Genomic DNA, 121,896 nt, shown 5'->3' with positions numbered 1-121,896 from the left:
GCTAAATCAAGAGCGACTTTGTCGAAAATAATAAATTAGCATGGGTAAAATAGTCAAAATCAATAGTCATGGCTACTTATTAATCTAATTGAATATATATATATATATATACACACACATGTAAAATTATAACAAAATTCATAATTTATTGATAATCTTTCAGTCTTGAAAGAAAATGTGATAATCATATTAACTAGATAGGTAAGGTTATTAACTATGTTATTATATGAAAACTAATTTAAAATGGAATTTAAAGTTTTTTATGTGGAAATGTTGGTGTTAATTTGGTAGTTGACACGTACATGTACTCATGGTAAGTGGTAGCTACCTTTGTCCTTAAATCTCAAATTAATATCGGATTGAGCCAACTCAATTCAATTGGGTCATCGGAAAAGTTGTGGTAACTTTTCATTTTCTTTTACAAATTTTCTTATACTTTTTTGGACTTATTTTTTAATAAATTTATTATTTTTTCATTTTGCAAATTTTCTTGTCTCCCTTCGATAATTTTCACACAACTTCTTCCACAAATTCATTATCAATCAAGCGGTTTCAATCAACCCCTTTTGTTAACAATAATAACCGTTTGATGCCCCATCGAATTTATTCCATGGTTGAAAACTCAAATAGGTTTTACAAAAGTTAATCAAAATCAGAGCGACTTTTTTAGACTTCGCGATCAAATGACGAGCCACGCGATATGAATATGATGGGCCCAATAGGGTTTCCAGGTTGCTGACGTGTTCCGATGGAAATTGAAGACTCAGAGACGGAACACACGTGCATTATACCTTTGTCACATGCATTGTGGGACCAGATGCACGTGCATTGTAAAGTCCTATATATATCAACGGTTGACACATGAACGCCTACGTAACAAACTCACACTCGCCCGTACTACATCATTAGAAGCTCTTCAGTCTTCACGCATAAAACGCAAAAATAAATAAATAAATAAATAATTTAAGAGCAGCGCAGCTTAACTATCATGCGCCCCTAATTGTCCCATGGCCTCCTTCCCTTACCCTCTAACCCCAAAATATCATCCGTTGTTTCTCTCTCTAGGAAACTCTGGAATTTCTCTCCCTGAGGAAAAAAAAAACTGATCATAAAGAAGAATAAACCAGAGAGAACCCAAAAAAAAACCCTAAAAAAGCAATGAAGCAGAGTTCATTTGAGGCAGTTTCATTATCAATATCATCATCGTCTTTATCTGACCAATCACAGCCGGCTACTTCATCCGAAAAACCTCATTCATTCTCCGCGGCAACCGGAGGAGTGGAGGACTTATCTGCGGGACCGAGGGACGGGATCGGTGGGGCGCAAGAAACCGTAACTGTCGATCGGCGAGGAGAGTACTCGGCCTTGTGCAGATGGACGGTCCACAATTTCCCTCGAATCAGAGCTAGGGCACTGTGGAGTAAGTACTTCGAGGTAGGTGGTTATGATTGTCGTTTATTAGTTTATCCAAAAGGAGACTCACAAGCTTTGCCTGGATACATCTCCGTTTACCTCCAAATCATGGACCCTCGGGGCACTTCTTCTTCGAAATGGGACTGTTTCGCCAGTTACCGCTTAGCGATAGTTAACCTATCAGATGATTCTAAAACTATACATCGCGATTCGTGGCATAGATTCTCTAGCAAAAAGAAATCGCATGGCTGGTGTGACTTTTCCCCTTCCTCTACCATTTTTGATCCCAAATTAGGGTATTTATTCAATAACGATTCAGTTTTAATCACTGCCGATATTTTGATTTTAAATGAATCTGTTAGTTTCACCCGTGATAATAATGAGTTACAATCATCATCTATGATATCGTCCTCGGTGGCTGCGGGTCCAGTGTCTGATGTATTGACTGGGAAATTCACCTGGAGAGTGCATAATTTTAGTTTGTTCAAGGAAATGATAAAGACACAGAAGATAATGAGTCCAGTTTTCCCCGCTGGAGAGTGTAATTTGAGGATTAGTGTGTATCAAAGCTCGGTAAATGGGCAGGAATATCTGTCAATGTGTTTGGAGAGTAAGGATATGGAGAAGACAGCGTTGTTGGATAGGAGTTGTTGGTGCTTGTTTAGAATGTCTGTATTGAATCAAAAGCCTGGGTCCAATCACATGCATAGGGACTCATATGGGAGGTTTGCCGCCGATAATAAGAGTGGGGACAATACTAGTTTAGGATGGAATGATTATATGAAGGTGGCAGATTTTGTTGGGCCTGAATCAGGGTTTCTGGTGGATGATACTGCAGTGTTTAGTACATCCTTCCATGTGATCAAGGAGTTGAGTAGTTTCTCAAAGAATGGTGTGTTGGTTGGATGGAGGAGTGGGAGTGGGGCTAGGAAGTCAGATGGGCATATGGGGAAGTTTACTTGGAGGATTGAGAATTTCACGAGGTTGAAGGATCTTTTGAAAAAGAGGAAAATTACAGGGCTCTGCATTAAGAGCAGGAGGTTTCAGATTGGAAACCGAGATTGTCGTCTCATTGTATATCCAAGAGGTATGCAAGACTATTATAGTGGTTTATATGTTGTATTACTCTTATCTTTTTAGTGTGTCTTTTAATGGATTGTAGTTGGTTGATATGATTGTTGTGTTTAATATTAAGTTACTGTTCTTAATATATGGATAAATAAAGACTAGAGGCTCCTGTATTATTTTTATTGATGAGGGATGACGCTTTTTCTCTAGCTTGTCTGAGCGAGGTTCGTAGCTGCTTAGGGTAGTGGTTGGGTGAAATTTTATCATATGATTCATGGTGTTGGAGCAGTGTAACATGCATTTGGCTCATCATTTGTACTCTGATTCTTGACACTTGCTTAAACTACGCCTAGGAAAGTGTAAGTGATGACAATTTTCATATGCTACAATTGTATGTGACTGTTTGGGACTATTCAGCATCAATCTTTGAGGTTTTGAAATTAATCTTATTTCTTAGGTTCTCCTAATGAAGTGAATTTCCATCATGCATGGTGGCTTTTCACTAACACTTGGATCAATGGACTTAGAATCATATTACCTGGATTAGTTTGAGCTTGCAAGAGTGAACTGATGTAAGTTTCCCTTTTATTTAATGGTATCAGGGCAGTCTCAGCCACCATGCCACCTTTCAGTGTTTCTTGAAGTTATGGATTCACGAAATACTTCTAGTGATTGGAGCTGTTTTGTGAGTCATCGATTGTCAGTTGTGAACCAAAGAATGGAGGAGAAATCAGTCACAAAAGAATCTCAGAATCGCTATTCCAAAGCTGCAAAGGATTGGGGTTGGCGTGAGTTTGTGACGCTAACAAGTCTCTTTGATCAAGATTCTGGTTTTCTTGTCCAGGACACTGTTGTATTCTCAGCTGAGGTTCTCATTTTGAAAGAGACATCAATAATGCAGGATTTTACTGATCAGTTTACTGATTCTACCAATGCTTGTACCCAAACTGATAAGGTTGGGAGAAGAAGTTCATTTACTTGGAAGGTGGAAAACTTCTTGTCCTTCAAGGAAATAATGGAAACTCGAAAAATCTTTAGCAAATTCTTTCAAGCCGGTGGATGTGAGCTTCGAATTGGTGGGTGCTTGTTCTTGAGTTCTCTCCACTCTAAATGCAGTTGCAGTTGTTTGCCTTTATTTGAATGATAACTAATTGCTTCATGATGCAGGTGTGTATGAGTCATTTGACACAATTTGTATATATTTAGAGAGTGATCAATCTGTTGGTAGTGATCCAGATAAAAACTTTTGGGTCAGATACAGGATGGCTGTGGTGAATCAAAAGAACCCAGCCAAGACTGTGTGGAAGGAGTCTTCTATATGTACTAAGACATGGAATAATTCAGTTTTGCAATTCATGAAGGTGTCTGATATGTTGGAAGCAGATGCAGGCTTTCTGATGCGTGACACTGTTGTTTTTGTTTGTGAAATATTAGATTGCTGCCCTTGGTTTGAATTTTCTGATCTAGAGGTTAGTAGTTTGGGCCTGTTCAATCTAATTGTTATGTGCCATCCACTATGTGCAAGTGTTGTTTGATCAATTTTTGGTGTGTTAGGGCCTATTAGTATTAATAGGTTTTTTGTTGACGTTGTAAAATATTCTTGAAATTAATTCTCATGATGCTATTGACTTGGAGATTTGGCTGGTGTTTTTCACAATTTTCATTCAAACACTTCTAGAGGTTGCCTTTTCTATAAACTTGAATAGTTGTATATATATGGACATGCATAAAGAGTTATAAATGTCCTCAGTGTATTATACCTGGATTAGATTAATTCCTTAATGAAAGGTTGTAATTACAGAAGATATTGTTGGAGTATATCTGTATCTCACCCACATCCTGCAGGAGAAGTTTTGCCAACAACCTACTAGGTGCATACCATGTTTGCTTATGTACACGTGTGTGTTATATTTTTAATTGAAAAAAGTTTTCTGTTTATTGTTTTTGTACATTCGTGGTTTCAAGCTTTTATGGAATAAATTGTGCTGTATGGATGGTTAGATGACTCACATCTGATTTACATAACCTTGTTTGTATCTTAGACCTTGGCTGTTAGATGTTCAATTTATCTGGAGTGAGTTTCTATTAATGAATTTGCATGATTAGGATGTTTTAGCTCATATTATTCCGGCCATAAAGCAGTGTGTGATTTGGCTTATGTCATTCTTCTGTCAGGATTGACAATAATGTGTTCATTTCTGGTTTCTCTTCTGTCAGGTTTTCGCATCTGAGGATGATCAGGATGCTTTGACAACTGATCCTGATGAACTCATTGATTCTGAGGACAGTGAAGGAATTAGCGGAGAAGAAGAAGATATTATTAGAAATCTTCTTTCAAGAGCTGGGTTTCATCTTACATATGGAGATAATCCTTCACAGCCACAGGTTACTCTGAGAGAAAAGCTTCTGATGGATGCTGGTGCAATTGCTGGTTTTCTGACTGGCCTTCGTGTTTATCTTGATGACCCAGCTAAAGCAAAACGCTTGCTTCTACCAACCAAGCTCTCTGGTAGTAATGACGGAAAGAAGGTCACAAAAACTGAAGAATCTTCCCCCAGTGTGATGAATTTGTTAATGGGAGTTAAAGTCCTACAGCAGGCTATAATTGATCTACTTTTGGATATCATGGTGGAATGTTGCCAGCCTTCAGAAGGAAGTCCTCATGGTGATTCTTCTGATGCAAATTCAAAAACTTCCCTTGATGGCAGTGGGGCTGCCAGGCCATTGGAATCTGATAGGGAGAATGGAGCGACAGAATCTGCTCAAATTCCTGTATATGAGAGATTGGATTCTGGTGTGGATGATGGTAGCAGTACCTCTGCTGTACAAAGTTCTGATGTGAATGGTATTGTCATACCTGAGAAAGCATTGCCTGGACAGCCTACTTCTCCACCAGAAACATCTGCTGGGGGTTCTTTGGAAAGTGCCTCTCTTTGCACTAAGGTATGAGTTTGAATTGTGCAACTGTTGATCTTCCTGGCTTAATTCTTTTGCTTTAACATATTTATCAAACTCTTTCCAGACCAAGTGGCCAGAGCAATCTGAGGAGCTCTTAGGACTGATTGTCAATTCTCTAAGGGCTTTAGATGGAGCTGTTCCACAGGGCTGTCCTGAGCCAAAACGACGTCCACAGTCAGCGCAGAAGATTTCTCTTGTATTGGATAAAGCTCCAAGGCATCTTCAACCAGACCTTGTTGCTTTGGTACCAAAATTGGTAGAGCATTCAGAGCATCCGCTGGCTGCATGTGCCCTTCTTGAACGACTTCAAAAGCCAGATGCTGAGCCTGCATTACGGATACCTGTAAGATAGCTTTGCAGAGGTCTTCACTCCATTTACTGCATTTTTTTATGTGTAAACTTTATTAGAAAAAACCCAGAGCCGTTGTTTCTATTGACATGTTGTCTAGTTTCCATATTGTTTATAGATACTACTTTGTAGTTTAGACACTCATCTTTTGCTACATCATCCATTGCCTATTTACGATGATTTTTGGTTGTCAGGTTTTCGGTGCCCTAAGTCAACTGGATTGTGGCAGTGAAGTGTGGGAACGCGTTTTATTGCAATCTTTCGAGTTTTTAACGGACTCAAATGATGAACCACTAGCAGCAACCTTAGATTTTATATTTAAAGCTGCATCTCAGTGCCAACATCTTCCGGAAGCAGTATGCATTCTCTTGTCATCATCACATCCTGTTTTTCTGGCATAGTTTCCCCATAAGCATATGTAACCTTGTATGTTCTTATCTGCAGGTTAGATCAGTTCGTGTTAGGCTTAAAAATTTGGGTGCAGATGTGTCTTCTTGTGTCCTTGATTTTCTAAGTAAAACTGTAAACAGTTGGGGAGATGTTGCTGAGACTATACTTAGAGATATTGATTGCGATGATGATTTTGGTGACAATTGCTCAACAAGCTCTTGTGGGCTCTTCTTGTTTGGAGAGAATGGACCTACATCAGAAAAGTTGCATGTGGTGGATGAGCAGGTCTTCTGTGCTACTTGTCATTTTTCTGATATTTACATACTGATTGAGATGTTATCCATACCTTGTCTTGCTGTTGAAGCTGCTCAAACTTTTGAGAGAGCTGTGGTTAGAGGAACCATTGTGGCACAAGCTGTAGCCATGGTATTGGAAAGACGCCTTGCTCAAAGATTGAATCATAATGCCAGATTTGTTGCTGAAAATTTTCATCATGCAGATGTTATTGCAGGGGGAGAGGCCAGTGAACAGCTAAGAGTTCAACATGATGACTTTAATTGTGTACTTGGTCTTGCTGAGACATTGGCCCTCTCTAGAGACCTTTGTGTGAGGGGGTTTGTGAAAATGTTGTACACAATATTGTTAAAATGGTATCCTGATGAGTCCTACCGTGGCAGGATGCTGAAGAGACTGGTTGACCGTGCAACCAGCACTACAGACAGTAGCCGTGAAGTAGATCTGGACTTAGAAATTTTGGTTATTCTGGTCTGTGAGGAGCAAGAAATTGTTAGACCTGTTCTGAGCATGATGCGGGAGGTTGCTGAACTTGCAAATGTTGATCGGGCAGCTCTTTGGCACCAGCTATGCGCTAGTGAAGATGAAATTATACGTATGCGTGAAGAGAGGAAGGCTGAAATGGCAAATATAGTTAGAGAAAAAGCTATCATCTCACAGAAGTTGAATGAATCTGAGGCCACAAATAATCGTCTCAAGGTACTTAGTATGATTTGACTAATAACTAGATCTGGTGAATCACTATTTCAATATAATTGTTTGGGGTTACTGGAAATGACGATACCATTTATGATTGACAGTCTGAAATGAAGGCTGAGATGGATTGCTTTGCTCGTGAGAAGAAAGAGCTTTCTGAACAAATACAAGAAGTTGAAGGTCAGCTTGAATGGATTCGTTTGGAGCGGGATGATGAAATTGCTAAGCTCAGTGCTGAGAAAAAAGTTCTTCAGGATCGTCTTCATGATGCAGAGAATCAACTCTCCCAATTGAAATCCCGGAAACGTGATGAATTGAAGGTATTAATTCTTTCTCTCTCTTCTTTTCTCTTTTGGGGTGAAAATTAGTTGATTCTACCCATATATTTTTTGAAATAATCACTTTTATATTCATACATTAGTATTTGATGGTATTGCTTCATTTTATCCGGCACTCTCACCTCTGGAGCTAAGTGGTACCTCTCCCCCATTGAAGATGTTGGTCTGCTGGTTTTTGTTATGGAAGGGAGGGGTTATGAGTTGCATTGCCTAGCTCTTTTTGAAGATGGAGGGTCCTACAATATCTGAATATCAATTACAGCATTGAGACTTGTATGTCTAATACTAGATGACTGCCGTACACCCTCTTTAAGAGGTGTCGTGGGGAGTCTTGATCACTTTGAATTTTTATCACAATGTTCTCTATGTATTTCCCTCGGGATTGTTGGAAGATCATAATGAGGAACTTATGGGTTTTGGGGAAAGTTATACTGCATTGCCAATGGTAATATTTGGCGGCAAGTTTTGCCATTTTTATGTTTTCTTTTTTTATAGTTCACTATTGTGTCATCTTCTGAAGGGTGTCTAATTTGCCAATTTTTAGTTGGCCCAAAAATCTCACTCTCTTCTTAAGAAAGAGCTAAAGTTGACAGATTTGAGTAAAATCATTATAGGTGCCTGAGTATATGTGTAAGTCTTTGAGCTTGGTATGTCTTCATGTGTGAATGGAATGTTGAAAATGTGAAGCAATGTCACATCATCCAGTGAAGGTGAATCATACATGATAATAATATTTTCCCCATATATGTTGATGAGCTTACACTTATATTTCCTTCTGCGATTGCAAGAGTCGGGGTAGTGATCATCTTCTGATAAATAAGCTTTTATTTGTTTTGCCTTCTGTATTGATAACTGTTTTGATACCTCTTCTTACAACAATTTATGAACATGACAGAGAGTAATGAAGGAGAAAAATGCTCTTGCTGAAAGATTGAAGAGCGCTGAAGCTGCAAGAAAAAGATTTGATGATGAATTGAAACGATATGCTACGGAGAATGTAACACGGGAAGAAATTCGTCAGTCTCTTGAGGATGAAGTTCGACGGTTGACCCAAACAGTTGGGCAAACTGAAGGAGAAAAGAGAGAGAAGGAAGAGCAGGTTGCTCGATGTGAGGCATATATTGATGGCATGGAATCTAAATTGCAGACATGCCAGGTTTTTGCCACAACATAATATATAACCCTTTCAATTCTTTATATTTGTCATACTCTTCATCATCATAATTGTCATCTTCTTTCTACCTCTTCTCTCGATATGGTTCCTTCCTTGAAACTTCCAGTAGCATTGTTTTATTTTTCGGTGGAAGCAATTTAATACGTGCCAGTCTTAAATCTTCTTTTTGCATTCCTCTTATGACGTTAATTATCTTAATTGTTTTGAATTTGGACAGAATTGAGCATGTATTTAGCATAATCTACTGTTGGAAATTAATGAACTTCTGTGCCTTCTCTTTCTTTCTCGTTTCACACTGATGTTTAGCATTTATTGTGTTTTGCAGCAATATATTCAAGACCTCGAGGCTCAGCTTCAAGAAGAAATGTCACGGCATGCCCCGCTATATGGTGCTGGTTTGGAAGCTCTGTCAATGAAGGAGTTGGAGACACTGGCACGAATTCATGAAGAAGGGCTTAGGCAAATCCACACTCTCCAACAATGTAAAGGGAGTCCAGCTGGCAGTCCTCTCACGAGTCCTCACACTCTTCCACACAATCAAGTATTATATCCAAGTGCACCGCCAATGGCTGTTGGATTGCCTCCGTCACTGATTCCGAATGGTGTTGGGATTCACAGCAATGGGCATGTGAATGGTGCTGTTGGACCCTGGTTCAACCGTACCTAAACAATCGGGTATCAAAGGTTACCATAAGATGAGGCATTTGTTGGCCTAACAGAGAGCTGGCGGTTGACATCTCTATATGGAAAAGGGATGTTATTTTTTTTAATCACTAGGCGTTTTTCACTCTTAGGACTGTTGGAGCACAATGGTGGGAAAGGAATAATAGTAATAGAGATCTCAATTGGATGCTGAATGGGTGGATAGTTTTTTTCGGTAATTCATTGCAGGAGTGTTCCCAACAGAACTGACAGTTGCAAAATGCCATAATTTTTTTTTTATTTCATAAAGTTAATTATAGGCTTTTTGAAAAGTTCTGTTATTCTTGCTTCTTCTGCCCTATTTGTTTCTTTCTCAAAGGTGCTGTGTTTTGTTGGCCTCTTGGTAGCATTTAGGTTTGGCTGAAGGCAGCATATATCTTTATTGTGGTTAAGAATTAGAATGATTTTGGTCATTTTTTATTATATAGTTATTGTAGAGGTGGATTTGAATTGAGTCGAGCCGATCCTAGATAAAGGCCAATTGGAGCTTGGCTTGAATCCATATTGTCCAGTTCTAGTGAAGTCATTTGATGGAATTGTTTGTAGAGGTGAATTTGAGCAATGTCAATTAGGTATTGTTAGTAGAAGTGGATTTGAGGGGAGTCGAGCCTGAATAAATGTAGGTTATGAGTTTCGGCTGAAATTAGATATTTTAGTGGGCAGACAGTGACATTGTGAACAGTAATATAGCAGAGAAGAGGAGAATCGTGGATGAATCCTTAAATTTGAGTAAAGTTGACTTGGTACTTTGAGATGAGTTTGCTCAAGTTGAATGTGGATTTGAGTTGGAATTGAATTGGTTGGGTTAGAAGTGTACGTTGAAGATGATATAAATCTTCCATGGAATAGACTTTTCTTTTCCATCTAGTTGGAGAATGGTGAGCTCAAATCCAGCTCTCGCATTAGCTGGATGGTGATTTCTTTAGTGAGAAGAAAAGAGTGGATAATGATTAGCATCCGTGTAATCATCCTCGAATCCAATAAAAACGTAAGAAATCAACACGTGCATGAATGTAGAGACTTCCGTAAATCTGTATGACAGCTGCTAATGATATATTATCTGGATGCAAATGGCAGCAAGAAAGTTGTGATTTGATCACGAAACCAGACATTTTACTTAGTCAAATTCAATTCATGAATGTGCGGAGTAACTTAATCTAAGATGATAAAGTTGATGTTGTGGTGGCCAAGCCAACCTTGATTGAATTGTCATTCTTCTGCTTTAAAAGTCAGTCAACAAACACTATTCCACCCGCTGCATTTTCCTCACATCACATCTCCATACATTCTACATGCATAGGGGTAATTTCGGATAGAGGTCAGTAGTTTGGCTCAACTTCGCTTCAAATTTTCCTCCAATAATATTGTTTATTATTTAATTGATAATATTACTTATTTTATTAATAATTTTTTGATGATATTTTTAATTTGCTTAAATTAATTTAAACTAACCACTTAAAATTTGAATTGAGATTGAATTAGTCTTAATTTGATCTCAATTCGTTTCAAATTTCTCTTTAATTATATGTTAAAGTTAGATTTGATTCGAATTTAAATTCGAACTCAAACCGGATCATATTCATTCCTATGAAATATTATTGCAAGGCAAGGAAGTTAAGTATAGTTGGGTGCAGAGTATGAGAGATGAGGAGACGAGATGAAAGAGAAAATGGGGGGTAAAAGTTAAAACCTTGCACTGTACTGTGGTAGATAATAGAGACGAGATGAAAGAGAAAATGGCACGAGTTCAACACTTAAATAATTTGTTGTCTTCCCTAAATCATGTGGCTCCAAATACTTTGGGAACATGTTCAAAAAATTCACGCTAATTAATTACAGTAAGAAAAAATCAATGCAAAACGTGGCTGATAAATATTATTTGACTTTATACGTGTCCCTTGTGAGATTTAACTTCATTTCTAAGATTTAAGAATCGTCTTCATCCATTAATCATCTTCCTTCACACGTTTTTTCATCTATTTATAATCTAATTGTCTCTACTCACACTCTCAATCACAATTCACAAACCCAAGAATAGCAGTAAGTTCCCTTCCTCTCCTTTCCTCTTCCACTCTTATATTGGGGATGAAAAACTGTCGCTTCCTTTTTTCAATTTTTGTTTTTGTTTTTTTTCTTCTTCTCTATCATCTTCCAGAGAACGAAAGAAAGAGAGGGAGAGACTGAATTCTTCTTCATTCATCCTTCTCTCTCTTCTGCTTTTGCTCAACCATTCGATTGCTGCTTTTAATTATGAGCTGGGTGTTTTGATTCATCTGTGTATTCCTCACTCATCCATATCCATCTCTATCTACATATATGTACACACACACACATATTTGCTTAAGCTATATATAATATTTCTCCTTGTTCTTCTTCTTCTGATGATGATCTTTCTATATTCGTTTTATAATGAAACTGGTCGTTTTTTGTATTCTATGAAGGCCTGCATTGTCTAGTTTTAACGAGACTCTCACCGGGTTATATCAGAAGCCACACTGTAATTTTCTTTTCTTTTCTTTTCGTCTGGATGAACAAAGATAATCAGATTGCACTTCTGATGCAAGGTTATTGAGAAGAGTAATTTTTAGCATAAAAAATTTAACCTTACGAGAATTTTCATTGAATTCTACTAAACTTTAGCTGATAGGTGCAACAATGGAGTTCTGAGTATATATATTCAGGCACTTTCCGCTGTCATGCTTTGATGTTAACCATTACTTCTAATTCCTTATTTTTATTTTTATTTGCCCCGATTTCAGGTGTTTTTATTTCATTTTGCGGCATGAAGAAAGTTTGTTGGCCCTACTTTGATCCTGATTTTGATAATCTCCCAGAGAGAATATATGGCCCAACGTAAGCAGTCTTATTCGGAATCCTTCAGAAATTAATAATCAGATGACAGACAATTTTGTCGTTTGGGTTGCAGGTGTAGAGTCACCATTGACAATGAAAGCTTGGAAGAATCCACTGTCGTGAAGGTGGACAGTGTCAACAAGCAGGGCCTCCTCCTTGAACTGGTCCAAGTTTTGACTGACTTGAATCTCACCATTAAAAAGGGCTACATTTCCTTAGATGCAGGCTGGTTTATGGATGGTAATATAACATATACATAAATTTTCAATATTAATGGATAATTTTTCTTAAAATTTTCAAGGGTTTCATAAAATTTCACTAAACCCTAACTGATAAATTCTATTATTCAAGTGTTTCATGTCCAAGATCAGCATGGCAATAAACTCACAGACCAGAAACTCATCAATAATATCCAGCAGGTAAAAATTTATCTTTTATCTTTATATGGGTTCTTTCTGTTCATATTTTAGGGCAAAAATTTTTATGTGCATGCAGGCGATAGGTACAACAAGCGAGACGACAACAGGCTCGGCAACGCCAAAGAGATATGCCAACAAAGCTGTTTACGACCAGCAACACCTTAGCGAGCACACAGCCATTGAAATGACTGGAACCGACCGGCCTGGTCTGTTTTCTGAGATATCAGCTGCCCTAGCTCAACTTCACTGTAACGTTGTGGAAGCGCATGCATGGAGCCACAATGATCGTTTAGCTTGTGTGGCTTACGTTTCTGATCAGTCCACCGGCAGTCCGATTGCCGACCCTAATCGTTTGGCTCTCATCGAGTTCCACCTCAGCAATGTCCTACGCGCCACCACGGAGAAAAGCCCTAGTGAGACTCACATCAATCCCGTTCCGCAAGAGGTTAAGAGCCCTGGAGGAGATGGAACGTTAAAGACTGATGTGGAAAGAAGGTTGCATCAATTGATGCTTTCTGTTAGAGATTTTGATGGCCCAGATGAGCCCGTGAGTTTGTCTACCATGATTGGATTGGGATCCAACAGTGATGAGGAAGGTGGACGGAAGACTGTTGTGTCAATTGAGAGTTGTGACGAAAAGGGATATTCAATAGTGAGTGTTGAGTGTAAAGATAGGCCAAGACTCATGTTTGACACTGTTTGTACACTCACTGATATGCAGTATGTTGTGTTTCATGCTTCTGTTGGTTCCCTCAGTGGCTACGCCTTTCAGGTATGTGTGTGTGTATATATATTCTTTAACGTCCCACCTCCTAACAATTTCTCTGCCATTTCCTTTCTTCTATATCTCAATTTCTTCTTTACAGGAATACTTCATACGACATGTAGACGGGTATGCCCTCAACACAGAAAGTGAAAAGGAAAGAGTGATAAAATGCTTAGAGGCTGCTATTGAGCGTCGGGTTTGTGAGGTGAGCATTGCTGAAATAAATAATCCACACACAAGCAAAGGGCATATAATGTAACTCATTTGTTAACACTAGAAGTTTAAAGGCCCCAACATTTCTAACCTGGTATCGCAATCCCTTGATTCAAGATCATTTAAGCTTGAGCTGAAAGAAATAATATGTTCGGATTAACCCTATTTCTGGATTAGTCAAGAAGAGTCAAACCCAGTTAATTGGTAATCCACTTGGAATTCAAGATCTGTAACAAGAATAATTTGTGTGACTGATTGGTTTGCAGGGAGTAAGACTAGAGCTAAGAGCAGCGAATAGGGTAGGATTACTATCTGATATAACTCGAGTTCTTAGAGAGAATGGTCTAGCAGTTGTTAGAGCAGACGTAGCAACGCAGGGAGAGAAGTCAGTGCATGCTTTCTATTTGAGAGACATCTCAGGCAATGAAGTAGGCATGGATTTTGTTGAATCAATGAAGAAAGAGATGGGTCCCATTCATCTTGAAGTCAAGAATGAAACACCAAAAACCCCATCAACACCAACAAGATCATCAACTCATATTCCAACTTCACCAGCAGCAGCTGAAAGATCCCGTTTCTCTTTCGGATACTTGCTTAAATCTCAAATCGAACGTTTCTCTCAAAACTTTGTTCCCATCAAGTGAATTCTACTAGCTCTTTGTTTCTGCAAATTCATGTAAATACTATTTCATAGTAAATAAATGAATAATAATACTTCACTTTTTTATTTCTCTAACTATCTTATTTGTTAAAAGTACTCATGTGTTTACAATTAATAATCAAAGTAATAAGCGGGATAGAAAACTGATGATGGTCTTCAAGATGTAAAAGATTTCATAAAAATATATATCACAAATGAAAGTGTATGCAATTATTACCTAATAAATTCTACATATTCCTTGTATAAATAAATATTAGGTGTTATGATCATAATCATACAATACAATAATGTATATATCTAAGGTTAGATTCGTCTTATTCAAAGTTTAATTGTTTTTAAATTAAATTCAAACTTCAACTTTTTTACTTTTTATTGTAAATAAATGATCTTAACTTTTTATTTATATATATCCTAGACTAATAACAAGTAATACAAGATGAGAAAGTATATATTTTCGTATATTTTGACTAATTTTCAAATAAGTCTAATTAAGTGGAAGCTAATAATTAATCAGCTAAATCCAATATTTAGCCTTCTAAGCCATATGGAATGTAAGATCATATGAAACGCATCAAATCTCTTAGCAGGTATGTTCAACATAAAATGTCCCCTAACAGCTCTTAAATTCTCCTTAAGCTTCATGTACTTCTCTTCAGAAATTGACCTCAACACCTCCTTCAGTCGTGGAATGTCTGATATATTTACCTGTACCGAGAAAGACTCCCATCGTAAAACATCACTTAGAGGCAGCACAAAATTTTCTGACAAAATCACCGGTATGCATTCTGCATAAATGGACTCCACAACTCTAGGGCTGGCCACTTCATACCCACTTGGACACAGACAAAACTTTGATTGCAGCATTAAGGAATAGTAATCCAGCTTTTTTGGGAGGTATTCAAAAACCTTCATATCATTATCACGGCCTTTCCAGTTTTTCAGAAGGATGGGGCGGATTGGCCCGTGGACTCCGCCGGCAAAGAATGCAAGATGAGGTCTCGTTTCAGTTAAGGGTGGTGGGTTTCGAAGCTTGGTTGGTATGTAGCCGCCGCAGAGGTGGAGTTCGGGGATGCTTACATCTTTTTGGGGGTTGAAACCTTCGGAGGAGTTGGCATTGCAGAGGGCTCGGATGGATCTGTTGTAGAGCTGAGGGTTGGCTTCAGACGCCAAAGGACCCTGCAATGGGAAAATAATGCAAGCCTCTGATCAAGATCATCATTCTTCAAACAAAAAGTAAAAGCTAATGCGATTCATCTTAGCTTAGAAGCTAACTGACTTTAGACATTTATGTAATCAGCAATCGACAAACTTAGAAAAAGTAGACACCAAACTGTTCTAGCCCAAAAAGGAAAATAATAATAATGGAAATGGATGATAGAAACTCACCCAATCATGACAGGCAAGCATGAAGTGATCAGCGCCACTAGTTCTATTCCAAAAGGGATGTCTAGTAGACACCATTTTCACATAATCCGCTACATACCGCTGGAGCGGAGCAGTATCATATGAAAGAGGTTTGTATAGGTACTCCACCATTAGAGTCACACTGAAAGGCAAAAAGTAAACGTGAGCACGATCAGGGTCACTTGTCCTGAACTTGGTGGTACCATGCTCCAGCTCGTTTATGAACCTTCCTTCTATTGAGTACATTTCCTTGCATGGCCCGTCGTGGGCCATGGGGGGTTCTCCTTCTTCATACACATAAACCTTGAATTTCTTCTCCATCTCCGCATAACTCCTGCCAAATTTTAAACGAAAACATGCACCAGTAGATGCTTTTAAGTGTCATGTATACTACTAAGTGACAGTGTTATTGATAAAGAGCAAAGAATTTTAGCACTTATTTTTCTAATTAAATCCATTTTCATGAATCTAACGACAAGCCCGTTAAAAAGTGACATGTAAATAGGAGGTTAAGTTGAACCAATCAGAAAAATGCTGACCATTTGATTGGCAGGGAGGATCACCTGTTTGATCGATGTCACAAGTTTCTTGGCTATAGTTTCGACAATTTATAATTCTAAATGCGACATTTAGCGTCTTAACATACTAATGAAATTCAAATACTATAAATTATATAATTTTTTTTTTTATGTTATCTTAGGTAGGTAACATGTTACACGTATATATTAAAAAAATAGCACTGTTTTCTAAGGACACTTTTTGTGGGGCAATGACAGTGCACCATTAGTAATTTAATAGAGACATTGAAGAGCAAAGAACGCCCGCTTTTTTGCTGTAGCTATGATTCATACATGCGAGTAATTAATTGACAGTGAAAGTCCATGACTAAAGGACAAATAATGAGTGAATGCGCACAATACCTCCGGCATCATGCTTCAGATGCAAGAAATCTTTTGCTGCACACACACACACACAATTATGAAGAAGACTCTAATTTTGCAAGGGGTTATATAAATTCAAGAAGTATAGATTTGAAAGATGAATTATGAAGGAGATCTATGGCAACAATGTTACAGATTTTTTTGAATATAATGAAGTAAATACAACAGTTAGGATTTTGTTTACATATTAATCTGGTCAAACATAACTGGTAATGCTATGTGGATTGGAGCAATTTATTGTAATACACCTGCCATTTGTTGTGAAAATACGACTCACGAATATTTGCATATAAAATTTGTATTTATGAACAAAAGAGAGTGTGCGATAATTTCTTCTACGTTTTGTAATATTCTTTATTCATAATGAATTTATTCTACTTATGATTAATTTTGTTCATTTTAGTCTTCCATCTAATTATTTGTATTTTGTTAGTGAAGAATTTGTGTATTTTAGTGTTATATTTCTTAGGATTTCATATAATATTGTTGAAATATAAGTGGAACTAATTGCGATATTGGTGGTAACTTAGAAGTAAAGCAGGTACTCACGTTTTTATGCTTTATCGGAGTCTAAAAATTTTGAACTTACTGATAAAACGCTCCGGGGTTACGGTAGATGTCCCCTTGATGAAGAATCTCTTCGTTTCTGATTATTGAAGAAAAGCCCTGAGTCAGCGCTGCTCTCCGAATTGAAGCTCGTGATCTTGCAAGCCCTTGCTTCAGCTTCTCTCTTTTATTGATCCCTTTCGACAATGATTTTCTCTGTAATAAATGATATTCATGGAATAAATTCATTGAAAGTCCTGATTATTCCAGAGTCTCAGGTGTTTGATCATGAAATATATAGAGAAGCTAAAATAAACACAGAAAGAGAATATAAAATACCGCAATCAAATCAACTTAGAAGAAAATTATTTGATCGTCCGGATCATATTCATTGATTCGGTGATGTTTAAGAACTTACTTTAACAGGAGTTGAGTTTCTGGAACAATTCACAGTTACGCCGTCGCTAGATGCAGTGAAATGAGCTCCTCGGCTTTGAAGATCAAACAACGATGCGGCTCTACGAAACCGAACCATTTCGAACGATGAGTGGCTCATGAAGGAACTAAAATAGCCAGCTGAAAGCACCAAAACAATGACGATGAAAACCAGAGTACAGAATGAGAGGACGGACGCCACCAAAGATGCCATTCTACATACAGGATTAGGTTGGCTATTGGTGTTTGGTTGCTGAGAAATTGTTTCCCCGAGGGGAAAAATTATCTTGAGAGAGCTTCAAATGGCGAGGAGTCTCACCGAAAGAAAGTCTATTTAAGCTGAAAAATGTGTGAAGAGGGATAAAATGACGGATTTGACCTTTTGGTAAGATTTTGTGGCCTACGGTCTACCAAAATCTTTGCTACCCCTCTCAGTTGGAAAAACTGCTCCCTATCGTGGTTTAATCAGTCCTACGGAAACACGTTGATCATCTGAATTAAGGATAAATTTTATTTTAGTATTTGTCATGATTGGATTGGATTGGATTGGATAGACTACGCTCAAACTCATCATCACGTAAAAAGAAATGTCAAATTAAATTAAATTAGAGATAAATAAAATCTAATACATACTTTTAATGCATAAATTAATATTTAATTAACTGATGATTATACCAGAATACGCCCGAACCAACTCCTTGATGCCCAGTCTGGGTTAAAAAATAGTACTCTCAATAGAGCTAGCTTCAATATTTAATGATAAAAAATATAGAAAATTATTTTCAAAACCTTCGACGGAAGTATTATATAAATTAGTCTCAAAATAAGTCCAAAGTGAGGTATAAATAAGTTACCAACAATTGGTAAGTATGTGGTTGTGAGTATTTAATTGGGTAAATTATGTTAAATTTTGAATTGAGATAAAATACCGTATAATTATATAATAATATCAAATTAAATATTTAAAATTGAACTCAGATAATAACCTTTAAACAATTGGATTTATCAGTTTACATGTGGTCTAGGCATTATTAGAGAGGTGGAAGCCTTAGATTGAGCCTCCTGAGCCACACCGAGTGCATCACCATGTGCAAAATGTCGTAGGGTTTCGCAGGTCGATTGAGGGAAAAATGTCGTTGAACTTGAAGAACCCGCTTTTGCATCTCTGAATATTCATCCTCAGAAACACCTTGAAGAATTTTCTTGAGTTGCGGAATCTTTTCTACAGGAATATGAACAGAGAATTTGCTCCAATTCAACACATCACTAAAGGGCAGCACATAATTATCGGAAATAATCACCGGAACACAACCTGAAATTATAGACTCCACCACTCTAGGACTCGCAACTTCATGTCCACTCGGGCAGAGACAAAACTTGGTTTGATGCATTAGTTGGGCATAGTTTAATGTTTTAGGAAGGTATTCATGAACTTGGACTTCATCATCTTTTTCTTGCCAATAAGAAAATAGCTGCTTTCTAACGTAACCATGAGCACCACCAGCAAAAAAGGCAAAGATGGAGCGGTTATACGAGGCTTGCTGGTTGATTTCTACAGTGGGTTTCAACGATCCATGTCTCGTGTAAATTTCAGGCAACGACACATCCCTCGCCGGCTTGAACCCTTCGGAGGAGTTGGCATTGCAGAGACCTCTGATGAAATACTTGTAAAGATCCGGGTGAGCAGCCGAAACATCTGGTGCCTGTGGAGTCGTAAAGACTCTAATAATTTCATCACAATCAAACTTCATCAATGAATAAAATCATCACACGTAAAAACCTACCCAATCATGGCAAGAAACAAGAAAATGATCAGCTCCGCTGCTTCTGTTCCAATATGGATATCTGGCGGAGACAGTGTCAATGTAATCCTTGACAATATTTTGCAAGCGAGATCGAGAAAAATTGGTGTAAGGTCTGTAGACAAATACAATGATATTTAAGATGCTAACGGGGAGGAAAAATGCAAGGGCCTCGTCGGGATGACGAGCTGAAAAAGGACTTTTTCCACTCTCCAATTCATCAATCAAATGCCCCTCGATGCAATAGATATCAGCCATTGGCCCTTTGTGAAACAGCGGTGGCTCTCCTTCCTTGTATGTCCACACTCTAAATCGCTTCTCCATCTCTATGTGGCTCCTTTTCAAAAATTATATATATCACAATATATGTCAAAATATATAAACTCGGTTGAGATTGAAGTTAAACATGGATAAGACATTATTAATTGACAATAATTACACTAATCTATTGCTATTTAGGGTTGGATTTGAATTGGACAGATTCAAAATCAATTCAAAAATAATTTAACTTCAAATTTGATAGGTATAATTCAAATGGACTTGAAAGTGAAAATAACACTTCAAGGGAAGAAAATTTAACTGATGAAAGGCATAAGGGTTTATGTAGATTGAACCCCTTGGAACAAATCTTTCCTCTTTGTTTGATATGTAATTATGCGACCGTGAAGCCTTCAATATGGCTGCTCTTGTTCTCGCCAATCGATGTTCCATTCTTTCAAACTGGCTCTTCTTCTGCACCCAATTATAAAAAAGTAAACAAACTTTTCTTTCTCTCCACTCAAACAGTCGTATCATTGTGAGTGCTTACATTGCTACCATTGTTGTTGCTTCCACGAGAAGCGAACTCAACAGGAACTGGAAAAGAATGAATGCTGGGGAGTTCGTCTGTGTTTTCTTGGAAACTAAGCCTGTGATGAGAAAAAGGGAATAGATGGAAGTGTTGTTTGATGGAAGAGAAAAGAAGAATAAGAAAGATTGTAAGGTACAGTAAAAGAGGGGGAGTACAAGCGAAGTCGGCCATTGAAGAAGAGTTTGAAGTACTTGATTTGATATTGCGCTGTGAAATAGGGGATTTGGTACACAGCATCATCAGATAAATGAAGAAGTACAAGTCTAGTTTATTTATGAAACTGAAACTGGGACACTTATTTCGCTCCGAATCCTAATCCCTATGAATACTGGATACATAACAAATCAAAATTTATTGCGATATGAATTGACCACGCTTGCTCATAATGGTACAAAACAAATATATGTTTCCGCCAGCACCTTAAGGTGTTTGATTGAGCTTAGATCATTTGTAACCTAATCAAACCGAACCCAGCTCGTCAGCAATAACAAATCATTGAGCCAAATTCAGCTCGTTTGCAACCTTAAACACATTCACAACAGAACATTAATCAAGTTTCATGCACCAATTAAACATCTTTGCACTGTTAAGATTTTAAGATTGTATCAGGAGTTTCTATCGAAAATTTAAAACCTATTTTTACATATAATTTAATGATAAAATAATAAAATATTCTAATTATCTTATTATTATCTTGAAAAATAATACAAACATCTTTGAAATTTCAAATTTCTTTTCTAAAAATGCGTATTGATTTGTATTAGTAATATTTATTGTATTATATGATACGTTCATTATATTATATTAATTTTTTATATATCTTAATATATAATTCATTTTCCATTTACATCGTATTGTATTGTATCATAAAATACTAATAATAATTATACAAACTGTCTCTAGTTAGTTGAGTTAGTACACTTATAAGAGTGGGTGAAAGTAGATAGAATTCATCATCCCATATATGCAATGCAATTGAAATGAATTATCAAAATAGTGCTTAGATGCTTAGTTGATTAACAAGTTTCGGCTGATGATACTTCCAGAACCGAAACAAACTCAACAATTTCCTTCCTAAAGGAAACTAAAACAAGGGTTTTGTTTATTATTATTATTATTATTATTATTCAAAGCTTTCCAAACCTTCACCTTCTTCCATGCTTATCAAATTGCATGATTTGGAAATGTAAAGAGAGAATTATAGTATAAGAGTATTCATTGCATATTACATGCCACAATGCATTACCGAAAGAAAAAAACAAGATCTCCTGCGTTTGTTTGTTATTTTATCGATTTAACATGCTCTTCTTTAGTTCTTTCAAGAGAAAATCCATATAAAAACTATTAAAGCCTTAAAATACACAACCAATTTGGGTGAATTCATAATCAATGACTTCAAATTTAATTACCCGAATTCAAAATCAAATTATTTTAAAACCAAATTCAGATTTCAACCATGTTCTGTTTATGTAGCTTCATAATGTAAATATCTTAACACAATGAGGTAGGCTTTATTTTAGAATTCGCATATCGCTTCAATATACCAAACTGATTCAACCAATTACAAATCCATATCGCTTGAACAATAAACTCTTTGGTCAGGGCATAATGATCAAGCTTTAAAATTTTGTTGTGATTAAATCAAAAAATGAGCCTGCCCCGGATGATGGACCAGCTCTACAATCTTGTAGGTTCACGGGCTCATATTCATAGTGTAATGGGCTTCTGAATAAAGGATACAAGCCCAATTATTATTTAGGCATTTTCTCTCAGCCCAATTATTGACTCCCGCTCCTATCTCCCATGAAATTATGAGATGTTGTGGTCGCCCAACTATTGTTTGGGCTCATTTCTCCCATCAACTTAGCTAAATTAGCCTAGTTGTTGCTTTAGCTCTCATCTCATCTCCCACCCCCATCAAATTAGGAAACGTTGTGGTAAATGGTGAAATTAAATAAGTTTAATTCGGGATAAAAATTGGTTCAAGCTCAACTTAAAGTCGTAATAGTCAACTCTAAGTCAAATTTGATTCATTTGAGTGGTTAAGTATTATTGAAGAGAAAAAAAGAAAATTTGTCAATAAGATGAATTTTAATACAATAACAATGAGAGATTAATTTCAAGTCAAACTCAAGTTTAAATTTTTTCAATTTAAACTTAGGCTTGTTTCCCAATCCAGCTCACATGGGTCAACATATGAATAGTCCATGGGTGATTTGTTATTTTTTCCTTTTTTAACTAGCAAAAGAATTAGTAATATAAAAAGAAAAAAATATATGCTGATAACAAATACTCGATTATCTATTTTAAATAATATATTTATATATATTATCATATAATTAAATATTATTTTATTTTTAATTTAAAATTATTTAATCATATAATAATATATATAAATATATAATTAAAGTGAATATATATAATTTTATTAAATAAATATACCTTCCAAAATTCGGGTCAAATTCCTCCCTTTAAAAATCAATAGAGTCCTCAACCCGACAAGCTTCTACGTGAGAGTCACTTTTACGTTACACCACCTGGCTGAAGGTGACCAGCAAACTCTGTCGTTTCATGCCTTCCATTTCCAATCCAATCCAATCGAACTAAAAACCATCAAAACCGGATAATATGTCCAAATGGCGTCACGTGCCAAGGAGGTTGACGCTACCACAGCGTCTCACCGTAACACGTGACAGGCTGAAGTTGTTGTGGTGCCACCTATCATCTCCCTCAACCTCACTTTAGATCCCTGTTTTCAGTAATTTTTTGACCCGCTCCAGGGAAATACCCTTTCTTTTGTAACCCTAATTTTCATCGCCATCCTGTCAACTACCAGATCTTTTCTTCCAATTTTTCCTTTTAAATTTAGCTCCATCTTATATTATTAAACAAACAATATATAATGTTAGATTTGATTTAAGTTATTTAAACTTGAATTTGAGTTTAAAATAAACTTGTTTTCTTAAACAAATTGATTCAAGTCAAATAAAAATAAATTATTTTTAAATAAGTTTATTTCTGACTTGGTTTGTTAATCTTGAATTTGGTCTTATTTAGATTCGATTCAAATCTAATTAATACCATATCTAAAATAATCTTTTTATCATATTCGTTTAACTATTTTTATCAAGTTAATGATTATTTTATTTAGATAGACATTACATGGGAGCTCATAAATCTTATATCTATTTAGTCAAATTAGGATCAAATTATTGATTAACTCAATATAAACTAAAAAAATTTAAGTTCGATATTAAGAACTCTTTTCATTCTTTTTGTTAATAACTTTTTTCATTCTTTTTTTAATTATTTTTTTATAATATTATTTATTAGCCAAGTGAATCGAGCTTAATTTCAAATTGAACCTTAATTATAGTTGGTTTTGCCCAAACCAATCTATCTCTGTTTAAAATGAATATATCGTAAATATAAGATTATAAAATAAATATGTGAAACTATAGGGGCGGTGGAGTAAAAAAGAAAAACAGAGAAGCAACAAACAAGGGTTAACTAGAAAGAAGGGAAGAAGAATGACAAAATAGAAACCAAAAGAAGAGCACATATTACTTTCTTTCTTTCCAAATCAGGATTACTTGAAATAATATTAATTAATTAATTAATATTAATAATGTAATAATTAACACAGGCCACGCAATCTTCACATTCTAATATTCTCTTCTTCTCTACGTAAATACATACACGTTCTCGCTTTTCCACCGTTATCAACAACTTTTCTTCTTCTTCTTCTTCCTCTTCTTCGATCCAATTTCTGTCATTTTCTATCTCTCTGTCAACCAAATCTCACAAAGTCTTCAAAACTTTCGGGTAAAAAATGTCCTTCTTTTACGGTTTGTTCTTCGGACTCTGCTTCGGTGTTGGGTTGGTTGTGATGTTCGCTCGTTTTGAGAGTTTTAGATCCAGGCGTCGTTCTGAATTGGTAGGTTCCAAGTTACCATAAATGTACATGCGTGTTTGTATCTGGGTTTTGTTGTTTTTGATATATAAAAGTGCATGTTTTGCAGGCAAAGATAGTGGCAGCATTTGCGAGAATGACTGTGCAGGATTCAAGAAAAGTTATTCCGCCTGAATTTTATCCTCCTTGGGTCGTCTTTTCACAGCGACAAAAGTTAAGTTCAAATGAATCACAAGCAACGTACAATTATGCATCTTTTTTCTCATCATCTTTACAATGCTGGTCATGATCCCGATACTGATACTTCTTTTTTTTTTGGTTATTGCAGTTAACTTGGCTTAATCATCAGCTAGACAAACTCTGGCCTTATATTGATGAGGTATGATTTTATGGCCATCGCTGTCTGTGTTCATGATTTTTAAGATAAACTGTTATTATTATGTCGTGATAAATAATTCATAACGTGAAGCAAATTTCCTTTTTTATTTTTTTTCGCGGTCAAAATGGCCTATACAGGCAGCATCGGAGCTGATAAAGAGCAATGTTGAGCCGGTTCTTGAACAATATAGACCCAGTATTTTACAATCTCTCACATTTTCAAAGTTGACCCTCGGTACAGTGGCTCCACAATTTACAGGTTGGCTTGATCTCTTTTTATACATAAGACCTCTACGCAATTCCAAAAACAATAAATCACGATAGAGATGTTTGATATTTTATAAACATCTCATATCTTTTGGGAAAGTGGTTAAATATCACAATGACAAAATATTTATAAATCGGGCTATTGGACCAAATGTAATAATATAAGTTTATTTAGTGAATAGAATTTGATAATGAATCTTGTCTTCTACAGGGGTTTCGATTGTCGAAAGTGAAAGTGGAGCTGATGGAATCACCGTGGAGTTGGAAATGCAATGGGATGGAAATCCAAATATTGTACTTGATATTCGAACCAGAGTTGGTGTTGGATTGCCTATACAGGTAAAAAAATATTTTCTTCATTGTTTCTCAGCCTCAAAAACCAGAGCCATTACAGGATTTGTTCATAACTCATGACTAGTTTATTGTATTATGGAAAATTTAGGTGAAGAACATTGGGTTCACCGGGGTTTTCAGGTTAATCTTCAAGCCTCTTGTTGATGAGTTTCCATGTTTCGGAGCTGTTTCTTATTCCTTGAGAGAAAAGGTATTTCAACCTTCTTCTTGAAGGCTGAAGCTTATATTATAAATTGGGAATAAAAGAAAATTCTGCTGACTTAAATTCTTCTTTTGCTTCTACATACAGAAAGATCTGGATTTCACACTTAAAGTTATTGGTGGTGACGTATCAGCAATCCCAGGAATCTCCTTTGCTATTGAGGTTTGAATGAGCTTGTTTTTCACTGTAAAGAATGCTATGTCTCACTGTAGAATGATAGGAATTACCCGATAATAATGTCACAGATCATATTGCAATGCATCAATAGAACATTGATTGAAACTTAAAGGATATATGAGAATATAACTGACTAATTTTTCACACAATTCTGAACAGGAAATGATAAAAGATGCTATTGAAGATTCAGTTACTTGGCCTGTTCGGCAAATTATACCCATATTACCTGGGGATTACAGGTATCATCATAACTTTACAGGCACTTAATTTGTTCTCTCAACTCAGCTCTGATAGATGCAATTTGACATGCTAAATGATGCCATATATGATTGCTTTATGTTTCAGTGACTTGGAATTGAAGCCTGTTGGGACTTTAGATGTGAAGCTTGTTCAAGCAAAGGAGCTAACAAATAAAGACCTCATTGGGAAATCTGATCCTTTTGCTGTGGTATTTGTTCGCCCACTACGTAACAGAATGAAAACCAGCAAAATAATTGTATGGAAACTTATCTTCTATGCCTAAATTTGCCCTATTAAAAAAAAAAAAATCAATCGAGGAATGTATGTAACCTCTTATATATAATCAGGATAACCAACTGAATCCAATCTGGAATGAGCACTTTGAGTTTGTTGTTGAAGATCCAGCAACTCAACACTTGACAGTAAGAATCTTCGATGATGAAGGTGGGGTTAAGGCAGCTGAACTTATTGGTTGTGCTCAAATTGCATTAAGAGACCTTGAGCCTGGTAAAGTGAAGGATATATGGTTGAAACTGCTAAAGGATTTGGATGTCCAAAGAGACAATAAAAATAGGGGTCAGGTGAGGACAGTGAACATCTTTCTTTCTATAGCCATATAAATGATTGCAGCATTCAAACTAGGTACTCTTGAGATGAGGAAGCAGCAGCAATAAAAAGACATCTGTAGCAATTCATAAAACAACAATGCATACAACATGTCATTCTGCTTTCTACCTTCCCACTGATTGTACAAATTTTGTATCTGGACCAGGTGCAGTTGGAGCTCTTATACTGTCCTTTTGGCACAGAAAGCAACTATGAAAACCCCTTTAGTGCTGAGTCCTCGATGACCGCATTGGAGAAGGCCCTCAAGACACCAGGAACTGCAAAGGAGAAGCCTGATCTTGAGGCGGCAAGTCAAAAGAAAAAAGAAGTCATTGTGCGAGGAGTACTATCTATTGTAGTGATATCTGCTGAAAACTTGCCAAAAGTAGATTTGATGGGAAAGGCTGATCCCTTTGTTGTCCTTACACTCAAGAAATCTGGAGCAAAAGCAAAGACTAGAGTGAGATTTAGAAACTTGAATCATAGAAGCTCATTTGTTCTTTTAGATTTATTTTATTTTGGTCCTCGCAGTCAAGTGAGAGACATTTATTTACCCTTTTCTTGCTTGCTCAGGTTGCAAATGACACCCTGAATCCAGTCTGGAATCAGACATTTGAATTTGTTGTGGAGGATGGACAACATGAAATGCTAATTATGGAACTGTATGATCATGACACCTTTGGGAAGGTAACATTGTCATACTAATTTCATCATATTCTTTCATGTTTATGTATAGGACAAATTGTTGGGGAGTAATAGTAGTTCTAATACTAAATGATACAAAATTTAAGAAAACATGTTTCAAAAACTAACTGTTGAGATTAGAAAGTTTAAAATCATATAAATCCCATACTAGAAATCCATATTTTCCAATGTAGGATTCAAGTATCATACTTTGCAATTGAAATCCTAACAGATATTCAACAATATAGTCCAATCTTGAATCTATACGCATATTTAATCTTCTGCAAATTTTGTTTTCTACATCTGCATCTTAAACTATCTTGCAAAGTCTCTGATTAAACTATTTCACTGTATGAATCATTCAGGAAAAAATGGGGAGAGTCATCATGACACTCACAAGGGTCATATTAGAAGGTGAGATTCAGGACTCTTTTCCCATAGATGGCACCAAAGAAGGGAAGCTTTCTTTGAATCTCAAGTGGACACCACAACTAGTATTCCGTGACTCTTGATCAAAAGATGTGGCACCAGAAACTTTTTCATGCCAATAGATTTTACAATTCTAGCATATCCTTAGTCCTGCTAACAACAAGGGCCAATGAAATTTCCACAATGCCAATCTGCAAAGAAATTTAAAGAAGAAAGCAGCATGCTGAGTGGTGCTTTCCTCGTATCTGGCTTTTTAGAGCAGCAAAAATTTGAAGATAAAAAAAATTAATCTCAGGCCAATCCTTGTATATTTGAGACACTATTCTGACTGTTTTTTCCATGATTCTGGAGCAAATTTTGAGTAAGTTACGGTTAAAAATGTACAATGCCAGGCTGTAAAGAGTGGACTTTCTGTTGGTTATATTGAATTTATTGGTTGATTTTTTTTCTATCTTATAGACAAACAAAAGATTGAATCAGGATGAGTAAAGCAAAATCTCATGTCAGCTTAAGCGCGTACCTGTCTATCAGAATTGCATCAGAGAAGAATTTTAGAATATTTACTTCTGTATATGGCAAATTTATTTATTTTTGAAATGTTTGGATGAAGCAAAACAGATAGAAGGAAGCAGACATTCCAGGAAAAAAAATTATTTCATTGAGTTTTCAACATCAGTCACCATTATCATCGACAATGACGCTATTACAAAACCATTTGGTGCAGACTCACTAGACATTAAACATGCCTTATTTCATTCCCCTGCATCTGGACAGGCCAATCCACAACGAAAATTAGGCAGCTCCTCTGGCATCTGCATACTGAGATAGGCGAAATTCGCGAACAAACTATTTTAACTTCAACTGGTTTCAACGATTATTTTCTGTTACAGACCTGAGGTAATTCTTCATCTTCTTGAATCTTCTACTCTGCAGTTTGCCAGCCCTGTCGACACAAAGTTTGATGAGAAGGTATTATTATGATAGTATTAGTACTGCAAACAGCTGAAATAAGGGAAATAGAAAAATAAACATGATCCATTATTCCAGCTAGTAGATGTCATGCCTTGAGTGACAGATAATTTCAATGAATTATTTTCATTAGGGTACACTGACAATCACCCAAATCTTTCTAGTTTTTTCGGATTGAACGTGGATGCATGTTCCTATTTTAGCATTGATAACGAGCATATTAATAATTGTTAAGAATCCCAAATTGGCTGGGAATTTTGTTAGGTATAGGTACATAAATGTGAGGGAAAACTTCATCATTTGAACTAGCTTTTGAGATAGAAGAGATCCAATAGTACTTTTGGAGACCCGCCAAATAGTATTAGAGTCCAAGATTTCAGAAGAATTTCATCCAAAGTCCATGGGGAGATACTGGTCTATGTGATTCCAACTCCAACTTTGGTAAAATCTCAATCTTTGGTTTCTTAGTTGAGGAAAGGTTTCGCCTTCTTTACTCCCCCGTTGGCTTGGTTAAGGGGAGATATTTGTTGAGTGGTACTCCCTGGTTAAGGGGAGGTCAGTGTTGGGTTTGCCAATAACTATTTTCAAGGCCCTAAGAATAATATTGCTTAATTAATGGTGCTTCAAGTTTACAGATTTTGTAGTTTCTACCATTTGTGGTTAGTCAAGAGGTTCAAGAGACATTGCCAATTAAGTGAGAAAGAGAAACATACCAGTATCGATTGAGGAATACTGCAAAATCAGTTGGTACTTTCTTTCCGTCATCATTTCTGTTCCAGTGGTAGAATGCGTGAGTTCTGTTCTTAATCTCCAATGTAGAATGACCATAACTGGCTTCGCGGAAAGCAGAATACTCAGGCTGAGGGTCTATAAACCTAATAATAAGTTGCATATATCAGTAGACTTGCACTTCAACTCAAATCTAATTTGTTAAGCTTTATACAGTAAAAAATTTCTTACTTCGCAGCAAGACCTTCCTGATTTCCTCCATCTCCAACTGTTACATACACTGGAGCTGATTTGTCAGGTTTTGGATACCAGTCACCTCTTGATAAATTGTAGTGTATACTGGAGATGCGATACTGGGAAATTTTACATTAAATTGATTAGTACTCCTTCCACTAGAAAAAAATCTAGACCTTTGATTGAACCCAGAGAAAATTTTCGGAAACAGAAAGGAAAAGATATCCTTACTGATCTTTCATAGGCATGAACGTGGCCAGCGAATATGAAATCAACTTTGGCCTTGACAAACCAGCTCTCATAAACGCTTTGCATGCTTTCACCCTCAGTGTAGTGCTTTACATTGCTATTGTAGATGGGCACATGCATGATCACAATAAGCCACGGTGTCTTCTCCCTGTCTACTCTTGTTAGCTCTTCTGCCAACCAACGCCATTGAGGTGTATATTTCACTGATCCAAAAAGGCATGAACTAGCATTAGCAAAACAAGAACTTGACAAGGGTGGCCTGCATTTACTTCGAACTTGAGATTTGTATAGATCTAAATTAAAGAGAGATTACCAAATGGAGAATAGCTGGAGAGGACAATGATATGAGCTGATGCTCGTCTAACAGCATACCATAATGGACTGCTGCTATTTGAAGCCAGATAAGGTGTAGCAATTCTGTGTAGATAAGATCTAAATGGAGTGACTTCCCCCTGGAAATTACATATTTACAGAAGAGTCAAATCATATACTACCCAGAGAAGCATAGAGTCAAAATAGCTCAAGATTGAATTCATATTGGAATTACCATGAATGGCTTGTACTCAATCTCATGATTCCCAACAGACCAAAGCCAGGGATGATAGGCTGCACTTCGCTCGACAAAGCGGCCCCATGAATCCCATCTAATGCCAACATCATTGTATCTATATCTATCTGCATAAGAGAGATCACCAACAAATAAAACAGCCTGTGCCCCACTCTGCATGCAATGCTCCACAGTGGAAAGAGAATTGTAAGTTTGACCCAAATCACCTGAATTATAAAAATCCTGTTAAGACTCTGAAAATAAAAGAAAATGAAACTAATTATTGCTTTTAAGAATGTGCAAGGACGGGAAGATGAAGATCTACCAATAATTCCAAAAGTGTAAGGAGCATCTGGATCAATTTTTGGGGGTGTTTGAAACCAAAATTCACGAGCAGACTCGCCAGCTCCAAGCTTGTAATAGTACTTTGTGTCATACTAATGAGGCCAGAAATCAATACTACAAATGTTAGCATAAAACTTGACAAGAATATCAAATGAAAAAGGGGAAAAATTCATTATAGAAACTGCCTTGTTAGAAAATTGACTATTAAAACCGGTAATTGAATAATACTATCAAAGCTTAAATTTAGACTTTGATTAATAAAGATAACCCAATATACTTCACAGGCCTCCCATCAAAATTTTAACACAACAACTTACAACTTTACTATTGAAAGCCGTCATGGATATTTCGGGAGAGGAAGACTAGAGACTGCAACAAATTCAGGTTTTATTGACATAACATGCCTAACAAACAGTTCAAAATATTCACCTCAAGGTTGTCAACAAGACAGTGATGAATGTAACCAGATTTATATTTGTAAAAGGTGTAATTTGTGACTCTCCCTTCAGCAGTAAACTCATATTTGTTCTTGGACTTGCCATACTGCACTTTATTGGACCCTGGTTCATCTGGTGTAACCCATGAAATTATTACACCCTTTCCTTCATAGTCCCCTTGCGTTATTCGCACCTACACCCATATATAAATAAAATTTAAATAATGCATTACACGGCCTCCCATTTACTTAAACGAAACTGATATTTCTTACTTGCTGTGGCGCATTGTAGCCTTCGGGAATGGCAAAGGCTTCATGATCGAGAGGCATATCAACAGCTGGCCATTCATTACGAACAAAACTACTTGTGATCCTCGCACTGCCCTGTTCAACACTTGAGATAACTATTAGAAATAAAAGTACAGAGAGCAGCAGGCGTTGATGAAACGATGACTCTAACATTACTGCAGTGTTTGAATGGTACTGTGTAGTAGAGGGAGATGTTTGGTTGGTGGGAAACTGAACTGGATGGTTTATATATGAACCTGGAAAGCGTAAGATAGGAGGGAATGACGTTGGGTAGTGTACATTACCAGGGACCTGGACAACAGACTCGCTGAATCGGTAACTTTAGATCCGATTAAGCTTCTGGATTATAGGATCGTAACGTCAGAATTGTTATACGTTAACTTTTAATAAGCTCTCATCCAACAGCTCACCCTCGAATGAAGAATTTAGTCACAGTGGATCCTGAAACCATGAAAGGTGAGCTCATGTAGAGCCCATGCTAAGTCATTTTTTTTCTGAAGACCGAAAAAAGTCCAGCTACGCTCTAACAATCTTGCTTGTCCTAGATTTTATATTTATACTCTAGAAAAATCAGTTGAAAACCCAACGGACCAACCAGTTCGGTCGGGATCTAATAGCTAGTTTAGTTCATATCAACTATAACTTGAATATATTTTATCAGATTACCTTAATCTATGATCGAATTGGACAACTGCATCAGTTTGTGATTCAATTGTTGGGTCAAGGTAATTTAATGGTAATAATGAGAAAATTGGGAAGATTTCAATAAACATGACTTGTACATACATTACAATGTTTCACCCTAAGTTAATTCAGTTATATATTATTATATAATTGATTAATTTTAAATTAAAAATAAAATTATATATAATTATAATAAATATTAGTTTAAATATTAATAATAATATATCATTATATAATTAATTAATTATTAAAAATACACCTAACATCACTCTAAAATACCATTCATAATTATTAATATTAAAATTAATTTTGATTATATAAATGCATATAGCCCAACTTATATTTATAAAATGTTGATGTTGCGACGGGTCGAATTTTAAAAAAGACTTAGACTGGAGCTAGACACCGGCCCTTAAGAGGGTCAAGGCCCGGACCGCATTAAAACATTGAGAAAAATTGGGAAGTTTCCAGGAAAGAAACTACTAATCATATTGATACAGAGAGTTCTTGTTTGTTGGAATGATGCGGCGGGCCTCGTGAGTCGTGATAGTGTTTGATAGGTTGGTATCTCGATATTTTGATAAGACTGGTAGATGAGTCTGTTTCTTCCTCCCACCCGAGACATCCTATTCACTATGTTTACGATCTAAGCAGAAACATGGACCAATCTCAGAATCAAGAAGATGACGACGTCTCAAAATTACTTCAAGTTCTTAAAAATGCTTCAAAAGATCTACAAAACAACCCCATTTTCACATCAAACAACCCCCATGATGAATCCGCGAAGCTTTTGTTAGACCTCCATGTAAAAAGCCAGTCTCTTCTCTCAACGAACTCAAATCTTTCCAAGCTCTGTCAGCTTCTTAGCAACCTCAAAACCCTCCTGGAAAAGCTTCAAAAATGTCAAGGTTATGGCCTTAAATCCCTCCTTCACCGCCAAGTTACCAATTACAAAATTTCCCAAGTTGCATATGCGATTGAGGCTGAAATTCAGGCTTATTTTGATCGAGAAAGTGTTCAAAAGCTTGTGAAGATTCTTGAAGAATCAGAGACTGTGGAGGAGAAAGTGAAAGTGAAAATGTTGATTGAGTTTACTAAGCGGGTTTCATCACAAGGTTTCGATAGAGATTTTCAAGACTTGATTTTGAAGGCAAAGGTATTCTCAGTTCTTGAAATGTTACTTTGTGACTCTTCTTGTTCAAAGAGAGTTCGAGAGCATGCAGCTCTTGCTATTGCAGCTTTAGCTAGCTTTAATAGAAATGTGTTTGTGGGGCTTGTGTTAATGGGTTCAATAATTCAAAACTTGATATCAATGGAGTCTAGTTGTTCCATTCAAGTTCTAAGTTCACTCATCAGTATAATCAGAAGTCCTTTGATTGATGAAATTCACTCAAGGGGAGAAATCCCAAATATTATAAATCTTCTGAACTCAGAAAACTTGTCTATTAAAGTTGCAGCAATTGATTGCATTTGCCAAATTGCATATTTTGGAAGAAGAGAAGTGATTGAAGCAATGTTAGCACAGGATTTGATTCATAAGCTCATGGAGTTGCAAAGATCAAAACATGGAAAAAGATTGATGAAAAAAGATGAATTCATTGATAATGAGAGTGTGGTGATTTGTGAAGAAGCAGATGCAAAATCTGGCACAACAATGGAGGAGTCTGAGTCTGAAGAGGAAATAGCCATACACGATTGCCCATTTTCAAACTGTGTAGCTAGATTTGCAGTGCAAGTAGAAGTAGGAGAAGGGTTGAGTCAGAAGGAGAAAAAAGAAATCAAACTGGAAATACTTAAAAGAGTGAGAGAGGCCTCAGTTTCTGAAGCAGAGTCAGCCACAATTGTTGCAGAAGTTCTATGGGGATCTTCACCTTGAAATTTGTATTTAGTCATCATGTTAAGTTAGCTGTAGTAAGGATTGTTTATTATGGTTGCCAAATCTGATGAGCTTTGACATTTGAGACTCCATTAGCAAGCTTGGCAGGCTGGCTTTTGTTTTTCCATGAATATACAACAGTATATATAAGAGTCTGAAGGGCATCAAGTTGATGATCTTTTTATGTTTCTGCAGAAGTGGCGGGACAAGAGAATTTGATTACTAAATGACTAGATTTCATTCTGATTGTTCAACTCCTTCACATGGCTAAATCTCAAATTGTCACTGTTGAAAAAGGCTATATTGTTTTTTTAACTCGATAAATATTATTATTATTCATCTATAATGTTTACAATTGCGACAAAGTCATGAAGGTGATTCATAACAATGCTTTATAGTAATTGAGAAATTAAGTGGACTGTAATCAATTTATAATCACAAATGGTTATTATTATTTTTTTTTAAGGAATCCCACTTTCTTTTTATGTTTTCAATTTAGTTTGAATTTTAAAAGCCTAGCTCAAAACCCAAGGTACTAATAAGGTTGTTGGAGAAACAATTGAAAGCCCTTAAAAAAGAAAGAATTGTCATAAAAAAAAGTTACTAACTCTGGATTCAAATCAATTTGATTCGAATTTAAGTTTGAGATTCTTTCCGTTTAAATTCTACTTGTTTAAATCAAACACTAAACCTAAGGGTGGGATTAAATTAAGTTGATTTGGGCTTTAAATAAACTCAAACTCTACTCTATAAGTTTTTATATTATTAAACACAAATTTTAATGTGTTTGATTTATTAACTTGTGAACTTAAAAAAAATTGATTTAAATAAGTTAAACAATATTATTTTAACTAATATATAAGCATAAAAATTGATTTATATTATTATTTTAACAAATTTTAATATATTATTTTGATATACTTTAATTTAGTTATAGTATCAAACGTAACTCAATTTAAACTAATCAAACTCAAATTCAACTCTTTTTAAACCAAATTATATTCAAATCCATTTTGGAGGAGCTTAACGAATTTGAGCTCTACCCTTTCCATTCCGATCAACTACTTTTTTTAATTTATAAAAAGGAGGAACCCAGAAAATTAAATTTAAGAAATGATTAGACTGGCTTCAAGGACAGCCAAATAATGTGGACGTGTGTGTGACTATGTGCACAGCAAATTTGGATCCAAAGATAGAGACGGACCAGTGTAAGAAACTGTTTATTATTTAATTATTTTATTAATTATTATTATTATTATTATTATTATTATTATTATTTGCAATAAATACAATACTCTCCTCTCCCACTCCCCACATTTTCCCTTATTCTTTTTGGGCATTGTTATTCTTCAACCAGCAACAACCAGCCGTCCAAGCTAATTATATATCGTTGAAGAATTAAAGCACACGCTAGCAGGAGTTGAGATCTCACCAAAGTCAAGTTATACAACGTTACATGTCGGCAGAGGGGCCAGAGTGAAAAGTAATTGAAGTTTACAAGTTCAAAGATCTGAAAGGAATAACAGATCTTTTTTCTTGTTTGTGGTTTGATTTGCTTGTTTGTTTGATTTTATAATGAGTTGGAGATACAGAGCTGGTTTGTTCTTGATAGCTGTTGTTGTTATAATATGGGTCACCTCTGCAGAAGTCACCCAGGTCAGTTTTTTCTTATATTTGTTCTGTTTACGGTAAATTTTATTTATTTTATGTCAAAATGATCGGTTGGAATTGGGTTTATAGGACCTCAGTTGTTAGATTTTTTATTCTGGGTTGGTTGACTTGTAGCTTACTTATTGCTTACTAGTGTAGAACTTGATAATGAACAAGGAATTCGGTTGTATGTATCTGAATCTACTTGTTTTGTTTGTGTAATAAGAATTTGAAAAAAGAAATTTTGTCAAAACTAAATTGGGACTTGAAAAAGAAATAAATTGAACCTTATCTTGGACAAATTTGTGTTTACTTCTATTGATATGCTTTATTGCTTAAACTCAGCGCTTGAAAGGGTAGGTAATTATTTGAAGTGATTGTTATTCTGTAATGAAAGATTAGGGCTTAAGCTATCCAATCTTCTCTACCATAATGTATTATACTAGAATATGCAGTTCAATATCTTCAAGTGAGAATTACTACATGTGCTACCAAAAGTTTCATCTAATTTGGAATTTATGACTGAGATTCGTTCATTGGTATGGTGTAAGATGATGTTCCTTATGTCATCCTGTCATCTGTATGGAGATACCTGGATTTTTATTCATGGGTTTGCTAAAAGAAAGGTTTTTTTCTCTTTTTCTGATTTCTTTTATATTTAGAACTGCCGAATTCTTTGCCTTTTGCATGATAATGCACTGTGTAAACATGCAAATAAGCTAGTATAAGCTAACTGATATCGTTCAACAGGGTATTTTTAACGACTACAAGCAGCCATTTGTAGTGACATATCTGGGAGCTTCTCTCATGGTAGTGTACCTCCCAATGGCATTCATTAAAGATTGGCTATGCAATTTTCTAAAGCGTCGCTTATCTAAAAGTGGTAAAGATGCAGACAGTCTGAATGGTTCTTCTTCTGCTCTCGATTCTCCTTCAAGGCACACAATTTTCGAAATGGAGCTTCAAGGATCTTACACTAGAAAGGACAGTGAACTGGACTTATCATCTCATGAGGAGGGATTGCCATTGGTTTCCAAACTCAAAGATGACACACATAAAGAGCTTACAACCAGTGAGGTTATGAAGTTTGGATTTTATATTGCTCCTATCTGGTTTTTAACAGAGGTAATTTTCTACTTTCACCAGTTTTTGTGGATTATTCTTTGTTTTTGAATTTCAATTTGGGCAATCTTCAATTTTCATCAACTACTACTTGTAACATTATTGTCATTACACACGTAATACCATTGTAGCCTTCCACCATGTTTTGCTTTTTAATAACAAAACTATGTGTACCCACTTTGAATATACAAATAGACATACATTTTATGTGTGTCATCATGTGATTGGTGATTTTGAATTAAGGATAAAGTAACACCCAATCACTTGATGACAACATAAATGTGCATCCATTTGTGTACTCAAAGTGGGTACACATAGTATTGCGTGCTTTTTAAATGTTTTTGCGCATGTAACAGAAAGTTTTCTGGGCCTAATAACCAACAAGAGCAGCATTGCTGACATTGCAGATTTGTTTTAAAGTGTTGCAGCAAATCTCCAGGATTTTATTACCCGATAAACATTACTAGGATGCCTTTTTTGTTTTTGAATAAAATAAAGCTAAATTCTTGAAGCATGATTTTCAAACTTACTTGCTGGACTTATTTAACTTACATATGCATTTGCTTGTGAGTTTTGAGTAGGTTTTCTGAAAAGCAGTAACAAAGAGCCTGCCCCCTTGTTTAACTGGCTTTTTGTACATACTTTGCTTCAGTAATTTGTATGCGTTTTTCTATTCTATGGTGCCTCTGAAATTCCTTCCATCACAGGCATACTTTTGCCTTAAGAAGAAGTATTTTTGTTCAAATTATCTAAGCAACTTGCTGTTTATATTCAGTTATGATTCAGTATTAACAAATTCTTGCTAATGGTTTTTTTTTTTTTGTCAGTATTTATCAAATGCAGCACTTGCGCGAACAAGTGTTGCAAGTACAACAGTGTTATCATCAACTTCAGGACTGTTTACACTTTTCATTGGTGCTTTCCTGGGGGAAGATAAATTAAATGTGTCAAAAGTAGTTGCAGTTTTTGTCAGCATGGCTGGTGTTGCCATGACTACTCTTGGAAAAACTTGGGCAGCTGATGAGTCACAATTAAGTGTTGCTGCGTAAGTTTTCTATCAATCTCTATAATTAGGCCTAGATAGGGCTGGACTTGAACCGAGCCCATTCAAGCTCTAGCTCCAGCTCGAGCTCGGCTCGAACGAGCCAGCCATATACGAGCTCAAGGTCGAGCTACTCGCGAAATTTTTCAATTAAAAATTTTGATACAAAACGACGTCGTTTTAACCAATATGTATTAAAACGATATCGTTTTAATAACAAAAAACGAGCCGAGCGGAATTCGAACCGAGTTCGAGCTTGGCTTTCACGAGCTCGAGCTTGGCTTTCACGAGCTCGAGCTCGAGCTTAGCTATATGTAAACCGAGCCGAGCTCAACGTGAATCCAGCCCTAGGCCTAGATAATGTTGAGTTCCCTTTTATTAGGCTTCTATTTTTTTAAGTGCAATTAAATGAAACAGAGGACCGTATTGCTGATGTTTAACTTGTACATATACAAGCCTTCTTCTAATTGATGGCATCTTGGAAAATTTCTGTGTTGGATAATTATCTTTTCCTTATTATCATTGAACTAGTGCTGTCAGTCAATATAGTTAAGAAGAAAGAGGGGTGAGGGGTTAGCAAATTTCCCAGCTCTAGTAAACTCAAGTTCAGAATGTGTTTTATTTCTTAACCATCATCTTGATGTATTATTTTTGTGTTGTTCTTAGCTATTTGTTTCTGGATTCTGAGAAGAAAAACTTGTGGTTAATTAACTTCCCCTACACCCCTCAACTTTCCCCGGCCTATGTTTCATGGCTTTCCATTTACTAATATATGAGGGGATATGCTTAAACTGCTAACTGTTTCCGTCTGGAATTCAAAAAGCAGACCCTTATGAGCATCTATAGTTACTCATATTTTTGGCTGCCTGTCATTCAAATACTTCTCTATTAGATTGCTCTTTGTAATGTATGAGTTTTGGGCATTGACTGTAAATATTTGTGTTTAGCAATGGGAAACGCTCTTTGGTTGGAGATCTTTTTGGCCTTCTCTCAGCTATGTCATATGGACTATTCACAGGCTAGATACAGTCTCTCTGATGTATTTCATTGTCCTTTTTCTTCTTGTTTCTTATACTAAGTATGATGATACCTTTTACTGAACAACCTAATGATGCAGTGCTTCTTAAGAAATTTTGTGGGGAGGAAGGAGAAAGAGTCGATGTACAAAAGCTGTTTGGATATATAGGATTGTTTACACTTGTTGCTCTATGGTGGCTGGGTAAGAACTATATTGTTGATGCATTTGTGTCACCTATTGGATCGACTTTTTAAGTTCTTTACGAACAACTTGTCTGCTTGATTTTTGTTTTAGTTTGGCCATTGTCAGCCTTGGGAATCGAGCCCAAGTTTACGATGCCTCATTCAGCTAAAATGGATGAAGTTGTCATTGCCAATGGCCTTGTTGGCAGTGTCCTTTCAGATTATTTTTGGTATGTCAAATGAATCTGTTTTTACACTGGTGCTATAGGTATCTGTATTTTCTTACTAAATCTATCCTTTTTTTTTTTTTCCTCTCTCTCTCTCTCCAGGGCACTATGTGTTGTATGGACCACTCCACTAGTGGCCACGCTGGGGATGTCACTCACCATTCCACTCGCTATGGTGGCAGACATGGTGATTCATGGCCGTCACTACTCAGCAATATATATTCTTGGCTCAGCTCAGGTACATGATATCATCATTAAGACGTGTCTCGCATGTTAATATTCTGAAATGATTGAAAAGATTACAATTTATGAAGATATTTTTTCCACTTCATTACCCCATAGAACCAACACAAACACACTCAGAGCCATGTCTTCTCATTTAGTAAACCGTGTGTTCACACGTTAGCTAAGCTCGTGGGAACTGCATTTTTAAGGATTAAAAGCCGATATCACTGAGTAGCTTAAACACTCTTAAACAAATTTCATATAAACAAAATACTAAAAAAATGTTGAATATGTTTGGGAATCCCACATCAATAATGAATGATAAAAGAAAATTGTTTAAATAGTTTATGAGGTTCTACACTATTAAACGTCTTTTAGGTTGTAAAATCTGAAAACAAAACCGAGATAAATTGTGTATTCAAAGTTAGACAGCAATGTTATAATAGCTCAATTACCTTTTACATGCAGCTGGATGATATACATTTTAAGGCTCTTTTGATGTTGTGTTGCAGGTTTTTGCGGGATTTGTAATAGCAAATCTTTCTGGCTGGTTCTCAAAAAAGCTGGGATTATAGCATTTCCTAAACCTGGCAAATCCTGTTTCTTTTATCTTGTGTCTGATTTAATATTATACTCTTCCTCAGTTTGAGTTATTGGGTTTCAAAAGAGAGGATAAAGGACGAATTTTACTTGTGTAATTTGTAAATGAAATTTAGAGGTTCCGCAACTGTAAACAGTTTGTTCTGTTAAAAAATATATATATATATATATATAAATTCATTTTTTTATCTTGTGCGTATATAATTTTAATTTCTTTTAGGTGTAATATTTTGAGCAAATATTAAAACAAGTGATAATGTTTTCAGATCTGGATTAGACATTAAAAATAATAGATTTATGATTTAATGATATATATTTTTTAATCAAATCAAAGTAGTATTGTTTGGTTTGAATTTGATTATATTAGGGTTAAACAAAATTCAAATTCAATGAATGAAAAAGTTTTTTATATGAATTAAAGATATAAGCGACTGATTAATTCATCTCTATTAAAATAATTAATTTTAATCCCCTAGTTTATCAATAATCTTAAAATTTTTTAAAGTTTATTTATAATTTACTACAGGGCTGTTTGCCAGCGAGGCCCATATCAACAATATGGACAACGTTCGATCCAATTGAGGTTTGGCCAGTCGACGTTCCAGATTTCATGATAAAATATAACCAAAATGGACTGTATCACACAGTACAGAACAGAACAGAACAAAACAAAGCAAGTCTTCTTTTAGTTTTCATTGTTAGCTGTTGAACTCGATTCTCCAGCAAATCTCTTCTAATATGGCGTACACCTTTAGATCTAAACCTGTTCTTGCGATTCTTTTCATGCACTTTGGCCTTTCTCTTATGTCTTCCGCCCTTGCACTCTCTCCTCGGTACGAGCTGTACACTTTCTTTATTCCTGCTTTGTGATTACTTATAGTTTTTATATATATGTAATTCGATACGATCGGATAAATATCTGCACATCAATTTTTTCGGAAACCAAATAGAGGAAGAGTCGTCTTTCATTTATATAAATAGTTATTTCTCTGCTTTTTTCAGGTCTGGTGATGGCTACACTATCAGTGGTAGGGTGAAGATCCCAGGTATGCTTTAACAACGATTTACTTTTACTTCAGTATAGATAAATAGAATTTGAAAGTTTGGGTTAATTTTCTCATATTTTAATATATCCTACTTAGGTTACATTGTTTATTGTGAGATTTTATTGAATAGGCAGGCAATATTGATGAGAATCCCCATATTGTTAGAGAGATTTAAGCTTTATGTACTGCTTTGTAGTTGCTGGTTGAGCCTTTTTATGCTTTTTTCCTTGTCTTGGTGAATAGTCCTTTTATTTTGTTAGCTATTGTGAAATTTTATATGCTTTTTGTCGTTTTACTTATGAGGGAAGGACCCTAAGCCAGTTCCTATATACGGTGAGCACAGTACACTTCTTGAAGACTCTTAGCACCCCAGCCAACCAACACTCACAATCAGCAACACACACACAAGCACAGGGAACGCTGTTACTCAGAAATTAACACAGTTTAAGGCAAAAATTGGAAAATCACTTGACTGAATCATATTTACAAGTAAACAGCAATAATTACAAGGTTCTCTCTACAATTAGAATAAGCAACAACAAAAACCAAAATGGATATCTAGCAGTTTGAGGAGCCAGGACCTCCCTCGGCCAAAGGCTGCCCACACCATTTTCTTGACATTTTTTTCCTTTGCCCCTTTCTCTCTCCTTTGTCTCCTTTTTATATCAACCCTCTAATCAATTTCTCTAGCCTCCATTCCGTGCATCCCAAATGTCTTTTCTCCCATCATTTGGAATCTTCAAAAATCGCAGCCAGCCCCACAATTTCTCCCTGGTTTGTTCCCCTGGTGGCAGTACCATGCCTCCTGCTGTACACCTTGAATGTAATGGCTGTAACAAAGACATTCATCAAATTTTGGTATTAAATTTCCTCTTCAAAATGCTGCAATATTTTCAGCACATCATAAATGTGGCTAAGAAGCTGTTCATTTGTTATTCTCGGCCACAGAATTGAAAAAACTTCAGTCATGGATATATTCTCTAGATACTAAAAAGGTAAATTAGTCTAGTGAATACATGCTGGAGCTGCCTCTGCTGCTGTGTTGTTCAAGAGGTGATTCCAACATGGCAATGATATATTTGTTGAGATAATATCTTAGAACAATTATTTTGGTTATTGCCCTTAAGTCTTGGACTGTGGCTTGGTTTTTAATGTATATGGTTATCATGGTTGTGTTGTGTACTTTCCTGCTTGGTTATTCCCCTATTGTGTCTTCTTTGTGATTCAAAATCATTATTGCATTCTGCAGGTATGGGCATAAAAGCATTTGGTTCACCTGGTGGAAAAATATCAAATGCCAAGGTTATACTCAATGGTGGCCAAAGTGTAACATTTCTGAGGCCTGATGGATACTTCTCATTGTATCCTACTATTGCTGTTTTTCTTTTCCATACTTGAATTTGATCTTGACCATGGCACCTTTCAAAACACTATTTTTCTTTTTTGTTCTTTATACTGTTCATCGATCTGTATTATCATCCTTTTTATCTTGCTTGGACCCTTTTTGTTTTGTTTTTTAATTTTGTATTTTCTAAATCCTACATGTAAATATTTGTATTATTATGAAGGGACTGCTAGTGGATTATTCTTTCAGCTCATTATGTTTCCTTAATGTTTTAAGCCATAACATGTCAGCAGGGACTCATTTAATTGAAGTGGCTGCAATTGGCTATTTCTTTTCCCCGGTAGGTTTTTTCTATCCATAAAATTCTGTCAATCTTTGATCATTTGATTATAATAAATCAGATTTTTCATATGATTGAATTCTTTTAAATTAGTTAGGTTCGAGTTGATGTTAGTGCCAGAAACCCTGGCAAGGTTCAGGCAGCATTGACAGAAAACAGGCGGGGCCTGAATGAATTGGTTTTAGAGCCATTGCAAGAGGAGCAATATTATGAGGTTTATTCACCTTTTCCAATTCATCTCAATGCTAATTAGTTCTGAATTATTATACATGCTGTGCCTCATGTTTTCTTGTATTTTCATTTTTGCAGATTAGGGAACCATTTTCCATAATGTCTGTTGTGAAAAGCCCAATGGGTCTTATGGTGGGATTTATGCTGGTGGTTGTGTTTTTAATGCCCAAATTAATGGAGAATATGGGTTAGTACTCTATTTGGTTTATAATGGTTTTATGTGAGTTGACTTAGCCCTTGGAGATTAGCTTACTTTTCCTGGATTTTGTTTTTAACTTACAGAATTATAAAGTTGGGCTAAATTAATGGTAAAAAAATGAAATTTTCTGACATGGTACATTCTCTTGATCTAAAACTCACGAAACTATTGACTTTTAGGAAGAATGGTAGGAGTAAATTAATTAGAAAATCTAATAGGATTCCGGGTTATAGTTTTATATGTATTTTACTGTGATGCTATTTCCGTAGTAAATTAGGTTTTCTATTAAATAGGATTATAATTTTAAGGATATAAATGGGCACACATCCTTATGATTTATAAAGAATATTGAATTTCCTCTCCTAATTCCTCATGAAACATCGGGGGGCTGATAGTATTAGTGGTGGGGACATGCGCTTTTTGGATGTTGTATAGTTTCATAGAAAGTATATAGACAGCATATTATGTGAAATAACTGTATGCTAATGACTTGTTATTTGGGTGACTTGACATAATAATGCATTGATTGATAATGGTTCCAGTATTCCTACTTACTATATCAATCGGTTATGTTATTGATAGACCCCGAAGAGATGAGACGTGCACAAGAGGAAATGAGGAGCCAAGGGGTTCCCTCTCTGGCAAACTTGTTACCAAGAAGCAGTTAGATATTTGACTGGAATTGCCAATCCTCCCTTCAGTATGGGCTCTTCTGCTACTTTCTAAGGACGTAACTGGTCACTTATTAGGCATTATTTGTTGTCTCTGTTGACTGCTGTATGGAGTAAAATGGTTCTATAAACAAATTATCCATTCTTTGCAGTCAGAATTATATCTCATGCTCTGGATTGTGAAAAAGACATGATATTGTGTTTAGCATTTGTGGTAAATGTGTATGAATCTCGATAAGGATGATCCATCAAGTTTTGTATTTGCCATTATTGTTTTATTCGAGGACCTGGTTGTTACCATTGATCTTTTCTTTATCAATTAAGTGAAAAACAATGGCATATGTCTCTGGTGTAATTCTTGCACGGATGTTTCCCCTTTTAGATTTCCTTACAATGGAAAAGTAAGAGTAAATCATTATTTTCCGCCCAAGGTTTGGAGAAACACAGTGTACACCTCTTGAACTTCAAAACCATAGAATACCACTTAATAGTTGTCATTGGATCACATGTTCATAAGAACAAACTCTTATATTTTATTTTGATTAAACTGAACTTTCACTACTTTTTTTCTTCAACAAAACAAAACAACTTAAATACGTTTGTGGCTACCTTAAATCTCCTTTAATAAAAAATCTAAATTCCAAAATTTGTTTTTTAGTTTAGGATCCTCAATTAAAATAAAAAAGTTAGAACTTATCCTTTGAATTCATAATTTGAAATTAGTTTTTCATTAATTTTTTATACACTTTATGATACTAATTTTTTATATGTTTTATAATAAGTATTGTTTTTTCATTATATTATATCTTATCATACTAAATATATTATGAATTATATCATACTAATAATGATTTGAACTACTAAATCTTATTTGCAAAACTTATGAAACTTGATTTAAATGTGCTAACAAGCGACTGATGTTTTAAAATCTATACTAGATCGATTGATCCGATTGAAAAATAACGACAACTTTAATACTAGTCATAGCTAAAACTTGTTAAAACCATTTAATCAAATTGAACTAAGAGGACGTTTGGTTCCAGTTTTTTAAGATTACCTTGGTAATCTATCTTTTATTCCTTTGTTTAGTTTATTAGCAATAAAATATTACAGTAATCTTCTATTATCAATGTTGATGTGATAAATAATATATGTGGTAATCTAATTACCATCTTCACCTTAGGTATTTAAAGATTACCAAAGTAATCTTTATTTTATTATAATTAGATTATTATTTATTAATTTTTTGAGACAAAAATAAATTTATTTTTAATTAATATGATAAATAATATAAAAAATATTTAAAAATAATTATATTCAAGGGTATTTAAGTAAAATAATTTATTAGTAATCTTTTATTACCTTTAACCCAACACAATAATTATTTATACATAGTAATCATTTATACCTAGTAATTTTCTAAGTAATCTATCTTTAAGGTAATCTTTCTATTTTGAGAATAAAACATTACCCAAATCAAACGCCCCTTAAAGATAAATTGATTGAATTTTATTAAGTCACAATTTAATTATTGAGTTAGACCAATCTAACCTTTATGTTGACGTTAATATAGTTAAAATCCATTTTAAAATTTTGATTATATAATACTTATATCACTCATTTTAAAATTTTGTTTGCCCGACAACTAATTAACTTGTAACCCTATTTGAATCAAGGCTTTGTCCAAATCTAAAAAACATTGCAATCAACTTGCCCATTTAATCAGGTAAACGATTTGTCACTTTCTCAAACGCACCATACACTAGTTCTTTTTTATACAAAAGTAATACTATGTGTACCCACTTTAAGTATACAAATATATACACACTCATATGTGTCATCATATGATTGATTATTGTTTATTTTTAATTTAAAATTATTCAATCACATGATGACACATATAAATGTGTATACATTTATGTACCCAAAGTGGGTACACATAGTTTTATTGCTTATACAATTAACCCTTGTCCTTGATTTTAAAAATTAGTCTTTACTAGTGAGAAGAACCAATTAATTACTCTTGAGGTTGAATATGAATTTGATACACCCAATTAGACCTGGAAAGTTGACAAGCCCCAAGGGCACAAGCCACAAAATTACAGATTGCGTCAAGGTTTACTTTTAAAGGTGGATCGTATCAGTGTCTGTGGGCTAATCCGACATACCTTACCAATTTTTAAAATATCTAAAAAAAATTAAAAATTTAAAAAAATATATGAAAGATTATTTTTTGCAGGTCAATTCACAAAGCAGGTGAGTTGGGCTACCAAAAAGTCCACTGAAGCATGACTCAAGAGGCTATGAGTTGTGGCCCAAACCTTAGTGTTGAGACGGGCCTACACAACTTATGACACGACAGACTACTCCAAATTAGGCCCAATCCAATCCATCGTTGTCTCTACACCAAATCATGAGGAATCATTTTATGCAAAACTTGCTTAAGGAGAGATGAAGCTCAAGATTTGTTCAACAAAATAACACTTTCATGTACTAACAGAGGGTATTAAGGGATGAAAAGAGTTGATATGCTGAATGAAAAACTGTATCTTTTTATATTTTGAATTTACAAGATTCGACATTGTTAATACACAACACAACATAGGAAATGAATACAAAATAAGAATCAGTATAATTATTTTACCATATTAACAAATCACCTAAGGTAATTCAATAATACCATAATAAGACTAATCATTTAAGATAAGTTAACCGTATAATAATGGTAACAAATCACTTAAGATATATCAATTGACAGATGTTAATTCAATTTTGACACAATCCACAACATTTCAAGTTCTATTTAGATCAAGACAAAACTTGTGAAAAAATAATATAAAATAAAATATAGTTTAATATTAAAAAAATAAAAGAATATAATATGTCAACCGAATTGACCCATAGAAACATATGGGTTTGCTCACTAAGAGTTCATAGAGGCAAGGCTTGTAATAATTTTCATGAGTTTTAGTGAAATTCTTATATTTATTATCGGTGGTTTTTTTTTTTCTGATTTGAGTTTTCAACGTAAAATTTTAATGTTTTTGTTATGTTTTGAGTTGTTTCACTATTATATATTTCCTAGGTTCCATGACAATATGCACTTGATGAAAACAATAAACCTAAATGCGAAAATGAATTTTAGAGAAAAGATACAACAAAATGATGGACTAGTCCTAGCCACAGTTCATGAACCGACGGTTTCGGTTCGAAACTACTGGTTCACGGTTTGAAAAAATAAGAACCCTGAACCGAAACCGCAATAAGACGGTTTGTAACCGATTCAGAATCGACGGTTCCGGTTCATGACCCCGGTTCGGAACCAATGGTTTCAGTTCGAAACCGACATTGAACCGTCAATTCTAATACATGATCTTAATTTTATTTTTAAATTATTAATTATAATAATTGAAAATTAAAAGAAAGGCTTAGACTTAAATTTTCAATTAAGCTTCTTACGTATCTTCTTGGGGTTTAGAAGAATCAAAACCTATGTAGTTCTCTTACCTTTGCATATCTAATAGCCGACAGTACTCCGTTACCTTATCATTCACCTCCGCTATCTTGACTATTATTTCTCGTCATCGAACTATCCATAGTTAAATCAAACGATTCTTCATTGAAGTCCACTTTTATATCTTGTTAGCGTAATTTGACTCTTGAACTATCCACTTTTATATAATAAATAAATTTAATTATATAAATAAATTATATGAGTATTTATGAAAGATAATAAAAATAATAAATAAAATTAATTATAGAAATAAATAAAAAAATAATAAATCAAATTAATTATAGAAATAAATTCTATAATTAATTATGAATTGTATAATAAAAATTGAAATTGAAATTAATAAAAAATAAAGAAAGAATTTAATTAAATTTAAGAGAATTTGATTGAAAGATTGGGAGAGTATTAAGAATTGAAAGGATAAGAATGAGAGTAAATGAAATAGTTTGAAGGATTTAGTGTGGGAGGGTTGAGAGATTGAATGGATATATATAGGAAAAATAAAAAAAGAGGGGGGGGGGGGGGTGTGAAACGAAATTTAGAAAATATGCAGAGGACCTCCGCTACAAAAGATTTTAAAATATGCAGGGGACCCGAGGAACCGTTGGTTTTTTTTTTTTAAATTTAAAAAAATAAAAAAATACCGGTTTAGAAGAATGTAAACCACCGGTTCATAAACTGGATGTGAACCGACGGTTTTACAATTTAAAATTATATAAACCGAAACCGAACCGTCAAAATCTTGTTTCGATTTCAGTTCAATCCGGTTTTATCCGGGCCGGTTTCGGTCCGGTTCACGGGCCAAACCGGCCCGTGGCCAGGGCTACGATGGACCTAATGGAATGGAGAAAACCCACATGTTAGTTTGCTTTAAAGGATAGATTTGATTAAATTCAAACCAGACTTAAATTCATGTTTGGTTTGAATAAATTGAATATAAATTAGAATTTTAACTCAAGTTTGAGGGTTCGTTAACAATTCAATTTTACGACATTAATGTCGATCTGTTTAGCAATGTTATTATTTAGTTTGAACATATTCGAACTAAATATTATGGATTTAAATTGAACTCAAACTAATAAATTGTAATGTTTATTTTCTTTATTATTAGTTGGATCGTCGATTAGATTAATTAAAGTTTAAACAAACCTCATAATTGAGTCAATGCCCATATGAAAACATTGCCTACAACTAGAAAATTTGACTAAATTTGGGACTACATTCAATCTAATTAAAATCCTAGCTTGATTTGTCAAATTTTTGTTAATGTCTTGTAGGAGTTTGACGATGACTCAAAGGATAGCTAGACTAAAATATCAAAAGAGCCATTAAGGGTACAGAAGCCAATGCCTTGAAGCTTAGACACGTGGAACTTTTAGTGTTACTAAATTACAATTACGGGTAAAATTTTAAAGTAATTACCTTTAAAATTACAATAAAGGCAAGTTAATATATAATAATTATAGTCCGCATATATTCAACTGGTCGCCTCTGTTTCACGGACCGGTCGCCGCGTCCGTGCTTCATTTCGTCACTCATTGCCAGTCCAACCAACACCTTGCTTACATCAGTTTTTATAAATAGCTTTTTTTTAATATTTTCTGAAATGCTAATAAAATGAATATAATTAAATATAATATTTAATTATCTGGTTAAATAATTTTAATTTTAAAATAAAATAAATAATAAATCATTTAATTATATAATTTCACTGACATAAAGTGTTTAATATAAGAATAATATTATACATACTTATTTTAAGTATATAAATCGATACATTTTATCTGATATGGGTGGAACTGTGAATAATAATCTTTGTTCTTTTTGTTGTTTATGTAGGTACACTCACGGTTTTCTACAAATACATTTCCTAACTGGGATCGTGCCCAACCTCTGCGTGTATTGGGCCATAATGGGGAAATTAATACACTACGAGGCAATGTGAACTGGTATTTACCGAAAAAAACTAGTCGATTGTTCTTGAATGTGTTAACTGGTGTGAATGTGTTAACTGGTGTGTGCATATAATTTTCGTCCACTAACATAGTTGGAGTCTTGGAGATTAAATTTGATATTACTAAAATTGAACAATGCATTGATACATAAGGTTTTGTTTGCTAATTTATGTTATATGTAATACAGGATGAAAGCACGTGAGGGTCTATTGAAGTGTAAGGAGCTTGGTCTCTCAAAGACTGAGATGAAGAAGCTTTTGCCAATTGTGAAAGCTAGTTCATCTGATTCAGGTGAAACTGAACTTGGCAAATTGCTTATGATCATTCACACACAAATCTTTGAATAATTAGAAATAAGAAGGTTTTGTTTCCCTAAGAAGCACGGAAACGCACAGCAGTGTGCGTTTCCACGAATCCGAAACGGCCCGAAACTGGTACGAAACGTTTCGGGGCCGTTTCGGTAATTTTAAATAAAAGGGAAACGCGTTTCTTAACCTAAAGAGTTTCCTATACATACCAGGATTCTGAAAGTGCATCCTAAATGGATTCTAAAAAGATTTTCAAAATAAATAACAAAAATAGTTTCCTGTATATAATACTTTTATGGGCGTCTTCTCTTCTTTGCTGTGAATCTCCTTGGCCATCAATCTGCTGACGTCTTCTTCTTCTGCTGGGGGTCTTTTTCTCTTCTTTGCTGTCCAGACGTCTTCTTCTTCTCTGAAACACTGGTTGGAAGAAACAAATCTCTCTGACAAAAGTAAGAGTTTTTTTGCCCTTTTATGATATAAATTAATTTATATAGATTTGAATTTAATGCATCTCTGGGCCAAGATTATAATTCTACTGCGTCTTCCAGATTTTGTTAGCTTTCCAAGATTTGTTAGTTTCCCAGCACTTTTATTTTATTATAAAACATATATTAAATTATTATATATACTAGCCTGCCTTTTGCTCAAAGTAAATTATACTCCATTAGCCTTTGCCGTCAATGCATGCTTTCTTCCAGATGTGTCAACCTCAACCTTGGAATTCTAATTTATTATAAAATATATTTTAAAACATTAAATTATTTGCTCTATTCCCCCTAATATATATATATATATATATCAATGCAATTTGATTAATTTTTGCAATATATATATATATATATATATATATATATATATATATATATATATATATATATATATATATATATATATATATATATATCATGAATATAATTTGTAATTATAATTCATAATTTATTTTATTAATAATTATTGAATATTTGATTTTATATAATTTAATCGAATAATTTTATAGTTTGTAATTTAGTTATTTTTGTTTAATTTGAATATTATTTATAGATAAAAGTTTTCCTATAATTAAATTGATTTATTTATGTTTCCAATTTGTGCTTTTATTTCAGTTGTGTAGTAAGCTGCCAAGAAGAATAGTCGGTGATTTATGTGATTTGGTTGATTTTTTTGATAAATTCTAACAAATTGTTGGTGATACTGAATTTGAGTTAATCATTAATGGATTCTGCTACTGGTAAGGAAAATTCAAATTCTAAAAGTAGTAGTAGTAGTGTGGGTTCTGCAAAAAAGAATAATGATGAAGACCAAAATCCATTGTGGAAATATGTCACAAAAATTGAGAAACTTGGAGAATCAGGGGGTACATGCAAATGGGTTTGTAATTTTTGTTAGAAAGAAAGGCAAGGGACTTATACTAGAGTTAAAGCTCACCTATTAAAAATTACAGGGAAAGGAATCGGTGCTTGTTCTAAAGTGAAATTTGAAGATTTAGTAGAAATGAGAAAATTAGATGATGAAGCTACCAATAAGGTTTATAATTCTCAACCTAAGGAAGTGTCATTGCCTAGTAGTACTACTAATGTAAATCAATCATTGTCTTTATCCTTACCGTTACCGAGTGGGTCAAATCTTTTTTTAAAGAAGAGAAAAATTGATGATTTTCCTATTGCTAAATCTTTTGACATACAAACTAGAACTCAATTAGATGAGAAAATTGCTAGAATGTTTTACACTGGTGGTCTCCCTTTTAATTTTGCTAGAAATCCAAACTATATTAGTGCATTTTCATTTGCAGCTAATCATTCATTGGGTGGTTATGTGTCTCCTGGGTACAATAAATTAAGAACTACACTACTTCAGCAAGAGAAAACAAATGTGGAAAGGTTATTGGAACCTATTAAAAGCACTTGGATGGAAAAAGGGGTTAGTATTGTTAGTGATGGATGAAGTGACCCACAAAGGAGACCTTTAATTAACTTCATGGTAGTTTGTGAATCAGACCCGATGTTTATTAAAGCTGTTAATTGTGCAGGTGAAGTTAAAGATAAATATTTCATTGCTAATTTATTGAAGGAGATAATTGATGAGGTTGGTCATCAAAAAGTAGTTCAAGTAATAACTGATAATGCTAAAAATTGTAAAGGTGCTGGGGAAATCATTGAAGGTATGTTTCCACATATTTATTGGACTCCATGTGTTGTGCATACTTTGAATCTAGCTTTGAAAAATATATGTGCAGCTAAAAATGTGGAATCTAATCAAGAGACATATGATGAATGTCATTGGATAACTGATGTTTATGGTGATGTTCTGGTAATTAAAAACTTCATAATGAACCATTCAATGCGATTGGCTATGTTTAATCGATTTAGTCCTTTGAAATTACTTTCAGTTGTAGACACTCGTTTTGCTTCTGTTGTTATTATGCTCAAAAGATTTAAATTAATTAAAGGTGCTCTAGAATCAATGATTGTAAGTGAACAATGGGGACAATATAAAGAAGATGATCAAGGCAAAGCAAGATTTGTTCGTGATAAGGTGTTGGATGAGAATTGGTGGGCGAAGGTCAATTACATTATTGCTTTTACTGCACCAATTTATGATATGATTCGAATGTGTGATACAAATAAGTCATGTCTTCATTTGATTTATGAGAATTGAGATTCTATGATTGAAAAAGTTAAATCAGTTATTTATGAACATGAAGGAAAGTTTTCTACCCAAGATTCTCCTTTCTATTCAGTGATCTATAGTATTCTTTATGATCGTTGGGCAAAAAGTAATACTCCACTCCATTGTCTAGCTCATTCATTGAATCCAAGGTAAATATTTAATTGAATTATATATTTCTTTCATACTTATTTGATATATTTATTTATTAAATTGGGTATTAATTTGTTAACTATTTGATATATTTATTATTTGTGAAGGTTTTATAGTGAACAATGACTTGAAGAAGGTGAAGGTAGAGTGCCTCCTCATATGGATGGGGAAGTATCTATTGAGAGGAACAAATGTTTTAGAAGGATCTTTTCTGAAGATGAGCGTTTTAAAGCATTGGATGAGTATACTAACTTCTATCTCAAAAGTGGACCGTTTGAAGATCCTGATTCAATTGGTGCTAGATTTAATACAGAACCGATGAAGTGGTGGGCGTGTTTTGGTTCAAATGCTCCATTGCTTCAAAAGTTAGCGTTCAGAGTACTTGGACAACCTAGTTCCTCCTCTTGTTGTGAAAGAAATTGGAGTACTTATTCTTTCATTCATTCAATTAGAAGGAATAAATTAATTCTAAAACGTGCAGAAGATTTGGTTTTTGTTCATAACAATCTTCGTTTATTGTCAAGGGTTAACTCTAAGTATTATGATGGTAAGGAGAAGATGTGGGATGTAGGTGGAGATGACTTTGGGAGTATGGAAGATGTGGGAGTTCTTCAATTAGCCAACCTATCATTAGATGAACCAGAATTGGAGTCTGTTTTTTTCGATGAAGATGCAAATGACATAATGGATAAGGAGAATGATCAAATAGAGAAAATACAATAAATATTTTACTATTTTTTAAATTTTTTATTATATTTTATTTGATGACTTTGATATTGACCCTTGGAAATTATTATTTTGATGAAATAATATTGAGTTTGTAGGTTGATTTATTTACATTGTGATAAAATATATTGATTTATATACATGTTTATTTTCCATTTTAGAAGATGAATATATAAGTGTTGATTTAATTTATACATATATGTTTCAAGAACTTGAATTTATAATTTATTTTTGGTACAAAATTATTTTGTTATATGTTATTTTAAATTGGTTGAAAAAAATCAATTCTTGTATTTTTTTAATTAAAATATAGGTTATTGTATTTTTTATAAAAATTTCATATTTATAAAAAAAGCCCTATATTTTTTATATTTACACGTTTTTCCACGTTTCCGTTTCCTACTTTTTTAAGAAAATACGTTTCCATGTTTCCGTTTCCACGTTTCCACGTTTCTGTTTCCGTGCTACCTGGGTGTTTCCCCTTTGATATTGTCCATGAAAAGTAATGGAGATATGAATAAATAGGCACTGTACCATCTATCTATTTGATTTTTAATGTTTTAATGGGCTTTTGTCTGAAAATCTTTTAAACCATTCTTTAGGAGCTTTTGATGGTGTCCTTGAGTTTCTTGTTCGATCTGGTAGAAGTTTACCTGAAGCTATAATGATGATGATTCCTGAAGCATGGCAAAATGATAAGAACATGGATCCTGAACGGAAGGCCTTGTACGAGTACTTCTCAGCTCTTATGGAGCCATGGGATGGACCTGCTCTTATAACCTGTAATTTGTTTATTCTCTTAAATTATTCTTCGGAAAAATTTCTGAGGATATCACTTTATGATCTTTTAGTCATGCTCATGTCATTTGCAGTTACTGATGGCCATTATCTTGGAGCAACATTGGATCGCAATGGACTACGCCCTGGTCGGTTTTACGTCACACACAGTGGACGGGTAATCATGGCTAGTGAAGTGGGTGTAGTGGACATTCCTCCTGAAGATGTGCTCAGGAAAGGAAGACTAAACCCTGGAATGATGCTCCTGGTGGATTTTAAGAAGCATGTTCTTGTGGATGATGAAGCCTTGAAGCATCATTATTCACTGCCAAGACCTTATGGGCAGTGGCTAAAGAGGCAAAAGATTGAACTGAAGCAAACAGTTGAGTCTGTTAAAGAATCAGAAAGGGTCGTTCCAGAAATACCTGGAGTTGTGCCAGTAAGTCTTGTTCTACTTTGATGCATTTATATTTTTCTATACTTCATGATTATTTTCCATAATGGCTAATGCTCACTGTGTTATAATCTATACTGTAATTATAGGCATCTAATAATGATGAAAACATGGAGAACAGGGGCATTCATGGGTTATTAGCTCCGTTGAAAGCTTTTGGGTATGTGAATTTCTGTCTTGCATTTGATACAAATTTTACTCAAGTCTGTTTATTTCATATTGATTTTTAAATAATATTCAAACGCTGGTTTCTGTTTGCAGTTACACTGTTGAAGCTTTGGAGACGTTATTGCTACCATTGGCAAAAGCTGGCACGGAAGCTCTCGGCTCAATGGGTAACGATGCACCCTTGGCTGTTATGTCTAACAGAGAAAAACTCACTTTTGAGTACTTCAAGCAAATGTTTGCTCAAGTGACGAATCCTCCAATTGATCCTATTAGAGAAAAAATAGTCACTTCCATGGAATGCATGATTGGTCCAGAAGGTGATCTGACAGAAACAACAGAAGAACAATGCCACCGCCTATCTCTGAAAGGCCCTCTGTTGTCCATTGAAGAGACGGAAGCAATTAAAAAGATGAATTACAGAGGTTGGCGAAGTAAAGTTATTGACATAACTTATTCTAAGAACCGTGGAAGGAAGGGATTGGAAGAAACCTTGGATAGGATCTGCACTGAGGCACAGGAAGCAATCAAGGAGGGTTCTAAATTATTAGTGCTCTCAGACAGAGGTATTTATTTTATTACAAGAAAAGTAGTTTTGGGCACACAATTATCTTTCTCCCAAAAATTGTATTGATTAGCATTTCTTTTTTGAATTTGTAGCTTTCTCAGCAAACTGTGTTGCTGTAAGTTCCCTTTTGGCAGTTGGTGCTGTCCATCATCACCTTGTAAAAAAGCTTGAGCTCACTCGGACAGGGTTGATAGTTGAATCAGCTGAACCAGGAGAGGTGCACCATTTCTGTACGCTTGTCGGATTTGGCGCAGATGCTATTTGCCCATACTTGTCCATAGAGGCAATTTGGAGATTACAGGTTGATGGCAAGATCCCACCTAAATCTAATGGCGAGTTACATTCAAAGGAGGAGCTGTTCAAGAACTATTTTGAAGCAAGCAACTCTGGAATAATGAAAGTTCTTGCCAAAATGGGGATGTCAACTTTAGCCTCATATAAGGGAGCACAAATTTTTGAAGTTTTAGGCCTTTCATCAGAAGTGGTCGAGAAGTGCTTTGCTGGAACACCAAGCAGGGTAGAGGGAGCAAAATTTGAGATGCTTGCCCATGATGCGCTTCATTTGCATGAGTTGGCATTTCCTACCCGGGTGTTTCCTCCTGGAAGCGCAGAAGCTGTAGCACTGCCCAATCCTGGGGATTTCATTGGAGGAAAAATGGCGAGATTCACTTGAATGATCCTCTTGCTATAGCAAAGCTGCAAGAAGCTGTCAGGGGTGATAGTGTTGCTGCATATAAGGAATACTCCAAGCGCATTCAGGAGTTGAACAAAAACTGCAATTTACGTGGTCTTTTGAAGTTTACGGAGGCAGAGGTGAAAGTTTCCCTGGAGGAAGTGGAACCGGCAAGTGAGATTGTGAAACGGTTTTGTACTGGGGCAATGAGTTACGGATCAATATCATTGGAGGCACACACAACACTGGCTGTTGCCATGAATAAAATTGGTGGGAAATCAAACACAGGTATGTTTTGCTATATCATGTCCTGGTCTTACTTCAATTACAGTGGTGCCATATAAATGTTTGGTGAAGGTTTTGTTATTACTTTCATCAAAGCCACCTTTTTTCTTGCCGAACATAGTTTATACTAAATATCACGACTTTCGTATGTCAAAGCTTTGATTTTTAAAGGAACATTTTGGTCAAAATACGTGACATGTTTCTGAAGTCAAGGTTACCAAACTAATCTAAGAAATTGTTGGCTTAGTGCTTTTTCGGATAAAGAGTTCCGCTCTCCAGTCTTTACTTATGTTTTTTAACTGTTCTTTTAGGAGTTTGTCCATGTTATGTTTATGTAATAGCATTTATTAATTTCTGCTTTAGGTGAGGGAGGTGAGCAACCATCTCGTATGGAGTCTCTTCCTGATGGTTCAATGAATCCAAAAAGGAGTGCCATCAAGCAAGTTGCAAGTGGGAGATTTGGAGTGTCAAGTTATTACCTTACAAATGCTGATGAAATACAAATAAAACTAGCCCAGGTAAATGCTTAATGATATAACCTTTGATATTTAAGATACCGTTAGGCTATAGTTATGTTGTTGATGCCATCTATTCCTAGTTAGCCCTCGTATTCCTTTAGGAGCAGAGGATCCTCTTGTTCATGGTTTTATGTTCATGGTAGATGATGCTGTCTCTGCAAAAGCACCTCAGGAACCTGGGTGTTTTTGCATCTTTAATGATACCTACATTTTGATTTGGTGAGGTTAAATATAACTAAATTATTTTATTCTCTGCGAAGTATTTTACTTTAAGTAAGCTCTGCCTTGTTGAACAGGGGGCCAAGCTCGGCGAAGGAGGTGAGCTTCCTGCCAGAAATTCTACTGCTGGAGTTGGACTTATTAGCCCCCCACCCTATCATGATATATATTCAATTGAAGACCTTTCTCAATTGATCCTTGATCTTAAGGTACATGCACATGATGTGTCATGCACTTCTATTTTTTTTATTATACAGTTATTGTTAGCAAACTAGAATAGTGAAGTTGTAACTTGCTTACTGTTTTTTGGTTAAGCATTTTGTATTTGATTAAGTCACTTTAGTTGGAGTAAGTAAGATGTGTGGCTTACCTTAAACTAAGGAACTTTTGTATATAAAGCATGGCTTGTTTGTACTTGTCTTCTTGTATAAGTATCCTTAATTAATGAAGCAAATACAACATCCAAAAATTTATCTTTCTTCAGCTCTCTTTCTTTCATCTTTAAGCTAAAACTTGCTCCCATGTTTTTCTGAAGCTTGTTGTAACCTTGCTGCCCAGCTTTCTGGAAACTTGTTGAAATCTTGCATATTCAAAATTCAGTAAGGTATGTTTTCAGTCTGCTTCAAATCTAACATGGTATCAGAGCTTTTAGATCTTAAGGGGTGTATGAACTTGTCCGAAAAAAAAAAAAAAAACCAGTCTTAAAACCATTTACTTAGTTATTGCTCCATGGCATCCATGTCTTCTTCTATGTCACCACCAATATACAATGGTGAGAATTATCACATATGGGCAGTAAAAATGAAGGCATTCTTGAGAGGTTTATGATTGTGGCAGTATGTTGAGGAGGAGAAACAACGTTCTCCTTTGGGGCCAAATCCAACTTTGAACCAAATCAGAATGCATGAAGAAGAGATGACCAAGAGTCCTAGATTCTTGTCTATGATCCATCAAGCAGTAACTGATGTTGTTTTCACAAAAATTGTTTCATGTGAAACAGCCAAAGAAGCTTGTGACAGGTTGAAGGAAGACTCCTTAGGAAATGAGAGGTCAAGACAAATGAATGTCTTGAACCTAAGGAGAGAGTTTGAAGTGCTGAAGATGAAGGAAGCTGAAACTGTTAAAGAATATGCTGACCGAGTGCTCAAAGTGGTGAATCAAATCAGGCTAATGGGAGAGACCCTTTCTGATCAAAGGGTTGTGGAAAAAATACTTGTCACTGTTCCAGAGAGATATGAAGCTAAGATCTCTTCACTGGAAGACTCCAAAGACTTCTCTGAACTCACCTTATCTGAGGTGTTGAATGCCTTGAAAGCTCAAGACCAAAGAAGGGCATTAAGGCAAGAAGATTCAACTGAGCAAGCCTTGAGTATGAGAGTTCAAGATAAAAACTGGACTGATTATGGCAACAAGAAACAATTTTTTGGCAGAAGAGATGAAAAAAGAGATAAGAACAAGTCACAAAGTGAGAAAAAAGGAAAGCTTATTTTGTGCCCTCACTGTAAAAGAAAAGGTCATTCTCCTAACAATTGCTGGTTTAGGCCAAATGTAAGATGCAGGCTGTGTAATCAGCAAGGACACATTGATAAAGTGTGTAGAAACAAGCCATCAAGCCAAGGTCAAAATACTTAACAAGCTCAAATTGCTGAAAATCAAGAAGTCTCAAATGAAAGTTTGTTTGTGGCTTCATGTCATGTTTTACAAAAGAATCAAGCACCTACAGCCTGGTTGATTGACAGTGGCTGTTCAAGCCATATGACACATGATGCTTCACTTTTCACCAATCTTGACTCTGCTTTCTGCTCCAAAGTCAGAATAGGAAATGGAGATTTGCTGGAGGTCAAAGGCAAAGGATCAGTCCTAGTCAAGACACCAAAAGGTACCAAACTCATACATGATGTACTTTATGTTCCAAATATAAGTCACAATTTGCTGAGTGTTGGTCAAATGATGCAAAATGGATATTCTCTCAACTTTGAGAATAATACATGTTTTATATTTGATAAGAATGGTCTTGAGGTCATGTCAGTGGGTATGAAAGACAATAATTTTGCTGTTAAATGGCCACTTCCAGAAGCTAATTCAGCAAACACAGTTGTTGATGAATCAAAATTGTGGCACAATAGACTAGGACACTTCAATTTTTTGCTTTGAAAAACATGCATGATGATGAACTAGTTCTGAATTTACCTGCCATAATTGACCCCAAAGAGTTGTGTGAAGTATGTCAATTTGGGAAGCAAGCTAGGCTGCCTTTTACAAAAAGTAGTTGGAGAGCAAATGAAAAACTTCAGCTGCTACATTCTGACTTGTGTGGTCCTATGGATACCTTATCATTGAATGAAAGCAAATACATGCTAATCTTCATTGATGACCTAACTAGATATTGTTGGGGTTACTTTCTCAAGCTAAAAAGTGAAGTCCTAGACACTTCCAAAATATTCAAATTGGAAGTGGAAAAACAATCAATAACCAAAATCAAAATTCTGAGAACTGACAATGGAGGTGAGTATATCTTTCATGCATTTGCTGATTACTGTAGAAATGAAGGAATTATCCATCAACTTACCACTCCTTATACCCCTCAACAAAATGGGGTTAGTGAAAGGAAGAATAGATCAATAATGGAAATGACAAGATGCTTGTTATTTGGAAAAAGTCTGCCAAAAAGGTTTTGGGCAGAAGTTGCCAATACAGCCATATATCTACTGAATATGCTGCTTTCCAGAGCATTAGATAATGCTACTCCTTTTGAAAAATGGCATGGAAGAAAAACATCAGTGGATCATCTAAAAACCTTTGGTTGTATCTGCTATGTCCTTGTTCCACAAGAGAAAAGATCAAAGCTGGATTCCAAGGCTGACATTGGAATTTTTATTGGCTATAGTTCTATCTCAAAAGGGTATAGAATATTCCTTCCTCAAACTTCAAGTGTTGTGGTTAGTAGAAATGTTAAATTTGATGAAGCAAAGTCTTGGAGCTGGGAAAATAATTTAGATGACCATTCTCAGCCCATAACTTCTTCAGAATCAGTTTCCAAGGCTGAAAGTTTGTTGCATGAAAGTAACAATGATGAGATAGTTTCTGCTTCAAGAATGAGGTCACTTGATGACATTTATAGGAGGTGTAATTTAGTTCTGAAAGAACCATAGAACTTTGAAGAAGCATCCTCAAATAATGAATGGTTAAATGCCATGAAGGAGGAATTGAATATGATCACAAAAAATGGAACCTGGAGCTTAGTGGAAAAACCTGCAGGCCACAAACCAATTGGAGTTAAATGGATTTTCAGAACAAAACTGAAACCTGATGGTTCAGTCAACAAACTCAAGGCCAGATTGGTGGTTAAAGGGTATATGCAGCAACCTGGGACTGATTTCTCTGAAACCTTTGCTCCTGTAGCAAGGTATGACACAATTAGGCTTTTAATAGCCTTATCAGCTAAAGCAGGCTGGAAAATACATCATTTTGATGTCAAATCAGCCTTCTTGAATGAAATTCTGGATGAGGAAATTTATGTTCATCAACCTGAAGGCTTTGTAATTCCAGGAAAGGAAGAATGTGTTTATAGGTTACACAAGGCTCTTTATGGGCTTAAGCAAGCTCATAAGACTTGGTATAGTAGAATACATGGTCACTTACTAAGCCTAGGATTTGTATGCAATCAAAGTGAACCTACCTTGTACATCAAGAGACAAAATGATGAAGTTAAACTCATTGTATCCTTGTATGTTGATGACTTATTGGTGACAGGAGGAGATGTTGCTCAATTGTTAGAATTCAAACTCAGCATGGAAAAGGAATTTGAGATGTCTGATCTTGGCCTGATGAAGTACTTTCTTGGCTTGGAAATTCTCCAACTTCCTGCTAGAATTTTCATTTCGCAAGAAAGATATGCCAAAGACTTATTGAGCAGGTTCCATATGACAAATTGCAAGTCAGCTTCCACTCCACTTGCTGTCAATATAAAGCCTATGAAAAATGATGGAGCTGAAAAAGTAGATGCCACTCAATATAGAAGATTAGTGGGATGTTTACTTTACTTGTGCTCTAGCAGACCTGATTTAATATTTGCCACCTCTTTACTTTCCAGATTTATGCAAGAACCAAGCATCTTCCACTGGTCAATTGCCAAAAGAATTTTAAGGTATGTCAAAGGCACCTATGACTATGGCTTGTGGTTCTCTTGTCAACAAAAGGATGAGCTGATAGGGTTTTCAGATAGTGACTGGGCAGGATGCCAAGATGATTATAAAAGCACCTCTGGATATTGCTTCTGCTTTGGAGGAGCTATGTTTTGCCGGAATTCAAGAAAACAGGAGGTTGTTGCTCAATCCACAGCTGAATCAGAGTATATAGCTGCTGCTAATGCAGCAAACCAAGCTGTTTGGTTGAAGAAGCTGCTCACAGATTTGGACTGCCATTTCTCCAAGAGTGTTACTATTTATGTTGACAATAAATCAGCCATCTCAATAGCTAAGAATCCCATTCAACATGGAAGAACCAAGCATATAAGTGTAAAGTTTCATTCAATCCAGGAGGCTGAAAAATCAGGAGAAATAACTTTAAAGCACTGCAACTCCACTGATCAAGTTGCTGATATTCTAACCAAGCCTCTTCCTAAATCTCAATTTGAAAAATTGAGACACTTGCTTGGTGTAACAACTTCAATTTCTAAGGAGGAGTGTTAGCAAACTAGAATAGTGAAGTTGTAACTTGCTTACTGTTTTTTGGTTAAGCATTTTGTATTTGATTAAGTCACTTTAGTTGGAGTAAATAAGATGTGTGGCTTACCTTAAACTAAGGAACTTTTGTATATAAAGCATGGCTTGTTTGTACTTGTCTTCTTGTATAAGTATCCTTAATTAATGAAGCAAATACAACTTCCGAAAATTTATCTTTCTTCAGCTCTCTTTCTTTCATCTTTAAGCTAAAACTTGCTCCCCTGTTTTTCTGAAGCTTGCTGTAACCTTGCTGCCCAGCTTTCTGGAAACTTGCTGAAATCTTGCATATTCAAAATTCAGTAAGGTATGTTTTCAGTCTGCTTCAAATCTAACAGTTATGTCTTGCTGTTGTGAGTTCAGGAAGCTGTTCTTATTTTATCTGTGCTATGTTAATTTTTTGTTTCAGTATTTCTAATTGGGTTTTCCAGCCTACTTGACTTATTTTTTCTGTTCGGTAGAGTGCCAATCCAGGGGCCCGAATTAGTGTGAAGTTATTATCTGAAGCTGGTGTTGGAGTACTCGCAAGTGGTGCTGTGAAGGGGCATGCTGACCATGTTTTGATCTCAGGTCATGATGGTGGTACAGGGGCTTCTCGATGGACTAGCATTAAAAATGCTGGCCTCCCATGGGAACTTGGTTTGGCTGAGGCCCATCAAACTTTGGTTGCTAATAATCTCCGTGGCCGAACAGTTCTTCAAACAGATGGTCCACTAAAAACTGGCAGGGATGTGGCCATTGCTGCGCTTCTTGGGGCAGAAGAGTTTGGCTTCGGCACTACACCTCTCATTACACTTGGCTGCATCATGATGCGGAAGTGCCATAAGAATACTTGTCCTGTTGGCATTGCTACCCAAGATCCTGTTTTACGAGAAAAGTTTGCTGGAGAACCTGAGCATTTAATTAATTTCTTCTTTATGCTTGCTGAGGAGGTCAGGGAGATTATGGCTAACCTTGGTTTTCGGACATTGAATGAGATGGTTGGTCGTTCAGATAAGCTTGAGGTTGATAAAGAAGTTGCAATGGCCAATGAGAAGCTTGAGAATATTGATCTATCCCTGTTACTTAGACCAGCTGCCGACATTCGGCCTGAAGCTGCCCAGTACTGTGTCCAAAAGCAAGATCATGCCTTGGACATGGTTTTGGACCAGAAGTTCATTGCTTTGTCAAAGCCTGCTTTAGAGAAAGGCCTTCCTGTATACATTGAAACACCAATCTGCAATGAGAATCGTGCTGTTGGAACAATGCTTAGCCATGAAGTGACTAAGCGTTACCACTTGGCAGGGCTTCCTGCAGATACCATTCACATCAAATTTAGTGGAAGTGGAGGGAAAAGCCTTGGAGCTTTCCTCTGTCCTGGCATCTTGTTGGAGCTTGAAGGTGACAGCAATGATTATGTTGGTAAAGGATTGTCTGGAGGCAAGATTGTAGTTTATCCACCAATGGGAAGTCGTTTTGATCCAAAAGAAAATGTTATCATTGGAAATGTGGCTCTTTATGGGGCCACTAGTGGGGAGGCGTATTTCAATGGAATGGCGGCGGAAAGATTCTGTGTCCGTAACTCAGGAGCAAAAGCTGTTGTAGAAGGTGTTGGTGATCATGGATGTGAATACATGACTGGCGGGACAGTTGTCGTGCTTGGGAGAACGGGAAGGAATTTTGCGGCTGGTATGAGTGGGGTATTGCTTATGTTCTTGATGTGGATGACAAATTTCATTCTAGATGCAATTTTGAGCTGGTAGATCTTGATATGGTCGAAGAGGAAGGGGATATTATGTCTCTAAGAATATTGATACAGCAACATCAACGATACACAAACAGCCAGTTGGCTAAAGAAGTTCTTGCCGACTTTGAGAATCTATTGCCTAGATTTATAAAGGTCATCCCTAGGGATTACAAACGTGTTCTTGCAAACATGAAAGAAGAAGCCGCCTCAAAAGCGGCAATGGAGCGTGCTGACAAAAAAGCCAAAGAACAAGACGAAGCAGAATTAATGGGAAAAGATGCTTTTGAAGAGCTCAAGAAGTTGGCTGCTAAACCTGTGAATGAGAAATCCAGTGAGGTAAATCTTAATTCATCAGTCTTTCTCTAAACTTTCCCACGTCACTTCACCACTTTAAAATTTGGCCATCACACTATATTCCCCCTCTTTTTTATCACGAAAAACTTGTGATCAGTAGGAATTTACCCTCAGACTCACTTATGTATATGGTTAATGTATCATTTAAACTACAGATTTTATAGCAGTAACGCTGTTATACTAATCATTGTGGCTTATACCTTTTGGGAGTTGATACATCTATGACAAATTAACATTAAATAGAACAAACCCTATGTGGTCAGAAGTAGTCTACTTATGCTTGATAGTTGGGGAGTATGATGTATATTTTTACATTTGCTTACTGTTGTTTTGTGCTGCTTAATCTGTTTGGACTAATGTGGATGTTGAAATACACAGAAGGTTGATCAAGCTGAAGAAACCAAAAGGCCTAGTCGGGTCGCTGATGCTGTTAAACATCGAGGTTTTATTGCTTATGAGCGTGAGGGCGTTCAATTCAGGGATCCTAATGTTCGGATGAATGATTGGAAGGAAGTTGTGGAGGAATCAACTCCCGGCCCACTTTTAAAAACTCAATCTGCCCGTTGTATGGATTGTGGTACCCCTTTCTGCCATCAGGTATGATTTTAAATAGTTTTGCTTGTTCTTTGAATTTGAAATTTCACCTCAACTAAAGTTCATCTTCCAAAAATGTAGGAGCACTCTGGTTGTCCACTTGGGAACAAAATACCAGAATTTAATGAGTTAGTGTACCAAAATAGGTGGCGTGAAGCACTAGATCGACTCCTCGAGACAAATAACTTTCCAGAGTTCACTGGTCGTGTGTGTCCTGCTCCTTGTGAAGGTTCTTGTGTGCTTGGCATTATTGAGAATCCTGTATCTATAAAAAATATTGAGTGCACCGTCATAGACAAGGCATTCGAGGAGGGTTGGATTGTGCCACGGCCTCCCCCGAGGAGAACTGGGTATGCCTTTTCTTTTTTTCTTAATCAAGGCATTTTCGTTCTTCATTATTGGCAACATTATTTCCTGGAGCAAGGAAATCAAGCAAATTGGCCATATCTTATTGAATTTTACCAACTCAGTTGTCTCAACTTTAAGTGGTTTTATGTTCAATGTTGTGCATCTGTTGAGCGTTGTTATCTTGTTTATTGTTACAGGAGAAGGGCCGCTATCATTGGAAGTGGACCATCTGGTTTGGCTGCTGCTGATCAGCTAAACCGAATGGGTCATTTGGTAACTGTCTATGAGCGTTTTGATCGAATTGAAGGGCTTATGGTGTACGGGGTTCCCAACATGAAAACTGACAAAGTTGATGTGGTTCAACGGCGGGTTAACCTCATGGCTGAAGAAGGCGTTAATTTTGTTGTCAATGCTAATGTTGGAGTTGATCCTTTGTTTTCTCTTGATCGGCTTCGAGAGGAGAATGGTGCTATTGTTTTGGCAGTAGGTGCCACAAAACCAAGGTAGGTGTCACTGGGAGTAGGAAGTTTAAATTATTTGTCAATCACAACATAACTGCTCAACCAAATGATTATATCAATAAAAAAAAGTGAACGTGTTTAATTTCTCAGAGTTCAACCTCATGCAGGGACCTTCCTGTACCTGGAAGTGAGTTGTCAGGCATCCATTTTGCCATGGAGTTCCTTCATGCAAACACCAAGAGCTTGCTTGATAGCAATCTTCAGGATGGGAATTATATCTCTGCTAAGGGCAAGAAAGTAGTCGTCATTGGTGGCGGTGACACTGGTACAGACTGCATAGGGACATCTATCCGACATGGTTGTAAAAGCATTGTTAATCTTGAGCTTCAACCTCAGCCACCAAAAACTAGGGCTCCAGGCAACCCTTGGCCACAGGTACTGGTTTTCCTGCAGTGTTGTAGCCTATGCATGCATCTATTTGTTTTGGTGTCTTATGTTATTTATTCCTCTCTATTTTGCTTTTGCAGTGGCCTCGAATCTTCCGTGTCGACTATGGCCATCAGGAAGCTGCTGCCAAGTTTGGCAAAGACCCAAGATCCTATGAGGTATTGACTAAACGATTTGTGGGAGACGAAAATGGAGTTGTGAAAGGGATTGAGGTGGTTTGTGTCCATTGGGAGAAGGATGCTAGCGGGAAGTTTCAGTATAAGAAGGTTGAAGGCTCCGAAGAAATAATTGGGGCTGACCTAGTTCTATTAGCCATGGGTTTCCTCGGTCCTGAGCCGGTCATTATTTTATTATAGCTTTTCCTTGATTGAACTTGAACATTGCTAAGTTGAGCCAGTCAGAATTTTACATCTCATCTTGTTTGATATCTTTTCTTCCAGACTGTAGCAGAGAAGCTAGGACTGGAGCGAGACAATCGGTCAAATTTCAAGGCAGATTATGACCACTTTGCAACCAGTGTGGAAGGCGTCTTTGCAGCTGGGGATTGCCGGCGAGGCCAGTCCCTTGTGGTTTGGGCGATCTCAGAGGGTCGCCAAGCTGCCGCACAGGTTGATAAATACCTCACAAGAGAAGACTCCAATTCTGGCAGTGGCAGTCAAGAAGATGATGTTGATAAGAGTCTGCAGGACTTCACCAAGAGGCAACAAGACAAACACAGAATTATGACTTGACTGTAACTTGATTCTTTTCTCCTTCATACAGAGGCCTAAATAAGTAGAACTGATACATAGTATACACAACTAGTTCCAAATCAAATCCCATGGATAATCATGGAAGAATGAAATACATATTGAATAACTGCAAGGCAGCTGAGGGATTTTCAAGTTACGGATCTTGGCGAGGAAGTCAAAAAGGTTGAATTAGCTTCGATGAGGCAGCGGCACATTAGGGAGTTTGGGAGTAGTTTAGGATACTGTAGTGTTTATTATCTACAACATTTTTTTAGTGTTTCTGTTGCAGCTTTTGTTTTGCCTAGCAAGTTGTTGTTACAGGTTAATGAGGAACAACATACAGTTCTGTTTCCTAATTATTTGCTTGGGAAACAAACTATAAACTAGTATTTATGGGTAAATTCATGAACCAAATTGATATTGTAATTTTTCTTGTGAGATTATCAATGTTTTCAAATCCGAACTAGACATTGACTTAGACAAGAAATTGGTTTGTGTCATGACCTAAAAAATCAATTGAAAATTACTCACCATAAATTGAAAATTGCAAACAGAATTTTTGCATCAATTTTTTGGAAAACAAAACACAGGAAGAATTGTCTTTCATTAATATAATTATTCATTTCTTGGCCTTTTGCAGGTTTGACGATGACTACACTCAAGTGGTAAGGTGAAGATTTCAGTTATGTTTTAATAACGATTTAATTTTACTTCGGTATAAATGAATAAAATTTGAGGGTTCAGGTTAATTTTCTCATATTTCAATATATCCTATTTCACTTAGGTTACATTGTTTATTGTGGGATTTTATTGAATAGGCAGGCAATATTGAAGAGAATCCCCATATTGTTAGAAAATTTTAAGTTTTATGTGCTGAGTTATAGCTGCTGGTTGAGCCTTTGTATGATTGTTTTGTTGTCTCAGTGTTTAGCTTTTATAGCATGTCAGCTATTGGGAAGTTTTATACGCTTTTGTTATTTTGTTTATAATGGAAGGACCCATATACGTTGAGCATAATACACTTCTTGAAGACTGTTAGCACCTCAGCCAACCAACGCTCACAACCCAGCAACACACACAAGCACACAGAGTGCATTTGCAAAATGACTATCCTGCAGTTTGACGAGCTCGGACCTCCCTTAGCCAAACGCTGCCCACACCATTTTTTTGATATCTTTTTCCTTTGCCCCCTTTTTATATCAACCCTCTAACTAATTTCTCCAGCCTCCATTCCATGCATCTCACGTGTCTTTTCCCCCGTTATTTGGAATCTTCAAAAATCTCAGCCAACCCCACAATTTCTTCCTGGTTCGTTCCCCTGCTGGCAGTCCCATGTCTCCGGCTGTACACCTTGAATGTAAGGGCTGTAACAAAGACATTCATCAAATTTGGTACTAAATTTCCTCTTCAAAATGTTGAAGTATATTGAAAACATCATCATAAATGTGGCTAAGAAGCTGTTCATTTGCTATTCTCGGCCAGGGAATTGAAAAACTTCAGTTGTGGATATATTTTCTAGATACTAAAAAGGTAAATAAGTTTAGTGAATACATGCTGGAGCTGCCTCTGCATTTATTTGTGGAGATAATATCTAAAAACAATTATTTTGGTTATTGCTTTGAAGTTTTGGTCTGTGGCTTGGTTTTTAATGTATTTGGTTATTATGGTTGTGTCATGTGCTTGTTTATTCCCCTACCCTATTGTGTCTTCTTTGTGATGATGCTTTCAAAATCCTTACTGCATTCTGCATTTGGCAGGTATGGGCATCAAAGCATTTGGTTTTCCTGGTGGAAAAATATCAAATGCCAAAGTTATACTCAATGGTGGCCAAAGTGTAACATTTCTGAGGCCTGGCTATTGCCTTGTTGTTTGGGTGACTTGGCATAATAATGTATTGATTGTATCAACCAGTTATGTTATTGATAGATCCCGAAGAGATGAGACGTGCACAAGAGGAAATGAGGAGCCAAGGGGTTCCCTCTCTGGCAAATTGTTACCAAGAAGCAGTTAGATATTTGACTGAAAGTGCCAACCCTCCCTTCTTATTTGTTGTCGCCCATGAGGCATTATTTGTTGGCTCTGCTGACTGCTGGTGGAGCAGGAGCAAAATGGTTCTGTAAACAAATTATCCATTCTTAGCACTCAGAATGATATATTATGCCCCGGATTGTGAAAAAGACTTGATATTATGTTAGCATTTTGTGGCAATTGTGTTGAATCTTGATATGGACGATCCATCAATTTTTGTATTTGCCATTATTGTTTTGTTTGAGCAGCTCTGGTCTTTTCTGTTATTTATGTCCCTGCTGTAATTCTTGCACAGATAGATTTTACTCACAATAGAAAAATAAGAGTAAATTACTTTTTTCCACCAAAGGTTTGGGGAAAATACAGTTTACACCTCTTGAACTTCAAAACTATAAAATGCCACTTAAAAATTGCCATTGGATCACATAATTTTCACATTCCACAAAACAACAGTCTTAAGTCAATAGAATATAATATTAGAAGTCTCGTCCAATAAGAAAATCTAAATGTGAAACTTTGGCTGTTCTAGCAAGAAAATTTGACGAGTTCAGTTTCCCAATTAAAAAAAAAAAAAGTCAAAAAATATATGGCAGGTTGATCCTTTGAATTCATAATTCGAAATTAGTAAAAGTCGAGTTGCTTCCCTCTGAACCCCCAAACTTGCCTTAATTGAATTATTTACATGCCTGGCCCTCGATGTAACCGCCATTTCGTCTGTTATTCATTCACGAAGAGGACTTGATACCAGACGATCACTCACCTTCAAATTTCTCATTCACCAAATATATATATATGTGTACGTACATTAGTTTGATTCATCTAAGGACTTCGTTTCTCCTTCACCGGCTTTGTTACTTGAATTGAGCTATTGCGATGGACAGCTTATCGACTTATACGAAATCCGAGAGGAGGTCGAGATCGAAGCCTCTACAGACTTCCAAACCTTCGCTTGTCATGGCCTTCTTCTCTTGTGTTGCTTGGCTCTACGTTGCCGGCCGGTTTGTTAATCTTTCTCCATTTCTCTCCTGTTTGGTTCCCTAGAAAAAGTAGAAATTTCCTTAGGTTCTGGAAATGATAAATCTGAGTTCATTTTCACATTGTTTTCAGTCACTGTCAAATATTGCTCCTGCATCGGGATAACGGAATTATGCTTGTTCAGTGTTTGGATACGCGGAATTCTTATGTTTTTGTGATATCTAATTACAACATATGTGGTCATTTTGATTGTCCCAGTTGTAGATTTGGCTTGGATCATTTTAGTTCCTTGTATAATTGATTTTGTGTAATTAAATTATTTGTCATGGCCTTCTGCTCATGCGTTGCTTGGCTCTAGGTTGCCAGTCGGTTTGTTAATCTTTTTCTATTCCTCCCCTGTTTGGTTCCCTATTTCCCTTAGGTTTTGGAAATGATAAATCTGAGTTGATTTTCACATTGTTTTCATCAAACTGTATGTCAATGTCAAATATTGCTCCTGCATCGGGATAACAGAATTATGCTTGCACCATGTTTGGATTATGTTTTTGTGATGTTTTGATTGCAACATATCCGACCACTTTGATTGTTCCAGTTGTAGATTTGGTTTTCCTATTTATCTCCTGTTTGGTTCCCTAGAAATAGTCGGAAATTTCCTTAGGTTCTGGAAATGATATATCTGAGTTAATTTTTACACTGTTTTCACCGAACTGTATGCCACTGTCAAATATTGCTCACGCATCAGGATAACAGAATTATGCTTGTAGAGTATTTGGATATGCAAAATTCTAATGTTTTTGTGTTATTTAATCACAACATATGTGACCACTTCGATTGCTCCAGTTGAAGATTTTGATTGGATCCTTGATTTTAGTTCCTTGTAATTGATTTTGTGTTATTAAATTATAGCTTCTGTTAATGATTAGAGACTATTTTGAAATGAGGTGCTTATATTTATTAAACACTATATTATACAAAACTGATGATAGAATATTATTTATGAATTTTTTTCCCTGTTCCCTTTTCTGTGTTTTTAATTATCAGGCTGTGGCAAGATGCTGAGAACAGAACATTACTTACAAGTCTTCTTAAGAAGAACTCAGAGCAGGTTTTACTCAAGCTCACTTTTATGTCATCATTCTGGTTTTTTAGGCTCTGTTTGGTTGCTAGAAAGTGCTGTAGTAAATGAGATTTTAATTTTTTATTTTACCTATGTAATCCTAGCAATCAAATTGAGTCGCAACATCTGATGATATCTTATTGGTTTTCAGTTTTTTTTTTTTTAAAAGTTAATGTTTGTTTGTGATGTTTCCTGTTCTTGGTGGTAGAGACCCAAGGTTCTTACAGTTGAAGATAAGTTAATGCTCCTTGGATGCAAGTATGCTTCTTGATTTTCTTTTGTTGTTTCTTCAGATTAATCTTCATTGTTGTGAATGTTCTATGTGTTCTAATTTGTGTTATTGCTTTTAGAGACCTGGAGAGAAGGATTGTGGAAGCTGAGATGGACTTAACATTGGCCAAGAGTCAAGGATATCTAAAGAACCAGTTGCAGCTAAGTAATTCTTCTTCAGGAAAAAAGCTTCTTGCTGTAATAGGGGTTTACACAGGATTTGGTAGTCGTTTGAAGCGAAATGTGTTTAGAGGAACTTGGATGCCCAGAGGTTAGTTTCAAGCAATTAATTTTATGTTATAAGATTACAGCTGAGCGAAATTTGAACCTTTCTGATAATATCTTATGAAATTTGTTACTGTGCAGCAGAAATTTCTATATCTTATTATGCAGTTAACTTGAAAAATCTGTATCATCATTGTATCACATGATTTCTGGATATGATCTGTGATACTTTGTCAGATTGTGACATTTGTGGATTCTGTTGTTACTTATCATTTCCTTTCAGTTGATGACGTCGTAGATCTTGTCAATAAAATCCTTGATTGTTTCAAATTTGTTTATAATGTCATATTATCAGTTCCTGTACATAGAAACATGTGTTTTCGAACTGCATGTTTTAAACATTATTGTCTTTGCAGATGATGCCTTGAGAAAACTTGAGGAAAGAGGAGTGGTCATACGTTTTGTGGTTGGTCGAAGGTTTTCCTCAAGCAATAATCCTTACGTTAATTTCTATTTGGGCTTTCTTTTCATTTTCAGTTATTTGTTTGTTTGGTTCAAGTGTTATGTCAAGTGTTAACAATTATTGTTGGTACCAATGGATGGTCTTTGATAACAATTTTATTCTTTTGAAACTGGCAGTGCCAATCGTGGTGATAGCTTAGATCGGAATATTGACAAGGAAAATCACACAACAAAGGATTTCTTGATTCTTGTAAGCAGTAATTATTCAATTTACTACATTTGGTTTGGTTCTAATATTTACTGTTGATTTTGAATAATTGACCAGAAATTGATCATGAACATGTGGTACAATACTAGTATAATTATCAACATCTTTCAAAATCTAATTTGTGAAATTTCCATTTTCGTTTAAGGAAAGAAGGATTCCCAGGATGAATATTAGTTATCTTTTTGTATTTTAATAATCAATATTTTATTGTGTTATTCCAATAGTTTACGGACAGAATTGTTCAAAGGCCAATCCTCCTTTTTTCTCCCCTTCAAAATTTTACCTTTTTGGTTGAGTAGTGAGTAGGTTTCCAATAGTTGATTATCTTGAAGTTGTTAAAATGCAATATATAGGATATGAATATGTCATATCATCTCTATCAGGAAGATCATGAGGAAGTTCAAGAAGAGTTGCCCAAGAAAGCAAAGTACTTTTACAGCACTGCTGTTCAAATGTGGGATGCAGAGTTTTATGTAAAGGTTGATGAAAATATTGACCTTGATCTCGGTAGATCTTCTCATACGTTCTGTTTCTATAAAATATCATTAATTAGCATATTCTAGGTTGTCAAAATTTGTTTTCATCTCCTTGTTAACTGGCATGACAGAGGGATTGATTGGACTTCTTGATCGTAGTCGTGGTCAAGACAGTGCTTACATTGGATGCATGAAGTCTGGAGATGTTGTAACAGAAGAGTATTTACCCTATCTTATTTGACTTAATTGTGATTGCTTTTCTTGTTTCTCTGTGGTAGATCTTAAACACACATTCACTAATTTTTCAGAATTTCTGTCTTTGGTAATTTTCCTAATGCATTTTAAACAATATGAAATAGCATATCAATCCAGAATTCCTCGTCGATAATTTTTTTGAATTTCCAGGGGACAGCAATGGTATGAACCTGATTGGTGGAAATTGGGGGATGGAAAATCGTAAGTGATCTAGCTTATGAACAAGAAGAGAATGGGTTTTTTAATCATATTTGTGTCTTTGATACATCCTTGTATATATCATTGACCATCATAAGTTATTCATTGGTAATAACTTATTTTATATTGGTTATATGTACTTCTATAATCTCATAGTACCTTTTAATTTTTTATAATTTTGGTTTTATTCTATTGATGGTATAGTGAGTGTAAGTGAATATTTCTCAATTGTGGAAAATTTCCTCATACTATTCATAGTCCTGAGTACTTCTGTAGTATCTGAAATTTGAAAACCAAGTTTTATCACTTTGTCTCTGTTCAGGTATTTCCGACATGCATCTGGTGCAGTTATTGTGCTCTCCAAAAATTTAGCTCAATATATCCACATAAACAGGTGAGCTGTCAAATATTTAGTTGAGAAGCAGGGATCTATTCGAAAATGAAGATGTGGTTAATTTGTTAATTTTCATTATGTTTTGCCTCTATGAATGCACTTGTACTGATTTATAATATCCTTGAAATATTGTCCAATATAAGTCAACTGAACATTAGCTCCGTTCTTTGCTCCATGCCAGTGCATCTCTGAAGACATATGCACATGATGATACATCAATAGGTTCCTGGATGATGGGTGTTCAAGCAACCTATAAAGATGATAATCGTCTTTGCTGCAGTAGCATTAATCAAGGTGAACTTCCGTACCAGTCAACATTTGATTTGTATTTTTCACTTGTTAATCAATGATTGAAAGGTAGACTTCTAACAAGAAGATAGATAAATAGTTTGACACATGAAAACTATTGGAATAATCCATTCATCGTAGCCATATTGTATTTGAGTAAAACTATATGTACTATGAATGAATACTAACGTGTTATCATGTGATTGGATGCTATTTTATCTCTTATTTAGAATTATCCAATCATATGATAACACATTATCATTAGTACATAAATTAGTTTTTTTGCTTTTATTTTACTTTGATTGGGGTTGACCCTCTCTAAGTATGAACTAGGGTTGCAAAAAAGTTGGGCTCGAGCTCATTGTTGCTTAGCTCGATGAGTTCACGAGTTCTTGACTCGAATATACTATTAATAAATCTCTAAAATTTTAAAATCTTATGCTTACTCTCTCAAAAAATTTATTCTTTGTTCTAACTTTGAATATGAGGATGATTTATATAAGTTATGAGATTTAACATAATTTATTGAGCCGAGTTCGAGTCCTCACTTTTACTATTGTGCTCGGGCTCGTTCTCAAGCCAACAATGCTTGAACTTGTCAAGTTTGATCTTGAGCTCAAGTCCTAAGTTAACTCCATGAATTGCTTGGCTCGATCTCGGCTAGTTTGGACCCCTTGTATGAACTATTGATTGAGAATATTCTGAAAGAGGTTTGAATTTTTATTATAAATTTTCCTGCTTACATAGTTTCTACTTGTTACTAACCTATTCATGCAACTTCTGATAAGAACTGGTTTTTTATTCTCAAATTTTCAGACAAGTTGTGTGCCTTGGCTTGATGGAAGGGGCAGTTCAAAGTGACTTTGTGATCTTATTGCATCCTGGTTACATATTGGGGTGTGGAATTTGCGAGGGCATTTGATCATTCTTTTTCGATGTAAGGATGGGGAGAAATACACAGGTCAATCTAACTACAAACATTTTGTGATTTCTTACTGCTGAAGTACAGGTAACAGAATATTTATCTGTTATCAATATGGAAGCCGTACTGAAATTTCCTATGGAGTTGTATAGTTTTTGTTTTGTTGGTTGACCAATTAACTATAGTTGTAAATTTGATTTATTCACACTGCTTTCATTCTACACATGTTATTGATTTTACATAATAAATTTGAAAAAAATATATATTAATAAATAAAGTCTCACAACTTTTATAGGAAACTATATAAAAAAAAAAAAAAATCACAATCATGGGTTATAAATGTGATTGCCAGAGACCTGATGATCAGTCCGGTTTGGTAAGATGCATGAGACTAGACATTACCAATTATATTGCAAATTTGTCAACTGTTAGGAATGCAATATAGACTTGTATGTCATCTGACTAAATTTGATTAAATGTAATTCAGATGATGTATTTAATCAGAAGATAGACAGATAAAATTGCTTTGTGAAGTTTTGTTATTATTACTTAAGAGTGCGAAACTAGCACTCTATCATCAAATTACTATTTTTTTCAAATGAAATTTTTATTTATTTAATTTATTTCTATTGAATTAATATGTATTGATGATTTCATTTGTTGGTTAATCAAAAGGTTTGGGTAAGATACGAGTATGACAATATTTTTTAAAATAAATAATAAAATTTACAAATGGTAGGAAATAAGCTTTATAAAGTAAAATTAAGAATAAAAAGGGAGTCATCTATGTATAATCAGTTTTTAATGTTACACATATTATATAATTAGACGTTACTTATAAATAATAAACAATCAATCACCTAAGTTGGCCCACATTGAACACACAACTCTGTTCGCTCGTTGTAGATAACAAACAAAACCCTGTGCGTAGCTGAAAGATTTACACGGGAGCACAGAAGGCGGAAAACTTGAGAATGGGTAGTCTCCTCCTCAACCTAAAGTGCTGTAAACCCCTAACCTCGGTTCGATTCTCTCTTCTTCCATGCGCAAACTCATTTCAACAATTTCAACTCAGACCCTTTAAATCCAGCAAGCCACGCTTGTTTCGTTGTTTCTGCTCATCCCAGCCGGTCATTGATGCTAAAAATTTCGCCAAAACCAACGCTGATAAGCCCGCCGCTGCATCATCTCAGCTCTTGCTTTACAACACCATGACTAGACAAAAGGACTTGTTTAAACCCAAAGTTGAGGGCAAAGTTGGCATGTACGTCTGTGGCATCACAGCATATGATCTCAGCCATATTGGGCACGCGCGCGTTTATGTCACCTTCGATGTTCTGTACAGGTCTCTCCCTCAATCTCACTCTTTCAATATATTCATATAAATAATAATAATAAATATTGATTGGATAACGTTTGATGGGTTGTGTTTGGGAATTAGGCAGATATCTTAAGCATTTGGGGTATCAAGTTTGTTATGTTCGAAATTTCACTGATGTTGATGACAAGGTTAGTTGCTTTCTTCATTACAAAATTTAAGCTTTTTTTATTTGGGTTCCAAGAGTTTAGATTCTCCCTCCTTGTGTCATTGGTATGACAGGTCTGCATTTTCAAATTCTTTAGATAATTGCTCGAGCAAATGAATTGGGGGAGGATCCAATCAGTTTGAGTAGACGTTACTGTGAAGAGTTCCATCAAGATATGGAATGTCTTCATTGCTTGCACCCTTCTGTTGAACCACGTGTTTCCGATCATATGCCCCAAATCATTCACATGATCAAGCAGGTGATTCTTTAGCTCATGATTGAGTGCTGCTTGATTAAGTTGATTGAAATGTGTTATTCCTGCATTGTGGAGAGTCGATGGTTAACTAGTTCAGTCTTTGAGGCATCCTTAAACCTTTCATTTCTAATATGTTATTTTTGTATATTACTTTATGTAATATAACTTCACTTTGTTGTGGGCATTATGCCTTCTACTAGCAGTTTTTATTTATCTGAATAATAATTTGATGGCATACCATCTTGGCAGATTATTGATAATGGGTTTGCCTATAGTGTTGATGGGGATGTTTATTTCTCAGTAGACAAATTCCCTGAATATGGACAGTTATCTGGGAGAAAATTAGAAGATAATCGAGCTGGTGAGCGGATTGCTGTAGACTCAAGAAAGAAAAATCCTGCAGATTTTGCTTTATGGAAGGTAGGCCTCTGTAATGAACATTGAAAAAGCTTGTGGTTAGTGATAAAATATGAGAATAGCAGCCTGGCCAAAAATGTGTATACCACCTGCCTGACCTTTGACAATTCAGTCAGGCCTTTGTTCATGTTATACAAATGGGTTTTTGTATAACCTTTTATCATTATGTATTTAAGTTCATCTACCTTTCATCCATTCATTGTTACATGATGAGATCATTGATTTGTGTAATTAAGTCAACATTTCGTTGTAAGCAGCGGCATCAAGTTTCAAATCAGTGAACCTTAGTTTTGTCATATTTTCATAGAAAATTTTATATGTTTACTATAATTCTTTTTTCCCTTTTTCTTCTTGATAATTTGCAGTCTGCTAAGGAGGGGGAACCCTTTTGGGAGAGTCCATGGGGACCTGGCAGACCTGGATGGCATATTGAGTGCAGTGCCATGAGTGCTGCTTATCTAGGTTATTCATTTGACATACATGGTGGAGGGATGGACCTCGTGTTCCCCCACCATGAAAATGAAATTGCTCAGAGTTGTGCTGCATGTAATCATAGTAATATAAGTTATTGGATACACAATGGCTTTGTCACTGTTGACTCAGAAAAAATGTCCAAGTCCCTTGGAAACTTCTTCACAATTAGAGAGGTAAAGATTCCACCTGGTACATAATGGTGGTTCTTACCCTTCTTTTATTGGCAATAGACATTGCGCTCTTACTTTGTATAATAAGTTTCAAATCATGGCCATCTTAATTTTAATGTGTATCTCATTTTTATTACATTTGATATCCTTGCAGGTTATAGAACTTTACCATCCTCTTGCTTTGAGACTTTTCTTAATTGGAACCCACTATCGATCTCCAATCAACTACTCTATTCTACAACTTGAAAGTGCTTCTGAGCGTATTTTCTACATTTATCAGGTACCACAACATGTAATCTTTCCCTCCTACGTGAACCATCCTAATGTTCTGAAGCGTGAAGATATCTGTATCCTCTGGCTTCCTGTTATTTGCTGCCCAGATTAGTCTGCCAAGGGTCTTTGTCTGAGAAATCTATTGGCTTTGGTTCCTTAAATGATGATAATATGTTTTGAATATAATGTTACTTTTGAATTTGATTGATTCATGGGAGCATTTCAAAAATGATTTTAATTAGTACTGATAATTTAACATTTTATACTGATGAAATGGGAAATATTTCACCTCTAAATTTAAAAGTAAATTTCAAAATACTATCTGCTCTCCAATTGTTTTATGTGGAAGAAATGTTTAATATCGTGATTTAATTATTGCAGACACTATATGACTGTGAATGTGTTCTGAGCCAGCATGATGTAGCAATTGGAAAGGATTCAGTTCTGCCTGACACCGTCAATAGCATTGATAAATTCCACAATGATTTTGTGGCCTCAATGTCAGATGATCTTCACACTCCTGTTGTTTTGGCTGCATTGTCTGACCCATTAAAAACCATCAATGATCTGCTACACACACGTAAGGTACTGAGTTTCGGATGCATAATTTATGATTAAGAAATGTAACCTAAGTTGTGATATTTATATAGATTTTTGCTAATGGCTTGTAGGAACTGCATGACGAGTATGTTGTTTGATGTTATATATGTGTCCGATTTAACATTAAAAGTTAGCTAAGCATCCTAAGAGCAATCTTTCGATGTCTTTATAAAATCAAACTTAAGAGATGCAATTGGCCTGATACAACTGGTGGAACTGATTCTCTCAGAACCAACCAAGTTGCTTTCTTTTGGAATCAGTTTTTTGCATATTGCAAATTCTGAACTCTTTGCTATCTATAATTGAATAAATGCAGGGAAAGAAGCAAGCAAAGCGACTAGAATCACTTACTGCTCTTGAAAAGACAATCAGGAACGTTCTTACTGTTCTAGGATTGATGCCCACAAGTTACTCTGAGGTAATTTGATATCTTTTTCTCTTCGTCTGTTAATCAAATTATTTTTATCTGCCTATTTTCATGTGTTGATGCTATTTTCCAAGTCAATTTAAGGCATTGAAGTGCACAAAATTAACTGAAGATCAATGCTGTGCATTTGTGCTTCAGGTGTTGCAACAACTCAGGGATAAGGCACTGAAGCGTGCCAAATTAACTGAAGATCAAGTTTTACTAAAAATCAAAGAAAGAAATGAGGCAAGAAAGAACAAAGATTATGAAAAATCCGATGCGATTAGGAAAGATCTAGCAACTGTGGGAGTTGCTCTTATGGACAGTCCTGAGGGCACGGCTTGGCGACCAGCTCTTCCACTTGCACTCCAAGAGCAAGTAGCTACAACTTGAATGGGTTCTGGAATTAGTTAAGATGTCGTCTTTTTCACTATTCTCCATTCTCAAAGATTTGGTGAATGCATTTTTTTCTCCTGAGCAAATTTAGGAAGTGAGTTTTGCAATTGCTGAGAGTAGGTTAATTTGCAATCAAGAGGGCTATACTTCAAGGTTATTTGCAAACAGAGACAAGGCTATGATAAAAACTTTTAGTGAAGCAGAATATCGGTGACAGTGTAATTATACATTCTTAACTGGCTATGGAGTTAATTGGAAAAAGATTTTCAGTGAGTTTTTAGGTTTTTCAGTCATGTTCTCCAAGCAGAGTCTGAGCTTCTTTTTTGTACAAGTTAACGTACAATTGGCACTGACAGAATGTAATCCTTCTAGTGGTAATTTGATACAGATATAAACTTTGAAGGTCTAATAATTTAGTTCTTCTTCAGCCAACTCTACATACAGGCCGGAAATTTTGTACCAGGAAAATCAACAAATACAATAGAGGAAGGAGCAACACTTATAGGATCTGTTCTATTAACGATCAGTGGCTCCAAGGGAGGAATCTTCCCAGATGAATTTACCTCCAGTATTTTCCCGTTCAGAAGCATTGTCTGGCTCTGTAAATTTCCGTCTTTAGGTGTTAAATGGTATTCTTCCCTTGTGCTATTATCATGCATAGTTTTAGAATCTCTAGACATCCTAGCGTATTTTGTTCTTTGAGTCTGTCGTACATTCAGAACTTCATTGCCAGCAGCATTTTCAGTTGAAACTTGAATTTGAACTGTTGTGTTCCCATCCAGGTTGATCAAGAGCAATGTAATTCCTTCCTGTAAGATGAAAATTTAACTTTAATGGTTGAATCTGATACCTGTTTTGGAGTTTAATTTTAGGATTTAACATACAGATTTCTTTGAACAGTGGGCATAGGCTCGTATTTTCCCTGTCCCGGAGAAACTTGTAGACAGAACTTTACTTCCCATTAACCTATGCCAGAGAAGAGCACTGCAGAATTCAACTGTACTTTTAGCAATGAATTCCGGTCATAGAATTTGCAAGTTGTTCGTCTTAATATAAATGGACCAAGTTTACCTGTAGTAATCAGGATTTGGGGCAAAAGTTGTAGTGTTGAGTAAGCCATAATTTCCTCCAATCAGTGTCTGTCTGCAATATGTTTTAGTGCTATAAGTTGAAGCCATTCCCAGTTGGTCTAAGTACCTGTTTGGTTATTTGGAAAAAGAAAGGAGGAACTCACTTCAAATTCTGTAATTCAGTGAAGAAAACTGACAAACTTAACATCGAAAACTCAGGACTGACTCACCAGAAACTGAACACAAATGTGTTTGTGACAAGATTGCGGCCACTGTTATAAGCTCCTCCGGCTTCCCCAACCCACGCAACTGCTGAAGTTGCAGAGCTTTTCAGAATTCCCTGAAGACCAACAAAGGGTTGAGCGCTGGTGTTGAGGTAGGATGGATTCAGGATCTTGTCAATTAGGTGATTATCCACACCTATCACATGCGAAAGGCTGTGTTTGATGGAAGCTATTGCAGAATACAAACAAGCAAACAAACAAATTATACCTGGTCCAAGATTGTAAATGTGCTGGGTGACCACTTGAAGGGAATTTGTTGATTTTGCTATAAATTCTGTGAACCAGTTGGAATCAAAGAACCCTCCTGGTGCTAAGACTACTGGCTTAACTTCAAAGCCTTTGTATATGTCTTGCACAATGTTCTGGAGAGTGCCTGTGTCAGCTGCATATTGATCAGGTCCAACTCTAGCCCCAACTCCATTGCCACTCAATTCATTTCCTGTTTATCAATGACATCTCAGATTCCAGTTTTCTTGCAACAAAAGTTATTTACAAGTTTGTTCTTACCTAGCTCCCAACCATAAATAGTATAGCCCTTGTTGACAGTGTATCTCATAAGAGATTCAGCATTGCTGGAGTTCCAGGCTCCCACTGCTGAACCATCGGAGCTTATTATCCTACCACTTAGCGCATTTAATCCAAAAATAACAGCTGCCCTGTATTCATTTCAGAATGAATTTCACTTAACAATGAAAAAGTATGATCAAAATGGTGAGAATTTGAGGAAAAATTTACCCAGCTTTTCTGAAGAACACGTTGAGTTCATCCCATCGAGACAAGGGCAAGCAACCTTTTGAGAAACCAAACATTTCTGAAGCATTCTTAACAAATGGTGTACAGGGTTGGTGATTATCTTTGCTTTCATATATAACTACATCCTCCAAGGTTCCACCCAGTCTAATTTTCAATGGAGAAAAAGCTGCAATCAAAACAAAGCTGAGTTCCAAGATAATCATACAAGAAAGTCAAAACAATTTTCGTCATCGAATTCTGCATACCTTTGATGGCATTCAACAATAATGGGTTGGCAAGATCCTAAAGAAGACAAATTAACTGTTGATTCTGGCTGAAAATCAGATGAAATTTTAATATAAATTCCCAGGAAGAACAGCTTACCAAGTTAAGTAGAGAAGCCCTGCCCCAGCTACAGGTTCCATAGTCACATTTATCAGGAGGCCACCAATCTAAAGTAGCACAAATGAAATTGTCATCTGTGGTTGCAATTGAAACTGTTGCATTGATGAAAACAGTGCCATCAACAGCAACATTTTCAGCTCCTACTCCCTCTACTGACACTGAGATTGAGGAATGACTCACCCAAAACAACCAGAAGCGCACAAGCAGAAGTTTCAAAAAAGAACCCATTTCATAAAAATGTCATTTGCAGCCAATGAATGTCTCTTTCTATTTCAAGTACCATGCATTTCAGGAATATTGTTAAATATGTATGCTCCATTTGAAGGTGTTGAGATGAGTCGAAACGTCCCCAGTTGAGGCTTGCGCTCATTTTAGATTTCAGGTTGAGGAGATATATTAAAGAAATGTTTTCAACGCTGCACACAGATTTCAGTATACTCTAATTGTATGTTGTCATTTTTTAAAGGAAATCGTCTATCAAATTGCTAAATAATAATGTATAGAAAGATGGTAGTCTTAACGAATCAATTGTAAATTCACCTCAAGTCAGCACCAATATTTTTAGAATAGTTTCAATGGATAGATCTGTAATATTAATATGATATAATTAAAATTATATATATCAAATATATTTATTATTTATTACAAAATGGTCAATAATATATGTTTCTAATTTAATATATTTGTATTCGATCATAGTCTTGAAACGTCGGTTTGATTTTCGTCTTTTGAAAATATTAATATACGAAGCAAGAAAGTGGTTAGTGGCGATACATGATGCAGCATGGTTTGAGTCACATTATTCATGTTATGAATGATTTTATCAAATAAATAAATTTGAAAAAACAGATTTTAGTCATAATAATATCAACATGGCATCATACTAATATCATCATAACGGTCAGATTAATCTAATTCAATAATTGAACAACCCTTTGATATTATTTATCTGATCCACCTTCAGATCAATCTAACTTAGGTTTTTTATAAGAGTGATCAATACAAGTGTCTTTCATGCTTTAGGCATGATGATAATACGAGTTTCAATTTTAATTCAGTTTCTCTTAATGAAAGATATTGGTAGGCCGAGAGGAAGCCTCTTCAAAAACTTATTATTCGCGATCCATTTGTTGATAAAATAATCATGTAAGTCTTCTTCTGGTTCATTGTCACTAGGTCTTCCCTGCACTAGATGAGATATATATACATATATATATCTTCATCTACTAATGTAGGTGAGTACTGAGCCAGCCATTTGGCTATTATCTGATCATATGGATATTGATTAAGAGGAGAAGACGAAGCAGCAGCCAGCACCACAAGCACAATAGTCGATATATAATATTGACAGTCGAAAAACTTTGAAGTCAACATGCTGACGCAGGCCAATGTTGATGGAAGATTGTCCGTGAAAGAAATCCATAGTTCACTTATATTAGTTAGCATCCATAGTTTGAATGTGAAGAATTATTTGAAAGTACAGCAAATTCGAATTATATTTAAACAAGGGTCTACTCAAACTCAATTTGTATTTATAAAATCTATATAAGATACCTATAAAATTATCGAAATGTATCGAAGAAGAATCATTAAAAATATAAGATAAAAAGAAAAATCATAAAGAAAATTAATTTATTAACAACTTTCTAATAACTTAACTTAAACTAGAGTTAGGATTATCTAACTTAAATTTGACTTGTTTCAAGCCAATTCTACTATGATCCAACCCTAATTGGAAGAAAATGGAAAACACGTATTAAAAACTTTGGGCTGCTTGGAGAGATTAACACATGAAGTGCGAGGATATATGTCAAATTCTTAATAGGAGTAGGAAAACAAACCAGATAAAGACTTCTCAAAAAATGAATGATCTAAAGAGATAATATTTAGCTTTATAACAAGAAAATGACCAGATTTCAAAGACTTTTTACCTTTTATTCACTTTCATATTTATATATTTCAGAGCTTGTGGAATATTGATCTCTAGATTACATTGATTTTTTCCATGGGCTAATATAGCAGTTGAGATACAGTGCCTGAGATTTATTAGTTTAACTGAGGTTCAATTCAAGCATTCTTCCTACAAAACATTACTGTTGTCTTACATTTGTATATTCCACTTATACATAATATCATTAGTTGTAGATTCGAATTGAGTCAAACCTGAATAAACACCAACTCGAATCCATTTAACTTGAGTTGGTGAATAATAACGTTTGTTATATAAAAAATAATATCGGAGAGATAAATAATGATGTCGGAGAGATACACTATATTGTTAGATAGATAAATTGTTGAAGAATCCTTAAATTCAAAAGAGTTAGGATTTGTCTTGTTCGAGCCAGATGTGAATTCAAATCCAAGCCGATTCAACACAAATCCACCCCTTAATTATTGAATATATATATATATATATATATATATGGTATTTTGTTACATGTATTAATAATATATCATCTCCTTGATTAGTACAAAAATTAATTACATACCATAGTTGAATGTTGCAAGCATGTGTGTGTGTCTAAATAAAGTAACTTCATAATCTCATTTAAAGTCTTTTGTGTTTTTACTATAGAAAGATTTAGATTACATTTTCTCAAGAGTCTGCTATTATAAAAAGAATGCCACTGAACACAAACAAGCCACTCAAATAGATTTCAATGGAAGCCATCTTTAAGTTCTTCATTGCTGCAATTCTCTTTGCAACCTTCATCGCCAAAGGTAAATATATCACCTTACAAGTGATGTGATCTTAATTGCAATCCATTAACGTACGTTCAAATTTTCTCATTCTTCCGCATGCATTTATGCAAATTATTGCAGGCAACTGCCAATGCTTTCCAGTGAATATCACAGTGAGCCAGGTTAAAACAGGAGTGCTAGTGCAGAATAAGCCAGAATGGGCGGTGACAGTCTCAAATCCCTGCCGATGTGTAGTGGTGAACCTGGTATTATCATGCTCTGGGTTTCGGAGTGTACGAGAGATTTCCCCTTTTGTTCTGGCCAAGTCTGGGGACAGGTGTCTTGTTCACAATGGTTATCCTCTTGGTGCCTCCCGTACATTTAAGTTCAGCTATGTTTGGGATCATGAATTCCCATTTAAGCCTGTTTCTTTATATGCCTCCTGTCCTTGAACAGGATTTGTCTTTTAAATTGATATGAAGTTATTATCATTCATGTTTGGAGTTCAAATTACTCCTTGCAGGATGGAATGGAATAAAACACTAATAAGTACCATTAATCACATTATTGTTTATAATATGATAACAAATTAATTTTTTCTTTTATTTCTTTAATAATAGCTTTGAAACGTGTTAAATTATATCAAGACTTGTCATTTGATAAACTTTTATATCGGGCCAACTTGACAAAATCTTAAGGTTTAGGGAATGATTAAAATCTTTGATTTGTGTTTCTATAGGTTTTTAACAATTCAATCAACAAATTTTATATAGGTCGATTTAAAAATTAAGTTTTTTATTTTATTTAAATTGAACTAAAATAATTTTTATCATATTTTTACTTTATAATGGACAGTAATAGATGGTCAACTTATCCTTAAAAAAAAAAATAATTAAAATTTTTTAAAAAATAATCTAACAGTATTGTGCTAGCCAATGAGTCTTTACTCACGGTCCGAGACATGACTTGCTCAGCCTGCAGATTCAACATGACCCTAAGTTTTTGTGTTGGGCCAAGAAAGTGGTGTCTGGTTAAAGGGTTGGTTTGTACACTCAGTTATGGTGCATGTTGTGAATGAAACTTGACACAAATCGGTCAAAATCAAAGCACCAGTTGAATCAAGAGATTTAGTTGAAGTTTCCAAACCATATTTACAAGGCAACAAAATAATGTTATAAAAGTAAACTAAATTAATTAATGTATACAATGAAAGTGAATCAAGAGAATTTGATACACCAGACCAAAGTTTGGCAAGAAATCTATTATAATCTGCAATCTGCAAACCAAACCATTGGCTTTCAACACTTCGTCATTGACTGTCTACAAATCAACCACCAGCATACTCAAATCAACTGAAAAGGTGTCTGCAATGGCAACAATTTTCTACTCTCTGGTGGTGATTCTCCTTCTGAGTTTCATCAGCACAAGTAAAATATCCTCCTACAGTACTATATAATAATATATAACAAATGATTTTGAATTAAAAAAAGAATTAACATGGAATTCAATTTCAATGCAAGCTACTGTCAAGAATGTGGTATACGTGTACCGGATATCACAGTAAGCCAGTATAACAGTTCCCGGGCAGTGCTAGATAAGCCAGAATGGAGAGTGGTTATTTATAATAACTGCAACAAATGTAGCATGCGGAATCTGACAATGACCTGTGCTGGGTTTCAATCTGCACCAGCAGTTGACCCAGCACTGGTGTTAAAATCTGGCGACACATGCCTTATTAACGGTGGTAGGCCTATTTTACGCTCATCTTCATTCACCTTCTATTATGTATGGGACACTACTTTTGAATGGGAACCAGTTTCGGGCTCTGTTGAATGCTCTTAGTCATGTCAATTGATAATAATAATAATACTGATTCACCATTTAAGGTGTCTTTTTAGTTAGTATTCAACTGTTTGTACATATTGTAGTGTTATTCATTCTGAAATGCAATGATAAAAAGCATTTGAAAAAGCTCAGATGCAACAACGCAAAGCAATTGAAAAATACCCCATATGCCAATGTTATCAAAGAATCATCCAAGTTTTTAACCCTTAGTTCAGCTTGTAGCAAAATAACTCTTGGAAGGCAAGATAACATTTCTGAGTGGACAAAATGATATGAGAAAAAGCAAAGGCATTGAAGGACCAGAATAGAGGTGGCAAATATATTATGATAAGAGAGATGTAATATTAGAATTTAGAAATATAAGAAAACAAAGTTTAATCCACAAAACTACAAGAATCAAGTCTAATCTAATGCAGAGAGCCACCTTGAATCCCACCCATCCAAAGAGCCTACCTCAAACCCTTATCACAAGGCAAATTATAAAACACAAGAAGAGAATGAAGCATTCTGGCCTCATTTTCTCTTCTTAACTGGTGGCTAGGGCTGGATTCGAGCCGAGCCGAGCTCGGCTCGATTTTTTTATGGCCGGCTCGAGTTCTGTTCGAGCTCGACTCGAGCAGAATTCGGCTCGGCTCGAGTTTGGCTCGTTTTTTGCTCGTTTTTCATATCAAAACGGTACCATTTTGTATATATATATGAATCAAAACGACGTCGTTTTGTATAAAAAATTTTTAAAAAAAATTACCGAGCCAGCTCAAGCTGGCTCGGCTCGAATCCAGCCCTACTGGTGGCTGAGGAATCCCTTCCTCGTCTTCCTCATCCTTGTCTTCTTCTTCCTCTTCTTCCCCATCATCATTGTCATCTTCATCTTCATCAACACCTAGAGAAGAGATGAAAAGACGAAAATCTCTTTCTCGCATGATGGTACAACAAAAAGATCTTTCATCTCTTCATCAGATCACTTGTCATGACATCAAGAAAAAAAGAAGGTTGGAGACGATGCCAGAAATGACATTAGCAAATGAAATTGAAGAGTGAGGGTGAAACTGCTATTTTTGAAAGTCATAAGGAACGACTAAGTTTAAAAAATATGAAAACCTTAGATTTAAGGATAAAAATGTTAATTTTTAAAATTTGAAACTTTAAGTAAAAGTAAAATGTTAATTTCTAAAAACTATAAGAGAAAAATAATAAATTTTATATTTTTTTTTATATAAACAGTAAAATGATCATTTTATCATTTCTTTTAATAGAAGTTGGATCATAGTGGGGGTTTGAATTTTTCACCTATCGCGGATGTAATTTTAAATTTCAACTAAAACTTGTGTGAGGGATAATTTTTTTTCCTAATTAAAATTTATTTTTGTTTCTTCGTCTAAAAATTATATTTTTATATACAGTGCCACACGGAAAAACAAATTTCCGAAATGTCTCCGAAAACTGAAATTGATACGAAAAATTTGAAACGCGTTTAAAATGCTTAGATCCGATTGAACCCGAGTCAGGAATTGTTATGCTTCTCCACGCCAACATTCAAGTCAATAAGATTTTTATGACGGCGAGGAAGATTTCAAACAATAGCCCAAGCGTCCATTCAACCCGAGATTTCAAACATTACCAACTTTTCTGACTTTGTCTTTGTCAAATGCTTACTTAACCCGAGGAACTACGTCAAAGTTCGATCGTTCTTAGAAATTAATTCAACACTTCGATGCAGTTTCGTGTTTGTGTTTGAGCCTGAACAAAGAACAAGGATTGCTATATTCCGGCTCCTGGGATTAAACCCTTAAAGTGTGCTGAATCTCAGACTGGGAATGTTTGGAATCAATAATCCAAGCCCGCGACTCCGCCACTAACTCCCACGTTGCAGGCTTTGATTATTGCATTTACAGGATTTTCCATCTTTTCGTTTCCTATATTTCTAAAAAAATATCTTTCGGCGTTTTCGTTTTTTATGATTTCATGTTTCTACGTCTCTGTTTTGGTGCGACTCAAGCTATCATGGATCTGGTATAACATTTGTTTAAGTAGGAAAAGATGTACAGTCTAAAGCTTCATGTTTAATTGCATAATTACATTAAGTCAACTACTGAAACTGACATGCATGCGTGCATGCTTATACACACATTGGATTGTTCAGTACATGGTCTTCAGCCTTGGTGCTGATCTGAAGCTACTACGACGGCAGATAAAGGGCGACCGTTGCTTGCCGAGCCATTCTCATGAGTTGGATAAGGAAGACCCCATTTATTCTCAGATTCAAGTGGCTCCAAGACATGAACGCTGCTATCAGTCAGTCCGATGGCAAATTGGTTGGGTTCTTGTGGATGTGCTGCAATCACACGTGGGTATATTGCCGCCGAACTGCTATGAATGAATTGGTAATAAACAAGAGTTAGTATCACCCTATACATGGAAACGATGGAAGAAAACAATGATTTTGTACCCAAGTTTAATAAAAGTTCAAATGCATACTCTTAACTAGGGCTACAGTTTGGGTTCAAGCTCGATGAGCTCGAAACTTGGAAGCTTGAGCTCGTGAAAAAGACAGCTTATTTGAGCTCGACTCAGAAAATTACAGTGACATCTCATAACTTATATAATTATTAATTACTCAAATGAAAAAGTAAAATTTTACTATTTTAGAGGTACAAGTGAAGAGAAAGATTTTGCATACTCGAAGCCGAGCAACAATGAGTTTGAGCTTGGCTTGACAAAAATAGAGTCAGCCCACCTCATTTGCAACTCTAGTCTTAAGTTCAACAAGCTTAGAAAAGGAATCTTTTCGTAAAGATGCAATAGAATGCTAGATCGTTAAAGTGAAACAAGAGGCATGTATAGAAAAATGGAGGACATGACCTGACATCAGATGGAAGATAAGCTGAAGAATCAACTCGACATCTTAGTTGGAGATTTGATGCATTAAATATCCGCACACTGCCATCCACAAAACTGCTGTACACCAACTGGCTATCACATGAGAATGCTGCATGGGAGATTGGAGCTGAGCTTTCTCCTACGACCCACTGAATTTCATAAAAAACCGTATTGGCCATCATCAATACATCACTTGTCACAGTGCATTAAAATCTAGTATGTATATAGAGGTTTTCTCAAGTCAAAAGCTGGGGATTTTTGCAGTTCAGCAGTCCATCCGGTTAGTGGAAGACCAAAAAGACCCTCTTTATTCTGCTGCAATTGGTTGTTCAGGACCAAATTTATTTATTGATTAAAAGAAGACAAGCTAAATGAAAATACCTGCTTTTCACACTCCAGTTTCATTGAATCATATATGGCTAGCTGAGTTTCATTTACGGCGAGGAAGTGAATCTGATCATGATGAAACTGAACTTGTGTATCCGATGCTGCTGCTGGAGTCCTTCCAGATGGAATATGCGAGAAAGCACTTTTCTGCCTCTCCCACCCATCACAGCTCCATATGATGATCTAGGAAAAGAAGGAAGAAATTTATGGATTATGTGCAAGAAATATCCATTAAAAACCATGATTGCTCAAAAATGGAATATGTAAGATTCTGTTGCTTGTGTTTATCTTGCACTTCAATCAATAGAAAATGGCGATAACATGCAGTAGAATTGAACTGAGAGGCAACATATATAAACATTGCATAGAATTGCATGTTTATAATATGCATATGCTATAGAAGTTGGAAGTTAGGACACTAACCTGAGCATCGGCTCCTGAAGAAACAAGTATGTTCAGCACATGGGAAAAAGCAAGGCCAGTGACTCTTTTAGAGTGACCTTTAAGTTTGTTTTTGGCCTACAATAAGAAAGAAAACAGCTGATTTGCTTGATTATGTCTAAGTAGAATCACCACAATCATTGCTCTAAAGTATACTGTACCTCATCCGTACGAATATTATATATGTGTATGGTGGAATCATCCATGCCAACAGCAATTATATTGTTATCTTGAGGGTGGAAAGCAAGATATGTTGATGCAGGTGGTGGCTCCATGAAGGTTGTCATAGTCTGTAAGTGCCCAGAGATATCAATAAGTTAGTCAAAATGAAGCAGATGTGTGACAAAACTGGGTGCAAACAAACCCATGGTTAAGAACTTTTAGTTCTGTTCCAAAGCCTACCTTAAATGTCATCATGTTGAACAAGGAAATTTTCCCTCCAGATGTTGACATGACATAGGAATCATTCTTCGACAAAGCAAAGCAGGGCACAACATCTTCAGGCTTAGCACCAGCTAAATCATTGGTCATTAATATGCCTGATGCTGGTTGCACTAGTTGAGGGGCAACCTTGCTAGTTGCCTGCATCATGAAACTTGGTACTAGTAATCATCAATTCAAATTTTCACACGGGAACAAATTTGGGGTGAAATGAGAAGATTTTAATAATCTCTATGAGCTTCATGAAAGAAATAGATTAAAGCTGAGGGAGGAAACTTATACCTTCCCACTCAAATTAACCTCACTTCGGGGCCACTTCCAATATAGGTGAATGGCATTTAATGCTAATGCCAAAATGCCATTACCCGAATTAGTGTAGATTAACCTTGAGATCTGCAATATTTACATAAGCTATTGAGAAACCTATACCCTTTCAGTTTCAGCAATAAGCACTGGGTACTTTTTCTGGCAAAGGTATTTGAACCAAACTAGTTGATACACAGAGAACCATGAGCAAATAAATGAAATGTGTGGAAGACACCATAAATTATGCAGCAGATATACCGGCAAAACAATCTTTCTAATCATTTATAAAAATTTCCAATTTCTTATACAATTTATAACTAAGACTTCAATCTTGATTGTGCTTGCTACTCTGGCTTCTATTACGTTGTCTACTGACTACAGCTACTATCAAGAAACTCGGTTGGTTTTCTGCTTTCATGTTTTTGTGCTGACAGGTTTCTTAGAGTGCCGCATTTATATTCTCAAGTTTCCAACAAGTTACTGAATACTTTGAACAGGAAACAACAATATTATGCTACTGGTTTGTTCAAAAGATAAATCATAAATTATATTCAGACATCAGCTGCTGCAGACTCCTATATTAATTGGAACAGCACCATCAAATTTTAATTTGTTTAGAGAAGATGTAACATTCAGATTGTTTTGGTTATGTGTTTCAAACTTTATAATGTATAGCACGATTAACTGCAAAATCCTGAAATGCAGGTGTATCACAGCCTTACAGATATAACTCCTCTAGGCAGAAATCTTGTAACGTCCATCAGAATCCAAACTGAAATAAAAATCTCTAACCATACCCATCAGAAAGCATACCTTATCCGTTTTAACATGAGCTGAGAGCCTCAATGTGCGCAACTGAGAAGGTTTGCTAATCTCTGTGAGCTTCCAATTCTTCACTGGGTTAACTTCTTCAGTTAATCTAGGTTTAACATCCTCCTGGTTTCTAGAATCACCATTCTATTAAAGGCACCAAATGTATTAGTAGTTGGTGAGCAAAAAATGGAAGTTTTAACACCAAGAGCAATAATGAGCTGAAGAAATACATTTTGAAAGAAAGAGATTAAATTGAGAACACCCAAACTGAAACAAAGACAATTCACATAATGCAAAATCACATTGGACTTGAAAAAAAAAAATTGAATATGTATGCATTACAGAATCATTCAAAGCATATAAAGAAGATGTAACTGAAATGATCAAAAAGAAGCAAATATTACAAGTTACCTTTGTAACAGTCTCGGGTGCTATTCTTGAGGCAATCAGAGAATGGCTTTCATTACTGCACAATAACATGATACCATCCACTGTTGCTAAGATTTTAATTCTGTTCTCATTTGCGGAAACAGCCAATAATGTACCCTCCTTGTTGAAGCGGATACGTGGACTTGCCTTAAATTGGAAAAGGTAAATGAGCAACTCAAATAATTTTTCTTCTCTATAAAATATAGGATTGTTTTTGCTAGGAAACGGGGAAGAATTGGATCAAAACTAATAGAAGATACCAAAAAAAAAAAAAAAAAAAAAAGGTGCTATCTTCCATATAGACTCAAGAGTGGTCATTCACTAAACAATAAATACTAATTAATGCCACTGCGAAACTTACTGGTAAGCCTCCCTCTGTGTCAATGGTTGTCAAAAGACTAGAGTTATCCATATCCCAGAATTTGATTGAATAGTCATCACCAGCAGCCAGAAACCTGTTCTTGGTAGTATCAAATTGTACAACACCCAAAGAACGCTTGTGAAATCCTCTGTATGTTCTTTTCACAGTACCTTCATTTTCATTCCATTCAACCATGTGTGACTCCCCTTCTTTATTGGTCCCACATGAGAAAAGCCTGCATGTGTGAATGTATTTATGCACTAATTAGTTCATCCATAAAACTGAATATGATGCAGATAACTATAGTCCAGAGCAGGTCCAGAAGCCCAACCTTTTTCCATCAGCACTATATGCCATAGTTGAACAAGACTGACCTGGTGCATTGTAATCAACCCTCAGTCCCATCATGTCATACAGCCAAGCTTTTATCTTCCCATCCACTGATGTTGAAAAGACAAACTGAAGTGTAAAGTATGAGTAAAAACTTCAAATAAACTGAGTAAATCAGCTACAAATATCAAGCAGAAAGATTACATGAACATTATCCTTGGAATGAGGGCACACAGAATGTACAGCATCCATATGACCTTCAAATGTGTACAATTTTGTGCCAGTAGCCACATCCCATACCTAAAAACAAACAAAACCATGTAAGAAATCACCTTTTCCATGACTAACATCTAACCGGTAAGTCACTCATAACAACCTTGATGGTCCTGTCATCACCACAAGTAATAACAGAGAGTTGCTTATTGTGGTTGCTGAATGCTATATCATTTACACTCCCAATATGAGCATCAATCTAGGAATGAAAACAAATATAATGTCAGAAACAAAAGTAACAGACAGTACAATAAATCAGAGAGAGGAGGAGATGATGGAGCGCCTACCTCCAGATGCTGCCGAATTTCATGTGAACCATGATAAGTGTATAACTGAACTATTTGTTTAGAATATGCAACTCCTGTTTAATAAAAATAACATTAACAAGACATGCAATATATAGTTAGATAACAACAACAAAACCATGGACCATTTTAAACAGTTATATGGTTTCAAATCTAAACCTTACCAAATAAAGACCCATCGGGGCTCCACAATAAACATTTTACCGAGACACATGGATCTTTGGTTAACGCTGCCTGAATCCAACCAAGTTCAATTTAGAATTTGACAATTAGTGAAACAAAAGCAATTAGCTGGCTCCAAAATTTTACTTGGTTAAAGTGAAAACATACCTTTAATGACATTGAACTTGCTCCAATATTCCATACCTGAAAGTTTCTTGAAACCACCTTCTCTGCAGAACTAACCTCCCACAAACTAATATCCCCCGCATGCGTTCCAACTGAAGAAGTCCGTTAGAAAACATAACTTACTTTACCTACTAACTGACAAAATGTTTTTGAAATAATTACTATAAATAATAATTGTGTCAAGAGAAGTCGTACAAACTAACCAAGAAGGAGAGTCTGTTGAACTGGATGGAAGTCCATGCTTGTTGGAACTGAACCCTGAGTTAAAGTCCGTGCGACAGTCTTAGGTAATTCATCGGTTGCTGAACAGTGATTTTGACCAGGATTTTTTCCTGGCAACATTATCTGCCAACATAGCTGAATGTTAGCCAGGAATGAGACTTTTTACACACTCAGCATCAAAACAACTTACCCTATCTGGAACCCCTGAGATCCTTGTTTTTGTCATAATATCCAAATCCCCAAGACCCTTTGTCATTGCAGCTAAATAGACGATAGAATAAAGGTTGAAAATATTAGAAATTCATTGTTTTTCAAAGCTTAAACATTTAGTTTTATGCAACAATTACAATAGACATTACATCATTTGAATTATTTACCTATTAGGCTTGTGAAACCTTGATTTGAATTACTTACAAAAAAAAAAAAAAAACAATTACAATACACATTACATCATTACCTGAATGCAGAGGAGTTAAAAAACTAGTTCCTCCTCCAGACGCCACAGGACGAGTTATCATTGAGGAAGTAGACATCCATGCAGTCAAGGGAATTTGGACTGCTGCTGATGGCTGATAGAACCAAGAGAGAGAGAGAAATTTTATTTAAAAATTTCCAAAGAATTCCCAGTTAAAGGCTAGTTGAAGTTGTTCACATACCCCATGTGCACCCATTGGAAGAAAACTTCCTGACTTTGCTACAGGACTTATTAGCTGATTGCTTGCGGTTAGCTGTGCATATGGATCATTGGCGTTTCTACAATTGTGATCCACAAAAAGGGTTTTTATATCAGGATTTGGCCTAGGATTTGTGCAAAGTGAATGCTGCCAGTTCAAGCTGTCTCATACATAACCAAAACCAGTCAGCAACATGATTGAATGCTAGATTTTCAAGAGAAGATTCCTAAGTGGAAGAAAACTGCAACATAAAATATGCTTGTACAGAGAAACATCATGCCAGTTCTACTTCATAACAGCCAGTTGAGTAAGCAAAAAGTAGAGCAAACATACAGTTCATACAATAGACAATTTTTTTCTTAATGTCATTTTAAGGCAATCATACCTTTGATTGATGAGCATCCTCAACCTTGAACCTTTTATGTTAGGAAATTCCAATTTGTCACGGAAAAGGGGATTTGCCTCAATAAGTTTCTTGAGCTCAACCAACATAAGTGGTCTTGCAGTCTTTGTATCTCTATAGCTAGAGAGTTGATCATTTTCCCTACAGAAATCACAAGATTTATTAAAATGACCAAAAACATCATTCTTCAATTCAAACTTACAATTGGAGAGCCTTGTTGTGAGTATAGATACCGAAAATTTTCTAATGTAAGGAGCTGAGTAATCTCCTTAAATAAGTCTTCATTGAAAGAAGCAAAAACTTTCAGATCCTTAACAAGAATATCTACAGCCTTGCCCCTTTCATTCCTGTTCAATTTAAGCAAGAAAGCAAACAAAATTTAAGAAAAAAATACCTTCTTAAATACAATACATGAGACTAGTCACTCTTTTGAAAATTCACTAGCTTACAACTTACCTGTCCAATGCCTCTAGGTATTTTTGCTTCCGAATTTCAAAATATATCTTCATAGAATATCTGTTATCATCAACTCTAGTGAAGCCAGAGAGGTACTTCTCAACTTCATCCCATTTGCCACTGAGCACCAAGTCTTCAAAGTACTTGACACTAAAGAACAGACCCGATTCTTGCTCAAGCCTGTTCATTTCATAAGTTCCATACATAAATATATAGAAAAGAAAAAGAAGCACAAGGTAATTATGAGTTGGGTTTTAATTTTACTTGTGAATAGTTTCTTTGAATTTTTCCTCATCAAGAAACTGCAATATCAAGAAGACGAGGTCTCTACTAAGCGAAGAAGTCATTTTAGCTCTACGTTCTTAAGTCCACAGCTCCCAAATCAACCACTGACAGCAACGAAAGACAAACATAAGGAAGGTTTAAAAAGTTTAGAAACAAAAAACAAACCGACAAAAGACTACATTGATTTCTTTGAAAAAAGTTTTAAAAATGAAACTTCTGCATAAAGAAAACAAAATAATACTCCATTCACTTACGGTTTATATTGAAGATGGGTGGAGCATTCAATGAAGAATCATTTTTACGAAATTTTTTAAGACCCAGCAACAGAACAGAGCTATGAAAAACAGAGCCGAAATGACTTAGAAATCAAACGAAAAAATTTTGCAATTGAGCCACAGTCAAGACAGACTTCATGTGAGAACCACTTGACAGAGTTGAAGAGTCGTGAGCTAAAATTACCTAAACATGGTAAAGAAAATTAGGGTTTTTAAAGATCACGAACAGTAAAGTAGCTTTAAACACATTAAAACAGAAAACGCTTGAAAGTTAAGACTCTCTGCAAAGAGCCAAAAACAGAAAATAGGAAAAGATGACAAAATTAAAACAGAAGCGAATCTCATGAAAAGTGAAAATGAGAAGTGAAAATTGAAACGAAGCATCCAAATCTTACCAGCAAAAACAAAAAAAAAAAACAGGGCAGTTTCAGTTCTCTTTCTCAGAAGGTGCTGCTTTTGAATTTTGAGATCTTAGTGACTAAGGAAGTGAGAGCGAGCTAGCTAGCTTTTTACTATAGAACGAGGCGGCATTTTCTAGGTATAAGTACGTGGACCTATCATGATACGTTCGATGTTTTACCATGTGGCCCATAGCTGAAAGTTAGGCCGACAGCTGTCTCTCCTTCGTTCGAAGGAAGACAATGACGGTTACGTTGTGGTGTAAGACCATTCTCACTTTTTAAGCGCGTTTAGGACATCCTCCGTAGAAAAGGCGCTTTGTTTGGTAATTAATTTATTTGAATTAAAAATGATAAGTGGGAAACTAAAATGTATTAATCAGTTGTTTTTATTTATTTTTAAACCACAATAAAGTGCTCCGATTTAATTAATATAAATATCAAGTTAAAACTTTGATTAAAAAAATATAGGTAGATTCAAATCGAGTTTATCCTTAATAAAGGTAAACTTAAGTCTAGTTAAAAATAATTAATTTAAAATCAAGTTTAACTCATTTGATTACTGATAAATTTATTAAATAACTCATTAAAAGCCGCTATAATAGAAAAAATAGATAGTTAAAAATAAAAAATTATTAGAAAAGAAAAAAAGTTATCAAAGAAAAAGAAAAATTGTGTGAAAAAGGTAAATTTGTTTATGATTTTTTAAAGCAAATGAGTCAAATTGACTCAAATCAATCTTAAGTTGCGGTTATCTTTTCTCGAGCCTAACAAATTCAAATTAAATTCAGACCAATTTAAAATCTCATATAACCCTAAAAATAAATAATTTAAATTAAGGGTGCAAAAGAGCCAATTCTGCAATACTTGGCTCTAACTCGATTTGATACATATATATACTTGAGCTTGCTAAATTAGTAAAATCTCAATTTGAGCTCAACTAGAGATAAAAACAAATTGCTCGAGTTTGATTAAAAAGTTTCTTTCTAGTCTATTAAAATTTTTAAAACATGTATTTAAACCTATAAATTATATATTTATCATCTCTCATATTCAAAACTCTAAAAAGCTTATTAATATTATATTTAAATTGAATTATAAGTTTACGAGGTTATTGAACTAACTAAAATCAATATCAAGTTAAACTCAAGAGTAAAACTTGATTAGCTTGACTAGTTAAATCAAGATCAACACGTTTTCAACATTAGCTCAAATAAGCCTCAAATGGAGAAAGCCAAACAAGTTGTTGTTTAGAAAGGCAAGTAGTATGCAATCGGTCCAGAGGATGTGGGAGATAATGTTTACACTTTCGTAAATGTATGCATGGCACCATCTAATGCAATGACAAAGAAAAGTGTTAGTGGTCTTGATAACTTGATATATAATAACTATGACAAATATTTATAATACTTGGTTGACGAAGATAAATAATAATATTGAGAAAGTAAATTATTGATATACCATTTAATTAAATAAGAGTTTTAATTTAACTTATTTATTCTATAATTTCAAAGCGGAGTGGTTGAACTTAATCCATCCCGTATTATTATTATTATTATTATTATTTTACATTTATTGATAATATATCTAAAATAATTGTGCCACGCGTCAAAATAACTATGCACATAGAAGACTTTGTTATGCCTTTTTTTGAGTGGCTTCCAGGACAGAGCGCTGATTACCATGTGGTGGGGCTCATTTGTTGATTTATCCTTCTTTTGTTTTTATTTTGAGAAGTAGAACAATTTTAGGGATAAAAAAAAATTAAGTGGCATTTTATTTTAAAGCACAGGAATCTGTAATATTTTAATTGAAAAAAAAATCACATAAAGGATATCATATCATAGGAAGAGATGCAAAGAAGCAGAGAGACTTGTCCTTCGTACCAGCCCACATATGAGATGAGATTGTAAAAATTAGGTTTGATTTCAATCAGAATTGAGACCAAATAAATTTTATCTTAAAATTGATTCTAATTTAAAATAGTTAATTTAAAATCAATTCAATAACAAGATATTAGAACTCAAATAAAACTAAATAATAATTTAATTTCAGATTTAATTAAAAACAATTCAAATTTAAATAATCAATTCATTTTATAAAAATATATCTCATTTTAACTTAAATTTAGGTTACTTAACCTGAGGTTAAATTCAAACTCCAACAAGCCAAATTAAAACTAATTCTAATAAAAATGACCATCAAATTAGGTCAGTGCCATTAACGGGACTTATCTTAAAATTATAGTCCTCCTCCTCCTTGCCGATCCAATTTGCAAAGATGGTGTTTAGATTATTTCTCACGTACGTCGCCAACTGATCTATTGAATGTTGAAATTGACTCCCCCTATGGTAGTAGGCCCGAAGCGTATCTATGTTCGTGTATATAAGCCAACAGTCTTATCAAAACCACACCAGACTTATCACTTATCAGTATAAGCCTTGCAACTTATATTATCTCGACCACACCGCCACTCTTATATACTCAGTTTCCCCTTCACTCCATTTCTTTCACTACGATGAGACTCCTCGGAGCTAGAGACAGAAAGTAAAGATCGTTTGAATTTCTTTTTACTTATTTTGATCTCCTTTCTTTTTCAGGTAACCCTTTTCTCCGATTACTTTTTTTGGTCAAACTTTTGATACTTTAATTGTATATGTATATATAAATCCATTTCTTGCTTCAGTATCCGATTATATCGATCTTAAATGAAGATGATAAGTGCTGATTTCATATCCTGTCAGAACTGTGTTTCAAAATTTTTGGGTTTTTTTTTTTGTTGATGGGTATTTTGTAACCTCAAATTTCTTTAATTTTGGTAATTTGGAAGATCAAAAGTTGAAACGGTTGATTTGTAATCGAATTGCTTTGATTAATTGGTCAATCTATCACTTCTCTACTACAGTATCTTTCTCGATCTTTACGATTGTCTTGTCTTGATGCTTACTGTGACTGCTTTCTTGTTTGGTTGAAGGATGCTTACCTGAGCTTGGCGTTACTTTAATTAATATTATATTTCATTATTTTTATATTATTATTAATCAAATAAATTAATTATTATATATATATTTTTTAATCTAACTAAACACAATAATAACTTATGTAGGATAATCTTCATGGTAATTTATATGGATGGTAATCTTCATTTTTTGAGATGAAATGTTACTTAAACCAAACACTCCATTTGAGTTATCAAAAAACTCTTGCCCTTTGTTTGGTTGCCTAAAAAATGTTGAAAATTTTGGGATTAATGTTTCGTTTTAGTTTAGAAGATATGAATCTTAAACCAGCTGATGATGCATATGGTTGTTTAATGCTAACTTTCTTTTTCACTTTTCTGATTTTTTTTTTACTTATTTAATTTATTTTATGTTTCATGATGATCGGTCTTTAATATCTTTGTTACACTTGCTTGATCAAACACTTGACAGTTAGCTTGTTGAGAAAATAAAGACAAATTAGAAAAGGATAATAATCTGGATTCGTGTATTGTTAATCAAATCCTCAAAGGATAACATTTAATTTAGTTGCCTTTTCCATTTTCTGTATTAAAAACTAGCGCATCAGGTTAACTGAAAAATCTGATTCTCTGATTTGTTTCTGTAGAAATTGAGTAAGAGAAGAGAACAAAAGAGCAGATTTTTTTTTTTTTTGTACTTCATTATATCTATTGACATTCAACTAAAGCTAATTCGATTTCAAGGTTGATTAATTATGTAATTTGTTGTTTCTGTTTACCAAATCTTCTGATTTGGGTTCGTTTGCAGGTTTTGGGGGTGAGAAGACTGCCAAACAGATGCCTTCTCTTACCCAAGAGCTTGTTTTTTTAATTTTACAGTTCTTTGACGAGGAAGGTTATAAAGAAAGTGCTTGCATGTATGTTAATCTTTCATCTCTAACCTACCCACTCATTTATGCATGCTTTACATCCAAATTTACACCTTCAAATTCTTAGCTGATTATGTAACTTAATCATGACCATCCGGTATGAAGGCTTGCACGTGAAAGTGGATATTACTTTGACTTGAAGTTTTTTGAGGACCTCGTACTTGATGGGAAATGGGAAGAGGTTGAGAGGTATCTTTCTAGTTTTACAAAGGTTGATGACAATAGGTACTCAACCAAGATCTTTTTTGAGGTCAGGAAGCAGAATTTCCTTGAGGCATTGGACAGGTAATTTCCTTTTTTATTTCTTTTCCAAAAAGGTTCCAAATAACCATTTCCTTGCAGATCTTTTGTTACTAGCCTCCTTTATATTGAAAATGTTTAACTATTTTACAGTCATAATCATCCAAAGGCATTAAATATTCTTATGAAGGATTTAAAAGTTTTTGCTCCTGAGAATGAAGCGCTGTTCAAAGAAATGACTCAGCTCTTGACATTAGATGATATAAGGTATGATTTCTATAATATATATTTTTTCATTTCAGATTCTGACTGTAGCATAATAAAATGAGTTTTGTGTGTGTGTGTGCTCCATAGAGAACATCAGTCTCTCTCAATGTATGGAGATGCGAAGTCTGCAAGGAAAATTATGATGTTGGAACTACAGAGGGTAATTGAGGCGAATCCTCTTCTGCGTGACAAATTGAAATTTCCTAGCATCAAAAGTCATAGGCTACGACGTCTCATCAACCAAAGGTAATGAATTTCTTTTGTCTTTTCAGGGGTCACAATTTTTATGTTTTATACATACAAATATAACAGTATTGAATTGGGCTAACAATGCTGATACATCAAAATGATAGTGTAAATTTCTTTACCATAGCTCTTGCATCTTGGATTATTTTCATTAATTCTAGGCATACTTTTTTGAGCATTGAGAGAGAACTGACACAGCTTGTAATTTGACAGCCTAAATTGGCAGCATATACATTGTACAAATCCTCAGCCAGATCCTAACATAAGCACCCTTTTTGAGAATCATGTTTGTCAACCGCAAGACTCTCATTTGTTTTCCCAGCCAATTGAAACAAATTCTCTGGTAAGATCCAAACAGAGGTGGTTTTAATCCATATTTTTTTAGTCCTAATGGTTCTATTTTACGTCATGACCAAGCCAGTTAGCTTTCTGTTTTCTATTATTTGTAAAATTACGTTTAAGAATTATTAAATTTTACATGTTTAGCCTTCTCAAGCACCAGCATTGCCAGCTTCAGCTTCCCCAGTTAATTGGAATCCTAGTCCGTCGTCAGTAAATTATTCTGCAGTTTCTAATGGGCCATTCTCTCTTGTTAGTCCAGTAAATCCAGGTAGTGGTTTTGGTTTATGCATTATGTTTCTGTTAGGTCTATAGTTTGGCCTGATTTATTGGTATTATTTTTCCTATTAATCTTCTGTTGCCTCTTGGTAGACCCAACTAAGGATGACTTGGAGGATTCTGAGATTGTCTCTGAGAAAAAACCCTCTGGGTTCATGGACAGGGTAAAGCTGTTTAACTTTTACTGCAACATCACACAATTAAATCACCTTGTATTTATTTATTTATTTGTTTGTTTACTCAAGGTTCTTACTTGTATGTGTAGGTAAAATCACCTGTCAACTCTCCTGGTTCAAGTCACAGCAGCCTTTTCAACATTCCCGTTGATTTGCCCAACACAGTTGTGCAAACATTAAATGAGGGGTCATCTCCTGTGTGCATGGATTTTCATCCTGTTGAGCATACTTTACTTCTAGGTCTGCCCATGAAAATTCTGTTTGTAATTTTCTATTTTGTGGTGATTATTAACAAGTGCATTCCAATCTGATGATTATTCATAATTTTGCTGTGTGATTCTTCAGTTGGAACCAATATAGGGGACATAGGACTGTGGGATGTTAATTCTCGAGAAAAGTTGCTGTCAAGAAATTTTAAGGTTTGGCATATTGGAGCATGCTCAATGTTATTCAAGGTTTTTCCCCTCCCTTAGCAAAACCATATTACATACTGTTGAGATTGCCAGATCCTCATCTAAAATTTGAATAAATTCAATATATGCAGACGGCTCTAGTTAAAGATCCATTTGTGTCTGTTAATTGTGTTACTTGGAGCTCTGATGGGGTTTTGTTTGGTAAGTACAAAAGCAAGTGAGAAATGCAGTGGAAAAAATAGTCAGTTATCTGATCGGATTTTTACTGCTCTTTTTAAACAGGGGTTGCATATTCAAAACATATGCTCCAGTTATATTCCTACCATGGTGGCATTAACATTCAGCAGAAATTGGAGGTAGCTTTAATGCAATATAGAATCAGTTCAAGAAGATTTGAGTGCCTTATTCTTTCACCTAATATTGAATTTTCTTTTCTCTGAAATATTTAGATTGATGCACACATTGGAGGTGTAAATGACCTAGCATTCTCCAAACCTGATGGAAAAAAACTTTTGGTCATAACGTGTGGGGATGACAAGACAATTAAGGTTTTATTTTCTATTAAAGGCCTATATATATACACACACGTATTTTTTTATCTTAAGTTTTCTATAGAAAGTGACCTTGGGTTATTCATGTTTTTCCAAGGTGTGGGATGTGGTGAATGGAGCCAACATGTATACCTTTGAAGGCCATGATACTCCTGTTTATTCTATTTGCCCTCATACCAAAGAACGTATTTCAGTAAGGATCTCCCCTGATTATATTTATAGCAGATTGTGGGGATATTAGTGTTTGAGTCTATAACAATTGTCCTAATGTATGCTTTTATGTGTCAGTTTATATTCTCAACATCAGTGGATGGCAAGATAAAAGCATGGTTATATGACAATTTAGGAGCTAGAATTAATTATGATGCTCCTGGTCTTGGATGCACCACAATGGCTTATAGTGCTAATGATCAAAGGTTTGCCTTACTAGGCCTAAAGTAATGTTGAGTGATTATTCTAATGCAGTGAGTAAATTAAAAGGTCATTGTTATAATTGAACACTGTTTCAGGCTTTTTTCTTGTGGAACTACTAAGGATGGACAATCATTCCTTGTTGAATGGGATGAAAGTGAAGGTTCTATAAAAAGAACATATCAAGGGCTCCGAAATGACTCTTTGTCTGTAGTGCGGTTTGATACGGCCAAGGACCGATATTTGGCTGCTGGAGATGATCATGTGATCAAAATATGGGATATGGACAAGGTTGAGCTCTTAACAACCATTGATGCAGATGGAGGATTACCTGTAAGTTCCGTAGGGATTTCAATGTCAGAAAGTGTCATGTGGATAGGGGATTGATTCTTCAATAATATTATATTTCAAATGGTAGCTTTAATTTATTTTCAATGATATGTTCCTTGAGAAAGAAAAGGGTGGCCTAAGTTTCATATCTATTTTTTCCTCTGATTTGAAGGCAAACCCACGCATTCGATTCAACAAGCAAGGATCATTTTTGGCTTGTATTGCAAATGAAAACAGAATAAAGATCTTGGCAACTGATAGCGGCCATCAGTTGATGCATACAGCTGACTTTAGTTTGGTTGGTTCTGGTGATTTATCTGATACTTTGAGGAAGGTTAGCATGTTAAACCTTCTTATACAGTTTTAGACAGTGACTTGTCCTGCCTAATGCTTTTAATTTTATGCAGCTAGCAATTAATCCTATTTCACCTGTGGCTAGTGCTGGTGTCACAGATGCTGGTGTTCCAATTGTTAGTTTTTTACTGGGCACTCATTTCTTTGTAGCTATAGCACCCATCTTAAGTTTAACTCATGTCTTAGAGATTATCTCTGAAGTATACATGATACATTTCTCTGATGCAGATTGAGGTCCAAAAGAACTTGAAGAATGTGAAACTTGAAATTTCGGGAGAATCCAGCCATCAAACTAAGATTTGGAAGCCCTTAATTACTAGACCTTCTCAGTTCCAGTCACTGCAGCTCCCTTCTCATGTGAAAGAGAACATGGTTAGACAATCTCATATTCTAGTGGCTTAGTCTTTATATATCCTCATTTATTGTTCATTATTTCTCCTGCTATGACATATCTAGCAAGTTATATGCTCATCTGTACTTTGTCTGAAAGGTAATGTATACCTTGCACATGTTAGTAAATTGGTCATCAGTAGATGAAAATATATCACCAACTTGATTTGAAAATTGCATTCACTCATCTTGTATGCATGCTTTATTGAAGTTCTAGTTGCTTGCTTATACATAAATAGCCCTACCTGTGTACTGATCCTACATGCTCTTTACTCTATGTAACTGTTCTATGTATTTTTTAACAGCGATTGCAATGAGAGGCTTTCTTGTGGTTCAGCTATTTTTCCTTACCCAGTTCTGGATAAATGAATTATAGCAAAGTAATAAAACCCATAAATCTAAGAGGAACTTTTAATTAGCAACAGCTTTAGATTATGAAACCACCTAAGTAATATAAGCATTAAATTACAATTTGAAATAAAGAAATCTGTGTCTCTCACTACCTTCCCTGCTTGCACTTGCAGATATCAAAGCTGATCTACACCAATGCAGGTAATGCCATTTTGGCATTAGCATCAAATGCCACTCATCTATTTTGGAAATGGCCAAAGACTGACCTGCACTTAAGCGGCAAGGTGAAGGGACTTGGATTTAACAGTTATTCCTTTTTTTTGGGTTCACATCTGTTGAAGTTGTGATGACAGTGATCATTGATAATGTCATTAAGGTAAGTTGTTAAATGCAGGCCACTTGCAAGGTTGTTCCTCAATTATGGCAACCAAGGAACTGTTCACGATTTATGGTTAATGACGCTACAGGAAGCAATCCTCAAGAGGTTGTGTCCTGTTTTGCTTTGTCCAAGAATGATTCATATCTCATATCAGCGTCAGGAGGAATAATTTCCCTTTTTAACATGCTGACATTTAAGGTAAATCAAGAAATATGTGAAGTGTAACAGACATTTTTTTAGTGCTGTGTCACACAATTTTCATTAACTATGGTTGAGTTAATTATTTTGTTTATCATTGTAGTGTACAATAGTTTATAAAGCCTTTGCAGATGCCAGCGTCTTTGCCTTTGCAGATGCCAGCGTCTTTCTAAAGTTACATCATAATTTTTCATAAGAGAATGAAAACCTATGTTTATATTGTTTTTTATGAACCCTTGTGAAACATGGTTCTTGAGTTCTCTTTTATATAGATTAATATCATTGATGCTTTGCAGAGCGCTTGAAATTGGTGTTTTGCTCAATTCTAACTGACCATTTTCTATTTTTGGTGGGTAAAAACATAGACAATGATGACTATTATGCCTCCATCACCTGCAGCAACATGTCTGGCTTTTTTCCCTCAAGATAACAATATAGTTGCTATTGGCATGGATGATTTCTCAATTTTGATATACAATGTCCGTTTCAGTGAGGTGTGTTACCCCCCTCTCTCACACAATGTACAATGCTATTTCAAAAAGAGATTCTTAGGTGTTTTTCTCATTACCACCTTCCCTTTATGCAGGTTAAAAGCAAGCTTGAGGGGCACCATAAAAGAATCAGTGGCCTTGCCTTCTCTAATGCTCTGGATATAATGGTTTCTTCTGGAGCAGATGGTCAGGTTAGATGGCACACATACCATGGAACACTACATTATTTCACAAATGGCACTGTTGAGTTTCTCACTCATTGTCAAGAGTTTTATTGGTTGTACTTGTAATCATTCCCATTTTCTCCTGCAGATTATTGTGTGGAATGTTGATGGTTGGGAAAAGCAGAAATGCAGATTCTTGCAGTTTCCTGCTCCAGTAGCATTGACGGACACTTATGTCCAGTTTCATCAGGACCAGATAAACTTCCTTGCTTTTAATAAGTCTCATCTGGCAATATATGAAGCCAAGAAATTGGAATGTCTGAAGCAGGTTTCTACATTCTCTCTTATATAAGAAGATTGTCCTTTCTAATCTGTGGGCTGTTTATGGAGGATATAAATGAAACTATTCTGTTTTGTACTTACAGTGGGTAGCAGTAGGTTCATCATGTATTTCCCAAGCAACATTCTCATGTGATAGTGTTAGGAACCCAGCATTTATTCAATCAAAACACAAAATATATAATAACTAAAATATTTCATTACTAAAAATATTACAAGATAAACCGAATAGTTCGAGGAATTCGGAACCTCCCATTTTCCGGCCATTCGAGGCGCCGGAGACCTCCCCTTTTCCGGCCATTCGAGGCGCCGGAGACCTCCCTAAATCAGCCAAAGTGGCTGCCCTCAAACCCAAACCCAAACCCTAATATTTTCTTCTCTTCCTTTTTAAAACTCAAACATATATATTTATAAAAGAAATGAGCCATTGGATTGGGGACAAGTGTCCCAATCCTAACATTTCCCTCCCCTTCAAAATCATCTTGTCCCCAAGATGAGTTTTCTGTTTTTTTTTGTTTTTTTTTTTTTTCAGCTGTTTCTTCCTATCCAAATTTGTTTCCCGCCTACTGTTTTTTTTTTCTTATTTAAATTTTTTTTTTTTTTTACAGCTGTCTCTTTTTTTTTTTAATATATTTTTTTTTTTCTCTCTCCTCTCCTCTGCTTCTTTCACTTTTCTTTTTTTCTTTCCAGCGCCCCCTTTTCTTCTTTTTCCCTTCCCAATAAACCTACCACTGCCTCCACCTTTTTTCTATTTCTTTATTTTTTTATTTCTCTCTCCTTTCTCTTTCCTTCTTCTTTCCTTCTCCTTGTCTTTTCTTTTCTTCTTTCTTCTCCTTCGTTCTTGTTTCTTCTTCCTTCTGTCTTTTTTTTTTTTTTTTTTTTTTTTTTTTTTTTTTTCCGCTTCCGTCGGCGTTTCATTTTCTTCTGCTTCTTCTTCTTCTTCTATTTTGGTTTTCCTCTTCTTCTCATTTTGCGCTTTCGAACTTATTTCTTCCTGTGATGATTTTTCTTCAAGTCAGCCTCCATGAACATTTTCCGGCGACTCATCACTTTTCCGACCATCATCTATCTTCTCCGTTGGATCGAACGCGCTCTGATACCATTTGTTAGGAACCCAGCATTTATTCAATCAAAACACAAAATATATAATAACTAAAATATTTCATTACTAAAAATATTACAAGATAAACCGAATAGTTCGAGGAATTCGGAACCTCCCATTTTCCGGCCATTCGAGGCGCCGGAGACCTCCCCTTTTCCGGCCATTCGAGGCGCCGGAGACCTCCCTAAATCAGCCAAAGTGGCTGCCCTCAAACCCAAACCCAAACCCTAATATTTTCTTCTCTTCCTTTTTAAAACTCAAACATATATATTTATAAAAGAAATGAGCCATTGGATTGGGGACAAGTGTCCCAATCCTAACAGATAGCCAGATGGTATATGCAAGCTTTGTGGATGGAACTGTGTCCATATTTGATGCTTCGAATCTTGGATTACATTGTCGCATTTTACCCTCTGCTTACCTTCCTCCCACTACCAGGTATGTAACATTCCATGAGCTTCACACAGAAAAAAAAATGTTATTCTACTTATATGTTTCATTTTAATAAGAATATTGGATTTCAAAATTAAAAAAGTTCCTATGAGAATCTCTCTAACAGATTCCAGGCATTTATTCCTTTTAATTTCAGGATTCTATTAACTTAGCTGAAGATCTGAGCTACTTTTTCTTTCCTAACTTGAAACAAATTCCGAATAATAGAACTTGAATCATACCGTATGAATTACAGTCAGTCTTTTGGGCTGTGGCTGGACCTCGACCTGCAGATTTTCATATTTGAATCACTTTATATGTAATTTAATTAGGCATGAGTCTGATGGTGCAATTTGTTTTGTGGTTGCAGTATTGAAGTGTACCCACATGCTATAGCTGCAAATCCAGAGAAACCAACTCAGTTTGCAGTGGGACTAACAGATGGTGGAGTTCATGTGTTTGAACCTCAGGAACCTGGTGATAATTGGGCTGTGGTGCCACTGCCACCAGATGAAAATGAGCCATCAAAAGTTGATTGAAGAAACAGTAAATTGGGATTGAGCCTTTATTCAGGTTGCGTAGATGTAGAAAATGTATTTATGTATGTCCTGTTTTAAGCAAGTAAATGCAAAGCTGAGCAAAGGCAAAGACCGAAACGTCATGTTGGAATATGATCCCCAATAAGAAATGCTAAATAGTTAACCATGTTTATATTTTATCCAAATGTCTTTTATTTTATTTCTTAGCTGTAAAATATTATCAAATTTGAACACAATGCAATCTATTTTTTGTTTGATTAAAATTTGAGTAACCGCTGCTTGGGTTGAGTTGGTGTCAAGACTAAAGAAATCAAATTGTAAATTTTATTATATATCAAAATTTTTATTTTTTATATTAATTCATATTAATAATATGCACTATATCATTATTAAGTCAATATACTTTAATTCTTATATTATAGGGGAAAGGACTATTTCCCACCCATTGTTTAACCCTATCTCAAAAGCAAACCCACGTAAGATGAAAAACTTAAATACTCATCCAAAGTTTAATCTGTTTGCATCCACCCACATATTTTCTATTAGATGAAGGGGCAAATTCATTATTTTATTAATAATATTAAATAATTAAAATTTTATCACATTTTTCTTCCATTAATTTGAAAAACTAACATTTGTCCCCTAAATAAGTTTTAAAAAATTCACTTTTCCCCCTTGAAATGTAGCCACTTTTTTCGGCAACGACGGAGAAGTTTTCGTCCAGAGGTGAATGCAGCCACTTTTTCCGACAACGGCGGAGAAGTTTTCGTCCAGAGGTCGACCACCTCTGGACGACGATCGTCATCCAAGAAGGACTAGCGTCGTCCAGATCTGGATGAGGAGCGTCGTCATCTGGACGACAAAGCATCGTCCAGATCTAGACGACGCTCGTCATCCAGAATGGACGACGAAGCGTCGTCCAATGTCCATTTTGGATGAATCGTTGTCCAGATCTTTGGACGACGAAGCGTCGTTTAGATCTTTGGACGACGTTTCGTCGTCCAGAGAAGGGACAAGCGTCGTCCAGAGAATGGACGAGCGCTTGTCACTCTCCCTCAAGCCAGGTCGTCGCCGGTGGCTAGAGGGAAAGTAAAAAAAAAATTAGGGATTTGGGGGAGGGGGTGAAAGTCTCTTTTCAAAGTTTAGGGATGGGGGTAAAGTTTAACTTTTAAAATCGGATAGAAAAAATATGATAAAATTATATCACTGGAACGTAAACAGTAAAATGACGATTTTATCTCTCTATTTAATAAAAAATTTAATGGCAATTTAGAGATAGATGAGTGTTTAAGTTTTTCATCTAGTGTGAATATGCTTTTGAGATAGGGTTAAACAATAGGTGAGAAATAGTCCTTTCCCCTATATTATATGAAAGAAAACATGTGGAATATTCCAGGGCAGTGATACCCATGATCGAGGATTACTTAAACACAGGATGGGATCGCCAAGGTTGGAAAATCAAAATTGCCAGCTCTGTCTGCGATAGAAACGCTCCCACCACCCACTTTCTTCCTCAATAAGAATATGAATAAATAAAATAATATTAGCTTCTCACGCGCTTCCATCGATAGTGATGGCGGTTTAGCATATCTCAGGGAAATTTGACTTCAACGAAACCCTAAAGAAATGTCTGTTCTGTTTGTCCTCCTCGTATTCCATTTTCCCCCCTAATCTCTTCGTTTCCTTTAATCAATATAGGGTTTCTGTAATTCAACCGGGTGTTTTACTTTTAAATTAAAATTAAATTTGTAAAAATCAATTATGGGTAAGCCAACTGGGAAGAAGAAGAATCAAGAGACGGGTTCAGTATCCACACCGAAACACGGTGACACCAAGGCTAAGTTAACCAGAACGATGACGGACCGACCCAGCTCAAAAGCTTTTGATGAAGACACGGCGATGTTCATAAGCATGTCACAGGAGCTTAAAGAAGAAGGTAACAACCTCTTTCAAAAACGTGACCATGAAGGCGCCATGTTAAAGTTTGAAAAAGCTCTTAAACTGTTGCCTAAAAATCATATTGATGTTGCTTATTTGAGAAGTAATATGGCTGCTTGTTATATTCAAATGGGATTGGGCGAGTACCCACGTGCAATTAATGAGTGTAATTTGGCTTTAGAGGTTTCACCTAAGTATAGTAAAGCTTTGCTGAAGAGAGCTAAGTGTTATCAGGAATTGAATCGGTTGGATTTTGCATTGAGGGATGTTCATAATGTTTTGAGTATGGAACCTAATAATTTGTCTGCATTAGAGATTTTAGAAAGTGTTAAGAAGAGTATGATTGAGAAGGGGATCGATATTGATGAGAAAGTTAAAGAAATTGGTTTGGATAATAGTGTGGAGATTCAAGGTGCCTCTCGTTTGCGTAGAGTGGTGAAAGAAAAGTTGAAAAAGAAGAAAAAGGGTGGTAAAAATGAGGAGAAGAAAAAGGATAACAAGGCCATCATGGGGGAGAAGGTTAGTGATGTCAGGGGTGAAGAAGTGGCTTGTAAGAATGATGTGAAGGTTCAGGATAAGAAAGTGAGTGATGCTAAGGATAAAAAGATTATTCGTAAAGTTGTAGAGGAAGAGGTTGAGGTGACAAAAGCTGTTAGTAAGGAAGAAAAAGTGATTATTAAGACGGTGAAATTGGTGTTTGGGGATGATATAAGGTGGGCACAGTTGCCAGTGAATTGCAGCATTAGATTGGTGAGGGACATAGTGCAGGATAGGTTTCCAAGCTTGAAGGGTGTTCTTGTGAAATATAAGGATCAGGAGGGTGATTTGGTCACAATTACCACTACTGATGAGCTGAGATATGCTGAACTTTTGAGTGATTCACATGTTTCTCTTAGATTGTATATCTCTGAAGTTAGTCCTGATCAAGAACCTGCTTATGAGTGCATGGGAAACCAGGAAGAGATGCCTGACAGTAAACAGGAACCAATTAATGTTGTTGAGAATGGGGAGGTGGAGACAGTTGTAGAGGATAAAAAAGGTTTGACTTGCATAGAGGATTGGATTATTCAGTTCGCCCGACTGTTTAAAAACCATGTGGGGTTTGATTCTGATGCCTATTTGGATCTTCATGAACTTGGAATGAAGTTATATTCTGAGGCAATGGAGGATGCTGCAACAGATGAAGAATCTCAGGAACTTTTTGAAATTGCTGCTGATAAGTTCCAAGAGATGGCAGCGCTTGCATTGTTCAATTGGGGAAATGTTCACATGTCGAAGGCAAGGAGACGGATCTTTTTCCCAGAAGATGCTACTCGAGAATCCATACTTGTGTTGGCTAACACTGCATATGAGTGGGCCAAAAATGAGTACATTAAGGCAGGAATCAGGTATGAAGAAGCTCTGAAGATCAAACCAGACTTCTATGAAGGACTTCTTGCTCTTGGGCTACAACAGTTTGAGCAAGCAAAGCTTTGCTGGTACCATGCAATTGGGAGCAAGATTAATTTAGAGAGTGGGCCTTCCCAGGAGGTCCTGGAGCTTTATAACAAGGCTGAGGACAGCATGGAGAAGGGCATGCTGATGTGGGAGGAGATGGAGGAGCAGCGTCTGAATGGTCTATCCAAATTTGACAAATATAAAGATGAGTTGCAGAAATTGGGGTTGGATGGATTGCTTAAAGATGCATCTCCAGAAGAAGCTGCAGAGCTGGCTACAAATATGAGTTCACAGATATATCTATTGTGGGGTACCTTATTGTATGAGCGATCTGTTGTTGAGTATAGGATAGAGCTTCCAACTTGGGAAGAATGTTTGGAGGTTGCGGTTGAAAAGTTTGAACTTGCTGGAGCTTCTCCAACAGATGTAGCTGTCATGATAAAGAACCATTGCTCTAATCAAGATGCACTGGAAGGTAAACAAAATACTTTTACATTCATGTTACTTATTCGAATTGTTTTCATCTTCAACTTTTGAAAGCTCCGTAAGTTGAAACATCTAACCACTGTCCGAATTTTTCAGGTTTAGGCTTCAAAATAGATGAGATAGTGCAGGCATGGAATGAGATGTATGATGCTAAGAGGTGGCAGATTGGTGTTCCATCTTTCCGACTAGAGCCACTGTTTCGTCGACGGGCTCCTAGACTTCATTATATGTTGGAAAATATGTGAAACTTTTGGCTTTTGGTTGGCTATTCTTTTAAGGGCATTAAATAAATGCTGCTATTTTTTTCGTTCATTTTTCAAGAGCTACATTGTTTGAATCTTATATAGGTAAGACTATGTCTATCATTACTCTTGTTGAATGATAGGATTTCTCCATTACCTTGTCTTTTTTAACTTTTTGACAGTTGTCTTACCAATGGTGATGAGGCATTATGGCTGATGTAACATCAAACAGTAACATACTACTATATGTTAGGTTTATATGAAGCATATATTAAAATTTCTGAAAGCTCATCCATAACAAAAGGCATGTTTCCGTCGACTATGGAATTACTGGATTGGGGTTTTTGATAACAATTAGTTTGTAGTTCACATGTTTCTCAGTAGTGATTTTACAGAGCTGTGTGAACAAATTTGACTCTAGGTTAGAGTTTCTGTGATATTTATACAAGTAGTCTGTGCTAAAGGAACTGCTCACTTGTTTGTTCCCTTTTGGTTGAACATATAAGTTACATGTTGATTGAATTGAGTGTAACCCTTTGGTCTTTGCTCTTGATTTCAGGTGTTTATTTTTCTTCAAGACAATCTATGTCAAGCTCGATGTTTTGGGAGCAGCGAGCCAAGTGTCAGTTTTATAGAAATGAGTTTGTGACTGGCTGTAAGGCCGTTCATGTCAATTTTATTCTATCCCCAATATTTTTTTGGGGGGAGGGAATTCATTTACAGTGTAATTGGTTGGTTTTTCATAGTTTTTGAGTATTGATGTAGAATATATATGATTTGAATTGTTTGAGAAGTTGAGATGGTGGGTATAAGATTTGATTGGTCCATAATTTATTTTAGATTGTAACAATTTTTGGGTGTTGTATGGCAGTGTAATTGTTTCATGGATTCATTTTGATGGGAAATTTTGAACAGTTTGATATTGAATTCAGTTGCATACTCAGAAATAAAGCTGGTGGCCATTTATGTATTGTGTTTTACGCCGGCAGGTCAGAGGACTTGGGCTGGAAGGAAGACAATTATGGCTTCATCAATTTCAACTTAACCTTGAAGGCTATGTATGATATTAGCCGGCTGTGTAACTTTTTCATATTCAATTGATGGCATACCTATCTTTCAATGTTTTTATACCGGACCGGGCTAGGCGAATTGGTGACATGTTTTTATACTCTGAAATAATTTTAATTTTTGCATGTTTTAAAATTGTAATATTCAAATTAGAAACCAATTTGTTTACACAAAATTAAAATATATAGATATTAAAAGTTTTTGTTTAGTCCAATAAGGATAAAATTCGAACTAAGCAAAACTCAAAAAAGGTAACCCAATCAAGCCACCTCCATATTCATGCACAAAGAGAAGTGAAATTGATGAACAATGGTTGCAACGTGGCAGATGCAGAGGTCATATGCACGAATAGTAATGTATGTGAGATGCAGGATATCCCTATCACCATATTGACGGCTTGGAGGAGGTTGGAAGCAGAATCTAAAAAGTGCCTATTCGTTGTATTATTTATAGAGAAGAAGAGCGGAGAAAAAGCAAAAGCACATTCTTGAGTAATCTCAATCTTCTCCTTCTTCAAAATTAGGGTTCGGTTTGTTTTGATCGGAATGGAGAAAGTTAGAAGAGCATCGCATGCAGGCTCATGGTATACCGATAATTGTAAGTCTTCAAGTCATACACTCACTTCAATTTCGAACTAGATTCTCTACTTAAAGCCTGTCGTTCTGATTTCTTAGTTAAGGATTTCAGTTGACGATGAACACTTTTGTGATTGTTCTGGAAATTGAGGAACAGAAACTATTAAATGAAAAATATACTATGATTACTAACTTATACATATGTTAATACCTGATTTGAGTGATTTTGAATTGAATGAAGAACTAAACATATTTTTTTACATATATAGTTTTATAATTAAAAGAATTACTGTGTAACTTTATTTTACGAGGAAAATAAGTAGTTAAAGTTACCTGTGATGGAAAAATGATTTTTTTTCCTGGTATAACAGAAGGTAAAACAGACAATTGATGTTGGCATGTTGTGGAAGAAGTTTTTACTGTTGTTGAATAGTTTGGGATGGAGGTAAAAGTTAAAACAACGGAAGAAAATGAAATCTTTCTGTTTAATATCACAAACAATGTTTCATTTGCAATTAATTTTATTAGCTGTGCACTGCTACGACAGCATTGGTTCACACTTTACTCAATTGCATCATACTTGACACTGACTTGTTTTGTTGGTGAAAAGAATACTTTGGTAATGTAATTCTCTACTTTGACTTAATTTTTTTGTCCTAAAGATTAGGAATAGATTAAGGCTGTGTTTTGAAGCATAGATTTAGAATTGTAAATCATCTTCTTGAAGAAAATCAGAGACTTGCATCTCCAATCCTCTCAGGTTCATTTGCAAAATGCTGATTCAATGTTAGCAATCAATGTAATTTTTATTATTCTTTTCTGTCTCTTTTTCAGCTAAAAGATTAGGAGAAGAGCTTGATGGTTGGCTTAGGGAAGCTGGGCTGCCCAAATCTTCAGATGTAAGAGCCGTGATTGCTCCGTAAGTTGATATGGACTTTTATTCTGTTTTCTCTTAAAGCATCAAAGTAATTAAATGTAGTGCAGCAGGATTATCTTGTTTATCTCTCTCTCTTTTTTTTTTTTTTTTTTTTTGGGTGTTGAATTCGGAGTGTAGACATGCAGGTTACTCATATTCAGGTCGTGCTGCTGCCTATGCATTTGGAAACATAGACCCAACTAACATGTGCGTATTTTTCTTGTTAATCTTCTACTCACACTTTGTTTACTAAACATAGGTTCTAACAAACCGTCATCTGGTACATGCTTGCAGTTCTAACGTGAGATGAACATGCTCTAGTATAGTACTTGTCTGTCAGTTGACCAATTCTTTACAAAATTGTCTATTTAGTTTAGCTGCCGGGTTTTGTGCTAATATGTGCAAATATTTACAATTTCAGTTCCCAGGTATTTCTTCTTGGACCATCTCATCACTATTACACATCAAAGTGTGCTCTTTCTACAGCCACGGTTTACAGGACTCCTTTAGGTGACCTACCTATTGATTTGCAAGGTATCATCATTTTTATTCCTACCTATCTAACATCTGCATGTCCTAATTAGTCTTTTTTAGACAATATTGACAGACATTTATTTTTGAATCTCAGTCAATGAGGAGCTAAAAGCTACAGGGAAGTTTGAATTGATGGATATTCGTGTTGATGAAGCTGAACATAGCATGGAAATGCACTTGCCATATCTTGCAAAACTATTTGAGGGGTAATTAATGTGTTATTGTTAATTTCTGTTGACATTCCTTTTTAGTTTTTTGCCCCTTCTGTGGATGACTTTGTTAATACGAACGTAGGTACCCAGTAAAAGTTGTGCCCATTCTTGTTGGTGCTCTGAATGTTGAAAATGAAGCAATGTATGGAAGGTTGTTAGCCAAATATGTGGATGATCCAAGTAATTTCTTCTCCATATCCTCAGATTTTTGTCACTGGGGTTCCCGGTATGTTCCATTCACAAATCTGCTATAACATTAATTCTTTGTTGTTAAATTGACATTTAAATTATTTTCTTTACCTTCCTAGATATCTGTATTATATACCTATGTATCTTAGTGGGAGGTTATTTTACTCTTTTAGATCTCACCTTCAGATTCACCTTGTGCCCACATGTAAAATTGATATAAACATGTAGATTGGGATCAAGTTTTCTTGTAATCAGAACTGTTCTGTAGTCCTATTACCAGTACATGACACAGACCATTTCTTACATTTAATGTTGCATTGCTCTATTAAATGTTAACCTTTTTAAAATTACATGGGAGCTACTGTTTCAAAAGAAGAAAAATACTTGGTTAACAAGAGTCCTCTGTACTCTATGAATCTTAGCATTTTCTTTTGTTTAGCAACCAACAAAAGAGCGAGTGATCTTATATATTTGAAGAATCCATAATCTTTGGATGGATATATAACATGAGGTTTATGCAAATTGGTTATTCACACAATGTATCCATGGAGTGTTTAGTCAAAACTTGATTCTTTCACAGAATCTAGTTTATGCCCTTGGTTTTAGGTTCAACTATATGCACTATGACAAGAAATATGGGGCCATACACAAATCTATCGAGGCATTGGACAAAATGGGCATGGATATAATAGAAACAGGAGATCCAGATGCATTCAAACAGTATTTATTGGAGTATGACAGCACAATTTGTGGACGCCATCCAATTAGTGTCTTTCTCCACGTAAGTGCCTTAACTTCTCTTGGAATTTACAAGAAGGTCTTGTCATAGAATCTTTTTGGCCTTCAGCCAAATATCCAACTCCTTTAGAAAAGATTCTCTTTTGTATCTATGCTTCATTCGTAGTTGTAAATTGTTGTGGGGAAAATTAAACCTTGCTTAGTAGTGTATGGATTAGTTCTATTTGAGATATTTCATAATCACCAAGATCAATTGATTTTCCCAACTTTTTACTAAATTTTCATTCAATGTTTTCAGATGTTAAGGCACTGCTCAACAAAGATAAAAATCAAATTCCTTCGATACGAGCAATCAAGCCAATGCAAAAGTACGAGAGACAGCAGTGTAAGTTATGCATCTGCTGCAGCGAGGGTAGATGCTTGAAGCTGAAGCTGTATGAAACCATGTGGATTTACTTGTACGGTAACATTAAGCAAATTAATGTCCTTTGAATTGAGTGTCTAATTTACTCTTTGCATTTGCATTAATAACATTGCAGATTCCCTGTTTATATATTGATACTGATAATTGAACTTAGGATCTTCCTTTTCAGCTTTGTGAGGGTTATTTTATGAATAATACTATATATATAAACATTTTTTTAATTAACTTATTTAGACAATTTAGAATTTGAAAAAAAAAAATAATAATCATTTCACCTAATAATATGGTAGTTGGGACAAATTAGCTAGTAATTTTTCTACATATACTTAGAATTGAATCCATTATAAATTGTTTTCAAATCGAGTTTAAACTTCAGATCATTAATCTCAAATCGATCTTGAACTATTTTTTTTTTCAAATTTGAATCAGTATCAAGTTGGTCTTGTTAACTAGAAGGGAATTTAAAAAAGGTGGAGCAACCAAACTTTTCAAAGACATCACCTAGATTTTTTGTTAACAGATGTTTACATGTATTGAAGGTTATGGTGCAGATAGCAAAAGCATTTATAGAATATAATAAAATTATATTTAATAATAATACGTATTAATTTTTGTATTAATACCGATGTGAATTTTACTTTATAATTTAAATTGGGGTTTTTAGAAAAATGTAGATTTAAGCAAAGTTTGGACATAGATTTCAAAGATTTATAAAGTAAAATTTAATTATATAATAATTCGTTTTCACAACACATTAATATTTGTTGTTTATACATATAATTTTACTGTACGCACGCAGAACATATGGATTAACATAGCAATCGTCCAAGGTAGCAGTTATTTGCACGGTTTACACAGCAAAATAAAAATCCCATGATTCCGATCTCAACAAATTGAGCAATATCCTTTTTACGGTTTGTGAAAAACTCTAACAAACTCTTCTGCGCATTTCCATCACAATTTGTGTCGAGCACATGGAAAATGATCTCCATCACATTGTCGGACCTGATATCAGCACAAGACCACTCAGTCAAAATAACCTGAAACTACTGGTATATGAAATTAAGTATTACTATATGCGTTTATAATGAATATTAATAATAATAATATATTATTATATAATTAAATATTAATTTATTATTAATTTAAAATTATCTAATAACATAGTGATATATTATTATTATTAGTATCCAAACGCACAGAGTTTTATTATCTGAAATTTCAAACAGATTCTTTAATTGTAATATTGCTACAGAGCGGTCACTATACACGGGATCTCTGAAATATTTATAATAATTTTATGGCCAAAGGACTATTTCCCATCCAAGGTATGTTTTTTTTGTAAATTCTTGCTCATTAACTTTGGAAAACTCATTTATTTATGCATGAGTTGTTAAAAAAAACGTCTGGTTGACGGATTCAAGGGTAAAATTGTCATTTTATCTGTAATATTAAAAATAAACTTAAATTTAATCCCTTAAACCCTAAAAACTAACACTTTCCCCCCAACCCGAGTTTTTAAAAACTACATTCCCCCCCCCCCTGAATTCTCAAACTTTTGGATTGAATTTTCCAGCAACTACCGACGATCTCCAGGCGACATCTCTTCCTCCTCGGCATCTTCTCTTTCCGACTGTGCGACGTCTTCCCCTCCTAGGCTTCGTCGTAGACAAAGACGCGTCGTTTTCGTCAACGACGACGCCTAGGAGCGTTGGAAGTGTACAACCAGAAGAAGGGGTCGTCGGAGAGGGAGAGTAGGTGCTTGGAGATCGTTCGTCGTCGTCGGAAAATTTGGATCTAAAGTTTGGAAACCCTAAGGGGAAAAATGCAGTTTTTAAAAACTTGGGTTAAGGGGAAAGTGTTAGTTTTTAGGGTTTGGGGGGGGGGGGGGGGGGAGGGGAATAATATGACCAACGGACTCAATTAAGTTTAACAGCTCATTGGTGGGTAAATAGTATTTTCAAAATTAATAGGAAAAACTTTGAGAATTCAACATAGTTTGGGTGGAAAATAGTCGTTTGGCCTAATTTTATTCGTTTCTTAAATTTTTTAAAACAATTAGGAACTCAGAAAGAGAAACAAAGTAATAAGTAGTGATCTAACTAGTGTCTTGCATGGGATGCAGCTCGTTGGAAGTCCTTCTGTGACAAGAGGCCATTTACTTCCCGGTAACTAGAGAGGGCCAAAGAAAAAGGCTGCAACTTTCTCCTTGGCTCTGCTAAAATTTTGAACTCATCAAATGTAATGCGTCTTTCTCTAAGATGACGCTCGCTCTTTAATCCGTCAACAGGATTAAGCAAATTGTTTATGTTGCCCATATCCGCCGAAGCAACCATAGACAATGCAAAGTCCTCAGCTGATATGGTTCCTCGTTATTTATAATCATAATGAGCAAATTCCAATACCAGCATCTACAATATAGAATGAATTATTCTTTGAACTACAACACAAAAATCAGTCGCAATTTGATAGATAAATATAACATTAAATTTTGAGGTTCGGTACGGCAGATGGTTAAAAAAATTTTAAAAAGTATCATAATTTGGACAAGTTCCACAACAAGAAAGAAAGAAGAGGGAACAAAGCTTACTTCATAATGCAAATCTCTCATAAATTCAACAAATTTATCATGTTTAAGACGTCCATCTCCATTTTTACCCCAAAAAAAAAGTTCTATCAAACCTCCATTTTCCACAGAACATTAACCTTTAGCCCAATACAAAGTCCTTCCCTGTGGAGAGCCATTTGTCTGTTATGTGCTCGCATCAAAGCCATTACTTTCTTAAATTCTTCCTTATTAATCTCCCTGCATATTAATGATAACAAAAAAGGGAATAAACACAAAAAAGGGAAAAGGCAGTAAGCTAGAGAGTGCATTAATGATTATTAAACTACAGCTATCCCAAAGTGGTTATGCATTTTGCAGTAATACCAGCAGTTCAAGAAAGAATGTATTTCAATTCCTAAATGCATCATATGAGTGGAGTGAATATAGTTATTTCATTTACAATGGATGGTGACACATATATTCATGCATCTACAGGTACAACAAGATGATTTCCTAAGTTTCAAAAACAAAACTGGTAGTTGCATTCATTCATCCACTCTGGCTGTAACAAATAACAGGAATCAAAGAAAAATATTCAAGAGAAGAGAATAGCAAAGGAGGAGAAAATCAATGAAAATATGAATACTGATAGGCCATAAACAGTACTTTACAGATGGAGTAAAGAATCAAAAAAGAATTTTCCATTCTACCAAGTCAATGGAGAAAATACAATTAAGGCCTTGTCACCTTATCGATAACAAGTTAAAGCCTGCTCTTTTATATGATATGACATATGAATCTACAAAATAAATCAGCAAATGTATATTAAAGAAATATGGAGATTAATTTCTGATGGTAGATTTTTGTGGAAACAAACACATTGTTGTCAATGTCAAACATCTTGAAGGCCACAGAAAAGCTTGATTCTGGTATGCTAAGTAGTGTTACACAAAAGATGTACCTGTTCCAAGAATATAAAACAAAATTAAAACTCAAAAAGGAGACTTATACAGAAGGGATCTCAATATTTGCTCCACAACATGATCTACTAAAGTGGCAACTTACTCTTTGAATGATGTAAGTCCATCATTATTCAAATCAATAAGCATGAAAAATTTTGAAGGAGCACAACGTAAATCCCCTGGACTCCTTTCCCCTTGTAAATATCCATCTCTGATAATGTTTGATTCAGATGAAGGAAAAACAGTAACAACTGCCCTCATTAAATCTGCTGGTGTCATAAGTAATTCTCCTTCCACTGATCATACTGCAAAGAGCTCAAAGACCTTCGGTCAATGATTACACAGTGTCTCCATTAGTCAGCCGAATTTCTAAATGAAAAATCAACACCAACATCCTAAACCTCTAGTGTTTCATAACCAAGTCTACCACACACACAAAAAAAAAAAAAAAATGAGCATAGATTTAACATGTATCTCATAATAAAAGAAGCAAGACACTGAACTCTGCCTGCCTCACGCTCTAAAACCAATCTCACAATCCACAATCATATAATTTACCTGAAGAACAATCATCATAGTAATGAAAACCCACACCCAAAAAATAAATAAATAAATAAAGCACAAAGACTACACTTATGAACCAACAGTATATAGATATAACCAGAACAACCGGTAACAACAATGGCAGTTCAAGCCAATTTGTATATTTCATTCATAAGTGTAGCACTACTCCCTTCGTTTTTTCTTTTGTTTAAAGTTTCCATTGATTCAAGCAAACACATCGAATACTATCAACAAAAACTTTAAATCGCCATGTGAAGTCAGAACTTGAGGAGTTTCATAAACACTAAAATGAAATTACCTTCCCTGGAGGACTTCGCAGCCTCATTCGCTTTTCATAATTGAAGAAAACCTTTCGCCTGTATGCCTCTGCAATCAAATCATCCAAAATAATCAACACTTAATATATACAATTTTCATTTCTTTAATTTTTTTTACATTATTAATTAATTATGATCACCTCCGAAGAGAAAGGCAGAGCTCTAATCAGGAAGTGGAAGTTTGCGAGATAAGGAACTACTGAGAGAACCGAGATCATGATCCTCCGTGGATTCATCTTTCATCGTTGACGTTGAACAGTCAGAGAAAGTCAATAACTGCTTCGTAAATTCTGAATTACAAGCGTAAGACCAGTTCCCAGGCTAGAGCCAATTGTGATACCGGCTAACCATCTCATCCGAGAACCATGATCTTTGTCACTGTTTACGGCTTTGATTAGAGGCAGTGAAGAGGATGGATATTGTGGCGGGACGGACAAGTAGCGTATTTGGAGACGTTGGATTAGAGACAGTTACGTGAGGGACGTTGCAGATCTTCCGAGAAAAATCATGATGAGATTCAATGGAGATTGGAAGTGCGGAGAAACGAAAACGTTCTGTTCTTGAATTGCTGTTTAGTTTCAGTCAGGAAACGGCGGCGTATCTTCTCTTTTTAGCTTTATCATGCTCATACCAACCGTCCTTTGCATGAAGTATGCTACACCAATAGATTCCAAACGGAAAAAAAAAAAAAGAAGAGGGGCCAAAGGACTATTTCCTATTCACGATTCCAAAATTACATTTAAAAAATTTTAAAAATCTAAAATCTTACTCATTAATCAATTAAAATAACAAATTTTTATTATACACGAAATAAAACTATCATTTTATTAATAATATTAAAAAAATATAAAAATTATTATATTTTTCTTTTCTAAATAGTAAAAACTAATAATTTACTCCCCCTCCAAATTTTTATCTTTAAAAACGCTCCCATCACCACTTGGAATTTTTTTCTTGAAACAGTAACAACTACGTTATCCAACCGACAAATTTGGGTTAACCTCAAGGCTCAACTTCCATCCTTATCTCTTGAGAGTACCACTGCCACATATTCATCAAATTATACAAGCTTGGTCCACGACTCACATGCCCACATGCAATCCTAAATAATGACATTTTATTGTCCAATGCTATGTCAAGCTTGCTCGCAAACTCGTCTGTCCCTTTGTTGAATTCCATAACCACAAAAAGCAAGTTTGAAATACAAAACAAGAAATATGTCGGCACCACTGGTAAACTTGTCTTAGAAGCTTTCGATGAGACACACTCACAT

At 35.3% G+C, this 121,896-nt stretch overlaps 17 protein-coding genes and 2 pseudogenes across 32 annotated transcripts; 13 read left to right on the top strand and 6 right to left on the bottom strand.

Moving 5' to 3' along the window:
• The first annotated feature begins 959 nt into the window (after positions 1 to 959).
• Positions 960 to 9,663, top strand: LOC123194346. Of its 2 annotated transcripts, XM_044607526.1 has the most exons (10): positions 974 to 2,500; positions 3,084 to 3,557; positions 3,649 to 3,950; positions 4,699 to 5,424; positions 5,504 to 5,782; positions 5,983 to 6,144; positions 6,233 to 7,171; positions 7,273 to 7,488; positions 8,402 to 8,662; positions 9,006 to 9,663. In XM_044607526.1, exons 1-10 carry the CDS (start codon positions 1,159 to 1,161, stop codon positions 9,345 to 9,347), a joined length of 5,043 nt encoding a protein of 1,680 aa, XP_044463461.1. In that variant the 5' UTR covers positions 974 to 1,158; the 3' UTR covers positions 9,348 to 9,663. The 2 variants fall into 2 exon arrangements, with proteins under 2 accessions (XP_044463462.1, XP_044463461.1); XM_044607527.1 differs by lacking the exons at positions 7,273 to 7,488; positions 8,402 to 8,662; positions 9,006 to 9,663 and having other exon boundaries at positions 960 to 2,500; positions 6,233 to 6,604; positions 6,678 to 7,000.
• Positions 9,664 to 11,337: 1,674 nt separating this feature from the next.
• LOC123194310 (ACT domain-containing protein ACR2) lies at positions 11,338 to 14,364 on the top strand. Its single transcript, XM_044607483.1, has 7 exons — positions 11,338 to 11,422; positions 12,142 to 12,235; positions 12,309 to 12,475; positions 12,587 to 12,654; positions 12,731 to 13,426; positions 13,521 to 13,625; positions 13,900 to 14,364. Exons 2-7 carry the CDS (start codon positions 12,165 to 12,167, stop codon positions 14,275 to 14,277), a joined length of 1,485 nt encoding a protein of 494 aa, XP_044463418.1. The 5' UTR covers positions 11,338 to 11,422; positions 12,142 to 12,164; the 3' UTR covers positions 14,278 to 14,364.
• A 373-nt stretch (positions 14,365 to 14,737) lies between these two features.
• LOC123195286 (probable glycosyltransferase At5g25310) lies at positions 14,738 to 17,911 on the bottom strand. The gene is made up of 4 exons (XM_044608949.1): positions 17,604 to 17,911; positions 17,229 to 17,401; positions 15,681 to 16,032; positions 14,738 to 15,470 (listed from the first exon to the last, which is right to left on the bottom strand). Exons 1-4 carry the CDS (start codon positions 17,832 to 17,834, stop codon positions 14,805 to 14,807), a joined length of 1,422 nt encoding a protein of 473 aa, XP_044464884.1. The 5' UTR covers positions 17,835 to 17,911; the 3' UTR covers positions 14,738 to 14,804.
• Positions 17,912 to 18,651: 740 nt separating this feature from the next.
• On the bottom strand, positions 18,652 to 20,458 carry LOC123194237 (probable glycosyltransferase At5g11130). Its single transcript, XM_044607390.1, has 5 exons — positions 20,409 to 20,458; positions 20,185 to 20,188; positions 20,003 to 20,154; positions 19,405 to 19,759; positions 18,652 to 19,323 (listed from the first exon to the last, which is right to left on the bottom strand). The coding sequence occupies exons 1-5, from the start codon at positions 20,441 to 20,443 to the stop codon at positions 18,652 to 18,654; spliced, it is 1,218 nt and encodes a 405-aa protein (XP_044463325.1). The 5' UTR covers positions 20,444 to 20,458.
• A 3,508-nt stretch (positions 20,459 to 23,966) lies between these two features.
• Positions 23,967 to 27,973, top strand: LOC123195227 (synaptotagmin-5-like). The gene is made up of 13 exons (XM_044608883.1): positions 23,967 to 24,209; positions 24,295 to 24,399; positions 24,514 to 24,564; positions 24,702 to 24,822; positions 25,042 to 25,169; positions 25,273 to 25,374; positions 25,474 to 25,548; positions 25,723 to 25,802; positions 25,909 to 26,059; positions 26,151 to 26,384; positions 26,576 to 26,869; positions 26,983 to 27,096; positions 27,459 to 27,973. The coding sequence occupies exons 1-13, from the start codon at positions 24,105 to 24,107 to the stop codon at positions 27,603 to 27,605; spliced, it is 1,707 nt and encodes a 568-aa protein (XP_044464818.1). The 5' UTR covers positions 23,967 to 24,104; the 3' UTR covers positions 27,606 to 27,973.
• Positions 27,974 to 28,071: 98 nt separating this feature from the next.
• Positions 28,072 to 31,523, bottom strand: LOC123195228 (bifunctional purple acid phosphatase 26-like). The gene is made up of 9 exons (XM_044608885.1): positions 31,305 to 31,523; positions 31,025 to 31,225; positions 30,576 to 30,687; positions 30,251 to 30,477; positions 30,017 to 30,155; positions 29,686 to 29,906; positions 29,452 to 29,573; positions 29,205 to 29,366; positions 28,072 to 28,465 (listed from the first exon to the last, which is right to left on the bottom strand). Exons 1-9 carry the CDS (start codon positions 31,491 to 31,493, stop codon positions 28,390 to 28,392), a joined length of 1,449 nt encoding a protein of 482 aa, XP_044464820.1. The 5' UTR covers positions 31,494 to 31,523; the 3' UTR covers positions 28,072 to 28,389.
• Positions 31,524 to 35,194: 3,671 nt separating this feature from the next.
• Positions 35,195 to 40,154, top strand: LOC123195229 (uncharacterized vacuolar membrane protein YML018C). Its single transcript, XM_044608886.1, has 8 exons — positions 35,195 to 35,556; positions 36,301 to 36,675; positions 37,500 to 37,717; positions 38,662 to 38,732; positions 38,832 to 38,933; positions 39,027 to 39,144; positions 39,244 to 39,379; positions 39,879 to 40,154. Exons 1-8 carry the CDS (start codon positions 35,476 to 35,478, stop codon positions 39,939 to 39,941), a joined length of 1,164 nt encoding a protein of 387 aa, XP_044464821.1. The 5' UTR covers positions 35,195 to 35,475; the 3' UTR covers positions 39,942 to 40,154.
• Positions 40,155 to 40,606: 452 nt separating this feature from the next.
• Positions 40,607 to 44,098, top strand: LOC123195226 (ER membrane protein complex subunit 7 homolog). Of its 2 annotated transcripts, none has more exons than XM_044608881.1 (7): positions 40,607 to 40,808; positions 40,969 to 41,012; positions 42,262 to 42,373; positions 42,634 to 42,697; positions 42,795 to 42,911; positions 43,007 to 43,115; positions 43,710 to 44,098. In XM_044608881.1, the coding sequence occupies exons 1-7, from the start codon at positions 40,705 to 40,707 to the stop codon at positions 43,793 to 43,795; spliced, it is 636 nt and encodes a 211-aa protein (XP_044464816.1). In that variant the 5' UTR covers positions 40,607 to 40,704; the 3' UTR covers positions 43,796 to 44,098. The 2 variants fall into 2 exon arrangements, with proteins under 2 accessions (XP_044464816.1, XP_044464817.1); XM_044608882.1 differs by having other exon boundaries at positions 40,608 to 40,799.
• A 2,834-nt stretch (positions 44,099 to 46,932) lies between these two features.
• Positions 46,933 to 66,482, top strand: LOC123194236 (annotated as a pseudogene).
• A 2,235-nt stretch (positions 66,483 to 68,717) lies between these two features.
• Positions 68,718 to 74,255, top strand: LOC123194497 (hydroxyproline O-galactosyltransferase HPGT2-like). Of its 2 annotated transcripts, none has more exons than XM_044607719.1 (12): positions 68,718 to 69,182; positions 70,201 to 70,264; positions 70,485 to 70,534; positions 70,627 to 70,817; positions 71,188 to 71,248; positions 71,411 to 71,483; positions 71,855 to 72,008; positions 72,109 to 72,196; positions 72,383 to 72,433; positions 72,753 to 72,824; positions 73,006 to 73,118; positions 73,929 to 74,255. In XM_044607719.1, the coding sequence occupies exons 1-12, from the start codon at positions 69,058 to 69,060 to the stop codon at positions 73,949 to 73,951; spliced, it is 1,065 nt and encodes a 354-aa protein (XP_044463654.1). In that variant the 5' UTR covers positions 68,718 to 69,057; the 3' UTR covers positions 73,952 to 74,255. The 2 variants fall into 2 exon arrangements, with proteins under 2 accessions (XP_044463654.1, XP_044463655.1); XM_044607720.1 differs by having other exon boundaries at positions 68,722 to 69,182; positions 71,885 to 72,008.
• A 535-nt stretch (positions 74,256 to 74,790) lies between these two features.
• On the top strand, positions 74,791 to 78,979 carry LOC123194495 (cysteine--tRNA ligase, chloroplastic/mitochondrial). Of its 7 annotated transcripts, none has more exons than XM_044607711.1 (9): positions 74,791 to 75,379; positions 75,480 to 75,543; positions 75,658 to 75,819; positions 76,066 to 76,236; positions 76,599 to 76,880; positions 77,032 to 77,157; positions 77,532 to 77,735; positions 78,067 to 78,168; positions 78,316 to 78,979. In XM_044607711.1, the coding sequence occupies exons 1-9, from the start codon at positions 75,009 to 75,011 to the stop codon at positions 78,547 to 78,549; spliced, it is 1,716 nt and encodes a 571-aa protein (XP_044463646.1). In that variant the 5' UTR covers positions 74,791 to 75,008; the 3' UTR covers positions 78,550 to 78,979. The 7 variants fall into 7 exon arrangements, with proteins under 7 accessions (XP_044463646.1, XP_044463647.1, XP_044463648.1 ...); XM_044607712.1 differs by having other exon boundaries at positions 74,797 to 75,379; positions 76,144 to 76,236; XM_044607715.1 differs by having other exon boundaries at positions 75,238 to 75,379; positions 75,476 to 75,543.
• Positions 78,980 to 78,986: 7 nt separating this feature from the next.
• LOC123194235 (heparanase-like protein 3) lies at positions 78,987 to 81,271 on the bottom strand. The gene is made up of 9 exons (XM_044607389.1): positions 81,023 to 81,271; positions 80,905 to 80,941; positions 80,642 to 80,825; positions 80,414 to 80,562; positions 80,115 to 80,345; positions 79,853 to 80,042; positions 79,624 to 79,749; positions 79,437 to 79,536; positions 78,987 to 79,361 (listed from the first exon to the last, which is right to left on the bottom strand). Exons 1-9 carry the CDS (start codon positions 81,269 to 81,271, stop codon positions 78,987 to 78,989), a joined length of 1,641 nt encoding a protein of 546 aa, XP_044463324.1.
• A 2,399-nt stretch (positions 81,272 to 83,670) lies between these two features.
• LOC123193822 (TPD1 protein homolog 1-like) lies at positions 83,671 to 84,287 on the top strand. Its single transcript, XM_044606876.1, has 2 exons — positions 83,671 to 83,764; positions 83,867 to 84,287. Exons 1-2 carry the CDS (start codon positions 83,704 to 83,706, stop codon positions 84,175 to 84,177), a joined length of 372 nt encoding a protein of 123 aa, XP_044462811.1. The 5' UTR covers positions 83,671 to 83,703; the 3' UTR covers positions 84,178 to 84,287.
• Positions 84,288 to 85,094: 807 nt separating this feature from the next.
• LOC123194234 (TPD1 protein homolog 1A-like) lies at positions 85,095 to 85,567 on the top strand. Its single transcript, XM_044607387.1, has 2 exons — positions 85,095 to 85,152; positions 85,287 to 85,567. The coding sequence occupies exons 1-2, from the start codon at positions 85,095 to 85,097 to the stop codon at positions 85,565 to 85,567; spliced, it is 339 nt and encodes a 112-aa protein (XP_044463322.1).
• A 2,011-nt stretch (positions 85,568 to 87,578) lies between these two features.
• On the bottom strand, positions 87,579 to 95,696 carry LOC123195145 (topless-related protein 1-like). 3 transcript variants are annotated; one of them, XM_044608770.1, is made up of 25 exons: positions 95,592 to 95,696; positions 94,901 to 95,025; positions 94,637 to 94,816; positions 94,414 to 94,527; positions 94,163 to 94,321; positions 93,760 to 93,937; positions 93,561 to 93,672; positions 93,294 to 93,364; positions 93,085 to 93,226; positions 92,864 to 92,973; positions 92,698 to 92,767; positions 92,516 to 92,589; positions 92,332 to 92,427; positions 92,160 to 92,255; positions 91,957 to 92,084; positions 91,626 to 91,860; positions 91,247 to 91,411; positions 90,836 to 90,979; positions 89,999 to 90,109; positions 89,678 to 89,857; positions 89,437 to 89,565; positions 89,258 to 89,353; positions 88,829 to 89,017; positions 88,430 to 88,596; positions 87,579 to 87,934 (listed from the first exon to the last, which is right to left on the bottom strand). In XM_044608770.1, exons 2-25 carry the CDS (start codon positions 94,981 to 94,983, stop codon positions 87,721 to 87,723), a joined length of 3,243 nt encoding a protein of 1,080 aa, XP_044464705.1. In that variant the 5' UTR covers positions 94,984 to 95,025; positions 95,592 to 95,696; the 3' UTR covers positions 87,579 to 87,720. The 3 variants fall into 3 exon arrangements, with proteins under 3 accessions (XP_044464705.1, XP_044464706.1, XP_044464704.1); XM_044608771.1 differs by lacking the exon at positions 95,592 to 95,696 and adding an exon at positions 95,176 to 95,423 and having other exon boundaries at positions 93,760 to 93,856; XM_044608769.1 differs by lacking the exon at positions 95,592 to 95,696 and adding an exon at positions 95,176 to 95,422.
• A 2,343-nt stretch (positions 95,697 to 98,039) lies between these two features.
• On the top strand, positions 98,040 to 107,652 carry LOC123195144 (protein TOPLESS-like). 4 transcript variants are annotated; one of them, XM_044608766.1, is made up of 27 exons: positions 98,040 to 98,194; positions 99,362 to 99,470; positions 99,588 to 99,767; positions 99,876 to 99,989; positions 100,077 to 100,235; positions 100,449 to 100,578; positions 100,722 to 100,845; positions 100,947 to 101,017; positions 101,119 to 101,269; positions 101,375 to 101,484; positions 101,574 to 101,643; positions 101,725 to 101,798; positions 101,892 to 101,990; positions 102,091 to 102,186; positions 102,282 to 102,409; positions 102,503 to 102,737; positions 102,907 to 103,068; positions 103,142 to 103,204; positions 103,317 to 103,460; positions 104,003 to 104,113; positions 104,224 to 104,406; positions 104,772 to 104,900; positions 104,993 to 105,088; positions 105,210 to 105,389; positions 105,487 to 105,535; positions 106,826 to 106,940; positions 107,305 to 107,652. In XM_044608766.1, exons 2-27 carry the CDS (start codon positions 99,391 to 99,393, stop codon positions 107,471 to 107,473), a joined length of 3,222 nt encoding a protein of 1,073 aa, XP_044464701.1. In that variant the 5' UTR covers positions 98,040 to 98,194; positions 99,362 to 99,390; the 3' UTR covers positions 107,474 to 107,652. The 4 variants fall into 4 exon arrangements, with proteins under 4 accessions (XP_044464701.1, XP_044464703.1, XP_044464699.1 ...); XM_044608768.1 differs by lacking the exon at positions 98,040 to 98,194 and adding an exon at positions 98,455 to 98,473; XM_044608764.1 differs by lacking the exon at positions 98,040 to 98,194 and adding an exon at positions 98,760 to 98,899.
• Positions 107,653 to 108,878: 1,226 nt separating this feature from the next.
• Positions 108,879 to 112,503, top strand: LOC123195147 (protein PHOX1-like). Its single transcript, XM_044608773.1, has 3 exons — positions 108,879 to 111,323; positions 111,431 to 111,681; positions 112,136 to 112,503. Exons 1-2 carry the CDS (start codon positions 109,235 to 109,237, stop codon positions 111,577 to 111,579), a joined length of 2,238 nt encoding a protein of 745 aa, XP_044464708.1. The 5' UTR covers positions 108,879 to 109,234; the 3' UTR covers positions 111,580 to 111,681; positions 112,136 to 112,503.
• Positions 112,504 to 113,050: 547 nt separating this feature from the next.
• On the top strand, positions 113,051 to 116,359 carry LOC123195149 (protein MEMO1-like). Of its 2 annotated transcripts, XM_044608775.1 has the most exons (8): positions 113,054 to 113,241; positions 114,054 to 114,138; positions 114,274 to 114,342; positions 114,557 to 114,669; positions 114,764 to 114,875; positions 114,964 to 115,107; positions 115,677 to 115,851; positions 116,107 to 116,359. In XM_044608775.1, exons 1-8 carry the CDS (start codon positions 113,190 to 113,192, stop codon positions 116,230 to 116,232), a joined length of 876 nt encoding a protein of 291 aa, XP_044464710.1. In that variant the 5' UTR covers positions 113,054 to 113,189; the 3' UTR covers positions 116,233 to 116,359. The 2 variants fall into 2 exon arrangements, with proteins under 2 accessions (XP_044464711.1, XP_044464710.1); XM_044608776.1 differs by lacking the exon at positions 114,274 to 114,342 and having other exon boundaries at positions 113,051 to 113,241.
• Positions 116,360 to 117,023: 664 nt separating this feature from the next.
• Positions 117,024 to 121,353, bottom strand: LOC123195148 (annotated as a pseudogene).
• Positions 121,354 to 121,896: the final 543 nt, after the last annotated feature.

Source organism: Mangifera indica, chromosome 13 (assembly GCF_011075055.1).
Source record: "Mangifera indica cultivar Alphonso chromosome 13, CATAS_Mindica_2.1, whole genome shotgun sequence".
NCBI lineage: Eukaryota > Viridiplantae > Streptophyta > Magnoliopsida > Sapindales > Anacardiaceae > Mangifera > Mangifera indica.
The sequence above is the reverse complement of the archived record's forward strand: the minus strand, read 5'-3'. Positions and strand labels throughout refer to the sequence as shown.

Excerpts from the sequence above, each read along its gene's own strand:
- LOC123194346 (XM_044607526.1), top strand. The coding sequence starts at position 1,159 with ATGAAGCAGAGTTCATTTGAGGCAGTTTCATTATCAATATCATCATCG. Across the intron at positions 7,489-8,401 it reads GGAAACGTGATGAATTGAAG|AGAGTAATGAAGGAGAAAAA; the intron begins GTATTAATTCTT and ends TGAACATGACAG. Across the intron at positions 8,663-9,005 it reads CTAAATTGCAGACATGCCAG|CAATATATTCAAGACCTCGA; the intron begins GTTTTTGCCACA and ends TGTGTTTTGCAG.
- LOC123194310 (XM_044607483.1), top strand. The coding sequence starts at position 12,165 with ATGAAGAAAGTTTGTTGGCCCTACTTTGATCCTGATTTTGATAATCTC. Across the intron at positions 12,476-12,586 it reads TGCAGGCTGGTTTATGGATG|TGTTTCATGTCCAAGATCAG; the intron begins GTAATATAACAT and ends CTATTATTCAAG. Across the intron at positions 12,655-12,730 it reads TCATCAATAATATCCAGCAG|GCGATAGGTACAACAAGCGA; the intron begins GTAAAAATTTAT and ends ATGTGCATGCAG.
- LOC123195286 (XM_044608949.1), bottom strand. The coding sequence starts at position 17,834 with ATGGCATCTTTGGTGGCGTCCGTCCTCTCATTCTGTACTCTGGTTTTC. Across the intron at positions 17,402-17,603 it reads GAAACTCAACTCCTGTTAAA|AGAAAATCATTGTCGAAAGG; the intron begins GTAAGTTCTTAA and ends CATTTATTACAG. Across the intron at positions 15,471-15,680 it reads TGCTTGCCTGTCATGATTGG|GGTCCTTTGGCGTCTGAAGC; the intron begins GTGAGTTTCTAT and ends TTCCCATTGCAG.
- LOC123194237 (XM_044607390.1), bottom strand. The coding sequence starts at position 20,443 with ATGGCCGACTTCGCTTGTACTCCCCCTCTTTTACT. Across the intron at positions 19,760-20,002 it reads AACCCTTATGCCTTTCATCA|GAGCCACATAGAGATGGAGA; the intron begins GTTAAATTTTCT and ends ATTTTTGAAAAG. Across the intron at positions 19,324-19,404 it reads TTGTTTCTTGCCATGATTGG|GCACCAGATGTTTCGGCTGC; the intron begins GTAGGTTTTTAC and ends ACGACTCCACAG.
- LOC123195227 (XM_044608883.1), top strand. The coding sequence starts at position 24,105 with ATGTCCTTCTTTTACGGTTTGTTCTTCGGACTCTGCTTCGGTGTTGGG. Across the intron at positions 25,375-25,473 it reads CTTATTCCTTGAGAGAAAAG|AAAGATCTGGATTTCACACT; the intron begins GTATTTCAACCT and ends TTCTACATACAG. Across the intron at positions 26,060-26,150 it reads TGAAAACCAGCAAAATAATT|GATAACCAACTGAATCCAAT; the intron begins GTATGGAAACTT and ends ATATATAATCAG.
- LOC123195228 (XM_044608885.1), bottom strand. The coding sequence starts at position 31,493 with ATGTTAGAGTCATCGTTTCATCAACGCCTGCTGCTCTCTGTACTTTTA. Across the intron at positions 31,226-31,304 it reads GCTACAATGCGCCACAGCAA|GTGCGAATAACGCAAGGGGA; the intron begins GTAAGAAATATC and ends ATATGGGTGTAG. Across the intron at positions 29,574-29,685 it reads TTCATGCCTATGAAAGATCA|TATCGCATCTCCAGTATACA; the intron begins GTAAGGATATCT and ends AAAATTTCCCAG.
- LOC123195229 (XM_044608886.1), top strand. The coding sequence starts at position 35,476 with ATGAGTTGGAGATACAGAGCTGGTTTGTTCTTGATAGCTGTTGTTGTT. Across the intron at positions 35,557-36,300 it reads CCTCTGCAGAAGTCACCCAG|GGTATTTTTAACGACTACAA; the intron begins GTCAGTTTTTTC and ends ATCGTTCAACAG. Across the intron at positions 36,676-37,499 it reads CTATCTGGTTTTTAACAGAG|TATTTATCAAATGCAGCACT; the intron begins GTAATTTTCTAC and ends TTTTTTTGTCAG.
- LOC123195226 (XM_044608881.1), top strand. The coding sequence starts at position 40,705 with ATGGCGTACACCTTTAGATCTAAACCTGTTCTTGCGATTCTTTTCATG. Across the intron at positions 42,698-42,794 it reads TTGGCTATTTCTTTTCCCCG|GTTCGAGTTGATGTTAGTGC; the intron begins GTAGGTTTTTTC and ends TAAATTAGTTAG. Across the intron at positions 43,116-43,709 it reads CAAATTAATGGAGAATATGG|ACCCCGAAGAGATGAGACGT; the intron begins GTTAGTACTCTA and ends TGTTATTGATAG.
- LOC123194497 (XM_044607719.1), top strand. The coding sequence starts at position 69,058 with ATGGACAGCTTATCGACTTATACGAAATCCGAGAGGAGGTCGAGATCG. Across the intron at positions 70,818-71,187 it reads AGGAACTTGGATGCCCAGAG|ATGATGCCTTGAGAAAACTT; the intron begins GTTAGTTTCAAG and ends TTGTCTTTGCAG. Across the intron at positions 71,484-71,854 it reads CAAAGGATTTCTTGATTCTT|GATATGAATATGTCATATCA; the intron begins GTAAGCAGTAAT and ends TGCAATATATAG.
- LOC123194495 (XM_044607711.1), top strand. The coding sequence starts at position 75,009 with ATGGGTAGTCTCCTCCTCAACCTAAAGTGCTGTAAACCCCTAACCTCG. Across the intron at positions 75,544-75,657 it reads TCACTGATGTTGATGACAAG|ATAATTGCTCGAGCAAATGA; the intron begins GTTAGTTGCTTT and ends CAAATTCTTTAG. Across the intron at positions 76,237-76,598 it reads CAGATTTTGCTTTATGGAAG|TCTGCTAAGGAGGGGGAACC; the intron begins GTAGGCCTCTGT and ends GATAATTTGCAG.
- LOC123194235 (XM_044607389.1), bottom strand. The coding sequence starts at position 81,271 with ATGGGTTCTTTTTTGAAACTTCTGCTTGTGCGCTTCTGGTTGTTTTGG. Across the intron at positions 80,942-81,022 it reads GGGCTTCTCTACTTAACTTG|GATCTTGCCAACCCATTATT; the intron begins GTAAGCTGTTCT and ends TGTCTTCTTTAG. Across the intron at positions 79,362-79,436 it reads CCCACTGTTCAAAGAAATCT|GAAGGAATTACATTGCTCTT; the intron begins GTATGTTAAATC and ends TTCATCTTACAG.
- LOC123193822 (XM_044606876.1), top strand. The coding sequence starts at position 83,704 with ATGGAAGCCATCTTTAAGTTCTTCATTGCTGCAATTCTCTTTGCAACC. Across the intron at positions 83,765-83,866 it reads TGCAACCTTCATCGCCAAAG|GCAACTGCCAATGCTTTCCA; the intron begins GTAAATATATCA and ends AAATTATTGCAG.
- LOC123194234 (XM_044607387.1), top strand. The coding sequence starts at position 85,095 with ATGGCAACAATTTTCTACTCTCTGGTGGTGATTCTCCTTCTGAGTTTC. Across the intron at positions 85,153-85,286 it reads TCTGAGTTTCATCAGCACAA|TAAGCCAGTATAACAGTTCC; the intron begins GTAAAATATCCT and ends CGGATATCACAG.
- LOC123195145 (XM_044608770.1), bottom strand. The coding sequence starts at position 94,983 with ATGACTTCTTCGCTTAGTAGAGACCTCGTCTTCTTGATATTGCAGTTT. Across the intron at positions 93,365-93,560 it reads TTTAACTCCTCTGCATTCAG|CTGCAATGACAAAGGGTCTT; the intron begins GTAATGATGTAA and ends TCGTCTATTTAG. Across the intron at positions 88,597-88,828 it reads AACTGGAGTGTGAAAAGCAG|TGGGTCGTAGGAGAAAGCTC; the intron begins GTATTTTCATTT and ends TATGAAATTCAG.
- LOC123195144 (XM_044608764.1), top strand. The coding sequence starts at position 98,824 with ATGTTGAAAATTTTGGGATTAATGTTTCGTTTTAGTTTAGAAGATATG. Across the intron at positions 100,579-100,721 it reads CAATTGAAACAAATTCTCTG|CCTTCTCAAGCACCAGCATT; the intron begins GTAAGATCCAAA and ends TTACATGTTTAG. Across the intron at positions 103,069-103,141 it reads TATCTGATACTTTGAGGAAG|CTAGCAATTAATCCTATTTC; the intron begins GTTAGCATGTTA and ends AATTTTATGCAG.
- LOC123195147 (XM_044608773.1), top strand. The coding sequence starts at position 109,235 with ATGGGTAAGCCAACTGGGAAGAAGAAGAATCAAGAGACGGGTTCAGTA. Across the intron at positions 111,324-111,430 it reads TAATCAAGATGCACTGGAAG|GTTTAGGCTTCAAAATAGAT; the intron begins GTAAACAAAATA and ends CGAATTTTTCAG.
- LOC123195149 (XM_044608775.1), top strand. The coding sequence starts at position 113,190 with ATGGAGAAAGTTAGAAGAGCATCGCATGCAGGCTCATGGTATACCGAT. Across the intron at positions 114,670-114,763 it reads CCTACCTATTGATTTGCAAG|TCAATGAGGAGCTAAAAGCT; the intron begins GTATCATCATTT and ends TTTGAATCTCAG. Across the intron at positions 115,108-115,676 it reads TTTTGTCACTGGGGTTCCCG|GTTCAACTATATGCACTATG; the intron begins GTATGTTCCATT and ends CCTTGGTTTTAG.